The sequence below is a fragment of the Pistacia vera genome, unplaced genomic scaffold (genome assembly GCF_008641045.1).
Source record: "Pistacia vera cultivar Batoury unplaced genomic scaffold, PisVer_v2 Contig142, whole genome shotgun sequence".
Lineage (NCBI taxonomy): Eukaryota > Viridiplantae > Streptophyta > Magnoliopsida > Sapindales > Anacardiaceae > Pistacia > Pistacia vera.
In genome coordinates, this window is record NW_022195489.1 from 361901 (window position 1) to 494928 (window position 133028).

General features: G+C 36.3%; 14 protein-coding genes, 1 non-coding gene and 2 pseudogenes across 15 annotated transcripts; 11 read left to right on the forward strand and 6 right to left on the reverse strand.

Moving 5' to 3' along the window:
- The first annotated feature begins 6186 nt into the window (after window positions 1–6186).
- On the forward strand, window positions 6187–7491 carry LOC116123359 (uncharacterized mitochondrial protein AtMg00810-like). Its single transcript, XM_031409142.1, has one exon. It carries the CDS (start codon window positions 6187–6189, stop codon window positions 7489–7491), a length of 1305 nt encoding a protein of 434 aa, XP_031265002.1.
- Window positions 7492–8692: 1201 nt separating this feature from the next.
- LOC116123360 (crocetin glucosyltransferase, chloroplastic-like) lies at window positions 8693–10088 on the forward strand. Its single transcript, XM_031409143.1, is given in 4 exon segments — window positions 8693–8823; window positions 8825–9164; window positions 9166–9898; window positions 9901–10088. Coding segments are annotated over 4 exon segments (1392 nt in total).
- Window positions 10089–18647: 8559 nt separating this feature from the next.
- Window positions 18648–27340, reverse strand: LOC116123361 (annotated as a pseudogene).
- Window positions 27341–35240: 7900 nt separating this feature from the next.
- On the reverse strand, window positions 35241–36745 carry LOC116123362 (glycine-rich cell wall structural protein 1-like). The gene is made up of 4 exons (XM_031409144.1): window positions 36616–36745; window positions 35847–36149; window positions 35410–35496; window positions 35241–35260 (listed from the first exon to the last, which is right to left on the reverse strand). The coding sequence occupies exons 1-4, from the start codon at window positions 36743–36745 to the stop codon at window positions 35241–35243; spliced, it is 540 nt and encodes a 179-aa protein (XP_031265004.1).
- Window positions 36746–39124: 2379 nt separating this feature from the next.
- On the reverse strand, window positions 39125–42413 carry LOC116123363 (glycine-rich cell wall structural protein 1-like). The gene is made up of 2 exons (XM_031409145.1): window positions 42278–42413; window positions 39125–39444 (listed from the first exon to the last, which is right to left on the reverse strand). The coding sequence occupies exons 1-2, from the start codon at window positions 42411–42413 to the stop codon at window positions 39125–39127; spliced, it is 456 nt and encodes a 151-aa protein (XP_031265005.1).
- A 2875-nt stretch (window positions 42414–45288) lies between these two features.
- Window positions 45289–51638, forward strand: LOC116123431 (annotated as a pseudogene).
- LOC116123430 (crocetin glucosyltransferase, chloroplastic-like) lies at window positions 49531–51116 on the forward strand. The gene has a single exon (XM_031409203.1). It carries the CDS (start codon window positions 49563–49565, stop codon window positions 50952–50954), a length of 1392 nt encoding a protein of 463 aa, XP_031265063.1. The 5' UTR covers window positions 49531–49562; the 3' UTR covers window positions 50955–51116.
- A 2337-nt stretch (window positions 51639–53975) lies between the features above and the next one.
- Window positions 53976–58104, forward strand: LOC116123428 (receptor-like kinase TMK4). Its single transcript, XM_031409202.1, has 2 exons — window positions 53976–56336; window positions 57292–58104. Exons 1-2 carry the CDS (start codon window positions 54053–54055, stop codon window positions 57804–57806), a joined length of 2799 nt encoding a protein of 932 aa, XP_031265062.1. The 5' UTR covers window positions 53976–54052; the 3' UTR covers window positions 57807–58104.
- Window positions 58105–67753: 9649 nt separating this feature from the next.
- LOC116123466 lies at window positions 67754–69206 on the reverse strand. Its single transcript, XM_031409246.1, has 3 exons — window positions 69083–69206; window positions 68138–68369; window positions 67754–67968 (listed from the first exon to the last, which is right to left on the reverse strand). The coding sequence occupies exons 2-3, from the start codon at window positions 68339–68341 to the stop codon at window positions 67858–67860; spliced, it is 315 nt and encodes a 104-aa protein (XP_031265106.1). The 5' UTR covers window positions 68342–68369; window positions 69083–69206; the 3' UTR covers window positions 67754–67857.
- Window positions 69207–76162: 6956 nt separating this feature from the next.
- On the reverse strand, window positions 76163–80568 carry LOC116123438. Its single transcript, XM_031409211.1, has 7 exons — window positions 80364–80568; window positions 79016–79358; window positions 78321–78518; window positions 78089–78178; window positions 77856–77914; window positions 76849–76999; window positions 76163–76772 (listed from the first exon to the last, which is right to left on the reverse strand). Exons 2-7 carry the CDS (start codon window positions 79334–79336, stop codon window positions 76701–76703), a joined length of 891 nt encoding a protein of 296 aa, XP_031265071.1. The 5' UTR covers window positions 79337–79358; window positions 80364–80568; the 3' UTR covers window positions 76163–76700.
- A 10353-nt stretch (window positions 80569–90921) lies between these two features.
- LOC116123334 (protein SIEVE ELEMENT OCCLUSION B-like) lies at window positions 90922–94617 on the forward strand. Its single transcript, XM_031409125.1, has 7 exons — window positions 90922–91699; window positions 91809–91910; window positions 92010–92458; window positions 92665–92774; window positions 92880–93022; window positions 93143–93634; window positions 93741–94617. Exons 1-7 carry the CDS (start codon window positions 90962–90964, stop codon window positions 94356–94358), a joined length of 2652 nt encoding a protein of 883 aa, XP_031264985.1. The 5' UTR covers window positions 90922–90961; the 3' UTR covers window positions 94359–94617.
- A 966-nt stretch (window positions 94618–95583) lies between these two features.
- On the forward strand, window positions 95584–98706 carry LOC116123447 (protein SIEVE ELEMENT OCCLUSION B-like). The gene is made up of 7 exons (XM_031409225.1): window positions 95584–95799; window positions 95948–96043; window positions 96157–96527; window positions 96602–96720; window positions 96797–96936; window positions 97239–97721; window positions 97842–98706. Exons 1-7 carry the CDS (start codon window positions 95650–95652, stop codon window positions 98481–98483), a joined length of 2001 nt encoding a protein of 666 aa, XP_031265085.1. The 5' UTR covers window positions 95584–95649; the 3' UTR covers window positions 98484–98706.
- A 1529-nt stretch (window positions 98707–100235) lies between these two features.
- Window positions 100236–103313, forward strand: LOC116123337 (protein SIEVE ELEMENT OCCLUSION B). Its single transcript, XM_031409128.1, has 7 exons — window positions 100236–100526; window positions 100621–100722; window positions 100815–101263; window positions 101429–101538; window positions 101643–101785; window positions 101869–102360; window positions 102456–103313. Exons 1-7 carry the CDS (start codon window positions 100317–100319, stop codon window positions 103107–103109), a joined length of 2160 nt encoding a protein of 719 aa, XP_031264988.1. The 5' UTR covers window positions 100236–100316; the 3' UTR covers window positions 103110–103313.
- Window positions 103314–103410: 97 nt separating this feature from the next.
- TRNAT-UGU lies at window positions 103411–103482 on the forward strand. The gene has a single exon. It is a non-coding gene; the product is annotated as a tRNA-Thr (tRNA).
- An 8159-nt stretch (window positions 103483–111641) lies between these two features.
- LOC116123445 (alpha/beta hydrolase domain-containing protein 17B-like) lies at window positions 111642–115270 on the forward strand. Its single transcript, XM_031409222.1, has 5 exons — window positions 111642–111943; window positions 112659–112695; window positions 112814–113050; window positions 113160–113207; window positions 114578–115270. The coding sequence occupies exons 1-5, from the start codon at window positions 111642–111644 to the stop codon at window positions 115058–115060; spliced, it is 1107 nt and encodes a 368-aa protein (XP_031265082.1). The 3' UTR covers window positions 115061–115270.
- A 2710-nt stretch (window positions 115271–117980) lies between these two features.
- Window positions 117981–120985, reverse strand: LOC116123436 (glycerol-3-phosphate dehydrogenase [NAD(+)]-like). The gene is made up of 11 exons (XM_031409209.1): window positions 120625–120985; window positions 120243–120319; window positions 120083–120155; window positions 119783–120000; window positions 119582–119689; window positions 119327–119390; window positions 119187–119224; window positions 118981–119101; window positions 118849–118903; window positions 118721–118769; window positions 117981–118384 (listed from the first exon to the last, which is right to left on the reverse strand). Exons 1-11 carry the CDS (start codon window positions 120941–120943, stop codon window positions 118202–118204), a joined length of 1305 nt encoding a protein of 434 aa, XP_031265069.1. The 5' UTR covers window positions 120944–120985; the 3' UTR covers window positions 117981–118201.
- Window positions 120986–128794: 7809 nt separating this feature from the next.
- LOC116123364 lies at window positions 128795–130162 on the forward strand. The gene has a single exon (XM_031409146.1). It carries the CDS (start codon window positions 128795–128797, stop codon window positions 130160–130162), a length of 1368 nt encoding a protein of 455 aa, XP_031265006.1.
- The last annotated feature ends 2866 nt before the right edge of the window (window positions 130163–133028 follow it).

The window sequence follows — 133028 nt, forward strand, 5'->3', positions numbered from 1 at the left end:
AATATTTATTAATTAAAAACGATGTAAACTTTAAAGGCTCATTAATAGTTCATTAATGGTAATGAAAATTTTGTTATTTTAAAAACTCCATTTTTTTTTTTGTTAGTATATAATACTTGAGAGGTTTTTTTTTTTTTTTTTTTTTTTTGTTTTTTTTGGTATTCGGGGGTGTTCAGGCCAGCTTGCTGAAGTTAACGGTCATGTAAACTTTCAATAGCTATCCCTTATTAATAGCGTGATGATTCAAACTCATGATTTTTTTAATATACATCTAAGAGTTCAAATGAACCGCCAAGCTACCTAAGTATAGTTAAACCTAAGTGGTGTTAAGTGTTTTTAACTCTAATTTATAGCTGCCCTACACAATGTCAACATTATTTCTACAAATGAGCAGCCGATATTATTATATGAAAAAAGGGGCAGTCTCTATCTCGTTGAATGCCTTGTGCTTTATCTTTTATCATGTGACCCTTTTGTGAGAGAATCCCTCTTAAAGCGGCGGCCACTAATGCTTAGAATGGGCAACCATTCTATCGTATTGGTATCTTAAGTATATTTGGTCAACATCTTTTTTGTTTTTTTTTTTTTTTTGTAAGACGTTAACCGCAACCTCACACTACTCAGATGCCAATAGTAAAAGGCCAGTTTATACTAAGCCTGCATTCGAACCAAACACGAACGAACAGCCCTGTTCGAAACTCGTTCGATAAGTAAGAACGGGTGTTCGATTTCGTGTTCGAACTCGAATGAACATATGATGATTGTTCGTGTTCGTTCGATTAACAAAATGACCAGTGTTCGACTAACTCGTAAATACGGATTTGGATTTTGGGCTAGGTAAGGGAAAATGTGGAATTGGGTTTGGACTTTGGATTTTTGTTTTAAAATTTGGGTTGGGCTTGGTAAGGGAAAATGTGAAATTGGGTTTATATATATATATGTGTGTGTGTGTGTGTGTGTGTGTGTGTGTGTGTGTGTGTAATATGTAATTGTGTATGTACAAAATTATTATCATATATATATTAATCATAACCAAAATTATAGGTTATCATATATTTATTATCATTACATAAATTATCATAAATATTTTAAATGTTTACATATATATTTTGTATCAACACCTATAAATTCATAGTAGAATGAAGGTCTATTGTAATATATGATCAATACATATGTGTGATTAATTTGTTTTATATATATATATATATAATGTGTAATTGCGTATATACAAAATTATTATCATACATATATTAATCATATGTTAAATATGTTATGAAATTACCAAAATTATAGGTTATTATATATTTATTATCATTACATAAATTATTATAAATATTTACATATATATTTTGTATCAACACCCATAAATTCATAGTAGAATGAGGGTTTATTGTAATATATGATCAATACATATGTGTGATTAATTTGTTATATATATAATGTGTAATTGTGTATATATAAAATTATTATCATACATATATTAATCATAATTTAAATATGTTATGAAATTATCAAAATTATAGGTTATCATATATTTATTATCATTACATAAATTATCATAAATATTTTAAATGTTTACATATATATTTTGTATCAACACCCATAAATTCATGATGGAATGAGGGTCTATTGTAATATATGATCAATACATATGTGTGATTAATTTGTTATATATATTTTGTATCAACACCCATAAATTCATAATGGAATGAGGGTCTATTGTAATATATGATCAATACATATGTGTGATTAATTTGTTATATATATATATATTATCATTACTGTCTACATATATATTTTGTATCAACATCTATAAATTCATAGTGGTATGAGGGTTAATATATAATCAATACAAATGTGTGATTAATTTAGGTTTAATTAAGCTATTATGTTATTAAATTTGTCATGCTATATATTACTTGATTATACAATATGTTATGTTCATAAATTTGTCATATTATATTATATTTATTTAAGCTATTATATTATTAAATTTGTCATGCTATATATCACTTAATTATACAATATGTTATATTCATCAATTTATCATACTATATTTAATTAAGCTATTATATTATTAAATTTATTATGTTATACATCATTTGATTGTACAATATGTTATGTTCATCAATCTACCATACTATATTTATTATTTATTAATTGAAATGTTATCTTATAATATTTAATTATTGATTACATTTGGAAAAATATGAAGCTATTATGTTATTGGATTTATTATATTATGTATCACTTGATTATACAATCTATTATGTTATTAAATTGTCATGCTATGTATCATAATAATTTATTACTTTTTAATTAAAATGTTATATACTTATATATTTAATTATTGATGACATTTGGAAAAAAAAAAAAATCCAAACATATTATATATATAAGAAAAACAAAAGCATCATAATATTTTATTATTGATTACCATTAAAAAAAAAATTCATCCAAACTAAACCAAACATAATATTAAAAAGAAAAAAAATGAAAAAAAAAATATAAATTATAATAATGCATACCATGTTTTTCGAACATAAACGAACGAACAATCGAACAGATTGTTTGTGAACGGATGGATCAGTCGAATGTATAACGTTCGTGAACATAATCGAACGAACAACCAATGTTCGAACTCGATCAAACATATTATCGAACGAACATCGAACTTTTCGCGAACAGTTTGTTTCCAAACAGTGTCGAACAGTTATCGAACGAACATCAAGTTGTTCGCAAACTGTTCGGTTCGTTTGCAGCCCTAGTTTATACTGTTATTATTAAGTAATCTATGTCGGTGTAAGCTTAAGGGCATTTGTGTATTTTGGCTTAAGGGCATTTGTCTTTATCTACATATATAGTTGTATCTTTGATTGAGAAAAATACAGAACAACAAAAATCAATTTCGTCTTCTCTCCAAACATGTTTCTAATATGGTATCAGAGTGGTTATGCAATTCTTCAATAATCGCAATTAATCGATCCTAATCTCCCTTCTATTTCATAGTCGTAAATCACATCTTAGCCCTAATTCTTCTGATTCATCTTATTTGCATAAATGGAGCAACAAGGGCAAACTATGATGTCACTAAGTCAAATTGATTTTCATAATCCACTTTATCTTCATCCAAGTGATACTCCTGGTGCAATGATTATTTCTCAACAATTAACAGGATTTGTGAATTATTCACATTGGAGCAGAGCAATGATTGTTGCGCTCACAGCCAAGAACAAGATTGGCTTCATCAATGGATCTTGTACCAAATCCAATCTTGATTCATCTTTACACATTCTTTGGGAGAGAGTAAATGTCATCGTATTATCATGGATCTTTAATTCAGTATCCAAAGAAATTTTTGGTGGGGTTGTCTATGAGACAAACGCAAGCATTGTATGGGCAGATCTCAAAGAACGATTCAATAAGGTCAATGGAACGAGGATATATGCTATACACAAGGAAATAGCCTTTGTTAATCAAGGTACTCAAAAGTGTTTATGCCTATTATTCGCGTCTAAAGGTCCTTTGGGACGAATATTGGTCCATAGTCAATTTGGCTAATTGTGCTTGTGAGGGATCAAAGGCTTATCAAGGTCCTCAAGAACAACAGAAGCTTCTCCAGTTCCTGATGGGTCTCAATGAGAACTTCGATGTGTGTAAGAGTACAATATTGATGATGAATCCATTGCCCACAGTAAATCAAGCTTATTCAATAGTCATCACAAGGACAAATTGTCTCTAAACAATCCAACAATGAGGTTACTACTGTATTAATTTCCACAAATAATGCAAACAAAGGGGGAAATTACAAGGGCAAGAAGCCACTGATAATCTGTGAGCATTGCAATAATCCAAGTCACAAGAAGGACAATTGTTGGAACCTTCATGGATATCCAGAAGGACATAAATTCTACAAACTCAAAGGACAATTTGGCACCAAAGGGAACAAGACAACAAATCCAGCTTTCGCAAACATTTCAACATCCAACAACTCTCAAGAGCAAATGCAGATACAAGCTCCTGTTTTAACTACAGAGCAATACAATAATCTTCTCAAGTTACTTAGCAAAGAAAACACAGAACCTTCTACAAATCTAGCAGGTATTTATACTAGTCTTTTGAGCTCATTTAATAATAATAATTGGATTATTGATTCTAGGGCAAGTCTTCATATGACATCAAACAAAAATCTTCTTGAATCATGTGTATCTTTTCCTTCTAATTATGACTCCTTAGTATCTCTACCAAATGGCAAACAACCTCGTATTACTCACATAGGTCTAGTTCCGTTAAATTCCCAGTCACATTTAGATAAAGTATTTTATTTCCCAGATTTCAAGTATAATATTTTGTCAGTGTCAAAATTTACAAATGAAAACCATTGTAGTATCACTTTTTATCCTCAATTGTGCACTTTTCAAGACCTCTCGAGTGGAGTGTTTGAAGGGGATCAGTAAGGTCAAACATGGTCTTTATCAACTTGTAGCTTTTCCTAATGAAGTTTGTAATCTTGCACAAATAAGTGATTTGCCTACTACTTCAAATGGTTCTGTTTTTTATTCTGATTGTAACGATGCAGATTCATGTAAAGCGATTTCTTTTCACATGAATAAAATGTTGACTTTTTCTTCATCATATACTGAGTCCAATCTTTGGCACAAAAGACTTGGTCATATTTCAAATTCAAGAATGAAACTCATTCCACATTTGTCTGATTGTAATATAACTGAATGCATGATTTGTCCTTTAGCAAAACAAAAAAGATTGCCTTTTACACACAGTCACTCAATTACAAAGGGTGTTTTTGAACTCATTCATATAGATTCACAGGGTCCATATAAACAGCCAACTCATAATGGTGCTAGATATTTTTTAACCATCGTCGATGATTTTTCTCGTGCCACCTGGACTTTTTTGATGTCTTAAAAATCTGAAGCAACCAATTTGTTACATAAATTTATTTAAATCGTTGAAAACCAATTTAAAACTCATGTAACAAGAGTCAAATCTGATAATGGTTTAGAATTTCTTAATAGTGACACAAAAAATTTCTTTGAATCTCCAGGAATAATTCATGAAACATCTTGTGTGTACACACCACAACAAAATGGTTTGGTGGAAAGAAAACATATACGCATATTGAATATTGCTAGAGCACTTAAGCATCAAGCTTCCATTCCTTCTAGGTTTTGGGGAGAATGTATTAAAACTGCCTCATATCTTATTAATAGAATTCCAGCTCCCATTCTCAAAAACAAAATACCATACGAAATTTTATTTGGCACATCTCCTTCATTAGATCATCCTAAGGTTTTTGGATGTCTTGCTTATGCCACAAAGCTTAATAATCATGATAAATTTTCATCTAGGTCAATTGCTTGTGTATTTTTTTGTTATTGTGTTACTCAAAAGGCATATATTTTATATGATCTTGATTCACAAAATTTTTTTGTTTACAGGATGTCATTTTTTATGAGTCTACATTCATGTTTGCATTATCTACATCTAATAATCAGTGCACAATTACAGAATCAGTTGTTGTGGATTTTGATAATCCGATTTATCCTTTACCTAATGCAAATGACCAAATCCTTATTGATACACTAATGGACAATAATGCTTCCCCACATACCACACAACCAGTATCCCGAAATATTGCCCAAACAGATTTTGCTACATTAGACACTATATCTGATCATACTGAGCATGTTCCAACATTGACCCAAGCAGCCCCATCAATCTCCTCTAGACATTCTACTCGAGTGTCCAAGCCTCCCATTTGGTCCAAGGACTACATATGTCCCACTATCAAGTCAAACAAATCTTCTTGTTCCATCAAATATCCTATCTCTAATCATGTCTCTTATGATAATATTTCTCCCAATTATTTGGCTCTAATTTCTTCTTTTTCTTCCCTGGCTGAACCTACTTCATTTTCTAAAGCTTCTAATGATCCATTATGGATAGAAGCTATGACAAATGAGATTCTAGCTTTAGAAAAAAAATCATACATGGTCAGTGGTAGATTTGTCTAAGAATCACAAGCCAATTAGTTGTAAATGGGTTTACAAGATAAAATATAAGTATGATGGAACTGTAGAAAGGTATAAGGCTAGATTAGTAGCCAAGGGATTCAATCAAAAGGAGGGGATTGATTTTAAGGAGACTTTTTCTCCCGTTGCAAAAATGGTGACAGTAAGATCTGTTGTAGCTTTAGCTTCTATTAAGGGTTGGCCTTTAAATCAGCTGGATGTATGTAACGCATTTTTGCAAGGTGACTTTTATGAAGATGTTTACATGAAAATGCCTCCTGGTTTTCCATCTAAAGATAAGGAACATAAAGTTTGCAAGTTACAAAAGTCAGTATATGGCTTGAAACAAGTCTCTCGACAATGGAACTTGAAATTTAGTGTAACACTGATTGAAGGGGGTTTTCAACAATCCAAATATGATTACTCTCTTTTTATCAAAAAGAACAATGGTCTACTAACAGTTTTACTTCTGTATGTAGATGATATATTGTTGACAGGAGATGACTTGGCAAGCATTGAACATATAAAGGCTTATCTTGCTTCAAAATTCCATCTTGAAGACCTTGGCACACTAAAGTTTTTCCTTGGACTTGAGATAGCTCGATCTGATCAAGGAATTTGCATTAATCAGAACAAATATGCATTGGAATTGATATCTGAAGCTGGCCTCAACTTTGTAAAACCATCTAGCATACCCATGGAACAAAACACAAAGCTAACTAGTTTTGAATATGACAACAATGATGAGCAGAAAGTTGATCCTCTCCTTGAAGATCCTGGTGTGTATCAAAGGTTAATAGGTCGTTTGATCTATTTAACTATGACAAGGCCTGATATTAGCTATGTGGTACAACTCCTTAATCAGCACATGCACAAACCCAGAAGGTCACATATTGATGCTACCATGAAGGTAATCAGATACATAAAGTTGAATCTTGGCTCTGGTTTATTGTTTTCCTCTTCCAGTAAATTGGAGTTACAAGCTTTTTGTGATAGTGATTGTGCTTCATGCTTAATGAGTAGACGATCTACGACAGGATTTTGTGTTTTTTTGGGCAACTCATTGGTATCTTGGAAATCTAAAAAGAAAAAGACTGTGTCCAAATCATCTGCTGAAGCAGAATATAGATCAATGGCACAACTTTCTTGTGAACTTTCATGGATCATTGGTTTATTCGGAGACTTGGATGTTGATTCATTGACCCCAACTAGTATGTATTATAATAATACTGCCGTCATTCATATCTTGGCCAATCCTGTGTTTCATGAGCGCACGAAACACATTGAGATAGATTGCCACATTATAAGAGAAAGGATTTTAGAAAGTATCATTAAGATTCATCATATCTCCACGATTGAGCAGGTTGCTGACTTGATGACAAAACCGCTAAGTTGGAAACAAGATGACTACTTAATTGGCAAGCTGAGAATGATTAATTTGTATCATGTACCAACTTGAGGGGAGATATTAAGTAATGTTTGTTGGTGTAAGCTTAAGGGCATTTGTCTTTATCTACATATATATATAGTTGTATCTTTGATTAAGAAATATACAGAACAGCAAAAATCAATGTAGTCTTCTCTCCAAACAAGTTTCTAATAGTTATATTATAACTTTTGTAAATATGATTCTTGAGAATTACATCAGCAAAAGCATGTCCCGTTTCGCTTTTGAAAATTGATGTTTGAAAGAGGTTATGTCTCTCAGAGATTTGGACTATTCAATACCAGAAAACGAACCAATACTTAATTGGCGGCTTGAGGAATAGTTGAAGCCATAAAACATTTTGTTTAAAGTCCCACTTCCAGTAACTGCTAAAATGGAATAAAAAAATTACTGCAGTCCAAAGCACTTAAGAGATATTTTACAGAGAGCACTCTATTAAAATAAACACATATAATATTTGCCCCCATATTGGTGGTGGGTAGTACAGCTAAGGTGGGTTGGAGCATTGATCCAAAACAAGTTCCATGTATAGACATATTGGACTTTCATGTTACACTCTTAACACTAGAATGAGAAGTGGTAGTCCATAAAACTGCCTTAGGAAATTTGTATGTAAAATCGAAATCGACAAAACAAGGGGTGGATTTTAGCTGCTGCCCACAAGTTTAATATTTTATAGAAAGTGGATTAGCAACAAATTTACTGACTTTGGTCCAGAGCGAGGTCCAGGTATAGACATTGTCACATTGGACTAGATGTCACACGCTAACACTGGAATGAAGAGCGGTCGTCCATAAAACCGCCTTCGGAAATTCGTCTGTAAAATCGCCAAGCAGCCCACAAGTTTAATATTATTTTAATTGGTCATTGATTGTCTTCAAGGCAATTGAAATCATTTGACAATTAAACTTGAGTATAAAAAAGACTGCGGTAAGCTGTTTGCTATGACAATCGTGCTGGAAATGATGGTGTCTATCCGCACAAATTATAATATCACTTGCAGATGCGACAAGAACAAAAGACAACAAAATCTGAGCTTCAACCATGACGAGTAACAGACAAAAATTTCAGATCACAAACCTCCCACGAATCGTCATCGCAAACGTCAGTGTTCAAACTCAATCTGTTACATAAAAAATTTCCACATAATTTCTGTGCCAAACGCATTTCTTGATTTTTCAATGCAAGCAGAAAACCAAACTCTTCTGCAAGCATGGCGCAAAAGCAGCTCCACTTTCTCCTTGTAACCTACCCTGCTCAAGGTCACATAAACCCTACCCTCCAGTTTGCCAAGCGTCTTATGCGAATTGGCGCTCGTGTCACCTTTGCCACCAGTGTCTCTGCCCACCGCCATGACCAAATGCTCTACATCCGATGGCTTGTCGTTGGCTGCTTTTTCTGATGGTTACGATGATGGGTTCAATCCCCAACATCATGATGTCTCACACTATATGTCAGAGATCAAGCGTCGTGGCTCCCAAACCGTAACGGATCTCATCCTCGCCAGCGATAAGGAGGGTCACCCTTTTACTTGCTTGGTTTACACTCTACTTCTGCGTTGGGCCGCCGTGGTGGCTCATCGACTTAACCTTCCTTCGGCGCTGCTTTGGATTCAACCTGCCATGGTTTTCGATGTCTATTACTATTACTTTTACGGTTATGGTGATATGATTAAACAGAACGCAAAAAAAAGGCTCATGTTTAATAGAGTTACCAGGGCTACCATCACTCAGTAGCTGTGATCTTCCTTCTTTTTTACTCCCTTCAGATAAGTACCCTCATGCATTAGAGTCATTTCAGGAGCAAATGGAGGCTCTTCATGAAGAAAGCAACCCGAAAATACTCGTTAACACATTCGATGCGTTAGAATCTGAAGCGTTAATAGCTATTGATAAATCCAACATGATAGCAGTCTGACCTTTGATTCCATCTGCATTTTTGGATGGAAAAGACCCATCCGATACTTCATTTGAAGCGGATCTATTCCGTGGTTCAAATGATTATATTGAATGGCTAAACTCAAAGCCCAAGTCATCAGTAGTTTATGTGTCGTTTGGAAGTCTGATCGTGTTGGAAAAGCAACAGATGGAGGAGATTGCACGTGGGTTGCTCGGTAGTGCCCACCCGTTCTTGTGGGTCATAAGAGAAAATCAAAATGAAGAGGAAGACAAGGAAGAAGATAAATTGATGAGTTGCAGATCTAGAGAAGAACTAGAGCAACAAGGGATGATAGTGCCGTGGTGTTCACAAGTAGAGGTATTGTCAAACCCAGCGATAGGATGTTTTGTAACGCATTGTGGATGGAACTCAACGCTGGAGAGATTGGCGTGCGGTGTGCCCGTGGTGGCGTTTTCTCAATGGACGGATCAAGCGACAAACGCTAAACTGATTGAAGATATTTGGAAGACGGGAGTGAGAGTAAGAACGAAGAAGGGATAGCTAAAAGTGATGAGATTAAGAGCTGCTTGGAGTTGGTGATGGGAGAAGGAGCGAAAAGAGAAGAATTGAGAGAAAATGCCAAGAAATGGAGGGATTTGGCAAGAGAAGCTGCCAATGAATGTGGGTCTTCGGATACGAATCTCAAGGCTTTTGTAAATCTTGAGGCTTGAGGATGGTGGAAGTAGAATTTTTATTTTTATTTAGTTTTTGGTTGTGTTGAATCTTTGATGACCAGAGTGCTATATTGGTTTTACCTAGGAATAGGATGGTTTTCTTCATGCATGATTATGTATGAGTTTAAGTTAATCATACTTGCACTAATATATCAAATTTCAAGAATTTTTATTTTGGAGAGGGATTTTATGATTTATTTGGAAAAGAGCAGGGAGAGTTGTATGAATAAAATCATAGAGAAATAAAATGCATCCCATTGAAACAGCGTTCATAGATCTATCCAAATAATAGTACTGTATAATGACATTTTTCACCCAAAACATTTTAAAATACAATTTCATTTCATTACCCAAACGTTATACTCTGATAACTGCAGTGATATTTATTGTGAAGACAAAAATATTCATTACCATTTAACTTAAATTATTTTTATTATTTTTATGTCATGTCAATTACTAATATACCCACTCTTTAAATATGAAATTACTAATATACCCTCCTATAATATAAATTCAATATACAAAGAAATTTTACAAAGATTTTCATACAAAATGAGGTGGCAAAATATGAATGGAAGAGTGAAACAAAAAGTCAAACTCATTAAATTCACTCTTCCATTCATTTTTTGCCACATCACTTTGTATGGAGATTTTTGTAAAATTTCTTTGTAAGTGTAGTATTACTCAAATTCAATATAAATTAAGGAAAAAAATTATTCTTCCTGTCTTTTATTAAAAAAAACCCTTCTTTTCTTTTCCTTTATTTCTTTTTCGTTTTCTTCCATCTCTTCTCCTCTTCTCCTTCTTCTCCCTTTCATTTACATTTTCTTCTCTTTTTCTTATATTAGTTCTTCTCATTTTTTTTTATTAATCATTTTCTTCTCAATGTACAGTGTACTTATTGAGGAATAACATTTCTGGTAACATTATTTTTGTCACGAAAGAAAGCCTCCCCAAAAACAATTCTCATAAAAATTCCCTTCTAAAACAAAAGTCTTCAATTTTCTCACCATCCAACCAAAGTAAGAGGGGAAAGTTAGCTGGGTGGGGATTTTTAACGAATAGGTGGTGTGCAGGCTGGGTTGAGGAGTGAACGACGATGACTAGTAGGGTTAATCCGGCCAAAACAAACACAAGAACACTCCAAATAAACAATCAAGCAACACCCAAACTTCAATACAAACTCCAGACTACTCCATCAACATAAAAAAACAAGCCACATCAAGAATATCCGAAAATACAGAACAACAATCACCCGAAAATATGGAATAACAATCACAGTGCTGCACGGCGAGCAGGGGTGGACGGTGTGTGGATGGGTTTTGAAGAGCAACTGAGGGGTGTGGTGTGCAGTGAGTAGTGAAGTGGGTGGGTTGCTACTAGGGATGGGCACAAAGGCCGGCCTCGCAAGGACTGGACCCGACCCGGCCCGAACGGGGTGGATTTTCTCCGAATCGTTAGGGCTTTGGGTCGGGATCGGGCCTGAGATTAGCTCGAAGGTTCGGGGATGAGCCAGGGTCGGGATAAGTTTTGCCCCGGCCCGCCCCAGCCTCGAAATCCCTGGCCCGGCCCGTATATATATAATGTGTTAATGCTATGAAACAAAAGTTATCCATTCGACATTATATATGGTATACATTTGACATTATACATTATATATTATACATTGTGTATATATATATTATACATAATATATTAATGCTATGAAACAAAAGTTATCCATTCGACATTATATATTATACATAGAGTTGGAAAAGTAACCTGCTCGGCCCGACCCGACTCGGCCCGTGATGGGTTACTACTTTTGGCGGGTTGGTCCTAACCCGCCCGCCAACAAAGGCAGGCCGGGTTAGGCCCGCCATGTTTGCGGGAATGGCTGGCCCAACCCGGCCCGCCAACCCTAACCCGCCGGGTTAGGTTGCGGGTTGGGCCGGGTTAACCCCCTTTTTTTATTTTTGATTTTGTTTTATTTAGTTAAATTTTCAAATAAATAATTAACGATTTATAAATGAATAAATGTAATTGTTTTTAGTTAACTTTTCAAATATCAATAATTAAATTAAATTAATTTTTTTTATTAACATTTCAAATATTAATTCAATTTTAATACAATAAAATTTAATATAAGAAAAATTAGATTTATTCATTTAATTGATGAAACTTTAGCATAAGAATGAATTATATTTTAGACATGGAAATTTAAGAATAAGACTTCAGTATTTAATTTTTTTATATTTTACGTACCATAAAAAATAATAATAACAATGTGTCAAATATTACGAAGTTTTATACATTTTAATATTTATGATTTAGAAGTATAGTTTAATATTATTGTGTAAAATTATTTGTAAGAGTTCAATCATAATAATTTAATTAAAAGAATTAAAAAAATGGGGGAAACTTGAAAAAAAATAATTAATTTTTTATTTGTTTTTGGGCCAACCCGCTGGGTTGGCTATTGTAAACAAATAGCAACCCGCCGGGTTGGCGGGTTGCCATATAGCAACCCGGCCCGCCCGGGGGTTGCATACGGGTTGGGTTCAACCCGGCCTGCCTATAAGGCGGTCCGGGTTGAACCCTCTCCAATGCGGGTCGGGTTAGTGTTGACCCGCCTAACCCGGCCCATTTGTTCCACCTTTAATTATACATTATATATAGTATACATTTGACATTATACATTATATATTATATATGGTATATACTATATAAGTATAATGTATATAACATATATATGTTGTACATTATAATTTATACATAATATGCTATTATCTATAATCTTACGTTAATACATAATATATATGTAATATATTATTTGTTGTTTTGATTGATTATAATTAATCTAAGCTACACTATTTTTTTTTTTTTGTCCCTCATTGAATCATTATTTCAATCTATTACCTAAGTTCTTTGTTATATTGTGATAGCTATTTATTTAGAATTTATTATAATTATATGGTAGTTTATTATTTAAAATTTATTATATATATATATAATACATTATATATTAAAGAGACATTTATATGTAATACTTATACTTATAACATACTATATATATTATACTGTTATATTAATATATTTAAATATGTTAAGTATTATAATTTCATTTTGATATTTGGATTCATTTAATCATTAATCAGGGCGGATCTAACACTTGTTGAGGGTGGGCATTTTAACAAAAAAAATATTAATATGTATAATTCTAGATTTTGGCCTACCCTAACAGAATTGTTATTGAAAAAAAAATTGTGTAATTAATTTTTATTTTGGCCTATCCTAACAGAAATTTTGGATTCGCTATTGATTATATAAATGTATAAATCATTATAATTTATAAATAAAGTCCTTGACACCTTGTGGAGTAATGGAGTATGGACTAGGACCTTGTCCTTCATTTTCAATGAATTTCAAATTTTCAATTCCATATTTCCAGTACATAATTACCATTTTCCCTTGTTATGTTTTCATAATAAACATTTTGCCTTTCTTTATAAACACAAATTATGCCCAAATCCATTCAACTAACGAGGGATTCAAGTAATCAAAGTTTGAAAAGTGAAACCCTAAATACCCAATCTTGAAAAAAGTTGCTGCCTGGTGTGCCTCTTCTCTTCATCGTCAAACCTTCACCGGAAATCCTAATATCAGATATCACCTCCTCTTCGCCGATTCCTACCTCCATATTTCATTGTGGCTCTTCACCTTTTCACCTCTTCTTCTCCATGCCCTTTGCGTTAAGAACTCAAGATTCAAGAAAAAATAGGTTTGTTTCCTTTAAAGTTCAGGCTTTCATCAATTTTGGTTCGTATGAGTGAAGATTTTATGTCCATTTAGATTGTTTGATTGAGTTATGCTCCGTAGTTATTTGGAAGATTTTGGTAGGGTTTAAGGGTTTGGTTTAATTGAGTTATGATTAAAGATTTTATGTGGGGTTTAAGGTTTAGATTGGTTCATGTGATGTGATTGAAGATTTATGTGCTTGAAAATTTAGTAATTGCAATTTATGTTTGCACCTGCTGTGCGTGTGCAAAGTGCAAACTGTAATGGAGTTCGCACAAGCAAACTGCATGTCATTTATGTTTGCACCTACACTGCAGTTTGTTTTTTCATCTGGCAAATGCAAACTGCAATGCACATTGCCAAGCAAACCGCACTACAGTTTGCTATACATGCAAAGTCCAAACTGCGCTGTAGTTTTGCTTGTGTAAACTGCAATGCAGTTTGCTTTGCATCTGTTGTGCAGTTTGCACGTGCAAACTGCAAACTGCACTGCAGTTTTGCGTGCAAAGTGCACTACAGTTTGAACTTGTTTTAACATGTATTTTTTTTTTTTTTTTTTTTTTTTTTTTTTTTTTTTTTTTTTGCAATTGCAATTGCAATTGCAATTGCAATTTTTTTTTTAACAAATGTGTAAACTGCTATAGGGGTTTTTTTGTAGTTATTTTTTTAACATGTTTATTCTTTTGTGGGTGTTATTTGCAGGTTATTAATAGGTTACGATACACAATGTTAACATTGACCAACAAAAGGGGTTTAGAAGAGGATGTGAACCGATTTTCTGAAGCATCCAAAAAAGTATCTATTACGAGTTCCCACATGAATATTCCACCCGATGGGAATGACGAAGAACAATCTCCAGCTTAGGGAACTAGCATACCAATCATGACCGATACCCCTGGTTCAACCCTTCCCCCGCTTTCCCCAGAGGAAACTTATGTCATTGGAACTGGAAGGCCTAGGTCAGTTGTATGACAACATTTAAAAAAGTCTTAGTTGATGGGAAGGAAAAGGCGGAGTGTAATTACTGTCATCGGCAGCTCGTCAGTGGTTCTAAAAATGGAACAAGGCATTTGCATGATCATTATAAAATTTGTGCAAGGCGAAAGAATCAAGATGTATCACTGATGCTTGCGGGGATGCAAAAATAAGATTCTATAAAGACATTAAGCAATTACCATTTAGATCAACAGGCAGGGAGAGATGATCTTGCTAATATGATTATTCTTCATGAATATTCGTTGAGCATGGTTGACGATCTGGGGTTTAGAAAATTCTGCAACACTATTTCACCCTCCTTCAATATTGTCTCTAGGAGAACTATTAACAGGGACATTATGAAGATGTATGAAGTTGAGAAGGAGAAGTCCATGAAAATGTTAAGCAAGAATCGGAGTAGAGTTGCCATCACTCCTGATTTGTGGACTGCCAGCAACCAGAACAAAGGATATATGACTATCGCAGTGCACTTTATCGATGACAATTGGGTATTGCATAATCAACTTTTAAGGTATTATGTATTTTTTATGTTTCATTATTTTAATTTCTTTTTAAATTTTTAAGATAAATTAAAATATTAATTATCTACAATTTATATTGTAGGTTTGTACATGTGCGTTGCCCACATACTAGAGATGTGCTTTCTATGACGTTGATGGACTGCTTTTATGAGTGGAACATTGATTCAAAGCTGTCCGCATTGACGGTTGACAATTGCTCCACCAATAATGCAATTGTCCAAGATATTTTAGGTGAGCTTCAACGTTCCACCCTTATGTTACATGGCGAATTTTTTCATATGCGTTGTTGTGCGCATATTCTCAATTTAGCTGTTCAGGATAGATTATCGATTATTGGAGTAGCAATATCCAAAATCCGTGAAACTGTTTCCTATTGGACGACATCGCCTAAAAGGGAGCAAAAATTTGTGGAAATGGCACGTCATGCAGGCATTCCAAGCACAAAGAAGCTAGGTCTTGATTGTAAGACACGTTGGAATTCAATGTATTTGACGCTTCAAACAACTTTCATTTATAAAGGGGTATTTAGGCATTTAAAGTTTCAAGATCCAAATTATAGATGTTTACCAAGTGATGAAGAATGGGAGTTTGCAGAAAATATCAGTAAAAAGCTAGAAATATTTTATGATATCACACTTGTATTCTCTGCAACGGAAAAACCCACTGCCAATTCTTATTTTCCAAAGATTTGTGAAATTAGACTTTATGTGACTAAAATGCCAACAGATGAGGATGATTTGGTGAGGAAGATGGCAACTCAGATGGATGAAAAGTTAAAAAAGTATTGGAGTGTGATTCATGGTGTCATGGGGATTGTAATGGTTTTAGACCCTAGGTTTAAAACGAAGTTGTTGGATTTTCTTTTTCCTTTGCTCTATGGAGAGGATGGTATAGATGAGATTATGAAGATCTGGAGATTATGTAATGATTTGTTTGTTTAGTATCAGAGTAACCACAGAGGTTGCCAAACACATCAATCTTATAGTTTCACTATATCCTCTAGTAGCTCTTCTCAGGCTGATTTTGAAAAGATGGGGGTAATGGCTAGTTTAGATAATTTTTTGTGAGAAGAATCTAGTATTGGCCAAGAAAAGTCTGAGTTGGATTCTTACTTAGAGGAGAAAATTATTCCTAGAACTCCATGCTTTGATTTATTGACTTGGTGGAGGACATTTGGGTCCAAATATCCTATCCTACAAAGGATTGCTCGAGATATCCTAGTTGTTCTGGTGTCTACCGTTGCTTCTGAGTCTGCATTTAGCATTGCTGACAATATGGTAAGTCTACATCGTAATAGGCTTCATTCTGATACAATAGAGGCATTGATGTGTCTAAGGAATTGGAAATGGGCTGACATCAAAGGTAAATAAAAAGAAATTTTTGTTTCTTCTACATTAAAAAAAAAAAAAAAACCTATTAACATATGCTAGTTGTTAATGTTTATTTTTATTGTTATGTTAGGCCCAAGGCTAGGATATAGTTCATCAATTTATGATGACAGTGATGCAGACGATCATGTATTATAGATTTGTACTTTGTAATATATTTTTTTTCTTTCCTCTTCTTTAATCATTTGTATGATAGTTAAAATTTGTGTACATGTTACTTAAATATCATCTAATTTATATTTTTCACTTGTTTAGGAAGAAATTGAAGTGGAATAATTTTGATGATATGGATACTTTTGGTGAAAAGTTTTGGATTTCATATGTGACAGGTTTATTTCTCCTTATTTTAATTGTATGCAATTTAATATGGTTTAGATTTTTTTTAGGGTTGTAATGATGTGGATTGTGGGGTGGGTCTTTTTGGCAGCTCATGTTTTGAATCTTGATACTGTCATGTTTTGAATCTTTTGATAATAGATCTGTCACATATTGTAATATATTATCAATTTAGTATGATGGTTTTTATATTTAATATGTACATTATAGATTTAATTTCTTTTTTGATGATATGGTCTTTTTGTTTAATATGTATATTATATATTTAATTTTTTTTTTTTTTTTTTTTAGTTGGTATATATAATTTGGAGAAAAGGATAATAAAACTAATAAGGATACAAAAAGACAAAAAAACCCCCAAACGGGGAATTTGGGGAATCCCTGAATTCCCTATTTGGGGAACATGCTTTTTTCAGGGATTCCCCGAATCTTTCGAACGGGCTTCGGGCCGAGGCCGGAGACAAGGGTCCCTAGCCCCACCCTGATCCGACCCGTGCCCATCCCTAGTTGGTGCTGCTATGCGGGAGATGCTAGGAGGGAAGGTGGTGGGGATGTGGAGCGATAAAATTGGAGGTGGGTGGAGCAGTGAAGGGGAGGTAGTGGGAGGCGTAGTAAAAGAGAGGAGAAGTGAGGGAGGATTGGCTGTTTTGGCTTTGGTTCGGATCTGAGAAAGAAAACATTAAGGAAAGAAAAAAAAAGTATGAAATGCCAAAAGGGAAAACAAAAAATTAAGAAAGAAGGAGAAGAGAATGGGAGAAGAAGGATGAGAAAAAAACACGTGGTAATCATTCAGCCCTACAATTACCTACACTTTGAATTTAAAAATTTTGATTTTTTTATACAAAATATTAATGGACTATTATGCCCTTTTTTTTAACGAATTTTTTATCATTCTATTCCTCTTCACAACAAACTTTACAATGAAATTTACTAACATGCCAATTTTTTTATCATCCAACTCATTTTCACAACGAAATTTACTTATCATTCAACTCATTTTTACAACGAAATTTACTAAAATAAATTTGTTGTGTATAGTAAAATTGTATTTTGAAATGTTGTGAGAGAAAAAGTGTCATTACACCATTATTTAGGTAGAAAAAAGTTCGTTTACTCATTTATGTATGTTGTAGCAACTAGCATCCCATTGACACAGTGTTGATCGATCAATCAATGTTGTAGCATGGTCAATGACGATAGTTGAAAATGCATAGGCATTGAACATTGCATATGAACAACAATAAGTGAAAAATAACCACCAAACTCTCTTGGTAAAGACAAACCATGTTTTATTATATATTATTGATGTCCATTGAAGGGTGATTTTGTAATTTTAATTTCTCAGCTTATAATAAGCCATAATGCTTATTCTATTAATTATTTTAATGGTTCAAATTAGGATTTGACAGACAAGCAATTTTATTGAATCAGAAAGACCAGTAGTTACAACTTACACATCAAGTCTAGTAAACACACTTTATGATTAATAGGAAACTATCAAAGCGAGAAGGAGAAGAAGAAACATTATATGAGGCTGAAGCGAGCAAATCCTTAACCTCTAGCAAACTTTTGCAATTTGATCCACAAAATCCTTAAGATTCTTGTTTGAAGACCCACCTTCCTTGCAGCTTCTTTTGCAACTCCTTCCATTTCCTCGCATTCCTTCTCATTTCTTCACTCCCAATACTATTTCCAAGCACCTCTATCTCATACCCTTCAAATTTCCTTCTTCATTTGATTCACTCACTCCTGTCTTCCACACGTCTTCAATCAGCTTTGCATTTGTAGTTTGATCTGTCCTGTGGAAAAGCCACCGTTGGTACCCCAGAACATAAGCTTTCAAAGGTTGAATTCCACCCGAATGTGTCACAAAACATCCCACTGAAGCATGAGACAAAAACTTACTTGTGAACACCATGGCACATCTTCCCTTGCTTTTCCAACTTCTCTACAACTCAACTTATCTTCTTCTTTATCTTCTCTCCACCTTCTTTTGCTCTATAACCCACAAGAATGGACGACCCGTGTCCAGCAAACCCCGTGCAAGCTCTTCCATTTGTGGCTTTGACAAACACAGAAATACTTCCAAAAGAAACGTAGATAAACTGATGATTTAGGCTTTGCGTTGAGCCATTCCATGATTCCTTATTATAACCACCCTAAACAGATCGCCTCCGAAAAAAGTATCAGATGGACTTTCCCATCTAAAAAAGCAGATGGAATCAACGGTCCAATCCAACCATATTATACTCATCGATTGCTTTGAAGACCTCGGACTCTAACGCGTCGTACGTGTTAACAAGTAGTGTTGGGTTGGTTTCTTCATCAAGGATATCGAACTGTTCTTTAAATGATGGGAGCGCAAAAGTATTGATTTGAAGGGATAAAAAATGAAGGAAGGTCTCGGGTAGTGAGGTCTGGCAATCCCGGCAGAGATACCGAAAATGATTGGTCTTCAATGTTATTCCTTATAATATCACCAAACCCTTGAAGTAAATAATAAATAGCGAACATGGTGGCTGTTTGGTTCCAAAAAGAGTAGTTGGGATGTCATGAGCTCTACCCACATTTGCTACCCAAGGGATGAGTATAGATAAAACTATGCATGTAAAACCATTACCTTGTTTGGTGTTGGAGGCAATGAAGTCACTTGACATGAGGGAGCCGACACGCTTAAGCTCATCCATGTAGTGATGGACGTCCTCTCTGATTTATATCCATCCTCATACCCACAGAAAAGGCAGCAAATGACAACCCTGGAGATGAGTTGTGGAATTGTTTTTCATGCGGCGGATGGCAAAGTGGCTGGTGGCAACGGTCACACGCACACCAGTGCTTAGAAGTCGCTTGGCTATTGAAGACAGGGTTTATGGTGCCTGTGCGGGAAATGTTACTAGGAGGATGTGTGGTTGCACCATGTTGGTAATTTTGAGTATAATGCAGAAGATGAGGATGGCAATGGCTTTATATAATATAAAGGTAGCCTCAAGCTTCCAATTGTTACGTTTGTGGTGACGATAAAAGGAGAGGGATTCTGATTTGTGTGATGACGTTATTTCTCAGAGGTTGATTGCCCAGTACGTACCAAATTTGAATTTTGTAAACATCAAGCATGCCATATTATCTGGATCGGAATAGTATTATTCTTACATTTGAAGGTTGGTTGGTGATGTCATACTCCTAAACAGTAAATATTAATTAGAGTCCAAAAAGCAAGCCAAATTTGGATTTGCATGGTTTAACTTTAGACATATAACAACAACACAAAGTACTCTTAGTTGACTTGACTTGGCCTTGTTAAGATCATCTTTCTGGATTTTCTCTCCGAGAAATATTTCTTTGACATGGAAAATCACAACACTCAATCTCTATGGATCTTACAAGGAAATAAAATCAATATTCAAAAAACATTTATCACTCACTGTGTATAGCTATGAATCTTGTATATATACATATCTTGGGGTGACGCCATGTGGCAATTTGGATGTCATGCACAAGATGAATGGCTTTTGGTGACGCCCATGCAGCCTCTTAGCTTGTCTCCCAATATTTAATTATTTTTAAGGGAGAATGACATTTTTCCATCCAAGGTTTGGCAAAACGATACTTTTCCACCCATCAAATTTCAAAATGACACTTTCCCACCCTTCATTAGGTTCTGTTATGTTTTTCGTTAATATTTTACTGAAAAGACGAAAATACCCTTAAATATTTTACTTTCAAATTTTTTTATTATTTTTTAATTATCCAAAAAGTCAAATATTAAAAATTCAAAAAAGAAAAAATAGTTAACCCCACCTAAAAAGTTAGGAGTAATGCTATAAAATTATTTAAAGTTAAATAATTTTAATATTTATTTATAATGTCATCAATATCACATCACTATTATTTATAATGTTTTTCATTTTTACTAATTAACTTAAAAAATCAATATTTCTAATTAATTAAATAAACAAAGAAAAAAATGTATCTTTATACTTGAACTAATAAATAATCGAATAAAGATTTTGAATTAACTAAATTTTAATTTATAAGCAACTAATTAAGAAATAAAATATTTAAAGGTATTTTCGTCTTTTCAGTCAAATATTAACAGAAAACACTAACAGAACCTAACGAATGGTGGGAAAGTGTCATTTTGAAATTTGACGGGCGAGACAGTGTCGTTTCATCAAACCTTGAGTGGGAAAATGTCGTTCTCCCTATTTTTAAGCATTAAATATCTATCAATACAAGTATCTTTTTTGTAACCTTCCTAATTAACTAGTGTAAAGGCCAGACCCCAAAGACCACCCACCAATTCTCATATAACCAGTGGCGGATCCAGGAATTTAAAAAAAAAAATTAAAAAAAATTAAAACCAATTATATTCATATATTTTTTTTTTTCATTATGATGAGCTTCAACAAAAAATTACAAAATACAAATAAATATCTTCAAAAAACACAATTTTTCTACAATTGTCCTCGATGAGTTTTCATATTCTGAAAACTTTGGATAATTATCTCATCATCAACTGTATCAAATTCATCTTTCTCAATATAGGTGACCAAGCAATCATTCATCCATTGATTTCTCATTCGATTGTGTAACCAACTTTTCCCAAGATTCATTACAGAAAAAGTCCTTTCAACAATCACATTCGCAATTAGTAAAACCAATGCAAGTTTCAAAAGCTTATACACCAACAGATACAAAATGTCTTTTTTAAACTGAACTAAAATCTTAGCCAAATCACCAATTCCTTCTAGCTCAGCAAAATTCATCACAAGAACGCCTGTCAATAACATATGTCCTAGTATGGTTCTCAAGTACCATCAACTCAAGTGCAGAAAAATTAGTTGGATAAAACTGGGCAAAACGGATCAACTTATGCTTGTCAAAAGCAGAGAATGAAATACTTGGATATAAACATGTCATACAAAGAAGCAGCTCAGTACTAACCTTAGTGAAACGAGTGTTAAGTTCTTGAAGTTGCATATCTATCACTGTATAAAACAATTCAACTCGATAGTGATACAAATTTTTCATGTGCTCAACTCTTCGTCGTGGCCGCCTTTGAATTGCAAACATATCATCCATATTCAAAATGGCAATATCATGTTTTTGGCAAAATGAAGAAATTTCACTCAACAAAGATTTCCATCCTTCATCTCCCAACAATTGTAACCGTTGTTTTGGAGACTTTGACTAGGGCCATAGCATTTACAATGTCTTGATCTTTTCTCTGCAATGCTTGTGACAACTCATTAGTAATTGCCAATATACTTTTCATCATATGCAAGCTAAATGCAAAATCAAAGGAATAGATTACATCTAATAGATTTAGGGGTGAAATCGAATCAAGTCAAGTATTTGGTAAATCAAACTCAACTCGATCTCTATAGTATCAAGTTCGAGTTCGAGTTCGAGTTCGAGTTCAAGCCTGATCGAACCTGAGAAATCAAGTTCAAACTCGAACTCGGTACTTGAAATTGGAAATCGAGTTCGAATTCAAGTCGTATAATCGAGCTTTTTTCGAGTTTTAATCGAGTTCAAGTTTGAACTCGATTTCAAGCTCATCTAACAAGGGTGGATTTGCAAATTTTATAACTTTTAAATTACATGTGACCCCTATTACTTTAAAAACTGTCAACTTAACCATCGAGCTTGGAAAGACTCGCGAATATATTGAGTCGAGTTTTACTCGATTAACTACTCGAACTCGACTCAACTAATGCGGAGTCGAGTTCAAGCCAAAATCAAGTATAGTTTGAGTGGCTCGACTTGATTTTCACCCCTAAATAGATTACATGTTTCACCCCTTTGTTCAGGATTTAAACCATTACGTGGAAACCCAACAGCTCTTATTCCTTTTATTTTCACTCCCAATAAAATTTTTAAAAACTAATAGATCCCTTGCATAAAAATAAAAATCACAAAGAATATGTAATAAATATATTAGAATTAAAAAAGGGGTTTTACAAAAACAAAATCCAAACTTACCGTGGGGGTCGGCTATTCCGTTCTCAAAATCTTAAAGATTTATAAGGATAAAATTTAAATAAATATAAATAGAAATAGAAAATCTGAAATTTTTAAAAAATTGAGTGGGAGTCGTGGTCCCCACTCGTCATTCATTAAATCCGCCCCTGCATATAGCAGCACAAAAAACAGAGAGCAGGGTATCACAACATAGTCAGGGAGGGTAGCATCAGTAACCAAATCCCTTTGAGGCAGACAAAATGGATCCAACCACGTACAAGAGGGCTGACAAACATAGCCAAGCACACAACCACCACTTCCCCTCCCCCCCAATCCAAAACCGAAAGCCAAACCCATAACATAGAGAAAACAAATAAAATCATTTCATCACCGAGGTTACCAAAAAAAAAAAAAAAATTAATAATATAATATAATAATTATATTATTATTAATATAGTAATATTTAAAAAAAATCAGTAAAAAGCTTTTCTTAGAATTCTTTTATTCCTTTCAAACAAATATATTAATTATTTATTGTTGTGTGTGATTTTTTCATGAAGCTCGGAGAATTGCGAGGTTATAGTTCGATCCAGAATCAGTTTGACTCAATCGATTGTCCGACCCAGCATAAGCTCGTCAAGTTGTAGATCGACTTAGCACAAGCTAGTCGCGACCAATCCTTAGAGTTGTTCAACCAACTCACTGATAATTTCAAATCCCGAATGTCTCAAAAGGGATCAGATTGACAACAATCTTGGCACAATCTCAGTGCTCAATCACGAGAACATCGGAGTTGCATTTCAATCTTAATTGTAATCCCTTTATTTTCGCTCTTTCTTTTGTACAAAATCTGTATATGAACCCCCTCCAACGAGGAGAAAGGGGTTAGCAAATTGTTTTAGGATTATTATTGTAAGCTCTCACAACAAATACAAAAACAGTGGACGCAGGCTCAAGAGTTTTACTCGCCGAACTACTTTAAAAAATTTTTGTGTCATTTACTTAATTGTTCTTGATTCATTACATTGTTGGTTACCCGTAATCATGCACACATCCGTTCTGATTCTGTCAAGGTCAATTGGATCACTCTAGTTGGTGCAAAATCTTGTATCAACATTTTGACGCTAGAAGAAGGGCCTCTGCCAAAATCTCAGAATTTTCGGCAAACAATCCCAGTGACCTGATCACTCAAGGCCCACAATGGTTCGTACAAAATAAAAAACCACCAACAGAAACCATGACAACACGGAAACCACCCGCCAGGAGGTGCATCAAGACGCTGTCGGGCAACAACCACCAGTGTCGCCAAGGTAGTAGGCCACGAACCAGTAGGGAGCAAGGACGTCGAATCTCAAAAATGGTCAACTGGTGGAGTTGATCAGAACAATGGTTGCATAGGCGATGCAACAAAATGTGGCTGAATTGAGAAACCATCAACCAGCTCTCCAAGACCTGGAGCGGCTGTGCTTCACCGATATTACCCCAACAGGTCGGAATTCAACCGGCGACTAATCTAGCTCATTGGCACCAAGGAATGGTTGACGATCTCAGCATCACCGGGCACGTTCTGCTCATGAATGAGAATCCTGCAGGCAAACTAACATCGGGAGGCGACTAGGCAAAGAGCCCATGAGGGAAGATGAAGGCAATGGTCGCCAAAGGGATACTCGACCTACTCCACGATATCCCCAACATCAGCGTGCCAGTTTTAACCCACGCCAAAGGCATGCTCAAACCTCGCAAGTTCATGAGATGAGTAATGCACGCCGATCTGGCAATAGCCAACGTTCCAATTATAACCAACGTTGCGAGCAACGCACTGATGAGCATGATAGCACCTACTAACCAAGCCATCATGACTCGACTTCGCGCGTCAATGCGCACAATGGAGAGGGCTCACAAGCGATAGACTTGCGAACTCATCTGCTCGAGGTGAGGCTAAATAAAGTCAGCCAGGGCAATCCCCGTAACGAAGACTTAGATCAGGTGCAGAGAATGCTCAACAATCTAAGAGTCCGCTAGAACAATGCAGCAAAAGAGATAGTGAGCGCTCCATTCACAGAGGAAGTTTGTCAGGCTCCGCTTCCCCAAAGATTCAGGGCGCTAGAAAGCAAGTTTGGTGGGAAAGGAGATCATAGAGACCACATTGACACTTTCAACGACCTAATGGAGCTACACCAGGTCTGTGACTTGGCAAAATACCGCTGCTTTGCGGTCACATTAGTAGGGGATGCCAAGAGGCGGTACAAGTGGCTCAAGGCAAACTTGATTAGTTCTTGGCAACAGTTCTCCTCGTAGTACCTATAGCAATTCCAAGTGAAGAGACAGTTTGCAATGCCGCTCAACTACCTGAGCAATATTCATCAGGAGAGAGACGAAACACTGATCTTGTATCTAACGAGGTTTCAGAATGAGCAAGCAAAGGTCGCGGATGCACGTGAAGAGTCAATCTGGATTTTGCTCATTGCGGGTATCAAGCTGTAGACGGAGCTGTGGAAAGAGCTCCAAAGTGAAGACCATGTGAGCCTAGCAAAGTTCTATCGAATGGCTGCTAAACATCAGCGAGTGGAAAGCTCGCTAGTGGCCCTCGCTAGAAGCTCGCCACGAAAAGCCCCCAATAGGTGACAAGATCACCCAACAAATAAACGAAGGGGCCAAGACTGCAATGATAGGGACCAAAATAGGTTCCAAAAAGGGCAGAAAACAGAAAATCGCTGGGAAAGGCAACATTTCCTACGATATGCAAAATACACCCCCCTTACTCAAGACATAGCTCATATATATGATGTCTCTCATGAGCCTAAAAGATTGTTTGCTCCAAAAAGGATGAGGGGGGCTTCGAGCAGAAGAGATCAACAGAAATATTGTCAATATCACTGGGACATCGAGCATAACACCAATGAGTGCCAGGCTTTAAAGGATGCCATCAAAGATTTGATCTAAAGGATCCACCTAAAAGAATTTGTTAAGGAGGCACCAGCTTACGAAAATACAAGCAAGCAGAATAATCAGGTCCAACAAGCCTCGGCCAACAATGAGGTCCTAGTAGGCATGATCTATGGGGGTCTCAACATTGCAGGGAGCTCAAGGCGCTCTCGTGAACAATATGCTTGAGAGGCCAGGACAAACTTGGACCCCGGAGTAATGAGCTATGAATATAAGCCACTAAAGCGGCCCAGGCAAGAGAGCGAGGTGATAGGATTCACTGTGGATAAGTGTGAAGAATCTCCTCACCACAACCATGATGTGATCATGATCGCAGCAAAAATCGGCAATGCCTGAGTACTTAGGGTGATGGTCGATAATGGCAGTGTAGCGAACTTCATTTTCTTGGGAGCTTTCCAATAAATGAGGTTCACAAAACGAGACATAAGGGTGTGTCCATCACCGCTTTATGGATTCACCATGGACAGCCTAATCCCTACGGGAACAATTGACCTACCCGTGACCTTGAGTGTAGAACCCAAGATCAGGACGGTGATGGCAAAATTCTTAGTGGTAGACTGCCTGACTACTTACAATGTCATCCTTGGAAGACTGATCCTAGATGATCTGAGTGCAGTCACCTCGGTACGTTGCCAAGCAATGAGGTTCCCAACTCCAGGCGGGGTTGCAACAATCAAGAGCTATAGGAAAGGATCTCGTGAATGTTACAACTAGGCTATTCATGCTGCACTAAAATGGCCGCTTCCGAGAACCATGGTCATCGTAGAGTTCGAACCAAACCCCAGACCTTTGAAGGACACCATATATCCTCGTATCCATAAAGAAAAGTCTGTAGTAGGGCCAATAGAAGAGTACGAGAAGTATCTGTCAGCGAGGAAGACCCAACTTGCGTGCTAAAAATTAGCAACAGTCTAAGCAACAAACTGGTCGACAATCTGGCTGGGTTCCTAAAGAAAAACCTCGACGTGTTCGCATGGGTACATGTGAATATGGTGGGGATCAGCCCTAAGGTAATGTGCTATAGATTGAATGTTGACCCAACAACTTGACCAATCAAACAGAAAAGAAGATCTATGGATGCAGAGCGATCCAAAGTGCTCAAAGATGAAGTTGACAAGCTCCTGAACATCAACTTCATCAAAGAAGTGAAATACCTGGACTGGCTCGGCAACCCAGTCTTGGTGAAAAGGTCGAATGGCAAGTGGCAAACTTGCGTCGACTTCATAGATTTGAACAAATCATGTCCCAAAGATAGTTTTTCGTTGCCTCGGATTGACCAATTAGTAGATGCAACAGCCGGGAATGCACTACTCAGCTTCATGGATGCATACTCGAGATATAACCAAATGTATCAGCCCGATGAAGAACACACCTCATTTATTACTGACTGGGGTATTTATTGTTACAGGGTGATGCCATTTGGCTTGAAGAACACTGGAGTGACCTACCTGCGTTTGGTGAACAAGATGTTCGCCGAGCAAATTGGCAAAACAATGGATGTGTACATCGACAACATGCTCATCAAATCAAAGGTCGCCGAAAGCCATATTGAGCCCTTGGGGGAAATGTTCGACATCCCCAAAATATACAAAATGAGACTCAACCCTCTGAAGTGTGCTTTCAGAGTAAGCTCGGGAAAGTTTCTAGGTTTCCTTGTTAATCAGCGAGATTTCAAAGCCAACCCAGATAAAATTCAAGTTATCTGAACATGAAAAGCCCGACCAACATAAAGTAGGTACAGAGCTTGACAGGGCGTGTGGCCGCACTTAGCAGGTTTGTCTCCCGAGCCACAACAGGTGCCTACCTTTCTTCAAAATCCTGAAGAGAAACAAAGGTTTCAAATGGACAAAGGAGTGTGAGAAAGCATTCTAGGAATTAAAGAAGAATTTGGAGCAGCCTCCTTTGCTATCAAAGCCCATCTAGGGCGAGCCTTTGCTTCTGTATTTATCAGTATCTAAGTCTGCGATTAGCGCGGCTTTGGTACGTAAAGAAGGAGTGCAATGACCAGTGTACTATATGAGCAAGAGGTTGTTCGATGTTGAGACGAGATTCCCTGAGATGGAAAAGCTCGCCTATGCACTTATCATGGCCGCTCAGAAGCTGCGATACTATTTCCAGGCACACTCAATACATGTGCTAACAAACTTTCCACTAAGAAAAATAATGCAGAAGCCTAAGGCATCAGGTAGATTGATTCAGTGGATGATGGAGATGAGTTAGCATGATATCAGATACATCCCAAGAACAACAATAAAGGGTCAAGCTTTGGCAGACTTTATCTTAGAATTTTCCTATCAGCCCGAGAGAGAAATAAGCCCGCCAGGGGCGAGCGCCTTCGAAGCAAGCAAACCAAAGAAACCAAGGCTTGACAGTCTTGGGCAATGGACTATGTATGTAGATGAGTCCTCAAATGAGAAGGGGGTAGGAGTTGGGCTCCTGCTCAAAATCTTGAAAGGAACCCAATCCGAGCTATAGTCAGATTCGGCTTCGCTACCCTAAACAACGAGACGGAATACGAAGCAATGCTGGCGGGGATCCGCCTCGCCAAAGAAATGGGGGCAGAGTTCATAAAGATTTACAACGACTCTCAACTCGTGGTTTACTAGATTTTCGAGGAATACCAGGCAAAAGAGGACAAAATGGCGTTCTATCTCTGGCAGGTACAATCTGAGCTCGTGCAATTCAAGACTTTCACTGTTTTACAGAACCCTTGAGAAAAGAACTCAGTGGCCGATGCTCTGGCTTGCCTTGCTTCAGCGATGAGCAAAGAAGCGACTGATTCCATTTCTGTTAAATTCCTTCCAAGTCCCAACATCCTTGCTTCACAAGAATTAGTCTTAGTAACATGGTAGAGATACAACTGGATGGATGCAATAATTGCTTATCTAAGAGATGGGATAATACCTAAAGGAAGAAGTGAAGCCAAGACACTCGAGCAAAGTCAGCTCGATACACGCTCATCAATGACAAACTATATAAGCATGGATACAATTCGTCGCTCTTGCGGTGTGTTGATTATGAGGATGCAGACTATGTCTTGAGAGAGATCCACGAAGGTATTTGTGGGAACCATGCAGGATGTAGATCTCTAGCATACAAAGTGTTTCACCAAGGTTATTACTAGCCAACAGTCTTTGACAACGCTGCAAACTACATGCGAAGGTGCGACAAATGCTAGAGATTTGCAGATATTCGCTAGCTCCACCCCAAGAGTTAACCACTCTGACAAGCCCTGACCATTTCAATTTGGGGAATCAATTTGATAGACCCTTTGCCTCAAGGAAAATGGGGTGTTAAGTTTGTAATGGTCGTAGTGGACTACTTCACTAAGTGGGTAGAAGTCGAGCCTTTGGCTACCATCACATCGAACAAGTTGAAAGATTTCATCTACAAAAACATCATTTGTAGATTCGAAATTCCCCATACCATAATAACCGATAATGAAAAACATTTTGATTGTGAGGACTTCAAATCCTTCTATGAAAGACTCGGAATCAAGAAATGTTTTGTCGTTGTTTATCGGCCTCAAGCCAATAGCCAAGTGGAGGTTGTGAACAAAGTGATCAAGCACACCATCAAAAAGAAGCTTGATGCCCTTAAGGGAAAATAGGCTGAGGAATTACCCAAGGCCTTATGGTCTTATAGGACGATAACCAAAAGCTTGATAGGAGAAACCCCACTCTCACTTTCATACAGTTGTGAAGCAATGACCCCTGTTGAAGTTGGGATTAGCTCGTTCCGAAGGGAGGTCTTTAATGAAAAAATAAACGAAGATGTTCTCCATCTGAGGCTAGATCTAATCGATGAACATTGAGTCAAGTCTTAGCTAAGGCTCGCCGCCTCCTACCAACAGCGAGCCAGACGATACTTCAACTCCAAGTTCAAGAACAAGGACTTCGGAGTGGGCGACCTAGTCCTCAAAAAGGTTGTCCAGGGTACATAAAACCTGAACTTGGGGGCACTTAAGCCCAAATGAGAAGGTCATTTCAGGATCTATGAAAAGCTTGCACCAGGAATTTTAATTTCCACCAAGAACACCTTAACGATAAAGCTATATTGCGAGCATAAAACACCAAGTATTTGCGAAGGTATTACCAATAAGCAGTTTGATAGGAGTGTGAAGCAATGACCCCAGTTGAAGTTGGGATTAGCTCGTTCCAACCATATTTTGTTTGTTCTTTCATATTCAATGTAAGGTTGTTTATGACCAATTTTTTTCAATGAAAACGAGGTATTATTCATGAACTCTATTTTACTCATCACTTTTTATTTATTGTTATTTTATTTGTCATTTATTATCTATTGATTCAAAATCGCAACCTACGCGATCACATTCAAAACTCAGAGTCAAGAGTTCAAAAAAATGCAGCTTAGCTCTTTAAGCCACACCAAAATTCAGCTCATGAAGGGAGAAATTCCCTGAATCGACGAAGTTAAACTTGGAAAAACTCGAGTAAAACACGTCAAAGGAAAATTGGTCATAAACTGGCGACCAAAACTCGAGACGAATAACTAGTCTAAACTCGGAGTTGTCGCACATAAGATTTCCTTATATGTTCGAAAAGTTCCTCAAGAAGCGAGCTACACATAACTTGGAGCAAATTCAAATTTTTTATGTTAAGTCCGATCAAAACGACTCTATAGAAATAAAAAATTGGTTGATAGAAATAGGCAAAATAAATTTTTCATTAATTGTGTTAGTTCAGTTACAAACTTAAAAAAAAAAAAGATAAAAAAAATCTCTAAGTAGTAGGAGCAAGGGCATCATCGCCAGCAGGAGCAAAAAGATCATTGCCAACAGGTGTAGGAGTATCATTGGCCATAAGAGTCTTGGCAGCTTCTTCAGAGGTAAGATCTGGGACATCCACCGGAGGCTCGACTGAGGGAAGGTCAACAGCAATAGGTGGGAGAGTAGCTAGAGGAGACGGATCTTCAACCTTGTGCTTAACTCCAGCACCCTCCCCTCCCTCCTCAACCTCTTCTTCACCCTCGTTGTTGAGCTCGGAGTCATCTGAATAGACATACTCCATGCCCTAGGCCTTAGTTTTCATCCTGTGGACCTCCTTTTGATAGGCCCTTGGAAGGAAGGAAAAGTCAAGCGAAGGGTGAACTTCCCATAGCTTCTACACGAGAAAGACCAACGTTTCCCAAGCATAGCTTGTGATGGCTAAGTTTAGCTCCTTGACGTCTAGCCTAAGTTGTTCAACCTCGGCCCCTTGGCAACCTTCCACCTCCTTTGTGAGTTCGAGCGAGGCCTTCTTACACTTAGCCTCCTAGTCTAAGGCAACCTTTTGAGCAAAGGTAAGCTCGAAATTTAGTTTGTTGTTGGCACCTTGTTGTTATGCCAAGCTCTTCTCAGACTCAACCGCTTTCACTTCAGCCTTTGCTTCATCAGTCTTGCTCACCTTGATTTTGTCAAGGAACTCATTTTCGTTCACCTTAAAGGCTCTGACCTCTTCTTTAAGCCGATCAAGCTCAGACTACTTTAGGTCATTCTCCTTCTCTACCAAGTCGGCCCTAGCCAAAGCATCATTCTTTAGAATCTCCGCTTCCTGTCACCCCAGATGAGTACCCTCCAATGTGGGGTAACTCTCATCAAAGATAAGCTTGGTTGCCACACAAGCCTAAAAAGAAAAGAGAGTCAATGGAGAAGAAGGAGAAGCATCCAAAAAAGTAAAGAGGGCGAATTATTAATACCTTGGTCACATAGCTGCATGCCCGAGCCAGCAGTTGGGAAGGAGACAAATCTCTAATGCTCGTAAAAGTCCGCAGAGTTATGGCATCTTGGCCGCTGATGCCCCAACGCTGATGTGCTCGAGGAGCTCATTGATCAATATGTCGAGCGCGGCTTGAGTTACCTCGTCCATCTTTTTGCCTCCCTATTGAGGCGAGCTCGATTTATTTCCCATGGGAATGGCAGCGTTACCCGTGAGAACATACTTCTTCTTGGCCAAGTCCTTGGTTGCAGATTTCTTAAGGCCACTAGCTTGCCCTACAACCTCCTTGCCCGAGCCACCTTGTTGCTCAACAACTTTCTGCTTCCCCGAGCCCCCTCACAACTCGATCGATTTCTTCTTGCCAGAGCCTTCATGTTGCTCTAAAATCTTCTTCTTGCTCGAGCCATCATGTTGCTCACACATTTTCTGTTTCCTTGAGCCTCTAGTTGGATCGGGGGTTTTCTTCACCGGGCCTTTTTGGAGCTTAGAGGCATTTTTCTTCCCGAGGTAGTTGAGGGCTTCTTGGCACTTGGGCCTTTCCTAAGCTCACCACCATTCTACTTGCGGATCGGGCACGAGGTACCATGCCCGGACACCCCAACAGTATTAACGGGTTGTTTCTTCGCCGGAGCGACTAGCGATTTTTTGGTAGCCCCAGGTGCTGTCGTATTCTTGTTTAGGCCTTTAGGTTTTTTGGCCCACATATCTATGAAGGGAGAATCAAACAATCAACGACCTAACGGAGTGGAAAAAAAAAAAAAAAACCAGCAAGTAAGCACTTACCTTTCTGAATAATGGTATTGAATTTGGCTTTGCTGGCACAAAAGTCATACTCTCTCGATAGAGGAAGTGTGATAAGCTTAGTAACTTTGCGCTCACCCTCGGAAAGATTGTTGAAATGCTGAAGCCACGCTAAGCTCGCTCCAGGAAGAAAGTTTTGCTCAACTTTTACTGCAAAGCAAAAGAATTTGGTTAGTTTGACGATGAGTTTTGAAACATTCTTTGCACGCACAAGGGTTAGAATCTTACTAGCTTCGGGAGCAAAAATGCTGGTCTCCTCGGCCTTGTAGAAAAAATATTATGAGTCCCAGTGCGAAACTTTTTTTGGGATATCGACCAAATCGTTAAAATGCACTTTTCTCACCTGGAGAGATTGTACATTTTGTCTTAACTTTTTTTTAATCTATACAAATGGATGAGCTCCTCTACAGATAGCTAGCCCAAATTGGCTACTCGGTATGCCATATACATACTTACTATTATTATGTATGAGTTCGCCAGCAACTGAATATGAGCGATATCGAACCATTCCAAAACACTGGCGACGAAGTAATGAGGGGGAATAGACATCCCACACCTTAAAAGTGTATCAAAAACCGCCACACAACCAATGGGGGGATTTTTATAGGAGAAGCCTCCCGGAGCCGTTAAGGAAAGTTGAGGCGCATAAACTTCATTTATGCACCTAATGTCCTCGGCCCTAATCGAGGAATGTGGTTCCTTCCAGGGCCTATGGGCTGGAGATTTCTTCGGCTAAGAAATCTCCGTGGAAGCATGGTTAGAAGAGCCTACTGCATCAGGATCTAAGCTCCATGCAACGACCTCCTTGGAGATCTCAAGGATTACATCCCTGAGAACCGTTGAGCCTGTTAGAGAGTCGAATATGCGATCAATGTTGTGGCTACTCGATGAAGACATGGTGAAAGCTTGCCTTTAGGTACCTGAAACAGAAGCGAACATGTGTCAGAGCTTGAAAATTCAACAATCTATCCACACTTTGTTTTCAGTTCAAGCACCCAAGATAGCTTGCGTCGAACAACAGACACAAACGAGCTACTAGGATTCTGGCGGCCACCACCATAAACCCTTAAACCCAAAACCGCTAGAAACACACTAAAAAAACCCTCACAAAGCCTTAAAAAAACTCAATGTGGCCACGACAATGGCCACCCTCAACCGCAAAAAGGTACAAAAACAAGTAAAGGAAGAGAACGAAACCTTACCAAAGTGTAAAGATTGAAGAAACTTGTTAGAAAAGCGCCATGAAAATGAAAGAGCAGTGACATAATAAGCAAAGAAATCTGAAAACTTTTGCAAAGTGCATAGAACTTCTGATGAGGTTGCTAGCTTTTATAGTGGTTTGCATGGGAGACAAAGGGGCGGGATTTGACTGTAGCCATTGATCTACAGTGAATCTCAGCCTTCCATTCGTCGAGTAATCTTGGCCTTTGGACGTGGCCACGTGTCAATTATCTGTGAGGGTCGATCAATTGTCAGACTGCCATAATCATAACCGTCACTGCACGTCACTTCGATTTTGCACGTGGACAGTTGTAGTCACCCACGCACGACAAAAACTAACTGCCAAAGGCTACTACATTTAATGCGACATGTCCACGTGGAAGTTACACATATGCCCTTCATTTCAACTTCTGAGTTTGTCAAGAATACCACAGCAGAGGAAAAGCCAAGTGTTGAGTATGTCGATTGGAGATTAGTCCAACTTATGAAGTTCAACCATACCTGCATTCATCACACAACCGACGGAGTCCAAGTTTGATATCAAATCGAGCAATAATCTTCGAAGCTCGAAACGAGCACCAAACATTAGGGGCGGATGTTGTGTGTAATTTTTTTCATCAAGCTTGGGGAATTTTGAGGTTATAGCTCGACCAGAATCAATTAGACTCAATCGATTGTCCGACCCAGCATAAGCTCATCGAGTTGTAGCTCGACCTAGCACAAGCTAGTCGCGACCAATCCCTACAATTGTTCAACCAACTCAGATAATTTCAGATCCTGGACATCTCGGAAGGGATCAAATCGACAGCAATCTTGGCGCAATCTTAGCGCTCAATCGCAAGAATATCAGAGTTGTATTTCAATCTTAATTGTAATCCCTTTATTTTCACTCTTTTCTTTGTACAAAATATGTATATAAACCCCCTCCAATGAGGAGAACGAGGTTAGTAAATTGTTCTAAGATTATTATTGTAAGCTCTCACAGTAAATACAAAAACAGTGGACGTAGGCTCAAAAGTTTAACTCACCGAACCACTTTAAAAAAATTTTGTGTCATTTATTAATTGTTCTTGATTCATTACATTGCTGGTTACCCGTAATCACGTACACATCCATTCCGATTTCGTCAAAGTCAATCGGATCGTTCTAGTTGGTTCAAAATCTTGTATCAACATTTATATTTATCAATTTATTTTAATCTAACCAAGTATATTTAATATAATATTTTTAATAATCTATCCTTTCATTATTATAAGATTTCTAGTAATACAACGCTTGTGAACCAATAACACTTAGTTTAGCTTAAATTGGTTTACCTTTATCCAAATTGAAATGAAAACTGATTGGTTACCTAGGCAGCTGACTAAGTCTATAAATAGCAGCCATTCATTGTATATGAACACATAAATTTCGAGAAAGAAAATAAGATAAAAGCTCTCGCCTTTAGGCTCATATATTTATGGTCCATTTTGATTTTGTCCTTTACTTTTTATCTCCTACAACTATAGCAAAAACAAAGATAAATAAGATTAGAAATATAATCTAGGTGTCTATGTTCAATGAATAAAATAAATAAATTAAGAATTAAGAAGAGATTTATATCAAAGAGTTTTATTAAGGAAATGATTTTATAAACTAAATAAAAACATACCTGTCCCAGCCAAAATGAGCTTGGTCCCAATGGGACCGGACCCATTGGGCCCAGACTCGGGATCGATTGAGCCCAGTCCTTGCCCACCTTTATTTATGTCAAGATAAATGCTTCAATAACATAAAATAATGAATAATTTCGAGATTAAAATTCTTTAGTGATAAAGATTTCGGATAAGTAGTGAGATTAGTTATCTCTTGAAAAAAAAAATGAAGAAAATAAAATTTATTGAAGAAGAAAATGATTTTACTAAAATAACCTTGAGAGAATTTAATGAAATATAAACGGTTAAAACAAAGAGTACACGACATGTAACTTGAGGTTTAGCGAAATGGTAAGTTGATACCCCTGTTTCATTTATTTCAGATTCTCACCCTTAAAGTAATGTCGTATCATTTATTTTAAAAGTTAAAGGTTAAAATGGTAATTTACTCCACCTCCACCCCCACCCCCACCCCCACCACCACCACCACCACCTCCTCCTCCAACACCACTACCAACACCACCAATACCATCTTCTCCAGTACCAAAGCCTTCACCATGACCAAAACCACCACCACCAACTCCACCTCCTCCTCTTGCTCCACCACTACCATCAATATCACCTTTAGCCCCGCCACCATCACTGCCCCCGGCTCCAAAGCCTCCACCTTCACTAGAACTATCTCTAACATCTCCTCCTCCACCACCACCAAAGCCTCCACCTCCACTTACACCTCCTCCACCACCTTCGGCTCCAACTAAATCTCACATTTCCACTACACAACATCGGGGAAACTCCTTTCCCGATCTTAAAGCAAAGCTGAAAGGCTTTTACCCAAAAAAAAAAAAAAAAAAAAAAAAAAAGAAATCCGCCTCCCTTTTTTTTGCCAATCTTCCAATTGAAATTTTGCCCAAAAACTGGAATTTCCAACTTCACCAAAACTCAACCCATTTCAAGGCAACAATTCAACCAACTCAACATACAAACTCAATTTAAGTTAAAACAATAAACTTTTAACTAATACAACAAATCTTAAATACGTACCTCAAGTGGGATATTACAGGAGAAGCCTCTCGAAGCCGTTAAGGAAAGTTGAGGCGCATAAACTTCATTTATGCACCTAATGTCCTCGGCCCTAATCGAGGAATGTGGTTCCTTTCGGGGCCTATGGGCTGGAGATTTCTTTAGCTAAGAAATCTCCGTGGAAGCATGGTTAGAGGAGCCCGCCACATCAGGATCTAATCTCCATGCAATGACGTCCTTAGAGATCTCAGGGATTACATCCCTGAGAACCGCTGAGCCCGTTGGAGAGTCGAACATGCGATCAATGTTGTGGCTACTTGATGAAGACATGGTGAAAGTTTGCCTTTAGGTACCTAAAACAGAAGCGAACATGTGTCAGAGCTCGAAAATTCAACTATCTATCCACACTTTGCTTTCAATTCGGGCACCCAAAATAGCTCGCGTCAAACACCAGACACAAACGAGCTACCAGGATTCTGGCGGTCACCACCATAAACCCTTAAACCCAAAACCGCCAAAAACACACTAAAAAAACCCTAACAAAGCCTTAAAAAAACTCAATGTGGCCACGACAATGGCCACCCTCAACCGCAAAAAGGTACAAAAACAAGTAAAGGAAGAGAAAGAAACCTTACTGAAGTGTAAAGATTGAAGAAACTTGCTGGAAAAGCGCCATGAAAATGAAAAAGTAATGACATAATAAGCAAAGAAATCTGAAAACTTTTGCAAAGTGCGTAGAACTTTTGACGAGGTTGCCAGCTTCTATAGTGGTTTGCATGGGAGACAAAAGGGCGGGATTCGACCGTAGCCATTGATCTACAGTGAATCTCAGCCCTCCATTCATCGAGCAATCTTAGCCTTTGGACGTGGCCACGTGTCAATTATCTGTGATGGTCGATCAACTGTCAGACTGCCATAATCATAACCATCACAGCACGTCACTTTGATTTTGTATGTGGATAGTTGTAGTCACCCACGCATGACGAATACTAACTGCCAAAGGCTACTACATTTAATGCGACATGTCCGCATGGAAGTTACACATATGCCCCTCATTTCAAATTCTGAGTTTGTCAAGAATACCACAACAGAGGAAAAGCCAAGTGTTGAGTATGTCGATTGGAGATTAGTCCGACTCATGAAGCTCAACTATACCTGCATTCATCACACAACCGACGGAGTCCAAGCTTGATATCAAATTGAGCAATAATCTTCGAAGCTCGAAACGAGCACTGAACATTAGGGGCAGATGTTATGTGTAATTTTTTCATCAAGCTTGGAGAATTGTGAGGTTATAGCTCGATCTAGAATCAATTAGACTCAAGCGATTGTCCGACCCAGCATAAGCTCATCGAGTTGTAGCTTGACCTAGCACAAGCTAGTCGCGACCAATCCCTACAATTGTTCAACCAACTCACAGATAATTTCAGATCCTGGATATCTCGGAAGGGATCAGATCGACAGCAATCTTGGTGCAATCTTAGCGTTCAATCGCAAGAATATTGGAGTTGCATTTTAATCTTAATTGTAATCCCTTTATTTTCACTCTTTTCTTTGTACAAAATCTATATATAAACCCCCTCCAACGAGGAGAACGGGGTTAGTAAATTGTTCTAGGATTATTATTGTAAGCTCTCACAGTAAATACAAAAACAGTGGACTCAGGCTCAAGAGTTTAACTCGCCAAACCACTTTAAAATTTTTCTGTGTCATTTATTAATTGTTCCTGATTCATTACATTGCTGGTTACCCGTAATCACGTACACATCCGTTCCGATTTCGTCAAGGTCAATCAGATCGTTCTAGTTGGTGCAAAATCTTGTATCAACATTTATATTTATCAATTTATTTTAATCTAACCAAGTATATTTAATATAATATTTTTAATAATCTATCTTTTCATTATTATAAGATTTCTAGTAATACAACGCTTGTGAACCAATAACACTTAGTTTAGCTTAAATTGGTTTACCTTTATCCAAATTGAAGTGAAAACTGATTGGTTACCTAGGCAGCTGACTAAGTCTATAAATAGCAGCCATTCATTGTACATAAACACATAAATTTCGAGAAAGAAAATAAGATAAAAGCTCTCGCCTTAGGCTCATATATTTATGGTCCATTTTAATTTTGTCCTTTACTTTTTATCTCCTAATTATAGCAAAAACAAAGATAAATAAGATTAGAAATATAATCTAGGTGTCTATGTTCAATGAATAAAATAAATAAATTAAGAATTAAGAAGAGATTTATATCAAAGAGTTTTATTAAGGAAATGATTTTATAAACTAAATAAAAACATACCTGTCCCAACCAAAATGAGCTTGGTCCCAATGGGACCGGACCCATTGGGCCCAGACTCGGGATCGATTGAGCCTAGTCCTTGCCCACCTTTATTTATGTCAAGATAAATGCTTCAATAACATAAAATAATGAATAATTTCAAGATTAAAATTCTTTAGTGATAAAGATGTGAGATAAGTGGTGAGATTATTTATCTCTTGAAAAAAAAATTAAGAAAAAAAAAATTATTGAAGAAGAAAATGATTTTACTAAAATAACCTTGGGAGAATTTAATGAAATATAAACGGTTAAAACAAAGAGTACACGGCATGTAACCTGAGGTTTAGCGAAATGGTAAGTTGATACCTGTTTCATTTATTTCAGATTCTCACCCTTAAAGTAATGTCATATCATTTATTTTAAAAGTTAAAGGTTAAAATGGTGATTTACTCCACCTCCACCCCCACCCCCACCACCATCACCTCCTCCTCCAACACCACTACCAACACCACCAATACCATCTTCTCTAGTACCAAAGCCTCCACCATGACCAGAACCACCACCACCAACTCCACCTCTTCCTCCTACTCCACCACCACCATCAATATCACCTTTAGCCCCGCCACCAACACCGCCCCCAACTCCAAAGCCTCCACCTTCATTAGAACTATCTCTAACATCTCCTCCTCCACCACCACCAAAGCCTCCACCTCCACTTACACCTCCTCCACCACCTTCAGCTCCAACTAAATCTCACATTGCCATTGCACAACATCGGGGAAACTCCTTTCCTGATCTTAAAGCAAAGCTAAAAGGCTTTTACCAAAAAAAATTAAAAAAAAAATGAACTCCGCCTCCCTTTTTTTTTGCCAATCTTCCAATTGAAATTTTGCAAAAAAAAAAAAAAAATTCACACTCCCAAACACAAATCAAATTCAACCAAACTCCGATTGAATAAAACAGCCAACTTAATCAAACTCCAATTCAATCAAATACCAAAGCAACACAACTGCAGGCAACGTGCGATTGGAGCGTGACAGGCGACTGAGCGGCGAGGTTCGACCAATAGGCTTGATGGTGGTAGTTTGTGATAGTTGGGGGCTGTTAGGTCACGGCATGGGGTCACACGACGCAGAGTTATGCAACGCGATAGAGAGAAGACATGGGTGACCGGTGGCAAGCGACACGACTAGATGGTGTTAAGGTTTTGGTGGGGATGGCCAGGGAAAGCAAATAGTGGTGTCAAGTGGGCTGATCAATGTCGAGGGTTGGCCAGGTGGTCGCATGCTGGCTGGAGGCGACCAAGTGGCCTAAGGCACCTCGACGACGCCGACGGTTTTCATGTCATGATCAGGCCGTTCAGGCCTTGGTCATCATCTGAGGACCCTCACCTTTGTTCGCTAGTGTCAGGAATGGCCAAAATGGCCTAAGAGGTTATGACAACCCTAGAGGGCAAAAACCAGGAAGATGAAGGGTTTACGTTTTTAATTTATTTTAATTTATGATTTTTATTAGGGTTAAGGGTAATTCAACTCTAGAATTTTGCATTTTACAGTTAAAATAAAGGGGCATTATGGTGATTTCATAAATTTATTATGGGTATATATAATAAATATATGGCATTATCGGTTTTTTACGTGCCCACTCAATTTTTGATTGCTAAATAATCAAAAGTCAAAGGTTCAAGGATAATTTGATAATTGCAATCTCTGCATATGTGTGAGAACCCTAACGATGTTACTTTGAGGGTGGAAATATGAAATAAATGAAATCAGGGATACCAATGTACCATTTCGCTGAACCTCGGGTGGGAACATGTGGTATACTCTTAAAACAAATTAAACTCTTTCTGGATAGCAATTTAAAGAAAATGATCTTCTAAAGCTAGAGCGTTTCACTTAAATCTTTTTTGGACAAAACCTTTTAGGACAACAAATCAAAATTGTTTTAATAGGAAGTATTCGATGCTTTATTTAAAAACTGTCCTTTTATTTAAAAAAAAAAAAAAAAAAAAAAAAAAAAAACCTTCTTTAGAGGCTTTAGGACACAATTTAAAATAATAAATTTGAGAGAACGTTTTGGATTGATAAATGAAAATAAAATAAATATCCTAGTTCAAATGAAAGGGGATTTATATGAAATAAAATAAAGCCCAGTATTTTAATCCAAGCAAAATATCTGAAAAAGGGCTTTTTAATAAAATAAAAGGTTTTGGTCATGCCCATCAAAGAAATAAAATTAAAATTTCGAAATATGTATCAATAACTTTGAAGATTAATTAACACACTTGAAGATTCATAGCTATACACAGTGAGTGATAAATGTTTTTTGAATAATTGATATTAATTATTCCTTGTGAGATCCATAGAGATTGAGTAATGAGTGTTGTGATTTTCCATGTCAAAGAAATAAAAAAAGAAAATATTTTTCGAGAGAGGAAAAATCCAGAAAGATGATCTCTAACAACTAACAAGGCCAAGTTAAGTCAACTAAGAGTACTTGTGTTGTTGTTATATGTCTAAAGTAAAACCATGCAAATCCAGAATTTGGCTTGCTTTTTGAACTCTAATAAATAGTAACTGTTTAGGAGTATGAACATCACCAACCAGTCAAATGGTAAGAAGAATACTATTCCATATAATATGGCATGCTTGATTGTTACAAAATTCAAATTCGGTACTGGGCAATCAAACCTCTGAAGAAATAACGTCATCACGCAAATCAGAATCCCTCTCCTTTTATCGTCACCACAAACGTAACAATTCTGAAGAGACTTTTTCTTGAGGCAACCTTTATATTATATAAAGCCATTGCCATCCTCATCTTCTGCATTATATACAATGTCTCATCCACAGTGAATCATATCACCTCGTTCTCTTACCTGGGCCGTTTTAGTGGCTTAAATTCACAGCTCATTACTCAGGGAATCGAGTCTGTCCTAGCCTCTTGCGCATATTGTTCGCAAGAGCGCCTTAAGCTCCCTACAATATCGGGACCCCCATAGATCATACCTACTAGGACCTCATTGTTGGTCGGGGCTTGTTGGACCTGATTATTCTGTTCGCTTGTATTTTTGCGAGCTGGTACCTCCTTAACAAATTCTTTTAGGTGGACCCTTTGGATCAAATCTTCGATGGCGTCCTTTAAAGCCTGGCACTCATTGGTATTGTGCCCGATGTCCCAATGATATCGACAATATTTCTGTCGATCTCTTCTGCCCGAAGCCCCCCTCATCCTTTCTGGAGCAGACAATCTTTTAGCCTCACCAGAGACTTCAAATATATGAGCTATGTCTTGAGTAAGGGGGGTGCATTTTGCGTATCGCAGGAAAGGTTGTCTTTCCCCGTGATTTTCTGTTTTCTGTCTTTTTTGGAACCTATTCTGATCCCTATCATTGCGGTCTTGGCCCCTTCATTTATTTGCTGGGCAATCTTGTCACCTATTGGGGGCTTTTCGTGGCGAGGGCTGCTAGCAAGCTTTCCACTCGCTGACGTTTAGCAGCCATTCAGTAGAACTTTGCTAGGCTCACATGGTTTTCACTTTGGAGCTCTTTCCACAGCTCCATCTAAAGCCTGATACCCGCAATGAGCAAAGTCCGGATTGACTTTTCAGGTGCATCCGCGACCTTTGCCTGCTCGTTCTGAAACCTCGTTAGATACAAGGTCAGTGTTTCGTCTCTCTCCTGATGAATATTGCTCAGGTAGTTGAGCGGCATTGTGAACTGTCTCTTCGCTTGGAATTATTGTAGGTACAGCGAGGAGAACTGTTGCCAAGAACTAATTGAGTTTGCCTTGAGCCTCTTGTACCACCTTTTGGCATCCCCTACTAATGTGACCGCAAAGCAGCGGTATTTTGCCAAGTCACAGACCTAGTGTAGCTCCATTAGGTCGTTGAAAGTGTCAAGATGGTCTCTAGGATCTCCTTTCCCATCGAAATTGCTTTCTAGTGCCTTGAATCTTTGGGGAAGCGGGGCCTGGCATACTTCCTCTATAAATGGAGAGCTCACTATCTCTTTTGTTGCATTGTTTTGGCGGGCTCTTATATCGTTGAGCATTCTCTGCACCTGATCTAAGTCTTCGTTATGAGGATTGCCTTGGCTGACTCTATTTAGCCTCACCTCGAGCATATGAGTTCGCAAGTCTGTCGCTTGTGAGCCCTCTCCATTGTGTGCATTGACGCGCGAAGTCGAGTCATGATGGCTTGACTGGTAGGTGCTATCATGCTCATCAGTGCGTTGCTTACAACGTTGGTTATAATTGGAACGTCAGCCATTGCCAGATCGGCATGCATTACTCATCTCATGAACTTGCGAGGTTTGAGCATGCCTTTAGCGTGGGTTAAAACCGGCACACTAATGTTGGGGATATTGTCGAGTAGGTCGAGTATCCCTTTGGCGAACATTGCCTTCATTTTCCCTCATGGGCTCTTTGCCTGGTCATCTCCCGGTGTTAGTTTGCCCGCGGGATTCTCGTTCATGAGTAGAACGTGCCCGGTGATGCCGAGATCGTCAACCGTTCCTCGGTGCCAATGAGCCAATTAGTCGTCGGTTGAATTCCGACCTATTAGGGTAACATCGGTGAAGCGCGACCGGTCCAGCTCTTGGAGAGCTGGTTGATGGTTTCTCAATTCATCAACGTTTTGTTGCACCGCCTATGCAACCATTGTTTTGATCAACTCCACCAGTTGACCATTTTTGGGATTCGACGTCCCTACCCCCTACTGGTTTGTGGCCTGTTGCCTTGGCGGCACTGGTAGTTGATGCCCGATGACATCTTGATGCACCTCCTGGCAGGTGGTTTCCGTGTTGTCATGGTTTCTGTTGGTGGTTTTTTATTTTGTACGAACCATTGTGGGCCTTGAGTGATTGGGTCACTAGGATTGTTTATCGAAAATTTTGAGATTTTGGCAAAGGCCCTTCTTCTAGCATCAAAATGTTGATACAAGATTTTGCACCAACTAGAGCGATCCGATTGACCTTGACAGAATCAGAACGGATGTGTGCATGATTACGGGTAACCAACAATGTAATGAATCAAGAACAATTAAGTAAATGACACAAAAAAAATTTAAAGTAGTTCGGCGAGTTAAACTCTTGAGCCTGCGTCCACTGTTTTTGTATTTGCTGTGAGAGCTTACAATAATAATCCTAAAACAATTTGCTAACCCCTTTCTCCTCGTTGGAAGGGGGTTTATATACGGATTTTGTACAAAAAAAAAGAGCGAAAATAAAGGGATTACAATTAGATGAAAGTGTAACTCCGATGTCTCCGCGATTGAGCGCTAAGATTGCGCCAGATTGCTGTCAATCTGATCCTTTCTGAGACATTCGGGATCTAAATTATCAGTGAGTTGGTTGAACAACTATAAGGATTGGTCGCCGACTAACTTGTGCTGAGTCGATCTCACACTTGATGAGCTTATGCTGGGTCGGACAATCGATTGAGTCAAACTGATTCTGGATCGAACTACAACCTCGAATCCAATCTTGATGGAAAAATCACACACAACAATAAATAATTATATTTTGTTTGAAAGGAATAAAGAATTCTAAGAAAAGCTTTTTACTGAATTTTTTTTAATATTACTATATTAATAATAATATAATTATTATATTATATTATTAATTTTTTTTTTTTTTTTTTGTGTACTCGGTGATGAAATGGTTTTATTTTTTTCTCTATGTTATGGGTTTGGCTTTCGGTTTTGATTGGGGGGAGGGGAAGTGGTGGTTGTGTGCTTCTATGTTTGTCAGCCCTCTTGTACATGGTTGGATCCATTTTGTCTGCCTCAAGGGATTTGGTTACTGATGCTACCCTCCCTGACTATGTTGTGATGCCCTGCTCTCGTTTTTTTTGTGCTGTCATATGAGAATTGTGGCTTTGGGGTCTGGCCTTTACATGGTTTAATTAGGAAGGTTACAAAAAAGATACTGTATTGATATATTATATGCTTAAAAATAATTAATATGTAGACAAGCTAAGAGGCGGCATGGGCGTCACCAAAGCCATTCATCTTATGCATGACATCCAAATTGCCACAGGGCGTCACCCCAAGATATGTATATATACAAGATTCATAGCTATACACAGTGAGTGATAAATGTTTTTTGAATAATTAATATTATTCCTTGTAGATCCATAGAGATTGAGTGTTGTTTTTTCCATGTCAAAGAAAATATTTCTCGAGAGAGGAAAAATCCAGAAAGATGATCTTTAACAAGGCCAAGTCAAGTCAACTAAGAGTACTGTGTTGTTGTTTATGTCTAAAGTTAAACCATGACGCAAATCCAGATTTGGCTTGCTTTTATGTGGACTCTCAATAATATTTACTGTTTAGGAGTATGAACATCACCAACCAACCAGTCAAATGGTAAGAATATCCTATTCCGATCCATATAATAGGCATGCTTGATTGTTACAAAATTCAAATTTGGTACGTACTGGGCAATCAAACCTCTGAAGAAATAACGTCATCACATAAATCAGAATCCCTCTCCTTTTATCGTCACCACAAACGTAACAATTCTGAAGCTTGAGGCTACCTTTATATATAAAGCCATTGCCATCCTCATCTTCTGCATTATACTCAAAATTACCAACATGGTGCAACCACACATCCTCCTAGTAACATTTCCCGCACAAGGCCACATAAACCCTTGTCTTCAATTAGCCAAGCGACTTCTAAGCACTGGTGTGCGTGTGACCGTTGCCACCAGCCACTTTGCCATCCGCCGCATGAAAAACAATTCCACACTCATGCTCCAGGGTTGTCATTTGCTGCCTTTTCTGATGGGTATGAGGATGGATATAAATCAAGAGATGACGTCCATCACTACATGGATGAGCTTAAGCGTGTCGGCTCCCTCAGTCTAAGTGACTTCATTGCCTCCAACACCAAACAAGGTAATGGTTTACATGCATAGTTTATTCTATACTCATCCCTTGGGTAGCAAATGTGGGTAGAGCTCATGACATCCCAACTACTCTTTTTTGGAACCAAACAGCCACCATGTTCGCGTATTTATTATTTTTACTTCAAGGGTTATGGTGATATTATAAGGAATAACATTGAAGACCAATCATTTTCGTATCTCTGCCGGGATTGCCAGACCTCACTACACGAGACCTTCCTTCATTTTTTATCCCTTCAAATCAATATGCTTTTGCGCTCCCATCATTTAAAGAACAGTTCGATATCCTTGATGAAGAAACCAACCCAACACTACTTGTTAACACGTACGAGCGTTAGAGTCCGAGGTCTTCAAAGCAATCGATGAGTATAATATGGTTGGAATTGGACCGTTGATTCCATCTGCTTTTTTAGATGGGAAAGATCCATCGATACTTTTTTCGGAGGCGATCTGTTTAGGGTTGTTATAATAAGGAATACATGGAATGGCTCAACGCAAAGCCTAAATCATCAGTTATCTACGTTTCTTTTGGGTATTTCTGTGTTGTCAAAGCCACAAATGGAGAGCTGCACGGGGTTTGCTGGACACGGGTCGTCCATTCTTGTGGGTTATAAGAGCAAAAGAAGGTGGAGAGGAAGATAAAGAGAAGATAAGTTGAGTTGTAGAGAAGAGTTGGAAAAGCAAGGGAAGATAGTGCCATGGTGTTCACAAGTAGAGGTTTTGTCTCATGCTTCAGTGGGATGTTTTGTGACACATTGCGGGTGGAATTCAACCTTTGAAAGCTTATGTTCTGGGGTACCAACGGTGGCTTTTCCACAGTGGACAGATCAAACTACAAATGCAAAGCTGATTGAAGACGTGTGGAAGACAGGAGTGAGAGTGAATCATAATGAAGAAGGAATAGTTGAAGGGTTGAGATAAAGAGGTGCTTGAAATAGTATTGGGAGGTGAAGAAATGAGAAGGAATGCGAGGAAATGGAAGGAGTTGGCAAGAAAGCTGCCAAGGAAGGTGGGTCTTCAAACAAGAATCTTAAGGATTTTGTGGATCAAATTGCAAAAGGTTGCTAGAGATTAAGGATTGCTCGCTTCAGCTTCAGATTAATGTTTCTTCTTCTCCTTTCGCTTTGATAGTTTCCTAGTTAATCATAAGTGTGTTTACTAGACTTGATGTGTAAGTTGTAACTACTGGTCTTTCTGATCAATAAAAAGCTCTGGCCAATCCTAATTTGAACCATTAAAATAATTAATAGAATAAGCATTATGGCTTATTATAAGCTGAGAAATTAAAATTACAAAATCACCCTTCAATGGACATCAATAATATATAATAAAACATGGTTTGTCTTTACCAAGAAAGTTTGGTGGTTATTTTTCACTTATTGTTGTTCATATGCAATGTTCAATGCCTATGCATTTTCAACTATCGTCATTGACCATGCTACAACATTGATTGATCGACCAACACTGTGTCAATGGGATGCTAGTTGCTACAACATACATAAATGAGTAAACGAACTTTTTTCTACCTAAATAATGGTGTCATGACACTTTTTCTCTCATAATATTTCAAAATACAATTTTACTATACACAACAAATTTATTTTAGTAAATTTCGTTGTAAAAATGAGTTGAATGATAAGTAAATTTCGTTGTGAAAATGAGTTGGATGATAAAAAAAATTGGCATGTTAATAAATTTCATTGTAAAGTTTGTTGTGAAGAGGAATAGAATGATAAAAAATTCGTTAAAAAAAAGGGCATAATAGTCCATTAATATTTTGTATAAAAAAATCAAAATTTTTAAATTCAAAGTATAGGTAATTGTAGGGTTGAATGATTACCACGTGTTTTTTTCTCATCCTTCTTCTCCTATTCTCTTCTCTTTCTTTCTTAATTTTTTGTTTTCCCTTTTCGCATTTCGTACTTTTTTTTTTTTCTTTCCTTAATGTTTTCTTTCTCAGATCCGAACCAAAGCCAAAACGGCCAGTCCTCCCTCACTTCTCCTTTCTTTACTACGCCTCCCACTACCTACCCTTCGCTGCTCTGCCCACCTCCAATTTTATCGCTCCACTTCCCCACCACCTTCCCTCCTAGCATCTCCCGCATGGCAGCACCAACCCACCCACTTCACTTCTCACCGCACACCGCACCCCTCACTTGCTCTTCAAAACCCACCCACACACCGTCCACCCCTGCTTGCCGATTACCACTTACAGCACCGTGATTGTTATTCTGTATTTTCGGGTGATTGTTGTTCTGTATTTTCGGATTTTCTTGTTGTGGCTTGTTTTTTGATGTTGATGGAGTTGTCTGGAGTTTGTACTGAAGTTTGGGTGTTGTTTGATTGTTTATTTGGGGTGTTCTTGTGTTTGTTTTGGTCGGATTAACCCTACTAGTCACCGCTGTTCACTCCTCAACCCAGCCTGCACATCACCTATTCGTCAGAAATTTATATTAGCAAATTTCGTTGTGAAGAGGAGTTGAATGATAAAAAATTCGTATGTTAGTAAATTTCGTTGTGAAGAGGAATAGAATGATAAAAAATTCGTTAAAAGAAAGGGCATAATGGTCCATTAATTTTTTATATAAATTAGTAATATATATGTTTTTTAAAGTTTTTTTTTGCAATTTTTTGGAAAAAAAAAGGAAAATATATGATAAAATTTAATGTAATTTTCCTTAAAATAATATTTTATTGAAAATAACTAAATTAATCCATTTTTAACCTCAAGAGAAGAAGGATTTGAATGTATTATAATAATTCTTTTGAAAATATGACATTTAAACCAGAAGATAAATAAAATATTTTAAAAAATAAGTAATATGAATGAACACCTAACATATTACATTTGGATTGTCCACATTTTTATAATTTAGTGAAGATTTGGGCTAAAAATAGAAGAAGCGTTAACATTCTTGAATTGATTTGATATTAATAAATAAAAAGTGGCCAACTCAACTGAAAATGACAGTGTAAAATGGAAAGTGGAAAGTTCCTCAAGAGAAAAAAAGGAAACAAATATTCTCTTATAATTAAAATAAAGGTGAAAGGTATGATATAAGTAGAGGGGCATCCAGCCATCCACAATCCACGCGGTTTCTGATACGCACCACCAGCTGTCAAATGTGGGGCCGCACGCCACCGCCGTTTCGACAATTTATGCAACCAATTACCCAACAACTAACCTGAAGTTCGACCATGACTCTTTCTTACCAATTCAACTGCAAGTAAAACGACAAAGGAATATATGCATTTTCAGAAAAAAAAAAAAAAAAAATTCAAATAATAAGGATAAAAATTCATTTTTCACTTTTCTTTTTAATCATCAATTACTTGTTATACTATTTTATATAATATATTTTATTTTAAAGAAATTATTTAATCTATTCATGGCGTCACCCCAAGATATGTATATATACAAGATTCATAGCTATACACAGTGAGTGATAAATGTTTTTTGAATAATTGATATTATTCCTTGTAAGATCCATAGAGATTGAGTGTTGTGATTTTCCATGTCAAAGAAAATATTTCTCGAGAGAGGAAAAATCCAGAAAGATGATCTTTAACAAGGCCAAGTCAAGTCAACTAAGAGTACCTGTGTTGTTGTTATATGTCTAAAGTTAAACCATGCAAATCCAGAATTTGGCTTGCTTTTTGGACTCTAATTAATAGTAACTGTTTAGGAGTATGAACATCACCAACCAACCAGTCAAATGGTAAGAAGAATACTATTCCGATCCATATAATATGGCATGCTTGATTGTTACAAAATTCAAATTTGGTACGTACTGGGCAATCAAACCTCTGAAGAAATAACGTCATCACAAAAATCAGAATCCCTCTCCTTTTATCGTCACCACAAACGTAACAATTCTGAAGCTTGAGGCTACCTTTATATTATATAAAGCCATTGCCATCCTCATCTTCTGCATTATACTCAAAATTACCAACATGGTGCAACCACACATCCTCCTAGTAACATTTCCCGCACAAGGCCACATAAACCCTTGTCTTCAATTAGCCAAGCGACTTCTAAGCACTGGTGTGCGTGTGACCGTTGCCACCAGCCACTTTGCCATCCGCCGCATGAAAAACAATTCCACAACTCATGCTCCAGGGTTGTCATTTGCTGCCTTTTCTGATGGGTATGAGGATGGATATAAATCAAGAGATGACGTCCATCACTACATGGATGAGCTTAAGCGTGTCGGCTCCCTCAGTCTAAGTGACTTCATTGCCTCCAACACCAAACAAGGTAATGGTTTTACATGCATAGTTTATTCTATACTCATCCCTTGGGTAGCAAATGTGGGTAGAGCTCATGACATCCCAACTACTCTTTTTTGGAACCAAACAGCCACCATGTTCGCTATTTATTATTTTTACTTCAAGGGTTATGGTGATATTATAAGGAATAACATTGAAGACCAATCATTTTCAGTATCTCTGCCGGGATTGCCAGACCTCACTACACGAGACCTTCCTTCATTTTTTATCCCTTCAAATCAATATGCTTTTGCGCTCCCATCATTTAAAGAACAGTTCGATATCCTTGATGAAGAAACCAACCCAACACTACTTGTTAACACGTACGAAGCGTTAGAGTCCGAGGTCTTCAAAGCAATCGATGAGTATAATATGGTTGGAATTGGACCGTTGATTCCATCTGCTTTTTTAGATGGGAAAGATCCATCAGATACTTTTTTCGGAGGCGATCTGTTTAAGGGTGGTTATAATAAGGAATACATGGAATGGCTCAACGCAAAGCCTAAATCATCAGTTATCTACGTTTCTTTTGGAAGTATTTCTGTGTTGTCAAAGCCACAAATGGAAGAGCTTGCACGGGGTTTGCTGGACACGGGTCGTCCATTCTTGTGGGTTATAAGAGCAAAAGAAGGTGGAGAGGAAGATAAAGAAGAAGATAAGTTGAGTTGTAGAGAAGAGTTGGAAAAGCAAGGGAAGATAGTGCCATGGTGTTCACAAGTAGAGGTTTTGTCTCATGCTTCAGTGGGATGTTTTGTGACACATTGCGGGTGGAATTCAACCTTTGAAAGCTTATGTTCTGGGGTACCAACGGTGGCTTTTCCACAGTGGACAGATCAAACTACAAATGCAAAGCTGATTGAAGACGTGTGGAAGACAGGAGTGAGAGTGAATCATAATGAAGAAGGAATAGTTGAAGGGTATGAGATAAAGAGGTGCTTGGAAATAGTATTGGGAGGTGAAGAAATGAGAAGGAATGCGAGGAAATGGAAGGAGTTGGCAAAAGAAGCTGCCAAGGAAGGTGGGTCTTCAAACAAGAATCTTAAGGATTTTGTGGATCAAATTGCAAAAGGTTGCTAGAGATTAAGGATTTGCTCGCTTCAGCCTTCAGATTAATGTTTCTTCTTCTCCTTATCGCTTTGATAGTTTCCTAGTTAATCATAAAGTGTGTTTACTAGACTTGATGTGTAAGTTGTAACTACTGGTCTTTCTGATTCAATAAAAAGCTCTGTCAAATCCTAATTTGAACCATTAAAATAATTAATAGAATAAGCATTATGGCTTATTATAAGCTGAGAAATTAAAATTACAAAATCACCCTTCAATGGACATCAATAATATATAATAAAACATGGTTTGTCTTTACCAAGAAAGTTTGGTGGTTATTTTTCACTTATTGTTGTTCATATGCAATGTTCAATGCCTATGCATTTTCAACTATCGTCATTGACCATGCTACAACATTGATTGATCGACCAACACTGTGTCAATGGGATGCTAGTTGCTACAACATACATAAATGAGTAAACGAACTTTTTTCTACCTAAATAATGGTGTCATGACACTTTTTCTCTCATAATATTTCAAAATANGATTTGCTCGCTTCAGCCTTCAGATTAATGTTTCTTCTTCTCCTTTTCGCTTTGATAGTTTCCTAGTTAATCATATAGTGTGTTTACTAGACTTGATGTGTAAGTTGTAACTACTGGTCTTTCTGATCCAATAAAAAGCTCCGTCAAATCCTAATTTGAACCATTAAAATAATTAATAGAATAAGCTTTATGGCTTATGATAAGCTGAGAAATTAAAATTACAAAATCACCCTTCAATGGACATCAATAATATATAATAAAGCATGGTTTGTCTTTACCAAGAAAGTTTGGTGGTTATTTTTCAGTTATTGTTGTTCAAAACTTCAAATGCAATGTTCAATGCCTCTGCATTTTCAACTATCGTCATTGACCATGCTACAACATTGATTGATCGATCAACGATGTGTCAATGGGATGCTAGTTGCTACAATATATATAAATATAAGTAAACGGCTTTTTTTTACTTAAATAATGGCGTAATAACACTTTCTCTCTTACAATGTTTCAAAATATAATTTTATTACACACAATAAATTTATTTTAATAAATTTCGTTGTGAAAATGAGTTGAATGATAAAAAAATTCGCATGTTAGTAAATTTCACTGTAAAGTTTGTTGTGAAGGGGAATAGAATGATCAAAAATTCGTTAAAAAAAAGGGCATAATAATCCATTAATATTTTGTATAAAAAAATCAAAATTTTTAAATTCAAAGTGTAGGTAATTGTAGGGCTGAATGATTGCCACTTGTTTTTTTTTTTTTTTCATCCTTCTTCTCTCATTCTCTCTTTTTTTTTTTTTTTTTTTGTTTTCTTTCTCAGATCCGAGCCAAAGCCAAAACGACCAGTCCTCCCTCACTTCTCCTCTCTTTACTACGCCTCCCACTACCTCCCCTTCGCTGCTCTGCCCACCTCCAATTTTATCGCTCCACTTCCCCACCACCTTCCCTCCTAGCATCTCCCGCATGGCAGCACCAACCCACCCACTTCACTTCTCACCGTACACCACACCCCACTTGCTCTTCAAAACCCACCCACACACTGTCCACCCCTGCTCACCGATTACCACCTACAGCACCGTGATTGTTATTCTGTATTTTCGGGTGATTGTTGTTCTGTATTTTCGGATTTTCTTGCTGTGGCTTGTTTTTTGATGTTGATGGAGTAGTCTGGAGTTTGTATTGAAGTTTGGGTGTTGTTTGATTGATTATTTGGAGTGTTCTTGTGTTTGTTTTGGTCGGATTAACCCTACTAGTCACCGCTGTTCACTCCTCAACCCAGCCGCACATCACCTATTCGTTAGAAATTTATATTAGTAAATTTCGTTGTGAAGAGGAGTTGAATGATAAAAAATTCGTATGTTAGTAAATTTCGTTGTGAAGAGGAATAGAATGATCAAAAATTCGTTAAAAGAAAGGGCATAATAGTCCATTAATTTTTTATATAAATTAGTAATATATATGTTTTTTAAAGTTTTTTTTTTTTTTGGCATTTTTTTGGAAAAAAAAGGAAAATATATGATAAAATTTAATGTAATTTTCTTAAAATAATATTTTATTGAAAAAAAACTAAATGAATCCATTTTTAACCTCAAGAGAATGAAGGATTTGAATAAATCATAATAATTTTTTCTGAAAATATGACATTTAGGCTGAGAGATAAACAAAAGATTTAAAAAAATGAGTAACCATAATGGACAGCTAACATATTACATGTCGATTGTCCACGTTTTTATAATTTATTGAAGATTTGGGCAAAAAAATAGAAGCAGCATTAACATCCTTGAATTGATTTGATATTAATAAATAAAAAGTGGCCAACTCAACTGAAAATGACAGTGGAAAGTGGAAAGTTCCTCAAGAGAAAAAAAGGAAACAAATATTCTCTTATAATTAAAATAAAGGTGAAAGGTATGATATAAGTAGAGGGGCATCCAGCCATCCACAATCCACGCGGTTTCTGATACGCACCACCAGCTGTCAAATGTGGGGCCGCACGCCACCGCCGTTTCGACAATTTATGCAACCAATTACCCAACAACTAACCTGAAGTTCGACCATGACTCTTTCTTACCAATTCAACTGCAAGTAAAACGACAAAGGAATATATGCATTTTCAGAAAAAAAAAAAAAATTCAAATAATAAGGATAAAAATTCATTTTTCACTTTTCTTTTTAATCATCAATTACTTGTTATACTATTTTATATAATATATTTTATTTTAAAGAAATTATTTAATCTATTCATTTTATATTAAAATTATGAATAATATGTGAAGAATTTCAATCATAAATAGAGGTTTTGTCTACCTTGATATTTGATTAAATAACAAATGTCTCTCTGATTTTTTAGAAACCAATAAATATACTTAAAAAATCAGCGTTAAATATAAAGTTTTTAGATTTTTATTTTTATTGTTTTAGAAAGAAATTTTTTTTTTTTTGAAAACTGGTTGTAATACTAGCACAATTAGGTTAGCGCAAACTTACTTTTGTCGCGCTGTCTAAACAAATATCAACCCCTCAATAAACAAAACACCATACAATCCGCCCCACAATCTTCTCTCTATCCCCCAAAACTTTCAACTCATGATACCCAAAAAGCCCCTACCACCTCTCCCCTCCATCCTCCTCCTCTTACTCCACCTCTCCACGGCGGTCTACTCCGATGACTCTGCCGCCATGCTCGCTCTCGCCAAGTCCCTCCAGAACACCCCCTCCGACTGGTCCACCACCTCCTCCTCCGGCTACTGCGACTGGACTGGCATCAGCTGCGACAACTCAAACCGTGTCACTTCCATTAGCCTCGCCCGAAGCCAACTCACCGGCACTTTGCCTTCAGAAATCTCCTCTTTGTCCCAGCTCAATTCCCTTTCTTTACAATACAATGGCATTTCTGGAGCCATTCCTTCTTTCGCCAAGCTCGCATCTTTGCAAGAAATCTTCCTAGACCGCAACAATTTCACCAGTGTTACTTCTGGTTGCTTTGATGGGTTAACCAGTTTGCAAACTTTGAGTCTTAGTGATAATTTTGAGCTGGCTTCTTGGTCTTTTCCTAATGAATTAACCAAATCTTTAAGTCTTACCACTTTGTACTTGGATGATTGTAACATCAATGGGCCTATTCCAGATGTGTTTGATTCGTTTCCCAACTTGCAGAATCTGAGGCTTTCGTATAACAACTTTACTGGTTCTTTGCCGGCGTCTTTCGCCAAATCTGAGATTCAGAATCTTTGGATGAACGATCAGAAGGTGGGTTTGTCCGGTAGGCTTGATGTGCTATCTGGGATGACTCGGTTGAAGCAAGTTTGGCTTCACCAGAATCAGTTCACGGGTCCGGTTCCAGATTTGTCAAATTGTGTTGATTTGTTTGATTTGTCTTTGCGTGATAATCAATTAACTGGTGTTCTTCCTGCATCTATTGTTTCACTTCCTGCTTTGATTAACATTTCTTTGACAAACAACAAGTTGCAAGGGCCTTATCCGGCTTTTCCCAGCTCGGTTAAGAAGATTTTTCTTGATCATAACAATTTTTGTAAAAATAGTTCAGAAGCTGGAAGCCCCTGTGATGCACAGGTCGCTACTTTGCTTCAGATTGCTGGAGCTATGTACTATCCATCGGTTTTAGCTGATTCTTGGCCGGGAAACAATGCTTGTGACGGTTGGCCTTTTGTTACTTGTGATTCACAAGGAAGGGTCATCACCATAACTCTTGCCAATAAGCATTTTGAAGGGACTATTTCGCCATCATATGGGAACCTTACAGCTTTGAAGAATTTAAATTTGCAGAACAATAATTTGACTGGTTCTATTCCTGATAGCTTGACCAAATTAGCTTCTCTTCAGAATCTGGATGTTTCAGGCAATAATCTTTCTGGGAAAGTCCCCTCTTTTGGGAACAGTTTGAAGCCTACAACATCACCCGGAAATCCTTTCCTTGGAACGAATGTGGATACAACTCCTGGGAGCCCTCCTGGGTCTGGATCAGGTGCATCAACGAATGGAACTTCGACTGCATCAGACAAGGGGAAGACACTGTCTGTTGGTATAATTGTTGCAATTGTTATCGTTGTTGTGATTTTTGTCGTGGTGGTGTTATTTGTTGTTTATAAATTTATTGTTAAGAGAAAGCATAAGAAGTTTGGTAGGATACAGAGTCCGGAATCTGGAAATGGAGTTGGTAAGAACGGAGTAATTGGTTTGAATGGTCTGAGTGGCTATAATGGGGTTCCTAGTGAACTACATAGCCAAAGCAGTGGGGATCATAGTGATCGTCGGCTGTTTGAGGGTGGAAATGTGATAATTTCCATAGAGGTTCTCCGACAGGTGACTGATAATTTCAGTGAAGCTAATATTTTGGGTAAGGGTGGATTCGGTGTTGTGTATAAAGGTGAATTGCATGATGGAACTAAGATTGCTGTGAAGAGGATGGAGTCTAATGCAATGGGTACCAAAGGAATGAATGAGTTTCAGGCTGAAATTGCAGTGCTTACTAAGGTTAGGCATAGACATTTGGTTGCACTCTTAGGATACTGTATAAATGGTCATGAGAGGCTGATGGTGTACGAGTATATGCCTCAGGGCACTCTGGCACAGCGCTTATTTGAGTGGCGTGATAATTGTTATTCTCCTCTAACGTGGAAGCAGCGAGTAACTATTGCATTGGATGTTGCACGAGGAGTGGAATATCTACACAGTTTGGCACAACAAAGCTTCATCCATAGAGATTTGAAACCGTCAAATATACTAATTGGAGACGACATGAGAGCGAAGGTTGCAGATTTTGGTTTGGTCAAAAATGCACCTGACGGAAAGTATTCAGTGGAGACTCGATTGGCTGGGACATTTGGTTACCTTGCACCTGAGTATGCTGGTATGTTTGATCTGGCTTATATAATTTTATTTCACAGTAATATTACATTTGCTTTAGGAACATCACGTTTCATGAGGGTGTTGCTCAAATTAACTTAGATGATGTTTTAATTTTCTAATATTCATATGTATTTGCAGTTACTATTAGATGTAAATATTGAAACTATATGAAGTTATTCTATCATGCCACCTCAAATGCTGAGAACTTGTTCTCTCTTACTATTTATTAGCATGGCAGTGAGTTAAATATGATCATTTGATGTTTCATGTCATTTCCCTAGTAGGGCAGATTGGAGGAAGAGGATTCATGTAGTGTTCCACTTAGACTAGTTTGGACCTGAGCTTAGTTGAATTGAGTTTATCGTTTTTCTCAAAATCGACTTCAGCTAAATTTTTTTGCCAGTTCATGAGTTATGATTAGAATGATCAAAATGATTTGCATGTTATATATGTTTACTTTACGTTTTTTGTTTCAGAAAAATTCTCTAGGTGAAATTGTGTTTTAGATTTTCAATTTTCTTTTTTTCAGGAATTGTGGAAATCTGCACAAGATTGTCGAAATAACTTTGATATGTCTATGATCATAATGCAGTCAATGTCTTCTCTTCATTTGAATTATGTGATGATAATGCCTATGGTTTTATAATATCCGTTTTTGATCAGATCATCTTTCTTACTGAATTAGCTTTTGTAATTGAACTTGTTTGAAGAAAACGTTTAAAATTAAGACATAATCAGTTCATACTTCTGTTAGGATGTTATTGTATCTAGAATAAGATCATGTTTTGATTTATATATCATATCCTCAACTGTATTATGTATCTGTTTGAGAATGCTTTCCCTTGTATTTCCTCTCCTTTAGTAGGTTTTCTTTTTGCTCTAAGTCCTCTTGGATAAATATACTTGTTTGAATATGAATATATACTCCATCTTATATCATTGTTGGGATTTGGCAGCAACTGGAAGAGTGACAACAAAAATCGATGTTTATGCATTTGGAGTGGTTTTGATGGAGATTATCACTGGTAGGAAAGCATTAGATGATACTATGCCGGATAATAGGGCTCATTTGGTGACATGGTTCCGTCGGGTTTTAATCAATAAAGAAAACATTCTCAAGGCCATTGATGAAACCCTAAACCCTGATGAGGAGACAATGGAGAGTATCTACAGGGTGGCAGAGCTGGCAGGACACTGCACTGCTCGCGAACCACACCAAAGACCAGATATGGGCCATGCAGTCAATGTCTTGGGTCCTCTTGTAGAGCAGTGGAAACCTACCAGCCATGAAGATGATGAAAGCTTGGGCATTGACCTCCACATGAGTCTCCCACAAGCACTACAAAGATGGCAAGCAGATGAAGGTACTTCGACTATGTATGGTGGTATGTCCTTCTCCCAGTCACAATCAAGCATCCCTTCTAAACCTTCAGGATTTGCAGACACATTTAGTTCGACCGATTGCAGATGAGGAAAAAAGAAAGTCTAAATGATCTTGAATATGAGAGAAGAAAACGACAGGTCGGAAGTAAGGGATGGTTTCCATTACATTTACAAATTCTTTCTTTCATTATTTTTTTAATATCTGTTTGCTCATCTTTGATCTTGGTAGTGGAGCTCTTGTTTCTGTTTATTCTCTGAAGCTAGCAAAAGGGGGAAAGAGGGATTGGAACTTTTTATGTTAGTGTTTCAATTACCAGTTTCATTGTAATGTGTAATTATTGCTTTGCATACATTATTTATTTATTTATATATTATTTTGGGTTAAATTAGTGTTAGGTCTCTATTAGTGGAACTTGGGATTCTATATCTTGCAATCAAAACAAAGATATTTTTGATATTATAAGCTATGGCATGAGATGATGTGTTGAAATAAATATAAATTTAAGATTTAGTAGGAATTAGGTGATCCTCACGTGGGAGGAGAGACTTAGACAGTATGCTACTGCATCACATCACATCACATGTTGTAGGTCTGGGTCTGGCTGTTGAGTTCTTTATTAGATTGGAAGAACATATCCCACATCTCATCTTCCATTAATTAATAATATTCTCTCTTCTTTAAATTACATAAGAAATAGGGAAATTATGAGGACTCAACTGAAAAATGGTTTGTTTACTCAAAATATAATTTCATTAAATATGGATGTCTTAGATACGCAAGCAATGATAAGTAGTCATTGATAGATTTTTAGCTGTCACACTCAGAATGCACATCGTGGTGGTTGAAGAAAAATCAAAAAATCATTGCTGGTCCTCTGTCTGTGACTACATCTAATTAGTTCACATATAATGCCATATATTGCAGGCAGCAGCATGAAATAAAGTCAACTATGTCAATATTTAAATTATATATCAAATATATTCTTATGTTAGTTAAACTAAACTATATTATTACAATTTATTTTTTATGTAATGAGAAACAATTTTTAAAATAACTATTGGTACCCAAACTTGAATATTTAAAATGTTCGACTCTATATATTTTCACAATTTCAATAAAAATCCATAAGTTGATGTTTAATTAAATAAAAATATAATTGAAACGACAAAAGAATTATTAAAAGTCGATGGGTACAATTAATACTCCCTTATCTGTATTATGGATAGTAATTCCTCAAGTCAAATATAAAAACCACAAAAATTAAAAAAACATAACTAATGAAAATGAATTAAACATAAAAATAAAACAAAACGTTTATGGCTTTAGTGAAAATACATGATTTGGTCCAATGATGAATTATGGGAGTGCCAACCTTACCAACAAATCTTAACAACTAAGGGGAAGCCATCCGCCACCCATGTGCCTACAATAATTACTAATCACCCAACTACTACTATATTGAGCAAATTTATATTTCACACATTTACATTTTAATCTAACATTAAGAGGTTATTATACTTAAACCCCAAGAGGTTGACCTAATGATAAAAGATTTGTTCTCTTGGGTTCAAACTACTTAGGGTTATCGACCACATATTTGTGACTTATCTTAAAACATTGAGTTTATAATGTTTTCAATAAGTCCTGAAGATTAGTTGAAGTACGCGTAAGTTGATTTGAACATCCCGCTTCCTCTTAGATTTGACAACCTGGCCACCACCAATTATGACCATAGCACACTTACCTGACTTTTGTTCAATGTATTTGAAAAAAGTTGATGTAGATATATTTTTATGACTCACACACATAAACTTAACTATAAAGCTTGAGCTTTTGAACATAATATTTATGAAATACACACACATCACATTCTCATACAACATTAGGGGGCAAAAGTTATTGGAATGAAAGTCTAATTTTAATTTTAAATTGCTATCATTTCTTTTTACATGATGTTGTATGGAAAATGTTGTATAAAATAATGTATGTGTATTATATCATATTTATCCATAGTTTGTATATGTTATGTGGTAGGGACTACGATACACATGTAGGCCCAATATGCTCAAATAATGGATTGGGACTGCCTAAATGAGGCCCATGGCAAGCCTAAGGTATGATGATTCGACCTTTGAAAATGAGCTCGTGGGCGCCATTCTGTACAACCAAGCTAACAAGGTAAGTTAGCCAAAGGAGGGTTAGCCCAATGAGTGATCACTGCATGCAAAGCTGCATTTATACTTGTAAAAAGTTAAATAGCCATTGACAAGTCACAAGGCCATGCAACAAGCATGTCGTAGCACAATAAAGGGTTTTGGTGATTTTTAGGGTTCATTGCACACGTCGTGAGATTCTTATTACAACAAACATTCTCTTTTGTGTGAATCCAAGGATATTATTGGCATTTATTTCCACTACTCAACTCTCTCACAAACACCTTTGTAAAATCCATCATTGTACAAACCTTTAATAACCTAATATATAGCCTAATTTTGCATGTTAGAATTACGGTTTTACCTTCCTATGGTTTGATTGGTGCATCATCATAAATAATGCATTAAACCATAAATTCCCTAAAATCTCATCCCCAAATCACTAAATATATATGCATTTCAACACTCATCACACCACACAAAGACAATAACACACACAACCGATTTAACTTTGCTAGAAATAAAAAGATTATTTGAGGTTAAACAATTGAAATTGAATTGAGAGAATTTTCTACTTCAATTAGCAAGGGGTGGCACAATTAAAATTAGGTTTAAAACCTAATTTAATTCATGTTATTAGCATGAATAATCCTATTCCACTTTGGAATAAAATAACCCTATTCCTAAGTGGGATGCCAATATGGTAATTATTTAATTAATTAGTAAACTTAATTATTTATATTTATATTTTATTTTTATTTATATATATTATTTTATTAAATATCATATATATTACAATTCCAATATAAAATTAGAATTAGACAACAACTCACACATTTAATTGCATAACAAATTACCAAATACCATTTTCTCCTAAAAGAGAAATTGTCTTTATTCATGATAAACCTCAAATTGTCTTCTAAGTATGTACTCTAGCTCTCTATAATGTTCGCATAAGAGTATCACATTATCATCAATAATTGTCTACTACATAAATTAAGATTACCTCTAGCAAGACATCATGGTTACCTAACATATAGAGATCATGAAGAACTGATCCTGACAGGGCATAGTTACTTACAATCTAATCCCTTCATCATTCTTTATCTTATCAGATTTGAGTACAAAATAATGTCAACTTCAAATATATTACTTTATATATTCGCATTCGGATACCAGACCAACGACTAAATAAAATTGGATTTGAGATTATCAATTCCACTGTGGCCAAGATTTACGGTCGTTGTCATTTACCAAATAGCTATTGAGATAATTTCTCTGTACCTAGGAGTGATGAACCCTTGGTCGATTCACCATTAGGGTGGGAAAACCGGTTAACCAAACCGTTTGGGCATTTTTTGAACCAATGAAAATCAGTTCAAGCAGAAATCCAAACCAAAACTGCTTGAACGTTTTAAAGGAACCGTTATTGTTTTGAAAACCCGGATAACCGGTTTTGAAACATTTTTTTTTTTAATTAATTTCTAAATTTTCCCTTCTTCATATTTATTAACATCAAATCAATAATTCCCTTAAACACTCCTATATTTTTTACTTTATGCACAAGATGCTCATAGCTAATTCAGGCTCAGTAACATCAAGTAAAAACAATTTACATCATTTTTTTAATATTAAGAAAGTTAGATTTAAACGTTGACATCCAGAAATAAGCCTTAGAAGAGCAAAATCAAGGAAAGTAGAGAAGATGAAAAAAAAAAGAGGTCGACGAACGCAAGCAAACTTTAAATTTATTTGGATATTAACAAGAACAATTTTCAAGAACTTAGTCGAAACCTTCCAAAACATCAAAGCAGAAAGTGCCACAAATACATCTATTTCGTTTACAAAGCATTTTCAAGATGTGGGTGGATTCACCTTTAAACACATGGCCAGTTACATCACAAAGCTATGAGTTCCTGGACATTGAGATGTGGGTGGATGACAATAGTTTCACTAATACAGAGAAGCAAGTACTCCAACAAGGAAGCTGCGAACTGCATTTGGGTCTCCTCGTCGATGGTTAAGAAGAGAGGCTGAACAAAGTGGAAAGAAAAGAAAGGAAGAGAAAGAGAAGAAGAAGAAAAAAAGAAAGAATAAGGAGAAAGAGAGGGGCATGAGAAAGGAGGAGGAAGAAGAAGAAAAAAAGAGAGAAAACGGAATAAAGAGGAACATAGAAGAAGAAGAAAGAAGAAATGGGTTTAGCGGTTTTGGTCTAAGATTTAGGAATTTTGAAAAACCGGTTTCTCAAATTATTGAACCAAAAACCGAACTAGAAAACCAGTTCAACCAATTCTTCGAACTAAAATCAACCAGTTTAAAAAAATTGATTTCATTCTTATCGATTGATTTTCTGGTACGGTTTGGTTCTTGGTGTTTTTTTTTTTCCCCCTATTCACCACATGTCCGCCCACATCATGTACGAAGCTTTATTTATGCCCTAATACCCTTAATTGAATTGTTAAGTTATCTTGAAAATTGTGAAGAAAATGTCTTAAAATTTCATTGGGGTAAAATGGTTTTTCACTCATATTAGTTGAAAAAGTGGGAGTGAAAAAAGTAGAATAACTAGAAATTATAAAATAGGCATTATGATAATTGACTAGAGACATAGATGAAATTTCATAGAATGTGCAAGGGTAAAATGAAAACTATAAGTAATATTTTGTTATATAAGAGTTCAAGAATGAAACCCTAGCTATTCTTCCCCTTCCATTACGCCACTTTCCACCCAAGTTCTCTCAAATTTTTCAATCATTTTTCAGGAAAATTCATAGATCTTGTTTTATTTTTATTGGAATTTCAATCCCAAGCATCCTTAGGTAAAATCTTTGCACTAAGTGTAGATTTAATTTTTAAATGTTGAATTCTTATGATTTGTGTTCATAGATTTAAGAAAAAGGAGTTGGATCAAGGAAGACTACTAAAGTGTTGGATTGCTCACATCTAAGGTAAGTAAATCCAACACTAGTCATGATTGGAGCAATATTGTGTAGAGAACTTCTTTTATGCATGTATGTGCTTATATATGAAGAATTGTTGATGGAATGGATGTTGAATGATGGTTAGAATTTATCTATGAGAAGTATTATTTGTGTACTTGATGTTTGATGAGAGTTTGGATGAATTATGAAAGAATTGGAGTAGAATTTATGAAGTGTAAATCCTGGCCAGGTTTGACATTGATTTTAGTGTGTTTGATTCCAAATTTTGGTGGCTTAGAAGAGATGTAGAAGTGTAGCCAATTTAGAGTTTGTGTGTGCATATAAATTGTTTGATGAAATGTCAAAGAGAAGTGCATGCATGAGGATGATTATTTGTTATCTTGAGATGAGTTTGTAGATGGTAGAGAATGACATGTTCACATTCCATATTGCATTATTCCATCCAAACATGTGAATTTAGAAAGAATAATAAGCATGAGCCTATCTACATGCATACGTACTCATAAGAGCATTAAAGAACAAAGAATAAAGAGAAAGATTAAAGAATAATTCAAATCTGAAATTTTATTTAAAGAAGTGTAAAAAAAGAAGAGAAGAGAAGGTTGTTGCGATGGGGAACCCGTGAGTGACCTAGCCCTACATGCACGCCGCCTTTAGTGAGCGGCCTCAGAATCAGAAAGAAGAATTATATAGTCCGTTAGAAGTGCATGTGGATGAGGACTGTACCCAGAATTAGAGAATACACTTACACGGTCAGGGTTCCGAATCCATGCCTCAACCGAGTCCGATCGGCAAGAAAGAAAGAATAGAAAAGAAAAGAAAAGAAAGAATAGAAAAGAAAGAAAAGAATAGAAAGAAAGAAAGAATAGAAAGGAAGGAAGCATCGAAAGAAATACAGAGAAAAGAAACAGAAAATAGAAAAACAGAAAAAAAAAAAATGCACATCCTATGCATTTGTGCATTTGCATCATACCTATGCACGATACCATGCCTACTATCATGAGTAGTGAGAAATTAGAAATTGAAAAAAAAAAAAAAACAGAGAAAGAACAAAGAAGAATAGAGAAGTGTGATGTAAGGAAAGAAATTCAGAATATGAGCAACAGAGATAGAAGAGTAGCGTAGCGGATTTACTTACTGAGTAATTAGTGCTCATCCCATTGTTTTCAATGTTTTTGTAGGTAGTAGGTGAGATGCGGTCGCTTGGAACGTCAAGAAGCGGAAGGGTTTGGCAACACTATCGAGTTGATGTTTTGTGGCTTTATTACATTATGTAAAGATTTGTATAAGTTATGGGCCCATTATTTTATACTCATCTACATGTATATTTTCTTATATATATATATATATATATGGTGAGTTTTACTGTTATTTTACGAGTATACTAGCTAGAGAGAGAAAGCATTACACCATAGCCATAGTGTACTTCTCAATATAGTCAATCACTACCGTACTAATAATCCTAAATAGAATTACGTTAGGCTAATGTCAAACTACACCAATATTTACACACGACGCCCTAGTGATCTCAAGTCTAAGGATCACACACATCATCATTCGTTTGAGGATATATTCCATAGACACTAGGGTTACCATCTATATGAAATCTTCTGGTGGGTTAGTCAAGTGAACTTGTAGACAACAAGCACCCATGCGTTGCACCAGGTTGTCTCCAAACAACCTTGACATGTAAGAACTATCACCACCTTTCGATAAGGTCGTTTAACATTATAACAGTCTGACCATATTATCTGTGCCATTGGTCAGAATAATACTGAGACTACAAAAATTTATAGAATATCCACTTTAGGTGATTATAGGGTTCTCACAATCAAGATTTAAAATACTTGATTTTCTCGTCACAGTTCTACCATTCTAAGGACATATATCAATTCATAAAGTAATGTGTAACATGATATAGTAAAATATGCCTTTATTGATTATTAATATGATATTACAAAGAGTCAATTTATACAAATAAGATTGGCTCTAAGGCACTTACACTAACAAAACGTCGTTCATCGTTGGTTCATTCAAGTCCATAATTTCTAGAGCCTTGAGCAGCTTACTGGAATGATATCGTTCCTTCATGAAACGATCTTCAAGGATTCTGGAGCAAGCATTCGTCAAGGTTGTTCAAGTTTGACACTTGAATCCCAAGATTTNATATATATATATAGTGAGTTTTACTATTATTTTATGAGTATACTAGCTAGAGAGAGAAAGCATTACACCATAGCCATAGTGTACTTCTCAATATAATCAATTACTACCGTACTAATAACCCTAAAGAGAATTACATTAGACTAATGTCAAACTACACCAATATTTACACACGACGCCCTAGTGATCTCAAGTCTAAGGATCACATGCATCATCATTCGTTTGAGAAAATATTCCATAGACAATGGGGTTACCATCTATATGAAATCCTCTGGTAGGTTAGTCAAGTGAACTTGCAGACAACAAGCACCCATGCGTTGCACCAAGTTGTCTCCAAACAACCTTGACATGTGAGAACTGTCACTACCTTTCGATAGGGTCGTTTAACATTATGACAGTCTTACCATATTATCTGTGCTATTGGTCAGAATAATACCGAGACTACAAAAATTTATAGAATATCCACCTTAGGTGATTATAGGGTCCTCACAATCAAGATTTAAAATACTTGATTTTCTTGTCACAGTTCTACCATTCTAAGGAAATATATCAATTCATAAAGTAATGTGTAACATGATATAGTAAAATATGCCTTTATTGATTATTAATATGATATTACAAAGAGTCAATTTATACAAATAAGATTAGCTCTAAGGCACTTACACTAACAAAACGTCGTTCATCGTTGGTTCATTCAAGTCCATAATTTCTAGAGCCTTGAGCAGCTTACTGGAATGATATCGTTCCTTCATGAAACGATCTTCAAGGATTCTGGAACGGGCATTCGTCAAGGTTGTTCAAGTTTGACACTTGAATCCCAAGATTTGCTTTGAGCTTAAATCTTCTAACCGTAAATCTTGACTTTGATTAGAACAGACATTCCACCACTAGGAACGGGCGTTCATTCTTTGATAGCAAACTCACGTTAAGATTCCAAAGCCATGAATGATGAGTGGAACGATGTCATTCACTATGGAACGGGCATGACAAACTGTCATTCATCCTGGTCGTTCTTTATTGAACAAGCCTTCATTCTGGTCGTTCGACTTGGAACAACTTGATCACTCTTCCAGGTCGTTCTCTATTGAACGGGCGTTCATCTTGGTCATTCTGTTGTGAATGGGTGTTCATTGTGGTCATTTGGTTTGGAACGACTTGATCACTTGAAGTAGAAAACTTGGCACAGTTGTGAACGGGCATAGGAACAATGTCGTTCCATTTGGAACGACTTCCTAGGAAATTTATAAAGGAAGGAATGGGTGTTCGACTAATTTGAACAGGCGTTCCAATAAGGAAAAATCTGCAATTTTTTTGGGTTATGACATAAGTCATACCTTGTTAGAATCCAACCAATCTTTCAATTAGTTTCGGCACATCAAAACACATTTGGGCTCAACATAATTAAATAGGATTTACAAGATGTAGAAAATGTCTTTTATTAATTATAAACATGACACAAAGAGTCAAAATACAATATGTGGATTGGCTCTAGGGCATCCACTTTAACATTGGATTCATGGAGTTTGTGTGTGTTAATGGTTGGATGTGTAGAGTTGTGTGTCTTGATGGCCGGATTCATAAAGCTTTTGTGGTAACTTGAGACTTGATTTATAATTGATGGTTTCCATTGCCGATAGTGCTTGCCTTTACCCGCTGAACCAAGGTTGTGTTGCACTAGCTGCCGACAGTTGCAAGCTCAAGTGGAATGGCAGCTAGGGTTTCCTTTTGAGAAGAAAATAGAACCAAAGTGTTGTAGAGAGAGAGGTAAGAGAAGAGAAGTGTTGCAACAAGAGGTAAGAGACAGGGAAGAGACAAAGAGAAGGAAAGAGGGAAGGGATCTAGGTTGGGGTTTGGGAGGAGCGTTGAGATTTGGGTTTGGGTTTGGGTACGGATTTGGATTCGAATTCAAATAGTAAAGGGTATTTTTATCTTAATAGTGACTATACCATGTCACCTATACCATGTCACTAATAGATCTGAAAGATGGCTGGGAAATTGTTTTTCTCAAACTTGGTGGGAAAAAGAATAACGCCAAGCCTTGGGTGGGAAATTATCGTTATCCCTATATTTTAACACTAAAAAAATTACCAGTAGAGATATTGCTATCGTATCTATAAGTTGAGAAGGAATTTGTAGTTTAAGTATACCTAAAGAACCTATTAATTATTATATATCATTAATAACATTTTTAAATTTAAAATGTTGCAAACGAATACACAAAAACAATTTTTCTTCTATGTTGTTGACTAAAAAGAAAGAACAACTCCATTGGAATTTAAGAAGTTGTATGCAATAGAACTATGGAATCCTGTGGCATTTGTATTATTTCATATTGATCAATACAAATTCTATTAAACATGTAGCAATTATATAGATTATTTTCAATTAGAAGAGTAATTATTCGGTTACTGAAGGATAAATTGACTGTGATTTAGACCAATATCTCCTAAATTTTAAAAAGTTGCAAGCCCATTTATTTATTAATACAAATTTAACAACCAATAAATCAAGACTTATTTTGAAAACAAATTCCCTTATTATTCTATGCAAAAGAAATAAATAAATAAAATTGAATAAAAAATTCAACCTTCCCCAAAGTAAAAATGATACCAGACGTTTGACAGTCATCAGATCCCTATTCACTAAAGAGCAAAATATCAATCTACCAATTGTCATAAACTGGTAACACGCAAACTTTGAACTCATAGCACTTCCAACGCCAAACCCTTCTCTTCGTTTCTTAATCCTTAGCGGTTAAAAGACTTTGCCCAGATCATGAAAATAACTTATATATTATTTAGACGTTGCATTCTGAAAATCAATCTTAGCTTCATACAAATAGTTGTACTTGTACATAATTCTCACAAACAAAATAAATAGTCAGTTCAAAGATACAAAATGCACCCGAGCGAGGCTGTATTCTTTTCCAGCTATCCAAACACCCGTTTGTGACCACTGCACATCCTCCCAGTCAAGATTCTCTTCTATAACCTGTTCAACATCAAACACAGACGTTCAATTCATTGACTGTTCTTATGAAACCAGAATCTTTTATCCAATTCTTTTATGGAACAGTCCAAACAGAGTGCCACTGAAAAGCTCCTGCCTTTCTTTGTTCTAATCATGCAACAGTAATGAAAAAGACTATGAGATGAAGTACCTCCACATGTTCAAGTGGCAGTGGGATCCCAACAGAACGCATGACCTTTTGGGCAAGGGGCTTCTTGCAGCGAGACCAACGAAAAACATCTATCATAGCATTATCACCTTCATTCTTTTCACCATTTGCAAAGTTTGAGAGATGATTTTGAGACTTATCTGTATCTGAATCATGTGACTGAGATCCTGCCACAGCTTTGACCATCTTCTCTCCCGTAAAACAGAGCTCATACCTTCAGATAACAACTCAAGATTAGAAAAATTATCAAAGAGTAGAAGTCATACGTGCTTGAGGTTCCAGAAATTCCTATTTGAAGAAAATTATGTGATATGTGTAAATATATATCAGCTTTCTTTAAAGCACAACAAACAGAATATAAATAACTGATTATTTCTGTATTAGAGAGAAATGAAAAATGAAAATCAATTGCACACCAAAAGAACAAAAGGATTTAGAATTCAAAGGTGCATGTACTTGTCCATAGAAATATAGGTGTAATCCAATTCTATCAACTTAGCAATTGCCCAAGGAACATGAGAAACTTATATTTGGAACCTAGCTACTCCAGGAAAGAAAAAGCAAAAAGAATTTAAGCAAGGAATTGCTTGATTTTGTGCCACAAATTACATCACAAGGCAAATAAATTAATCCCATGATGACACAAAGAGAGTAATGCCACAAATTACACAACAAGGCAAATAAATTAATCCCATGATGACACAAAGAGAGTAATCCAAGTATCATTTCTTTCATTTGATATTTGTTGTAGGAACTAGGAGGCATTAAAAGATATAATGACAATAAAACAAATAAAAAAAATTAAACACAAAAGCAGAAAGCAACTGATTACACAATTTTATTAAGATAAATCGTCATATTTCAGAATCCCAGATGAAATTAATCATGCTACAGGAGCAACACACATAAAAAAGACTAGAAAAATACCTGCATGAATGTGTTTCTAAATAAAGAACTTCTCCCTTCTTCAAACGTGCAGATGTATAAAGAGGCTTTTTTAGTCCTTTATCAGCAATGATACTTATACTGTACTTGATCCTGAATAAGTTTGCAGACACTAATATTGATTAGAACTGTAAACACTTTAGTATTGAAGGGATAAAAGAAAAATTATAAACAAAAAATGAAATAATAACAACAATAACAACCAACTAAAACATAAATAAAAGTACATAGGACTGTTGCAAACACCTCTTTAAAATTGAAAATCAAATATCATTCAGTGTAATCAAGTAGAAATTTATTCAGCCATAGCACAACTAAAATTAAAAATTAGCAATAATATACACAATACTGGAAACTCAAAATTATAACAGTGCATAACATTAGAACTGTATTGATATTATGTATTTATGGGGAAAAAAAAAGGTTCAAATTTTAAACTTTCACCCCATAGTGATGTGGGTTTACACAATCATGATAACCTCTTTCATAAACACACCATACATATTAAAGAGAGAAGTACCTGTAAAATCTTAAATAATAGATACAGATGCAAATGCAAAAAATTAAATTTAAATCACTTTTCTCTTATACCTATCAACTTCAAAGCTGCATATGATTTTTAGGCTAAGAAAACTCAATAGATAAGGAAAACTTCAATTACAGCTATGAACTATAGGTTTTTTTCTAACATTTAAGAATAGGCTGATAAAAAGTCTTCTTCATGCAGGACTAGAAACGCTCAAAGACCAACCCATCAGAATGATAAAACTTATACCGAAATAAACCTACAAAACTGAGTCCAACCCAGTCTGATATTATATGATCAAAATGACCCAACTTGAAATTAAATTACAAAACCAAAAACGATTTTAATTGAAACATAATTTCATCTTTTAAAACAAATTGATAATCCTAAGTCTTCTTTTTGAAGTACCTAATGTTCATTGCATCAAGAGTTCCTTATGGATCTTGATTGCCAAAACTTTTCAAAAATAACATTACTAAGAAAAATGAGCTCAGTATTTACTTTGTTTCTGATAGACCACCTATTAGTAAGGTCTATAAGTTGAAAGGCAAGAATAGGCATTAAGGGCAGTGAGTGTGAAGAAGTGTGAAGTAGAGTTTGTTAAGAGAATATACACGTGGCTGAATATAAGAGTTATGGAATTAAGGTCACTTAGTAAAGAATAATTAGTATATAGTTAAAGAGAGAGTGAGAGATAGGTATTTAAGTAAATTCTTCATAGGTCATTAAGGGAGGCACCCCAGCTCCTTGAACTGCTGGGAATCTATATGTTTGGGTGCTATTTTCTTCAATTGTTATTTGAATCATTCTATTAATACTAATTCAGTTTCTATCAGCTGGTGTTTTATCTTGCCATTTGCTCTTTTGTGTTGTTGTGGTTGGATTTGGATCAATTTGACAAGAGGTTCCATCAAATTGGTATCAAAGCTTGCTTGGGTAATGGTAAAATCAAAGATAGAGAATAGAATAGATAATGTTGAAAAGGAAATGAAAATGGTGAAGGCAGATATGAGTACGATGAAGGTCAATTTGGATAGTGTTAAGGAGTATCTGACGGAAATGCGAGAATTAATGCGTATGAGGGAGGAGAGGATGAAAAACGATACCGGGAGAAGGAGAAATCATCATCGTTTTCTGGGAATCAAAATTCCGACGGTGACAGGGGACATGAACGAGACCACAGTGGTGATACTGAAAAGGAGGACAGGAGGATTCGTAAACTTGAATTGTCGATCTTTAATGGGAATGATCCCTTTGGGTGGACTTTCAAGGCGATCGATATTTCACCATTAATCGCTATGAAAAAACGGAGATCCTGGAAGCTACCGCCGTGTGCATGGAGGGAAGAGCCTTGAATTGGTATCAATGGGTAGAGTCACGGGAGCCATTCAAGTCATGGAGGGAATTCAAGGAGGCCTTAATCGCCAGATTCCGGCCATCGTTCCAGGGGACTGCGCATGAAGCATTGGTGGCGCTAAAACAGACGTTGTCGATGACTGAATATAGGGAGGAGTTTGAATCTCACATGGCACCATTGAAGGAGTTTGGAGAGGAAATGTTAATGGGCATATTTGTTAATGGGTTAAGGGAAGAGATCAGGGCTGAATTACGCCTGCTGAAGCCCAACACACTAAGTGAGGTTATGGAACAAGCCTATAGTGAGGAGGAAAGGAATTGNATTATTCATACTAGCGATGAGTTTTGAAGTAGATTTGAAAATTTTTCATGTTCCAAGTTTTCTTCACTTTTTTCCCCTGTTGAATAATAACGAAACACCATTGGAATTACACATAACTGCAAGTGCAATTATCATTTTCTTTTTTCTCTTATTGATAGACCACTCATTAGCAAGATCTATAAATTGAAAGGCAAGAATAGGCGTAAAGGGCAGTGAGTGTGAAGAGGCAATGAGTGTAGAGAGTCTGAACGAGTTTGTTATAAGAATATACTCGTGGCTGATATTTAGAGGAGGGATTTGATGTCAGTTAATATAGAATAATTAGTATATGGTCAAGAGAGAGAGTAGGAGGTGATTATCAAGTAAATTCTTCATAGGTCATTAAGAGAGCCTCCCCAACTCCTCGAACTGTTGAGAATCTATATGTTGAGTGTTTTGCTTGTTCAATTCTTATTTCAATCCTTTATTAATACTATTTCAGTTCTATCAGTGTGTGTATTTTGTTTGCTATTGCTCGTGTGTATTGTGGTTGGTGTTTGGATTTATTTCACACGGCGCTGTTGAAGAGTTAGGTGAAGAAATATTAATGGGTGTCTTTGGCAATGGGCTTAAAGAGGAGATTAGAGTTGAGTTGAGGTTGTTAAGGCCCAATTCACTTCAAGAGGTTATTGAGTAGGCCTATAGGGTGGAGGAAAAAAATTGGGTTCTTGACAAATGCTAGCTCAAGTTCTTTAAGGCCCAAAAGGATAAGAGAGCCCTATTCTAAAGTATCCAGTGGCCCAAATCTAACCCGACCCATTTGGTGGCCCAATTCATCAAAAAACCTAGAAACCTTCCACTTTACAATGACACAACCACCAGATAGAAGAGAGAGAATGTCAGAGACAGGGGCTTCGAGCTTTAGAGGAGAGAATTTTCAGTGTCTTTCGGAGGTCGATAACCAGTATAAGAGGGAAAGGGGACTTTGTTTTCGATGTGATGAAAAGTTTGACCCAAATCATTGTTGTAAGAGCAAGTCATTATAGATTATGTTGGCATGGGAAGATGACAACTCTGAGAAAGTTGAACCCACTCTTGATGACAATGAGATACCCAACTCAGAAGGTAATGCTTTGGCCTTATCTATGAATTCTATTGTGGGTATAAATTCTGACAAAACCTTGAAGGTTAGGGAGCAAATTAGGGAGACTGATGTGGTGGTGCTAGTTGATAGTGGGGCATCCCCTAATTTTATTTCCCATGAGTTGGTGCATAGATTGGGAATTTCGGTTGAAAAAGGGAAGTTGTTTGGAGTTATGGTGGGCAATGAGGTCACAATGAAGGGTGATGGGGTGTGTAAAAGGGTTCATTTGGAGGTATAGGGGGTTAGAATTGTGCAGGATTTTTTCCCTTTTGAGTTAGGAGGTGCTAATGTTGTGTTGGGTGTTACGTGGTTGAGTTCATTAGGCGATTTTTGTGCCAATTGGAAGAATTTGACAATGAAATTTGAGGTGGATGGTGCCAGAGCTAGCTTACAGGGAGATCCCTCTTTGGTGAAGACAGTGGTTTCCCTTAAATCCATGTTACGGTCAATTAGTAACACAAGGGGAGGATACTTGGTAGAATGTTGTTCGATTGAGAGTAGGATTGTACCAAAAGAAAAGGATGTCAATCCTAGAGTTGTAGCAGTTTTGGATTAGTATACACACCTATTCAATTAGCCATCCAAACTACCCCCACAACATCCTCAAGACCATGCCATAATCCTTAAAGAGGGAGCCTAACACCCCAACATTAGACCTTATAGGTACCCCTATTTCTAGAAAAATGAAATTGAAAAGTTGATGAAAGAGATGTTAGCAGCAAGAATTATCCAGTCTAGTACTAGCCCATTCGCCAACCCGGTGTTGTTAGTCAAGAAAAAAGACGGAAGTTTGAGGTTTTGTGTAGACTATAGGGCCCACAATGAAATAACCATCCCCGACAAATTCCCTATTACTACCAACGAAGAGTTGTTGGACGAATTAGTGGGAGCAACAATATTCTCGAAGTTGGATCTTAGGTCGAGGTACCACCAAATTAGAGTCAAGGAGGATGACATTCCCAAAACAGCATTCCGAACGCATGAAGGACACTATGAGTTCCTAGTCATGCCTTTCGGCTTGACCAATGCCCTTTCCACATTTCAGTCACTGATGAACACCACCTTTAAGCTAGTCATGTGGAAGTTTGTGTTGGTTTTTTTTAAATGATATTATCATCTACAGCCCGAATTTGGAGTCCCACTTAACACACCTCCAACAAGCCCTTCGGATATTGGAAGAGAATAACTTGGTAGTAAATAAGAAGAAATGTTTATTTGGGTAGCAGAAACTAGAGTACTTGGGTCACTTAATTTCAGCTAAAGGTGTAGAGGCCGACCCCAGAAAATTGCAACTATGGTTTCTTGGCTAATTCCAACAAATGTGAAGAGTTTATGTGGATTTTTGGGGCTAATGGGGTACTACTGTAGGTTCGTTAAAGGGTATGGGAGTATAGCTCAACCACTCACTATGTTGCTCAAGAAAGACTCCTTTTATTGGAGTGGGGAGGCATAACAGGCCTTTGAAAAGCTTAAGGAGGCTATGACCTCTATCCCGGTTTTTGCAACCCCTAATTTCAAGATTCCTTTTGAGGTGCAAACAAATGCATCAGGCCAAGGCATAGGGTAGTCTTAGTCCAACAATCCCATCCCATCGCTTACTTGAGTAAGGTATGTTCACCCTAAGCTAAATAGAAATCAGTCTATGAGAGGGAGTTAATGGTCGTCATCTTTGCGGTGCACAAATGGAGTCCTTACTTGTTGGGTAGGAAGTTCATCATCAAAATTGATCAAAGAAGTCTCCAATTCCTCAAGGATCAGCAGATTAAGACTCTGGAGCAATAGAAATGGTTGTCCAAGCTGATGGGTTTTACGTTTGACATCCATTATTGGTTGGGAACCGCCAATAAGGTGGATGACGCCTTATCCAAAAGAGAGGAGGGACCAAAACTGAATTCTCTATCAGTGACCCAGTTTGTAGAATATGAGGACTTGGCAAATGAAGCTCAACAAGATCCCAAGCTTCAACACCTTATTCAGGACCTGATTATGGATCCAAACAATTGACCCAATTACAAGCTCCGCCCTAGTTGTTTATTGTACAAGGGTAGTTTAGTTTTGCCTAAGGGCTCATGGTTTATTCCTAAGTTAGTGACTGAATTTCATTCAAGTCCAGCAAGGGGTCATTCTGAATTCTTTCGGACATACAAAAAGGTGGCAAACGTGGCTTATTGGGTAGGCATTAAGAGGGATGTTCAGAATTTTGTGAAAACTAATTCCATATGTCAAGTCAACAAGCATTCAACTCTGAAACCTACGGGGCTGCTTCAACCTCTATCCATTCCGTCTCAATCATTCGATGATTTGACAATGGATTTCATTGGCGGCCTTTCTTGGGCTAAGGGGTTCAATAACATTTTGGTGGTAGTGGATAAACTGACCATGTACAGCCATTTTCTTCTCCTATCCCACCCTTACAATGCCAAAGAGGTGGCCTTGGTTTTTATGAAGGAGATTGTGAAGCTTCATGGCTTTCCAAAGTCCATAATTTCTGACAGAGACAGACTTTTTATGAGCCAATTTGGCAGGAAATCTTCAGAGTTTCTGAGACAGCTTTGAAATTCAGTTCTGCTTACCATCCGCAAACGAATGGCCAATCCGAAGTGGTGAATAGATGCTTAGAGGCATATCTACGTTGTTTCTGCAGTTCACAGCCTCATCACTAGCCAAATTGGTTGTCTTAGGCTAAATTTTGGTACAACACGACATATCATCGTTCAACCAAGATGACTCCCTTCAAAGCTCTATACAGTCGTAACCCACTGATCCTTTTTAAGTTCATCGATTGCCCTTCTCCAATGGAGGATGTGAACCACCTGATTCTTGAGCGCAATGCCATCATCCAAGAACTCAAACACAACCTGGAAATTGCACAAGTCCATATGAAAGAACATGCAGACCACCACCGACAGGATATCCAATTTTCTCTAGGTGATCATGTTTACCTTAAGCTCCAGCCCTAAAAATTTAAGTCCCTAGCCAAAAAATTAAATGAAAAACTTAGTCCAAGGTTTATGGGCCTTTCAGGGTGCTGGAAAAAATCTGTCAGGTGGCCTACAAGCTGGAACTACCCCCCACAGCCCGTATTCATCCCCGTTTTTCATGTTTCACAACTGAAACGCAGCCTGCACAGTTCAATACCCATTCAACCTTTGCCCTCTTTTCTCACGGAAGACCTAGAACTCCAGGTTCAACCAACCAAGGTCCTAGCTATGCAGACCCTTTTCTATGGTTCCAAGGACGTCCTCATCCATTGGCAAGATAAGGTCATCAACACCCAGTTCCCTCAAGGGAGGCTCCCCAGCTCCTTGAACTGCTAGGAATCTATCTGTTGAGTGTTTTGCTTATTCAATTGTTATTTCAATCATTTATTAATACTATTTCAGTTCTATCAGAGTGCGCATTTTGTTTGCTATTGCTCTTGCGTATTGCGGTTGACGTTTAGATTTATTTTACAGGAGGTTCCATCACTTATCAAGTGCGACCCATTAGTTCACAATCTATGTTTGCTTGATCCTTGCAAAAGGAACGAGTAAAAAGGTGAGATAAAGATAGAGACTTCAGTCCATAACCATTCACTGTGACTAATTCCATCATAAATTAAGCTTACAAGCTGCATTTCATTTTCATCTCAACAGTAGTCAACTGCTGGAATGAAAGTCAGAAAAACAAACATTAATTCAGCATCTAAAATTAGATGAATATGAAACCATAAGTAGTTAATAACAAGAACTCAAATTAAGTGATCTTCATACCATTAACAGCAGGACAAAGAAAATCGTTGGGAGCTGTAAACGTCATACAACTCAAGGTGTAATCTTGATGTAAAAGCAACCCTAACATCAGTACTGACATTATGGAAAAACAAATTTAGACTAAAAACTAAATGTATATCCTCTTCAAAATTTACGTAATGTACGAAAACACAAATTTTCAACCTATACCATCCAAAGTATAATGCTAGAATCAATCATCGAACCAAGGCTGTAGGCACTACAAAAAGAATGTTCTTGCTCTCGGTAACAGATAATGGTGAGGTATAACGCCTCTTTTCTGTATTTACTCAAAACAAGAACTCAATATGTATACTCTAGTTAGGACTCTCCAGAGAAATCATTTGAAGAATTCAGAAAATCAACAATTGCCTGTGAAGTCCAGACAGCTGCTTTTAAGAGAGTGAGAAGCTGATGTTGTCTTGATCAACTAACTGCACTGGTGTTGCGAAGTTATGTCAACATTCTTGTCAATAATATGACATCGCTATTAAGAGAGTTAGCTACGCTAAGAGCTCCCTAGCTTTCTGAACTGCTTTAACATAGTAATACAGTCTCCAAAGTGTTATATTATCCTGAAAAACAATATTTTGCAAAGGATTAATAATTCTATATAGACTCACAATTGATGTCATGTTGTTGGTTCTTTACCTCTTTTTCTAAATCAACAAAATATTCATCAGAAGATTGGGGTTCTGCCGATTTATTATGTCGGACAATTTCAACGACACGGTCAAGGTTATTCGGCGGTAGCTTTTGAATCATTTTCCGAAGCTCGTGCTTCTCAGAAAGTGTCATAGGTCTGTAGATTGGAATTCAAAATTTGAGTCAAGCAGAAAAAGGTGTTAAAATATGCCATTTTATATGTATCCAACAGGAAAACAAGAGGACAGCACAACAATACAGCTAAGATTGCTAAATGCCCTAACATGCTAAGTAAAGGCAAAACACTAAACATAAAACCACGGTACATAAAACACAAAAAGATACCCACTTTTTTACTATTAACCAATTTAAGCAGGAACTAAAAACTCAGATACTAGCACTCAAAAGAAAAAGTGGAGAGGACAAGCATTATCCTAAACTGGTTTTCCGTATAATATAAAATAGACTGGGATAATTAAATTTGGAGAAAGTTAGAATGTCCTAAGCTCCTGTTTTAATTACTCCCCAAACGAATCTTTGATCAATTAACTGTTAATAGTTGAAGTAATGTTACACATCTTAAGTTTTATCCCAAATTTTTTACCCAGATGTCTCTTCCAATGTAAGAGTGACATGTGATGTGAAGGATATGGTAATAACAGATAGATAGACATCGCCTACGGCGAAAACTTTGACATAAGACATGAGACATAACATTTAGCCTTTTAGATGACATGGGTGAAGGAAACCAGATAAATATCTTATTATTAGGTATGAATGCATGTGCATGAGCACCTTAAGTGTTATTTCTTCACACAAGTTTTGTACGAAGTCATTAGCATCAGTGACCATATCTTAGAAGTAAATATACATTTAAATTGCAATTTGATCTGATCTTATCTTAATTCTTGACTCTTGAAACCAATAGATCCCATGAGCCAATATAGTTTTGGAAAACACATAATTAACTTACATTTAAACAAATTCCGTGAAAAAAATAAAAATAAAAATACCTGCACTTTGACACCACAGCATTAAGAAGTTCTTCAAGCTGTTGTTCCATGTGCCCTAGCTAGAAAATGATAATTTAACTTCAGTTTAGTTATAATGTACAAATGACTCACTGTTCATACTATAGGAACCGTAAAGTTAAAAAGATAGTCCTGAAATTGAGCCATAGACGCATTGCTAAATACAGAAATATTATACTATTTGCAAAACATTAGATTAAAATTCAGAAGCCTACTGTTGCTGAGAGTTCATCAAAATATTTTTTCAACATCTCCTCAACCTGCAAGCTGTCATTCTCTAGAAGGAACTGCAAATCACCATCCACCTAGAAAGAAGACAAGAAGATGGAAACAAGATACCTCAACGAGAATTTCTCAAGATATAATACCAAGAACACAATGCCAACCATGTAAAAACAGTAAAAGTATTAGTACCAAACACCATGAAAAAGCAAGAAGCAAAATAACCTCTTTACAAGATTCAGAATTGAGGGGATTGGGATGTGCAGGGATGCTGGTTGAGGAGAAGGAAGAAGATGTCTTATGTTTCTTAAAAGGAACTTCCACTGCATGACCCTTGGATGCTGTACCAATATCACTTGATAAAGACTTCTTATTTCTGATTTGAGATTGTAACTGACACATGGCTATAACAGGATCCAACATCTGCATTCAACATGTTAAACAATTATTGAAACTTTTAAATTGTGAAGGAATATATTTAGTTAACAGGCTAGCCATGACCCTGGCTCACTACAAAGGAAATAAACTTTGTCTCCTTGAGGTCTCATCAAATGTGCATGAATGATCATTACAAATACGTACACATTTTTAAGGACTAGACTGACATCAAACCAATCCAAGCCAAGGAGTATACCCCAATCAATAAACATCATCTAATCACTGCCAAGGTTCATTCCTAATAATTCAATCAATAATTCTTGGTCAAAATAACTTACATAATGGTTCTCAATCAAATCACAAACTTCACTAATCTGTCCATTTCAAATGGACCAAAGTAAAAATCATTGCAACCTAATAGTATTGCATACAATATATCAGTATTAGTGTTGAACTAATATCATAAGTGCAAAAACAAAATCTAGAAGTATATTTCCACAATCCAATTGTGGGTATAAAAAGGAGTAGAAAGCTGAAAATACCTCATCAACTTCCGGTGTGAGATCAAACACACCCTGCCTTAGTAATGACTTCAATCTTTCCTTTTTGAAATCTGAAAGCCCAGCTCCAATGCTGTCACTAAAAGAAGAACTAGCACCACTACCTCTACCATCAATTGTATCCTGGCCTCTGACCTCGCCACATTTTCTTTTACTCATTTCAGGGGTTTGTACAGTAAAAGGCAGGAAATCTTCATCTTGTGATAAGAGCTCTTTTACTTCACATGTATAGTAACCAAAGTAATCTGGTCCTACTTTACCATGACCTCTGGATGCAGCAAAACTTTTAGGAGCTTCTGACATAACTGAGAAGGCCACAGCAGTCCTGCACATAACAACCACATTTCACCCACAGAAATAGGTACCATCATTTGAATGAATGATAATCAAATGGTCAATATTTATATGAGCAGATTGAGAACCTAATTTGAATTAAACCAAACGTCAACACAAGTTAGATTTAAAGAATATAGCAAGAGAAGCAAAATATCTTACAAGAAATCAAAGGGACTCACCTACTTTAACCTAATTTTTTTATACACCAGAATAAACATGTAAGACAACCAAGTAAATTTCTTGGTATGAAGGCACTATGTCAAAAGAAGACAGGCATGTCAATTTTCTTTTTGCACTACTCTAAAGCATAACTAAGCATGCCCAATGAGCAAAAGGTGTACAAGAAATATAAGAAGCTAAGGGAAACCCCACTCTATTGTAGAATCATTTAAATGAAGCCACCAGCATTTACATAAACCATTGTGAAAAAGAATAAGATGATGATTAAAAAGCCTATGGTGCCCTTGAAAACATGTTTGATATAATATTAAAAACGATGGTCAACTAAAAAACAAAGCAAAAATTTCAGAGTTTACCCTAATTCTTAGGGTTCTTACTCGAAAACTATTGTTAAAAACATTTCAACCAAAATCGTTTTCTTAAAAAAAATTTTATCCCTAATTTACAAAAACAAGGAATTGTAATGGAATTCAAAGCCAAATGGACCCTTATTTTAAGCTAATTCAGTATACTAACATTCAGTTCCTATCGTATAGACATGTGCAACTAATCATATTATGGTAACCTCTAAGCCTCCTCTTCCTTTGTACTCTTTTAACTTCCTAAAATCAATAAAGCGACCGTATTTTCCAAACTACATTGATAGCTAATAAATCAATCCTCCTCAGGTTTCAAAATTTCCTAGCATAACAGTAAAACTACACTATTTACGAGAAGAATAAGAAGATTATATTTATTGGTAAAAACCAAAAACCTAAAGGCGGATTTTGATCTGAAACAGAATTGTAATCAATACGAAGAGAAACTCACTGACCTAAGTTGCCGAAACAGCTGAAAATCTTATAAAACTCAAGATTTTGTTTTGCCGCCGAAATTATTTTCTTGCTCTTATCTGTTTTTTTGGAGCCAAGGCCCCTTCTGCTCCTCTTCCTGCCCGGCTCTCCTTCACGGAGAAGACGATCGGTTTTTCTTTATTTCGTTTTCGGATTTTAACAGATTCCAACATGTAATATCGCGGTTTGTTTTATTATTTTAAGTGTGTTTTTGAAATATTATTGTAAGATTTGAAAATAAAATAAAAAATTTTGGTACGTTAATTCAGCTAAACACCCAAATAATAAAAAGTTTATAAATTGATCAAAATACCCTCACACACCTATACTTGCTAGATTTCGATTACCACCATCGGAATCTGATGTCATTGTGCACAACTAGTTAGATTGACCAATCATGTGCCGTTATGACCTTTTTCAGTCAGATTCATCACGGATTTGGTTGAAAAATATCAGATCTAGGGTCAAATATCTGGTCGTTAACAGTCAGATCTTTGGCCACATTTGAAAAAAGATATGATCGTTGTTGATAGTCAACGATGATCATATATTAGCCGTCATTGATGGCCAGATGTGGCTACGGATCTGGCCGTCAACGTTGGCCGTGGATCTAGTCTTTTCCAGCGAAATACGTGATGGATCTGGCTGGAAAAGATCAGATCGACGCACTACTGGCCAGATCGAGCCAATAGTGCACCATTACACCAAATTTCGGCCACCTTTCGACGATGATTACTGGAATCTGACAAATGTGGGTGGGTGGGGGTGTTTTTGTTAATTCATAAAAAAATTTGTTGGAGGTATTTAGTTAAATTAACTAAAGGTGGAACATTTGGGCCGGGTTAGGCAGGTCAACCCTAACCTGGCCCGTAAAAATGCAGGTTAAACCCGAACCGCCAAGATAGCGGCTCGGGTTGACCCTAATCCGGTAGCAACCCCCAGGCGGGCCGGGTCGCACAATGGCAACCCGCAACCTAATGGGTTGCTGTTTTGTCTCTTTTGCAAGAGACCCGCCAATCGGTCGGGTTGGCCGAAAAAAATAAAATAAATAAAATAAATAAAATAAAACATTTTATTTTATTTTATTTTTCAAATTACCCCTTTACCCTTGAAATATAGCCATTGAATGGGTCTTTTTCGTCATTTTTCTTTCCCATTTTTTCCTATAAATTGGTTCTAAACTCTCACATTTTTCTCACAACTCAAATTCTCTCATATTCTCTAATCTCTAATCTCTCAATTATTCATTTATTCTCTTAACCTCTTTGTTATAAATTTGCTCGTATTTTAATTTTTATTAGTTTTTGCAATTTTTAATTCATATTTCCAATTTTCCAAATTCCAATTTCCATATTCCAATTCTCTTTCTTTAATTTTATTTCTTCTACATCAATTTTTTTTTTCAACTACAATGGATAGATATTTCTCTCCCATCAATTACAATGATGACGGAAACTACTATCCTAGTCCTAGTTCCGCTGATTTTACTAACATAAATGCAGGAGGAGATTCAAATAGTCCCGCTTTCCCATTCTTAGAATCCGATACACCTCAAAATATGCCCCCGATTCCAACAGCTTCCGGTGGTTCTAGAAGTCATCCTCGTAATCGTCGTGTTCATCCAACTTCATCTCAAGCTGAGGCAGGATCATCAACTGCCGTCGAAAGCAAAGACAGACACACATCAGACGTTTGGGCGCATTTCGACAAGTTTTATGAGACAGAAAATGGCGTTCAAGTCAAAAAAGGGAGATGCAAATACTGTGGAAATATTTATAAAACTAATTCAGGTAATGGTACTAGTACTTTAAAAATGCATGCTAATAAACATATTAATCAACATGGAAATAGAGAAAGCAATCAAACTCAAATAACTAAGATGGGTACTAATTGGCATTATAATTCTGATGTATATAGGGAACAGTTGGCTTTATATATTGTTGCAACTGATCAACCTATTAATATGGCTGAAAATAAATATTTTGAAAGATTTGTTCAAAATTCATTTTTTCCAGGATTTAAAAGTTATTCTAAAACTGCAACTAGAAATGATTTAATAAAATTGTTTAAAAAAATGAAATTATAATTAAAAATAAAATACATACTTGTCATGTTAGTGTGGCTCTAACTGCCGATATTTGGAGTGGTAGAGCTAAACAAGATTATATTTGTGTGACTAGTCATTATTTTGATAATGAATGTAAATTAAATAAATCTTTATTAGGATTTAGATTAATGGATGTTGATCATAGTGGTGAACAAATTTATAATAAAATTATTGAAGTTTTAAAAGATTATGACATTATTAGGAAAGTGATAAGTTTAACTTTAGATAATGCAAGTTCTAATAGTAAAGCTATAGATTATTTTCAAAGTAATTATTCATTATATAACAATTTGAAGTTTTTTTACCAATGTTGTGCATATCATGTTATTAATTTAATTGTAAAAAGTGGTATGAAAACAATTAAAGAAAATATTAATAGAATTAGAGATTGTTTAGCTTGGATTACTAGTAGTAATAAAAGAAATGCCGAATTTCAAGACGCTTATATAAAATCAAATATGTCTCCTAGAACTTTTGCATTAGACATACCTGTTAGATAAAATAGTATTTATTTAATGCTTAATTCATGTTTACCTTATGCTAATATAATTAGTTATTTTGTAGCAAATAATAGAGGTCCTCATTATTTGGTAGAAAATGATTGGCAAAGAGCTAAGGTATTTCATTCTTTTCTTAAAACTTTTTACCAATCCACTTTACAACTTTCTGGTGTGTATTATCCTACTAGTCCATTGGTAATACATACAATTATAAAAATTTCCGAGTTATTTATAAAAAACAAAGACAATGTAATTTTAAATGCACCAATAAAGGCAATGGAAATTTTTTTTTTTTTTTAAATATTGGGAACCCATTCCTTTTATTTATTGTTTAGGTGCTATATTTGATCCTAGAATTAAATTAGCAGGTTTAGAAAATGGTTTTGACAATTTATATGAAAATTTACAAACCGAAGCATATGCCAATCAAATAGGAGACGTAAAAAATACACTTTTTTAAGTATATTTCCAGTATGAGAACAGGTATGGGAACCCGCAAAGAGGCGAAACATCCAGGGAAGCTGCATTAGAAGAAACAAATGAAGACTTCTACTCTTGGGGTGCACTGAATAGGCCGAAGAGGACACGAATCCGAAGCACAACCTCCTCTTCAGAAGCTCCACCAATAACAACAACTAATGTACTGTCTTCTATGCAGTCGCAGAGTAATGAGCTTCAACAATATTTGGCAACCCCTGAAATGTTACCAGTAAATCTACAACAGAGAGCCAACATTGATCTCTTAGACTATTGGAGAGCCATAAAATGTATTTTTTCGGTATTATCAAGACTTGTCTTGGATATTTTCGCTGTTCCCGTCTCATCCGAACAAACATTTAGTGCAAGTGGAAGAATTTTAAATGAAATGAGGACTAAACTTTCACCACAAATGATTGAAGTCCTCACATGTCTTTGAGATTGGGAACGGTCGCGCCATCAAGATCAATACGAGGTTGTCGACGATACTTTGATAGAATCATTTCAATTTTGTAATATAGATGATACGGATGAGGGAGGTCCTAGTGAACCCCAAATTAGTTGCTTTGTAAATTTTAACTTGACAAATTAATTGTCAATTATAGCACTCTTTTTTTCTTACCAAGTTTTTGTCCTATTGGATTTTTCTTGGTGAGGTTTTTAACGAGGCAATAATTATTGTAATTTCTTATTTTATTTTTTAATAAATGAATAAATTTAATTATTCTTATATTACAATTTTAATGTATTAAAATTGAATTAATATTTGGAATGTTAACAAAAAAAAAATTAATTTAATTTAATTATTGATATTTGAAAAGAAATTAACAATTAACTAAAAACAATTACATTTATAAATTGTTAATTATTCATTTGAAAAGTTAATTAAACATTTAAACTTAAACAAAATTAAACAAAACAAAATTAAAAAAACAAAAATCAAAAAGCGAGTTAACCCGTGCCTAACCCGGCAGGTTAGGGTTGGTGGTTCTAGTTGGGCCAGCCAATTCCTGTCACCGGGCGGGTCAGAACCGACCCGTCATTAACAGCAACCCGCCACGGGCCGGGTCGGGTTGAACCGGACGGGTTGCTTTCCACCTCTAAAATTAACAAACCTATGGGGGTTTAAAAAGTTGAATATTATAGGATATGATTTTGAGAGTAAAGAAACAAACATCCATTTTTTTTAGAATAGGAATAGAGTATTTTGAAAAAAAAAAAAAAAATTCAACAAATTTAATATAATAGAATAGATGTTGTAATAACGGCAAACAGAAATGAAGAAGATAACACCGTCTAGCCACGTTAATTAATAATTCAAGAAAGGGTAATGCTATTTGTACAAACTTACATGGCACACCATGTGAGTGTCGCGGGACATAAAAGGCCCACATAACATTAACATGATATTAAGTTACGTGGGTTCCAATACCACATGACATGTTTTGTGGTATGCTACGTAAGTTTGTACAAACTCTCTTTATACAAACAGTTTGTACAAATAGCATTACCTATAATGAAAATTTGGAGGTCATTTTACTTATTAAATTTATCTTGATTCAACATATGAGCTTTTCACAAAGGATTAACAAAGGTTAATTTGGTCTTTATTAAATCTAATAATAAAAATTTAATGTGAATCAACAAAACAAGACAAAATCAAACATAAGACAATTACTTTACTTTACATAAAGAGAAGCAGAATGGACATGTGGCAATGGCATGAGAAAAGTATTTTGTTACTGTCGGGATGATAACAATTTCATTCCTATTAAATACCAATTTGCTCCTCAAAAATTTCTAATAACCCAAATACCTAGGGGTAAGCAGTTTCGGGTACCCTACATTTTTCAGAGGAATAGAAACCAGAACCATACAGTATAGATTCCTAAAAAAAGGAACTGAAATGAAAACCGCACAGTGCAGGTTCCTAAATTCAAGGAACCGAAACCTAAAATGCGGGTTCCAGTTCCTTTCCCGGGTATCCTATAAAAAATTAATTACCCTCCTATTAGTTTAAAAAATAACAAAAATACCTTAAAAGTTTACAAATACACCCCTAACAAATTTTGATTACTCATTCATTTGTATCTAATGTGACTTATAAATCTTTTAATCTCTAGACAACACTTGAATTCAATCAATTTATCACAATTCACATAAAATTCCTCAATCAAAACAAAAACACAAACAATTAATTAAACAATCATACTATAAATTTATAATTTAATATTATAATTAATCAAATTTCTAATCATTTAATTAAGTATTGTACTAATGTTTATAATAGAATATTATAATTAATTAAATAATCATACTATAAATCTATAATGTAATGTTATAATTAATTAATTTTTTAATCATTCAATTAAGTAAATTACTAATGTAATGTTATAAATTTATAATTAATCAAGTAATCATTTATCTATGTAATGTTATAATTAATTAAATGATTATAATATAATATAATGTTATAATTAATAAGTAATTATTTAATTATAATGTAAGTAATCATTTGTTTATAACGTAATGTCATAATTAATTAAGTAATTATTTAATTATGTAATATTATAATTAATTACATGATCAAACTATAATGTAATGTTATAATGAATTGAGTAATCATACTATAAATCTTTAATGTAATATTATAATTAATTAAGTGATTATTTAATTAAGTAATCAACTGTTTATAACGTAATGTTATAATTAATTAAGTAATCATACTATAAATTAATAATGTAATATTATAATTAATTAAATTTCTAATCATTTAATTAAGTATTGTGCTAATGTAGTAAATTACTAATGTTTATAATATAATATTATAATTAATTAAATAATCATTTAATTATGTGATCATACTATAATGAATTGAGTAATCATACTATAAATCTTTAATATAATATTATAATTAATTAAATTTATAATCATTTAATTAAATATTGTAGTAATGTTTATAATGGAATGTTATAATTAATTAAGTAATCATTTATTTATAATGTAATGTTATAATTAATTAAGTAATTAATGTAATGTTATAATTAATTAAATTTTTAATTTTTTAATTAAGTAATATACTAAATTATTAATGTAATGTTATAAACTTATAATTAATTAAGTAATCATTTAATTATAATGTAATGATATAGTTAGAACTTGATAATTGAAGTAAATAACTAAATATTATATTATTATTCAATCAAATATATTATTTTATTCAAAAATAATTCTTTTAATAACATTAAAACACTTTTATTTGGTCATAATTCCAATTATACACTTAATTAATCAAAATTTATATTAATATATTATAATATATTAAAGTTTTGTATATAGTGTAGTTTATATCTAATAAATATAATTGTATATCTATTTAAGGCTGAACGATTGTACCCACCCATAGTTTTCCGTAAAGACAAGTTGGTATCCAAAAAGTTTGGAAATGACAAACGCCTACTTTCCGTTAATATTTATTGGTTAAGTTTAAACTGAAGAAAGATAAAATAGTAAATTTAAAAACAAATAAAGGGCAATTATGTCATTTTACCGCTTTCTTCTTCAGTTAAAAGCTTGAAAGTCCCATTTGCGTCAGGTAACTGTTCAATCAAATGCCTGAAGCCCTGAACGGAATATAAATTAGATTCAAAGGAAATTTTATAAAATTAATAATTGACAAGGAACACAAAAACGATTTTAATTCCTGTTATGGATTCAAGCGTTTCACAATTCATGACAACTAATCACAATCAGTGGGATTTTGAATTGAATGTCAACTCAATTCTTTCTACACTATGAATGTTGCATTATAAGTTCAGATATTTTCTTGCCATTAAAGATCTCTTTGTTTCTATCCTGATATTTTTTGGAATCTGGATTTCTGGGTTTGAGTTGTTTTTTCTTTTTTCGATCTCAGTTTGTTTCAGTCCACCTTTCTTCTTCAAAGCCACCACCGTCGGTATTTTTGCTTGCTTTCTTTCCATTTTCCTTCACCTTTTCAGTTGATCTCACCTCCCATCACCATCCTCCTCCATCCCCAGCAGGATTTGACCACCCCTGTCACCACCGTTCAACTCCCCATCCTCTCCTCTTCAAAACGCATCTCTCCATTAACCCTCCCCACTCGTCGTTTGTCGCTCGTGACCTGCATCTGTCGCCGCGAGACAGTCACGTTTTGCGACCTTTTCTTTTGCGCTTTGTTGGTTTTTTGATGTTTGATTGGTGGGTTACTGTTTAGAAGTGTTGGTGTTGCTGTTGTGGTGTGGTGTTTTTTTAGTAGCCGGCCGTTCCCCCATCGCTTCAACCTTGTTGCTTCATCGTCGCCCACCACCTGTCTGACCTTTTGAGCATCCAGCTCCCAGTCTGCTCAATAACCAACTGTTGGAGTCTGGGTTTGTTGGTGAGTGATTGTAAGATTTCCCGGCCATGCCCCCGCCACCGGCGACCAAAAGTTTTCTGGTTTTGAAAACGTCCACTTTTTTTTCTCAACTAACTAAGCAATTGCAATTACCATACTATCCTTCAGCAGACAGAATTCGCTAACATAACTTGATGGAAAGTGGGTATTTGTCAATTGTCATTGCCAAACTTTTTAGGTACCAACTTGTCTTTATGACAAATTATAGGTAGGTGCATGTCGTTCAACCTTTATTTAATTGGGTTGTTGTAAAAATTTAACTTTTTCCATTTTAAATTTTTTTTATTTGTAAAATTACAGTAGACCCTCCATTCTTCACAGATATTTTTTCAGCCTAAGTTCCAAAACAGGGTACCCACTGCAAGTTCCAAGCTGGGTACCCACTACAGGTTCTTTTTAGTTTTTTTTAGGTTTCGGTTTCGGTTTCAGTTCTTTCACATGTAGGAACCGGAATCGAAACCGCACAGTATCAGTTCCAAAAAAATGGAACTGGAACCTACCTACACAGTGTCGGTTCAGGGTAGGTTTTGGTTCTGGTTTCGATTCTACCCGCAGGTTCCTGTTCAGCCCGCTACCCGTGCTCACCCTAATACATTACTTATAAATAAAGATTAAAGACCATAATGTTATGGACTAAAGGTTACTTAAGCCAAACCTTAAGAACTAAATTGTTATTTTCCCCAGTTCCGTATCTTTGGACCTGTGTACTAAAAGTTTTAACATTTATCACAATATTAGAGATGATATCAAATTAGTCTTGGTGTTCTGCATTTAAGTTAAAATAACTTTACAATATGTTAGGAAACAATAACATTATGAAATATTAGAGCTTTATTGGTACATTCTATGTTATAACAAACAAGAGCTCGAATCAATTTATAAGTTTGAGTTTCTTCAATAAATAAATTTGTTGAAATAGTGTCACAATTGATAAAACTCTGATTCTAGACAAGTGATGGTAACTACCAAGTTGAATTACAATAAGGGTAGAAGGAATTTCTGGTGGAGCAATGAAATGTGTAGAGATCGACAAAATCACCAACGGTGAAAGCACTCTATTGGGCCGACAATGACACTGAGAGATAGAAGCTAAAGGAACAAATGGAATTAGATACTCTAATAGTCCTAGCCATAAACAATGGATACTAGACCTTATACGTATCGGCTGCGCAGTGTTAGTGTTAAGTTAACACGTTTAGCTCAAGCCTTGTGTTTCTAGACCCGTGATGGAAACTACCAAGCTGAAGCGCAGTAAGGGCAAAGGGAATTTCCAGTGGAGCACTGAAATGTGTAGAGACTGACAAAATCATTAACGGTGAAAACACTTTATTGGGCCGACACTGACACTAAGAGACGAAAGCTAGAGGAGCGAAAAGAATTAGATACTCTAAGGGTCCGCTTGTGAGTTTCATAGTAGCGGTTATGAGGGTAAACTACTGTAGCGGTTTTGAGGGTAAACCATCGTAGCGGTTTTGATGAGTTTTTAGTAGCTGTTTTTAAAACACCCAACCTGTGCTTGAGAGTTTATTTTTTAGAGGTTCTAACAGTTTTTTAAAATGATAAATTTACATATATACCCATAAAAATACTCTAACTCTAACTAGTACTTTGGAGTTTTGTTTTTTCAGTTATAAGGTAAGAGTTCTTTATTTGTTTTCTACTTATTAGTATTTTATAACTTCAAATGTGATAAAGTTTTCTTATCATTCTTCGCCATTCTTTGCAGCATCTAGAATGATTGAAAAATTGTAACTCTACTTCTCCAAGAAAGCATCTAGAAATGAGATTTTAATAATTTTTTTTTTTTTTATGATTGCTTAAAATCGTTTTATATTTAATATGGTTGAAAACTTGCATAATATGATTATTATTATTATTATTATTATTTTGGATGTAATTGGGATAGTTTTATAGTGGATAGGATATTTGTGGAATAAAATTTTAAAATCAACCAAAACACCCTGATTTTGGGTGTTTTATAAACCCCTTAAAAATACACTACATTGGTTCTAGGGGATTTTTGAGTCAGTCAAAACTAATACATAAAAAATCTGGCAAGTAATGGTTTAAAAACACCTCAAAACCAGTCTAATTAAAAATCCCTCAAAACCAGTATAAAAAAAACTTCTAAGCATACCCTTAATAGTCCTAACCATAAACAATGGATACTAGACCTTATGGGTATCGACCATGCAATGCCACTGTTGTAGCTGACTCGTTTACCTGAAGCTTTAGGAATGGTGTCTCAATTTTTGTAACACGCCGTGTTTATTTGGACGAGAATTGCTATGCTTCCTCTCTCATTTACATATTTCATGTCCAAAAAGCAAAAGAAGATCTGAAATAGCAAGACTTAATGAACCCCAAGCTTTAGAATAGTGTCACAATTTGTGTAGCACGCCGTACTATTTGGACGAGACTATGCTATGCCTCCTCTCTCATTTACTTATTTCGTGTCCAAAAAGCAAAAGAAGATCTGAAATAGGAAGACTTAATGAACCCCAACGTTACTTCAATTGTCAGTCCCTGAATCCCTTTATTTAGACCATTAGATTCTACTTTTCTACGGCTTCTTGGATGCACCAAATTAATCCATTTAGCAAGGTATTTTTATTTTGTTTTCCCAGGAACCTTTCCACAATTATAAAAGAAGCAAAGAACAAAGCACTAACACAGTTCATTTTTCAACCTTTATTTTTCCCTTTGTTTTATTCCCATCATGAACTTGAAACCAATATTGTCAAGCAAGGAAGCTGGAAGCACAACAAATGTTTTTAATTCTCTGAAAAATTTGCAAAAACACAAATCACGTTTTTAAGAGATAAAGATCGATTGAAGACATTGAATATTGCATAAGCTACTGGTTTAGATTTGTGGGGCTGCAGAAAAAGCGATAAAGTGATTGTGTAACAATCAAATTCTCTTAAGGATAAAACCCAATTGGAAGCAAGGAAGTTGATTCAGCTAGCTTTATTCCATTTCTGAGATTTATATAAAGGCTGAGGTTGTTGCAAGAAAGCATAAAGCCATTCCTCCACTAAATTCTCTAAACCTTGAAGCTTTTACTGAGTGATTGACATGGCCAGCAACCAGCAAGCGCCGGGCAACCAGCAGCCATTGGTGGGGAGCCAACAACAAGGCAACCTACAGCCACTGAATGTGTTACAACCACAACAACCTTCCGGCGTACCGTCAATAATGATGAACCAACCCAACCTGCAGTCAATGCCATTGTCCGCCAGACAACCGACCGCCAACATGCCGTTGATGGGCAGTCTGAAACCATCCAATGTGCCAGGACTACAACCCCAGCAAAATCCAACCAATGTGCAACCATTTTTCCCCAGCCAACAAACCCCTGCCAATTTACAGCCAAACATTGGCAGCCAGCAGAACCCCACAAATGTGCAGCCACACCAGCAGCACCCTGCAGCCAACGTGCAGCAGCCGCACACGGCCAGCCACCAAAGTCCTAGCAATGTGCACACACAGACTGGCGGCCATCAAACTCCAGGAGGCAATTTGCAGCACTATATGGGCCTGCAACGACCAATTTCTGGTATTATGCAGCCACAACTGGCAAGCAAGCCACCAGCAGCCAACCCTCTAATTCAGTCAGCTATCAAACATGGTATGGGACCGACAGCGAGAGGCGACAGACTCATGTTCTCAACATCTGATGACAATGTCATGTTGAGGCAAATCCAGGGAACCCATGTTCCTGATGGACGTGAATTCAATGTCAAACCACTTCTTGATATCGTTGAGAACATCTTTAAACAAGCTGTCCCAGGTGTTGAGGCCATCAGCGCACAGGTAACAGTCTAATGCTAAACTAATCTCTTCTATTTTTTTCAGTTAATTTGAGAATAACCTTGTTGATTAATTAAATAGTTTTGCTCATCCATTTAACTTGTATTTGAAGGAATTGCTAGCAATCACAGACACTGATGACAAGACATACCAAACCAGTGTCATTGGCATGCTCGAGGCCTTGGCCTATCTCATTGATCGAATTTCTTGCGAGGTTATAAATCAAAATAAATATTGAAATTTCTCTCTGCACATATTATAAATTTTCATTTAAGTATGTGATTAATTGGTTCTATATCATTAATGTTCACAGATAACATGCAAGTGCTCTGGTGGTGGGGATACACATGCAACTGCAATATCAATATTGAACATGTTATCAAGTTTTTCATGGGATGCCAAATTGGCGTTAGCCTTGTCGGCTTTCGCAGTGACCTACGGCGAGTTCTGGCTTGTTGCCCAGAGTTACACTTCAAACCAACTTGCCAAAGCTGTGGCGATCCTGAAGCAATTACCTGAGATCTTGGAAAACACTAGTGTGTTAAAACCTCAGTTTGATGCAATTAAAAACCTAATCAAAGCAATGGTAGATATCAGCAAATGCATTGTTGAGTTCAGGCAGCTACCAACTCATTACATTACACCAGATGTTGAAGCACTATCCACGGCCATGGCTCATATACCAGTTGCTGTGTACTGGACCATCAGAAGTATTTTGGCTTGTGCTTCCCAACTAACAGGCCTTACTTTGTTGGGACGAGAGTAAGTATAATTTTTATATCCTAGTTATAATGATCAACCTGATAATTAACACCCTGATCTTGCTTTTTTCATATGCATGCTTCTGAATTTACTGCCAGTGAGCTGCTTTTTTGGGCTTCTTTATTGGGTTTCTGAATCTAGATAATAAAAGATAAGAAATAGGATCCTTTTTATGAATGCCAATGAGCTTCTTTGTTGGGCTACAGGCACATGGTATCAACTACAGAAGCTTGGGAGCTATCCAGCTTGGCTCACAAGCTCAGCAACATGCACAGCCACCTCTTAACTCAACTGCAGAGCTGCCACAAGCACATAGGTGAGTTAAAACTCTGTGCAAATTTGTAGATGAATATGTCACAAGTAATGCAACATTATGTATGGAATGAAAGATGGATATTTATGGTATCACCATTTGACACAGACGAAAAGAAACATCTTGAAGCTTATCAAAATCTTTTGCATTTGTTCGATATGGTCCACATTGACAACATGAGGATTATCAAGGCTTTAATCTACCAGAAGGATGACCTGTTGCCACTTGTTGATGGATCCACCAAGAGAAGGGTTTGTTCAAGTTCTCCTTACTTTTTCTCTACTAATTTGACTATCTATTCAACTAACTCTTCGTGTTCCATCTGGTGCTGATTTAAATATTTACCTTCTGCATGATAATTATAAAAATAGGTAAGCCTGGAGGTTCTGAAGCGAAAGAATGTGTTACTGCTCATATCAGACCTAGATATCTCGCAAGAGGAGCTTTCAATTCTTGAACAGATATATACTGAGGGCCGATCACACCCGACAAGGCAGGAGAGTCAGTACGAGGTGGTGTGGCTCCCAATTCTGGACCCAACCATCAATTGGACTGATGCCAAGCAAAAGCAATTGGAGACTCTGCAGACTGTTATGCCATGGTATACAGTGCACCACCCTTCACTGATTGATAGGGCTGTAATAAAATTCATCAAGGATGTGTGGCATTTTGGGAAAAGGCCTATTCTTGTGGTGTTAGACCCACAAGGACGTGTTGTGAGCCCCAATGCACTCCACATGATGTGGATTTGGGGGACTTTGGCCTTCCCTTTCACCACAGCAAGAGAGGAGGCATTATGGAAGGAAGAGACTTGGAAGCTTGAATTGTTGGTGGACGGCATTGACCCAACCGTTGTCAACTGGGTATACATCTTCTCCATCATATGTTCTTGTGCATAGTGATTTTAAGTTGTGCATCTATCTTTGCATGGCTGAATGTACTAATATTTGAAATTTCTTGATTGGCCAGATAGTGGAAGGAAGACACATTTGCTTGTATGGAGGAGAGGACATTGAATGGATCAGAAAATTTACAAACGCTGCAAATGCTGTTGCTGACGCAGCAAATATTTCCCTGGGAATGGTCTATGTGGGAAAGAGCAACCCAAAAGAGCGTGTTCGCAGGATTTCCGCAACCATAGCTGCGGAAAAACTCAGCTACGTCATGAGCGGCTTAACCGAAATTTGGTACTTCTGGGTTAGGATTGAGAGCATGTGGCACTCCAAAAATCAGCTGCGCAGAACCGTTGAGAATGACCATATAATGAGCGAAATCATGACGATGCTCAGCTACGATGGCAGTGAAGGCGGATGGGCAGTGTTCGGTAAAGGATCATCCGAAATGATCAGAGCAAAGGGAAGTACATTTTTAACTTGTTTGCAAGAGCATAATGCATGGAAGAACGAAGTACCGCGAAAGGGCTTTCTGCCAGCAATGAGTGATTATCTGACGCAGCTGTACTCACCGCATCACTGCAGCCGACTGGTGCTGCCAGGTACCGCTGGAATGATACCAGAAAAAGTGGTTTGCTCAGAATGTGGTCGCACCATGGAGAGGTATATCATGTATCAATGCTGTGATGAATAAACAGCAAGCTGCTGCCAATGATGCAATACTACTATATGCATAGTAAGACTGCTTGCAATGAGTAGCAAGTTTGGAATAATATTAATTACCAAGTGTGAGTTAAGTGTTTTTTTCATATTATTCTCTGTTATCGTACTTTATATTTAAGGAAACAGTGTGTATCCATCTTTATTCCAAAGTTTGAATAAATTGTTCCTTCAATCTCTGTGTCTGTAACTTTCTTGTCTTGGGAATATGCAAGGGAAAAATTTAGGATCAATTGGTTGGATGAGAGCTTAATTAGGTTTCACTATGTTTTAGCCTGATTTTTGTATAATTTTTTTTTTTCTTTTTCTGAAATCCAGTGATATTGTAAAGTGCAAAGTCAATCAGGCCAATTTATCAAGGCAAAGCAATGATTCCCAAAACAAAGAAGCCACATACTACTGTATCATGTTATCATTTGAAGCAAAAAATACAATTAAAAGAAATTGAGTGGAATATTAAAAAGATAATTCAAATGACATATATTCATGTAATCAATTGAAAGAATTAAAAAATATCTCCTCATTCCCAGTTAATTAGAGAAAAAAAGGGAGATAATGGGATCAAGATTCAGTAATTCAAAGTGACCCAACGGTCAACCAGGATTCTTGGATATATTACTCAAGAATTTCTTAGTTTGATCCACGTGGGTTACTAATAAGAGCGGTTATTGAGGGTTCCCTCGTTCAGTTGTCAACTTCAAGTCTTAGAGAATTAGTTAAGTAGAGAACTCAATCCTCCTCTTTCTAAATTGTTTTCATTAGCCCATCTCCAGAATAACTTTGCTGAATTAAGGTTATTTACTTGGCTGATGAGTCGCAGGTCAGACATCCCAACAGCAAATTATTAATCAATTATGGTTTATATCACTTTATTTCCCTGGTAGCTGTGGCTCAGTTGATTAATATTTAATTAAAAAAGGACTAAAATAAAGAATGAAGTCTCCCTTTTCTCTTGGTTTTGGATAAAAAGTTTTACAGAATGTATAATCAAGACTGCAAATTCCTCTTAAAGCTCACAAATTCCTCTTTACTCATTTGGATGTGTGATTTTGAAACCTTGTTTTCAGGTAAAGTTAAAGGGAGCAGAATAAAGCCAAAGGCTTCTTTTTAACTGTTAGCAATATTTTAATTGCAATCGAAGCAAGGAAGTTGATTCTCATGAGGCTTTACTCCATTTCTAAGATTTCTTTCTCTTCTTTTGATTATATCAACAATATCCAAATTTTGCTAGAAACAGAAGTCTACCTAGCTGAGAGCATTCAACAATGGCTGAGGCTCTTCTGAAGGCCACTCTTCTGAGCCAAATTCAGGCCACACATAAGTGTGATGAACGAATCCTTGAAGAAGTCGAAAATCTTCTCTGCCTCATTGAAGACATTCTTGATCATCCTTTCCAGGATGATGATAATGCCAAGGTATACATTTACTAATCCATTTGATTTGAATAATTGGTCAACTATATTGTGATTCACTCTATGAATGGAGCTCGTTTGTGTTACTAAATTAATTTACTCCTTTTATCTTTTTATCTTTTCTGATTTTGTTTTGTGTCTGTAACTGCAGGATGAACAACTACGCAAAGAGGAAAAAACCCGCAAAAGACAAGTTACTTCCATGCTTGAGGAACACAACTACACCATTGACAGCATTGGCTACGAGGTATTAACTTAATTTTCCAAATTCAGAGCATTACAAAAAAAGAGTTCACTGCTTCATGCCCATTTGAGAATCAAATATCTTCTAGTTACTTACAATAGAATATGAAATTGCAGATAGCGAATAAGATCTCTAGTAGAGAGAATTCAGACATAATAACATTGGACATACTCAACTTGTTAAGCAACTATGAATGGAATGCTAAATTGGTGCTGGTTCTAGCAGCTTTCGCTTTTAACTATGGTGAATCCTGGGACCTGGTTTTTTTATCAGAAAAACGCACCGGCACAAATAAACTTAGTCCCCAGCTTGATGCACTTAAGCATCTGGTTAAGGCAATGTTGGACTTGACCTGGTGCATTGCTAGGATCAAGAAACCATCCTCCAGAGAGATGTCTGACATCTCAATACATGCTACCTATTGGATCATCAAAAGTGTTGTGGCTTGTGCATCTCAGATTACTAGCTTCACCGATATGGGTTTTGGGTATGTATTTGTTTCTCATGATAATTATACAATCATTTATTCAATTGTTAGTAGTGAACATACTATTATTTCAGTTACGAAATATCAGAGGAAGGAGAAGAAGAAGAAGAAGAAGAAAAAGAAGAGTTATCCGGCTTGGGCTGCTTGGCAGAAGAACTCGTAAAGCTCCAATGTGAATTCTATGAAACGATGCGTAAGCCACTCATTGATATCAGCTGTATGGAAGTATATGTTGCAATTCTGTCTCACGAAATCACCATTTGACACAGGAAAGGTACCAGATGAAGCTTATAAGGACTTTTTGCGCATGTACGATGTGAACAGCATTGGCATCTTGGGGGTTATCAACTCTTTTTTTAACGAGGAGAATAACCAGCTGCCGCTTGTTCATGGAGCCACCAAGAGAAAGGTTTGTTCTTGTTCACTTTTTCTTTATCTTCTTGACATAACTGAAGTTATACGTTACCTTTGTCAAAAATAAGGTATTCAACCTGTTCAAAAAATCACAAGTTTGATGAAACACGAATCTCTTTTTCACAAATTTAGCATTTTTAAGTAGTGTAAACTCTAAAGCAAGAATAACAGGACTTCCAGAAATAAAAGAGAAATTTTGAGAAGGAATTTTTCTCAGCACTCTCTTATTATATCATTTATATCTTCCAAAGTTATGGTTCTAATTAAGCATTCACCTTGGTCATGAGAATTAAATAGGTAAAGCTTGACGTCCTAGAGGAAAAACATGTCCTGCTGCTCATATCAGACCTAGATATCTCACAAGAAGAGATTTCCATTCTTGAAAAGATATACCTTCAGGATCAGGAGAGTCGGCCGTATGAGGTAGTGTGGCTCCCAATTCTAGACCCAAAAACCAGATGGAATACTCTTGACAAGCAAAAGAAATTTAAGAGTCTTCAGGAAGCTATGAAATGGTATAGTGTGCAGCAACCTTCATTGATTGATACGAATGTCATAAAATTTATAAAGGAAAAGTGGGATTTTCAAAAGGAGCGTGTTGTTGTGCCGTTAGACCAAAAAGGACAGGTTTTAAGTCCCAGTAATGCACTCCATTTGATGTGGATTTGGGGTAATAAGGCCTTCCCTTTCACCGAAGAAATGGAGGAAGAGTTATGGAAGAAAGCAACTTGGTGTCTTGAATTCCTGGTGGATGACATTGACAAAGTGATTCTCAAATGGGTATACATACCTCTCTCTGAATTGTGCACGATGCTTTTGAATTTTTTTTTTTTTTTTTGGTCTTAATTATTAACAAGGATGCTTGTATTTACTAATATTTGAAATTTCTTGTTTGACCAGATAGCAGAAGGAAGACACATTTGCTTGTATGGAGGAGAGGACATAAAATGGATCCGAAAATTTACAAAAACTGCACATTGTGTTGCTGAAGAAGCAGGTATCGCCCTGGGAATGGTTTATGTGGGAAAGAGCAATCGAAATCATAGTGTTCGCAGGAACACCGCAACCGTAGCTGTGGAGAAACTCAGCCACTACTGGAGTGACTCAACCTCAATTTGGCACTTCTGGGTTAGGCTGAAGAGCATGAAGCGCTCCAAAGATAAGCTGCGCAAAACTGTTGAAAATGACCAAATAATGCGCGAAATCTCGACAATGCTCAGCTATGATAACAGTAAATATGGATGGGCCTTGTTTGCTAAAGGTTCCACCGAAATGGTGGGTTTTCTGCCGGCACTACGTGATCACCTTAAGCGGCTCTCAGTACCAGATTATCAAATAAGTGAACTGCCAATAACGGAGCCAGATAATCTATCAAGTGAACTGCAAGTAAAGCAGCTCTCAGAACCGTATCGGCAACCGTACCAAATTGTGCTACCCGTTAATGGTGCGACCGCACCAGAAGGAAGGCATTGCGATAAATGTAGCCGCCCCATGGAGATGAGGTTCATCATATATGAGTGCTCCTCGTGCACTGATGAATAAATAAACAGCTCAGAAGAGCCACATGTTATGTTATATTACCAATGATGCAATACTGCTAGCTTAGCTTCATGCATGGTGAGATTGCTTGCAGTGAGTAGGAAGTTTGGAATAATACTAATTACTGAGTGTGAGTGTGAGTGTGAGTGTGAGTGTTAAGAAACAGTCAGTGTGTTCGTTCTCTTGTTCGCTATGCTTTGAATAAATTGTTTGTTTGTTCTTTCAAGCTCTCTATCTGCAGTTGCCCTACCATGGATATGCTAAAGGAGAAATCAGAAAACATTTAAAGACAGGGAATGATGGATCAGAGTTGGCTCATTAAATCAATACAACTTTAATTACTTTTGAGAATTATCTCAAATTTCCCCTGAAATTATACTTAATTATCGCTGCCCTCCTTTAAAGTCATTGTAATTAGAGAAACCATGTAGGAGATCAGCCAAGAGAGGAACCGACTTTATCTCTTCTCCGCTCTCCGTTGGCCTTTGTCATCACCTCCCCTTACCGTCGTTGTCCACCACCTCCACGATTGTTTGATATTCGGCTACTGCATGCATCATACCTTTTCTCTTAGAACTAACTTGTACTTGAGTTTAGTTTGGTCATTTTGAAACAGTAACACAATAACTTGCTCTGTTGTTAACTTGATGCAAACTATAGAAACAGTAAAATCACTCAAACTTTCAAAGTGGATTAATGGAGAAATCAGTCACTGCTTTTGAGTTATAAAATTCTCTACAACATTGACAACTATCCTATTTTCTATATATTATATTAACCAACAAATAAGCTAAAAGCAGATTCCAGAGAATTGTAACGAAGACCCTTGTATTTATTTATATTTGGAAAATGATACAATTATATATAGTTAAAGAAAAAAATATAGGAAAGAAATATATAGATCTTAAGAATGTATAAAGTAAGAAAATAAAGATCCTAAACCATTGATGCCATCCAGAGTTACTAGCACCTTAGCTGGTGATTATAGAAAAGTGAATATGAAAAATAGAATTCTTTGTTGGATTTCAGTAAGCTGGCAGGAGACAAGTTGTTCATAAAAACGAAATTCAAGTTATTCCTTCCTAGATTTGGCGTCCATGCCATAATACATTCCAGATTTTCCTAAGCAAAAGCAAGGAATCAAATCTCTCAGTTTATTTTCTCTTCACTCTTTGCCTTTATCAAAAAAAAAAAAAAAATTCCCAGGATGAGCACAAGACAAAAATTCCCTGTATGAGCACAAGCAAGGAAGCAAAGCACATAGTTGCTTCAAACATGTTTCTCGCTGCTGCCTGCGTATTCAATAAAACCATCTTATTCAAATGTGATAGTGATACTGTATATTCCCTCTTTGTACCCATTTTTTTATTTGAAGTTCTTACATTTATTCGTTTTTCTTTATTAGTACTTACTGAACAAAGTCTTATTTCTTCGTATGAAACTTTTTTCAAGAAGTGGATTTTGATCCCAAAAGTTACACCGTGGTTCTATCATAAATATGTTTATTTGAATCCTTTAGTTAGAATGATACAATGTAATTAAGGTTAATAATTCTATTTACTTTTAACTAAGATGGACCACATTTGAACCTTGTGAATCAATATTGCGGGCTCTCTTGGTTCATTAGTAAAGTGAGAGAGAGGAAAGGGACAACAAAAGCCAGGCTTCCTCTTAACGATCAAACATTTTGATTGGACTGGAAGCAAAGTAGTTGATTCAACATCCCTGAATTTTGTTGCTGATGGCTATATATACCTCAACACATATTGCAACAAACCACACAACCCGATTTCTCTTCCTATCTTAATTTCAATCTTACCTTTTGCATAAATCTACATGGCTTACTGGTCATCAGGCTCTGGTGCTGATACCCAGAAGCTCATCAGGGGCGACCGGGGTATGGTGGCTATGTCTGATGACAATATCATGATGAAGCAAATCATAGCAACCCACACCCCTGATGGAAGAGAGGTTGATGTTAAACCTCTTTTCTTTCTCGTTCAGGACATCCTCAACCGTGCCACCTTTCAAGTTGATATCCCTGAGGTGATATGATATTACTTTATATGTGTTTAATATTGCTGATGTTTCTATCTTTATTTTTTTTTTTTCATGGCTAATCAATTGTAGTTTATTGCAGGGTGTCCAAGCACAAATGGAGATTGAGGACAAGTCCCAGCAAGCTGGTTTGTTTGCCATGATTGATGCAATATCTTTTACGATTGACAGGATTTCTTGCGAGGTATTTCAAATGATAAAACGCATAAGCACTAGTTTGTTCATATTTAGTATTTTTTTTTTATTTAAACATACAATTTCAATATGAATTTTCAGATAGCATACAAAGCTTTGGGAGGTTCAGATGCGCATGCAACAACTGTCTCTCTATTCAGCCTGCTAGCAACCTACTCTTGGGATGCTAAGTTGGTGCTCACCCTGGCAGCTTTTGCTCTAAACTATGGAGAATTCTGGCTCCTTGCTCAGATTTACCCCGCAAACCAACTAGCCAAATCAATGGCAATCCTGAAGCAATTGCCTTCCCTAATGGAGAACACTGGTCCATTGAAAGCACGCTTTGATGCACTTAACAATCTGATCAAGGCTATGATGGATGTGACCAAGTGCGTCATTGAGTTCAAGGAGCTACCATCCGCCTACATTCACCAGGATGTAGCTGCATTTTCCACTGCCATGACCCATATCCCAATCGCTGTCTACTGGACCATAAGGAGTATCGTGGCTTGCGCAACGCAGATCACTATGCTCACTAGCATGGGCCATGAGTATGATTCCCTTCCTTCCCAATATATCAATTAATGCTCATATCATTAGACAAGTTTTATTTAAGTTGACTTTGTTATGGTAAAAAAATCTTCAAACTCCAATATGAAACCATTAGTTGAATTATTCTATGCCATATATGTGATCCTCTGCTGCACTGATTTCAGTTATGCAGTATCAACCACAGAGTCATGGGAGCTATCCACCTTGGCTCACAAACTCAAGACCATATATGAACATCTTAGGAAGCAGCTGGCTACATGCTACCAATACATAGGTTAATTAGCCCTCTTTCTGAGTTTGATTTATTGAAACATGCAGTGCCCATATGTTAAATTGTACCTGCTTAATTAATGATATGAAATTTTCTGTTTGCCGTAGAGGAAAAGAAAAGTCTTGAAGCCTATCAAATGCTTCTGCATCTCTTTGAAACGCTCCATGTTGACAACATGAAGATCCTAAGGGCCTTGATCTATGCCAAGGATGATTTGCTGCCACTTGTTGATGGTGCTTCTAAGAAAAGGGTTCGCCTTCCGACATATCATATACCATTACTAATATTTCAGTCTTAACCAGCGGCAAATTTGATCTTTTATGTGATAAACAGGTTAGCATTGATGTGCTGCGGAGGAAGAATGTATTGCTGCTCATTTCTGGCCTAGACTTCTCCCACGAAGAGCTTTCTATTCTGGAACAAATTTACAGTGAATCAAGGCAGCAAGCAGGCAGGCTAGAGAGTCAATTTGAGGTTGTTTGGATTCCAATTGTGGATCGGTCAATCGAGTGGAATGAAGCAATGCAAAAGCAATTTGAGATCCTGCAGGCTTCAATGTCATGGTACACAGTGCACCATCCAACCCTGATAGAGAAAGCAGTGATCAAGTTCATCAAGGAAGTGTGGCATTTCAAGAACAGGCCAATTCTTGTAGTGCTAGACCCTCAAGGGAGGGTGGTCTGCCCAAAAGCAATTCACATGATGTGGATTTGGGGAAGCAATGCCTTCCCTTTCACAAGCATGAGAGAAGAAGCACTCTGGAAGGAAGAAGCCTGGAGGCTTGAGCTTCTAGTTGATGGCATTGATCCAATGGTTCTCAATTGGGTAAATTCCAACTCCTCATTCATTCTAGTATCCAATAACATTATACAACTAAATATTTACTAATTCGAAATGGGATTATTCTGTTTTGTACTCAGATTAGAGAAGGAAAATACATTTTCTTGTATGGAGGAGATGATCTAGAATGGATACGTAAATTCACAAACGCAGCACGCACAGTTGCAACTGCTGCACGCATCCCTCTGGAGATGGTGTATGTGGGGAAGAGCACCAAGAGGGAACAAGTGCGACGAATCATGGCAAGCATCCAAATTGAAAAGCTAAGTCAGGCGTGGCCAGACCTCACCATGGTATGGTTCTTCTGGACACGTCTCGAGAGCATGCTATTCTCCAAGATTCAACTGGGCAGAGCCGATGACCAAGACCCCATGATGCAAGAAATCAAGAAACTTCTGAGCTATGACAGAGACGGCGGATGGGCCGTGCTAAGCAAAGGCTCCCAGGTAGTAGTGAATGGACATGGAACCACCATTGTGCCTGCATTGTTGGAATATGATATTTGGAAGGAAAACGTGCCTGTTAAAGGTTTTGATGTGTCATTTAAGGAGCATCATCAGAAACTTCATGGCATTGCTCACCCATGTTGCCGCTTTGAGTTCTCGAGTCATTTTGGAAGAACTCCGCACAGCATGACATGCCCTGAGTGCCTCCGAGTGATGGAGAAATTCACAACTTTCTGCTGCTGCCATGATGATCATGTTCCAGGCATAGGCTCAAGCTCGCTATACTAATAATATGGGGGGCTTTAAGTTTCTCTTCTAATTAGCTTTGCTATATGTAATACGGCCTCCAAACCATGATGCGTTTTGTTTTGTGTGTTTATTATGGTACTATTATGAAATAAAATTCATGTGTGAGATGTAATGTAATGTCAATGGCCCCATTAGGGGCTACTTTGGATTTGACAATAAATTTAAAGAGTGATTATGTTATCATCAATTAGTAATAATTAGCAATAATGATCCTATTCTGTGCTAAAAATAATCTTAAAAAATAAACATTATTTAAAAATGGGACGACCGAAAATCAACTGCCCCTATAGCTCAGTGGTAGAGCGTCAGTCTTGTAAACTGAAGGTCTGTAGTTCGATCCTGCATGGGGGCAAACTTTTTCATTTTTTTTTTTTCGGCTACAAAAATTAGATACTGTTTAAGAGTGTATTAATGTTATACGATATTTTGAAAGTATGTATAAGAATATTCCTGCATTCCATCACTTCTTCTTTTGTTTTTTAATCTCAAATGATCTTGTTTTCATATAGCATTTCACTTAATAAAAAATAGAACACTATGACATATAATATGCAAATTTTGGATGAATTTTTTAAAGGTCTTATATACATGAATGAAACCTCTTATAAAAATCGAACATGACAGGATGATAACCTTAAATATATAAATTTAAAAGTCATTGCTTAATATAGACAAATTTTAATGCATAAAATCCTCCTTAATTAACTTTACCCAATTCAACTCGGTTTCAGCTTCATCCATTCTTGTTAAATATTGTACCTCTATGTTCTTGTAATATCAATTTGACATACACCACCCCGGTATATAAGTATAATATAACAAATTAATCTTACCTCTAAAAAAATTCTTTAAATTTATCCATTTTAAACAAATATATTTAGTAAATTAAAATAAAAATTGGAATGGATTTTTTATTTTTTTTATAATTAAAATAACCTACAAATAACATATAGAAGAACCCTTTTCTTTTTCAATTTTTTCATAAAATCATATCTCAATATTGTTTTAAAGAACTTATTAAGACTTAGTTTGATATTGTTGTAATTTGTTTCATAATCATTTATGGGTCTACTTTTAAAATAATGAAATTTAGAATTAATCTAATAGAGTATTTATTTTTCTTAATTTTAAAATCATTTTTACTTTTAGGGGATAATATGTTAACAATGTAAAAAGAGCAATAATAGATATATTTTGAATTAGTTTTTTGCTATTATTAAAGTATATAAAAATTCAAGCTCTTAAATAGAAAAAATTGAAATTTAAAAAAATATTTGTACACTGACTAAATGCTGCCAATGAACTGTCAACACCATTGAGATGGGTGGCGATGTACATTCACTCACCATCAACAGGTTCATGATCATCGTCGATGTATTTGATAGGAATTTACTTCAATAACTCAATAATTAGGTTGGGTTGTGGGTCTTTTATGGGCTTGGATATAATTCTTCTTAAAAAATCGACTTGTCATGGGAGATGTCTAAACCTTTATAACTCATATATCCACCATTTTCTCTTCCAATGTGAGATCTTAATAGTATTATGGCATCCGACATTGTTCGCCAATTCTAAAGTTTTCAATTTCTAATATTGTTTACTATCTTATTAATTTAATTTTAAATATTGTTTACAAAAAAAGAATTTTGATTTAAAGTTTAATTTGGGGTAATTTTGCAATTGAATACCTAAAAGCAATTTTTTATTTTCAAAAACTTAGAAAATCCTCTTTTGAAATCCTTTGGCTTCGTTTGGTTCAAAATTTGGGGGTTTTGGGAAAAGTTTTTTGAAAAAAGTTAAAAAAAGTTGAATTGGGCGGGTATTACGATGTAGAATTTATAAATTAATAAAATACCCTTTATGTTTGTTTTTTTACAAAATATCCCCTATAATAAAACATTAAAAGTGAACAAAAATACCCCTAACCCACCCTCAAACACCCCCAGCCGGTGACCACCACCGGAGGTGGCCGGAGTCGCCTTATGGGCGCATGACCGGTTGGATCTTGTCGGTCATGCGTCGCTATGGCCTTTTCCGGCCAGATCCACGGTGGATCTGGCCGGAAAAGGCCAGATCTACGATCAGATCTGGCCGTATTTGCTCTCAACGACGGCCAACAAACGGTCGTCGTTGATGGTCAACGACGACCGTTTGTTGGCCGTCGTGACCGAGTGTTACGGCCAAAGATTTGGCCGTCAACGGCCAGATCTTTGGCCTTTTCCGGCCAGATCCACCGGAAAAGGCTAGATCGGCGCACTACAGGCCAGATTCAGCCGGTAGTGCGCCATCCTACCAGATTCCGGCCATTTTCCGGTAGTGGTGGCCGGAATCTGGTAAATGTGGATTGTTGGGGTGTTTTGTAATTTTAAAAAAAATATTTAGGGTTATTTAATTAAATGAACAAATTTAGAGGGTTTTAAAAAAATTAAATAATATTGAAAATAGTATTCCCAAAAATGAGAGATTTTAGGTATTTTACTGTTTAACTTTTTTAGGAATACCAAGAATAATATTCCCAATCTTGAACCAAACGTGAGCCTTTGATAAATAGATTTCCATGATCACTTTTGAAATATGTTTATCGAAAACTTTTAGGACGATAGATTGCGAAATAAGTGATTATGGGGAAAACAATGGCAACCACCGATGACCGAACTCACCCTACATTAAATATTTTTTTTTTATATTTTCTACATTCCTCTATATATTCAGTATATAAGCAATTGACAATTTGACATAGATAAAAAAAAAATTACAAGGCTTGTGGAATTGGGACATAGTAAGGGTCAAAACCCTGCAAACACTACACTGCCGAAACAGAGGAGCCATTCTTTTTTCCTTTGAGAGCTTGTTCAACTTCAATGGCTTCTTGTCTTCAAAAGCTCCTCAAAAAGCCACCGCCAACAAGACTCATTGTTTCTTTACACGCCCAACAATCACCTACCCTCTTAACGCCTCCTCTTCTTCTTAATCACCAAACCCACATCGACACCAAAGCAGATCATCATCGCCATTCACCGCAAACAGCCGAGAACTTCATCCATTTCAACTCCTCTGTATTTTACCCAAGCTTTCCATTTGGTTTTTTTCTAGACCCGATTTTATCATCTGGGTCGATTCATTCTGAGCCCGAAAACGATGTTTCGGATGATGGGTCGGGGACGGTGTACGCTGATAGTGTGAAGAAGAAGAGGAAGAAGAAGATGAACAAGCACAAGTACAGGAAGCTGAGGAAGCGTCTTAGAGACAGACTTAGGTTTGATTGTTCCAGTTTTTTAATGTTTAAGTTTTCCATTTTATTGAAAAGTTCAATCCTGGAGTGAAGAGATTATTCAAAGCATAAATCGGTTTTTTTTATGTTACTTTTATTGGTTATAATGTTCAATTTTGCACTCTAATTTTGCAGCTGTGTAACAAACAACATTTTCTTTCAAAGAGAACAATTTTTTTTTTCTTTTGGTATCGGAATAATGTTTTGTTTGAAATGAAATTTATCACATAGTTGACTTACATTGCTTGATTAAAAGTAGGTGTTTGTGTATAAAATGCCTGCTTTAAGTATTTTAGGTTGGATACTATCATGATGTGTTTTGTGTTAGGGAATAGTGCGGGCATGTGGGATTTGAAAGCACAGTCCTTCTTCTTAGTCAACATGCGAGTAGGGTTGATGCTTCCTTATCTAAATATAATTACAATTTGCTAATAATTTCTCACATCCTTTCTGGCAGTTACTAGTTCGTTTCTAAGATAATCTGTGTATTAAACCTACAAACTGTTTCATCTCTGGTATTGTGGTTAAATGCTGGTTGCATTTTTTACTTCTGATTACCATGTAATTGTGTGCTCCATGGTACTATACTCTCAGGTGTGGAATGGAATTACAAACTTAAACTATCACATGAAAGAGTTGATAAAGTCGCATTCTATTTTATTTACTGCCAAGTGAATTCTCTAAAATAAAATTCTGCAAACCCTTGCATGCAGGAGTCTAAGTCTTATTAGTTGATTTTAAGAAAGTGTGGATGCCCCAACTTGAGATGTATATATAACATATATTAAAGTATTTGATAAGGCCAAGGGTTGGGCTTTGTGGTAAAAGCCTTTGGTTTTACTTTTAACCAAGTAGTCAGAGTTCATTTCTTCTTCTTTTTTCTGTCTTCAACATGCATTTCCTTAGCTTCTTCTAATAGAAGAGTGAATTGTGATGAGGTCTAGTGCCTTCTTTAGAAAATTAAAAACTTTCTATCCTTTTAGTGACTCCTATTTGTTTAACGATTCTGCAATATTGGCTTGACTAGAAATAGGAATAGTATAAAAAACTCAGTGTATAATTGTGGTTCACATTGCCATTAAGAATTCTTGTGAGTGCATCTTACATACCCATTGCGGAGCAGGAAATTAACTAGGGAGACTACCGGGCAGATACTACACGAAACCTTAGGTCCAACTTCAGATCATTGTTGAGGGTCTACTCATGGAAGGTTACTTGTTTATATATACATATATATTTGTGTGTGTGTCCGTACGCATATGTGTATTCTCTTTGTGGATCAGTGGTATACCTGTCTATAGAACACATGTTTGTATTACATAAAATCAGTATTGCTGACAGGTGTCCTCTACTCTTGCCTTTATTTTTTATTATTGCTACATATTCTGATGAAGAATATTGAAGCAAAATCAAGCAATAGCAGCATTATGGCTATTAAGGATGCTAGTAATGGTTCTTCACTTTGGAATCTTTGGATCTGCTGTTTCAAGATAAGACTCTACTTTGTGAAGACATGGGAATTTTTCGTTGTCCTGATACCAGTAATGTTATATTTTATGAAAAAATGTGAAATAAAAAGGAGTTGTTGTCTGACTAGAGAGATCACTTTGCTATATAACTGTCCCCTGCTTGTCAATAAGCAAAAGGCTCTGTTGATGAGTGTAGTCACTTCATCCATTAGACTAGCTTTAGAGTGATTAAGTGGGTTAGTATGCAATAATGTGCAGTGAATTCTAGTTTTAGTTCAAAAATAATGAGTACGAATCTGTTTTAATTTGAAAGTATCAGCGGATCCTTCAGAATCTATGGGTGCTGTGATAATTTGGGAACTAAGATGGGATACGGAGCGTATTTGTGATCTTGCACCAAGAGTATGAAATGGATTGAAGAAGCATTTCCATCCAGATAGGATGCAGTAAAAGTAAATAATCTTTACAGTGGAACAGTAATGTAAGGGATGAGAGTTCAAGAGGAAGTCAATTGAAAATGCTGCTGGTGAAGTGGGCTATGTCTTACGAAAAGGAGGGAAAGTTCTATTGAGTTTTATGTAAATATTTGCCATGTCGGTACGCCTGTAAGACAACTTGTTCAGCTTGCATTATGCCAGGGAAGCATGGTCGAACAATCCATATACTTTATTTAACGTCACCGAGGTCTTTGTGACTATGTTGCTATATATAAGATTTCCTTCTTTTTCTTTTTTTCTCTTGATTTAAGTCCCACTGGTCTGCATGAAGAGTACAGCCTCTCTTATTAATAATCAAGTCAAAATTACTCACGCTTGATGTTGACCAGGCACCACACTACCCAACTGGCCACCCTCAAATTATTGGTAGCTCTGCAGGATTTTGGTCATGGCAAAGAATTTTGAAAATTTGTACTCTTCTGCTGTATCTTAGAGCGGGCATCTTTGGCTGCCATATGTTATTGGGCATAAAATGAACTACTGAACATGATACATTTGATCCTACAGGGAGCATGCTCTGAGGAATTAGACCCTCAGAAATCTGAACAGTTTCTACTTTGGTAAGATGGTCCTCCTATTAAAGTTGACCGGTAGACCTTTTCAGAGGTTTGATTTGCTTGTGGCTCGATGAATTTACCTTGTGTTTGTACGATGAGAATTGGGAAGACGATTGGCATCTTCCCTGACAAAGACGGGAGCAGGAACAGTCTTTGGACTCCCTGTTGCCGCATTTCTGAATAAATTTACCTTGCTTCTTCTTACTAGAACTAGGAACCACAAAAAATTTGAAGTTTAGAACTTAAAATTCTGAGAGTCATTGTTTAACATCTCTGCTGCAGACAAGGGACATATCTCATCATCACATTTTAATAACAAGAAGATAGAGCTAAGTTTAGTGAGACCCACCTCTTTCTTTCTTTTTCATTTGCTTAATATTATGAACCCCATCATGATACAAACATCCCCTATATTCTGTTTCTGGTTTCATATTTCCTAATCTTTTCAATTTTATCAATTGCAATTAAGTCATTGAGTCTTTGTAATGTGACCTTGATTCCAATCTCATGCCTGACATTTGGGTCCAGAAGGTGTGGTTGATATGTTGCATTTGTTGCTTGTAGGGCAAGGCCTCCCATTACTCTGTCCCACTTGCAGCATTTCTAGACCAGAACATTAATGTGGTTAGTTTTGACCAAATCACGATTTAGTATGAGCCGTCCTGCTTTAGAGATTTTGTCATCAAAACTTTTTCGCTCTGATTATCAGGGGGGGATCTTATAAAAACAGGAGTTTTTATCGCTTGGCTCATGATGATTTTGAAATCAAATCATCTGGATTTGTTTGCATTTTACTTGTCATCTAATAAGAATAGAATCATTGTAATAACTACAAATGTGTATTGATCTTGAACAGATCAGCAAATATATATTGAATGTTTATCCATACATTGATTTGTGTTTGATTTATCTCAATGGTTTTGGTACTGTGAGACATGACAAATAATAATATAATAATTCATAGTGTACTTTAACATTGGGTTAAAGTGATTTTTGAGCACTTTAACCCAAGAACTCAAGTCTTTATTCTTTAGCCATTGTTATACCTTTCTAGGCAAGACCAGTGATCAGAATGACCTTTCTTGGGGGAGTCACGGCCACCTATTCATCTTTGATCTTTCGTTGATTTGAAGAATGCACGTGGTGAGCATAAGGTGTGAGTGATGGCCACGAGAACGAGATACATAGGGATTGGAGTGAGTGATGAAATAGGGAGATTGATTTTGTAAAAAAATTCCAATCACTAGCAATAATGCCCTTTAATGGAAAAGCCTTCGATCCCATGTGATTGTTCTCCTATTGCCTTGAAATTTCCATTTGTTTAGCCCACGCCAAAACAAGATTGATGGAAATCAGTAGGTTAAAACCATGGTAGAAACTGAAAAGGGAGAGGTTAAAACTTAAAAAGCTTAAAACCTTTTTAAAGCCCTTGGCCAGGGTCATACCTTAAAAGCTTAGAAATGTTTTGTCTGCCTTGAACATACATTTTGTATTGTTTATCCAGAGTCATTTACAAACAAAAATATTTGCGTGGTTCTAGATTAACTAATAAAAAATAATTGTAATGAAAATATATCTCTTTTTCTTGAAATGAACATATGCCTAAAGCAAAGCGCCAAAGAAACTGTTTAAAAAATCTGCAAGAGTGATGGTGATTGTGAGGATGAGGAATAAAAAGTTGGGCTTGATTCCATACTTACAGTTATGAGTAGAGTTGATGCATAGTTACTGTACAAAATTCTACTCCCAAGTTTTCAAGAGCTCATTAGAATACTATATTTGGTCAAGCAAAATCATCTATCATCCATAAATTCACAAAAATGATTTATTCATCCGGGTATTTGGGTTTTGGACACGCAAGCATTCTCTTCGGCCTGGTTTGGCCCTTTGAATTAAAAAAAAATATTATAATTATATAAAGTTGTAAATGAACAGAATGTTCCCTTCTCATCTCTGGAAACAGAGGTGGGCCTTCTTATTATTATTATTTTTTTTCTTTTCTTAGTTTTGATTTTAAAAAAAAAAAATGTGGGTGCCAAATGGGTTTGTTGGTTTTTAATCAATTTAGATATTGAAACAAGATGAAGGTGGGATTGAAAGTTGAAGATCCCCTATATCTCAAATTGGATTGGGATTTAGTGAATAAGAAGTTTGGATCAACATGATGAAATTAAGAGAAAAACATTAAATGATGAGGTTGATGGAAAATGGTTAATGAATCCTGAAGTCACATTTCTTCAACTTTATTCACATGGAGTTGATATAGAGTTAGGTACTAGTACGCTACTACACTACACCCCAACAATTTGATATGAAAATTTTTCTGTCCAATTTACATGTCCCTACACATCATGTGGCTTTTTCTCTGGTTGTGACCAAACCCAAAGTTAAAAACAAAGTAAAACACAACACAACACAACACACTCACACTCTTGACTCTTCTCTTTTTCTCTCTCAAGCCACCTTATTAATTAACCACTAGAAGGACAAAATCCTCTCTCTCTCTCTCTCCCACTTTCTATCTCCTCTTCTCCCCCTAAACAGTTTAAGGTTCTGGAAAAAAGAATAAAAGAAAAGGGAAAATAAATAAATAAAATAATTTAAGGAAAGAATGTTGATCTGAATAGTTCAGAACCCAAAACCCAAAAAACTATTATCCTCTCTAGAGAAAGAATAAAACACACAAAAGAGAGCAAAAAACAGAGCAAGAGACAGAAATGGGTGGAGTTACTTCATCAATGGCGGCAAAGTTTGCTTTTTTTCCGCCCAACCCACCTTCATACAAGCTCATCACTGATGACCTTACTGGTCTCTTGCTTCTCAGTCCGTTTCCACACCGGGAAAATGTTGAAATCCTTAAGTTACCAACTAGAAAAGGCACTGAGATAGTGGCAATGTATATAAGGCACCCCATGGCTAGCTCAACATTGTTGTATTCTCATGGAAACGCTGCCGATCTGGGTCAGATGTATGAGCTCTTCATCGAATTAAGCATCCACTTGAGGGTTAATCTCATGGGGTACTCTGTTTTTATTCTGTTTTACTCATTTTTACTCTGTTTTTTTGTGTTTCCTTTTGTGCAATTCTGTGATTTTGGCTGTCTTAACATTTTTTGTTTTGGGAACCTTGATGTTTTTGTTGATTTGTACTGATTTGTCAGTTCTGGCATCTGGGTTTTTGGTGTTTCTAGTAGATAAGCTTTGTTTAGTTGGAATTTTGGAGTGATTATGGTTATTCCTTTCTTTTTGGTTTACAAGACATCTAGATTTACTGATTTTAGCTGGGATTAATGTAAATTGGCTGAATATGGAAGTTTTTTCTTAGTTTTATTGGTGGCTATGTTATGATCCTCTTTAGCATCCTGGTTCAACTAGAAAGTTCTGAAGTACTTTGGTATAAATATTTAGTTGTAGATTATTGGTAGGTCACTTGATATAATGAAGATGGAAATTTGCTAGGCTGCTGAGGTTTGATCTCATAATATGAGACTAGATTGAAAGGATAAGATAAGCATGTTTATGCTGATCATATTTTCAGTTTAATAGGTTCACCAGGCTATTCATCTCCAACGATTATGAATGCTTCTGTTTTGGAGATAAACCTCCGTATGCATATTTTAGTTTGATAATTGTTAATGGTTTTCGGATACAGAAACAAATATTCAATTATTCAAATGGTGATTAATCAAGCATAAAATGAGCAGCTCTCTTATTTGCTTATGTGTCTGTGTGCAGATATGACTATTCTGGATATGGGCAATCAACTGGAAAGGTTTGTTACTGATTTTTAATTAAAAAACTAATACAAAAAATTATTATTTGATTTATGTGGCAATAATAGTTGAGTGTTAAAAGGATCATCTAAATTTCATAGCTTTCCTAAATTGCAGCCTAGTGAGCAACACACATATGCAGATATTGAAGCTGCATATAAGTGTCTTGAGGAAAGTTATGGTACGAAGCAGGAAGATATCATCCTTTATGGCCAATCTGTTGGAAGTGGCCCGACTTTGGATCTTGCCGCTCGATTGCCTCAGTTAAAGGCCGTTGTTCTGCACAGTCCCATACTTTCCGGCTTAAGAGTCATGTATCCTGTAAAGCGTTCATACTGGTTTGACATTTATAAGGTAACATGACTCTTCTTTTGGTCTCTTTCCCATATGCATTCTATTTAATTGATAAATGAATTATTTTCTCATTAAACTTGTATGTTATCTCTTCTTTGTTTGTTTGCAGAATATTGACAAGATTCCACTTGTAAATTGTCCCGTTCTTATCATTCATGTAAGTAAGCTATTCTATAATATTTTCTACCCAATGTTATATATGTTTGAGTCTTCTGGACATACGAATGACATTTTCCGTTTTCATCTTTACAGCCCCACATATTTCTATATAATATTTTGAATTTATATATAAATTAAACGTGCACTTAATTTAATTTCTCATGGATTTTTCACCATTCATGTTCTTGTGTGGCAGTCTTTGTATGGGTTCAGCGCGAAATCAGTAGATGCAAACCGCTGATGGCATTACCTTGTCGTTTCCTTTTGAATATTAAATAGCTTTTCATAGGCTGTCATAAGTTTCTTCCATGTAGCAGTGTCTTAGGAGTCCAGTTCTTTTCAATCAAGTCTAATGCTCTAGACCTGGAGTGGACTTTTGGGCCATGCAAGTGTCTCAAATCCAAACGAGGAGATAGCCGTCATTTTGGTCTCTTGTAATTGTCAGTTTTGGAGGATTTTTGAAGTTCTGAGAATGGAAATAGTTACAGCCTTAAACCCAAAAAAAAATGGTGTAGAGGTGAACAAAGGATGATTTAGAAGGTGCATAGTTGACCTTTATTTAGATATTACTTAGTTTCTCCAGAGTGAATTATTGGAGTAAAGAGCAAAACTTCGGGTTTTACCTATTTAGATTATTTTAAAAGAAAAAAACAAGTACTGAAGTAGTATTGACAAATTAGAGCAGACTATTAAGCGCTTCCAAAAGAAAAAAAAAAAAAAAATATATATATATATATATACATCATGAATGTGTTTGCAGTGGATAGAGATAGCGTCAGTGAAGCCCGTGATCCCTGGATGGGATTCCTATGCTTTTTGTTTGTACTCAGAGAAATTATGCTTTATGCTGACCTCAATGAATATTATATATGTCAAGTGCTGGCATATGCATTTGATCAGAACTTGTCTTCTTTTGATTTCTTATAGAGATATTTGGTATGTCGTAGCATAGTCAACCATTTTATAATTGCATTAGGTAAGAATGCTGATGTCTTTAGTTTTAGTTTTTAGGTTTTAATTGCTTAACCAATAATTAACTTTTTCATAGAACCAGTTTATCTTCTCCAGTCTTATATTTGTACTTATGTTGGTGACATCATTCCTCACTAAGTTGGGATGAACAGTAGAATGGCTGACCAGCTCCCTGGAACAATAGTTTTTGTTTCCTTATTAGAACACAAGCATCACTAGTGTTCTGGACTTTGGAGATCATAATTTGAAGAATCAAAAGAGTCGAAGAAATAAGTCTTAAATAGTATTTGTAAAAGCTATTAGTGTTTTTTTATTTGTTAAAATCCCTCAGATGTTCTGATCATAATACTATGTCATTTTATCTTTCACAATTGAGTATTTCATATTATTTTATAGGGAACTTCAGATGAAGTTGTTGATTGCTCCCATGGAAAGCAACTCTGGGAACTGTGTAAAGAGAAATATGAACCACTTTGGCTCAAAGGAGGGAGCCACTGTGATTTAGAGCACTATCCTGAGTACATCAGGCATCTCAAGAAATTCATATCAACTGTAGAGAAATCTCCTTCCCAGAGATACAGTTCCAGGAGAAGCACAGACCACTTCGAGCAGGCTCGGAAGAGTACTGATTTCTTTGAAGTTTCAAGGAAGAGCACAGACCGGCGAGAGAAGCCAAGACCAAGCACCGAGAGACCTGAAAAACTGAAAAACCATTCCAACAATGCTGACAAGCTAGAAAAACTGAGAATGTCTTTCGACCAAATGGAAAGATCTCGGAGGAGTGTGGATTGTCACGAGAAATCACGAAAAAGCATCGACCACCAGTTGGAAAGAGCTCGAAAAAGTGTTGACCGGTTGGACAGAATACGAAATGGGTAATACAACTAGAAGAACAAAGAAATTTGCAGTGATTTGGTGTTGTGGGGAATGTATTTTGCTTCTCTTTTTAATTTATTTATTATGATTTTGTGGCTGTGTAGTTGGCTTGTGGTATCTCTATAATAACAATGGCATGAAATGAGAAAAAGGGTATGGTGTTATAATGAGGTAAACTTAGCTGCCTGTAAACCCATGTTCTCATTGTTTCACAAACACTTAAGTGAAGTATAGAAAGGACCACTTGGAAAGAGAACTGCCGCAGTTGGCTTCTTTTAACTTTTAAGTAGGGGGTGTTCAAAAGCGGTTAACCGGTTCGGTAAACCGCTTTTCTAAAACGAACTAGTTTTCGTTTAGGAAAATTCTCGAACCAAAACTGAACCGGTTTAGGGGGAAAAACGGTTTTTGTCGGTAACCGAAAACTGGTAAACCGTTTCTGGTTTTTTCCTTTTTTATTGGATAAAACTTTTTTTTTCCTAAATTAAATTGTAAACATAACAAGTACGTTTTTCAAAATGGTCAACCGCTTTTTTGAGCCAAACTGGTTTTTCGGTTCGGGAAAATTCCCAAACCGAAATCGAACCGGTTAACCGTTTTCCCTTTTTTTTATATAACTTTTTTTTTTAATTTTTTTCCCAAATAAAATTGTAATATATAATATATATACTAAATAAAATTAAATATTCATACATATCCATTGACCATTACTAATAATACATTAAAAATTGATACAAATAAAAGTTCGAAATGAAAATTTTTTTCATTTAATATTAATTATAATATATATTTTTATTTTTATTTAATATATATATATATTATATTAATATATATATATATTATTATAACCGGTTCAAAAAACCGGTTTTGGTTAACGCCTTTTTTTTTTTTCCTGAACCGAAAATCCGATTTTTTGAATTTTTCAAACCGTAACCAAACCGTTTTTCGGTTCAGTTCGGTTTTTGTATTTTTTTTAACACTCCTATAAACAATACATATTCAAATAAAAATTAAAAATTCATACATATTAAAAATTAATAATATATATCTTTATTTTTATTTTATATATATATATATAATGATGCTAGCTTACTCACGAGCTTACTAACCGCTTTACTATCTTTGTTAAAATTACATATGGTACCCGTACTATGCGTTATATTTACAAAGGATAGTAAGATGGTTAGTAAGATCGTAAGCAAGCATAACATTACTATATATATATAGTAAAATATCTCTATAGTGATACTTTATATAAGAATAAACTCTATATAATCATAAAAAAATTTATTCTCAATTTGGGATAGTTATAAATAAGAATAAACTCCACATTGTAATAAGTTATAATTTTTTTAATTTCCGTCTTAAGGAAAGTTACTTCCACATAATAATAATTATCTGTATATTGAAAAAAAAAATATGCTAACTTACATTAAAAATTTAAGATGAAATAAAATATTTATTTAAAGTTGTTTGGATGAATGATTTATGTTTTAGAGTTGTTACCATATCTCTTAACTTACGAGTACATTACCCGCTAGTATGAACATTTTCTTGTTGAAATCAAAATATTTCTAGCTTCTCAAGCATGTTTAGAGCTTATTGGCATGAAACTTTTTATATTTCCCTATTATCATTCTCATGGTTATTTCCTTTCTCTTCTTGTCTAATTGTAACAATGATTTTTTCTTCAGTTAAAGTATACATGACTTGTTACTCATTTGGATGATTGATAAAGATATTAATATCAATTCGATTAGTGTAGTGAAGTTGTCAAATCTGATCACTAAAGTCTACTATGATTTTTTTATTCTCCTTATTAACTTTATTTGTAACTTGCAATTAATCGACATCGAGGGTCATAATTTTGTAATGTTTAAAACAATTGGCAATTGTCTATGACTTCACATTAATTTGACCATGTAGCAATTACATTTACAATTTCATCAAGGACATTGATCTTTATTGGTTTCAAGATACAATATTCTATCTGTTTCAAAAGTAAGCAATTGAAATATTGAATTGAAATCCTAATACTGTTAAAACATTAATTGAAATCTTAAAACTTTACTACAAAAATATGAATTATAAAATAAAAAATTTTTATAACTACATTTCTATTAAGTTATAACCTCTTTATAATAATAAAATTAGTTAGTCCCACCATTATGACTATGGAGAGGTTTTACTATATATGGTTAAAAAAACCGATTTCAGTTAATCGGTTTTAATTTTTTTTCGAACCGATAACCGAATCAAATATTTGGTTTTTAAAATTTTTTGAACTATAACTAAACCGTTTTTTTAGCTAACCGATTTTTCAGTTCAATTGGGTTTTTGTATTTTTTTTTTTTTTTTTAACTCTCTTAGTTTTATGGCATGTTTAATTACCCATCAAGGATAAGCAGAATGGATAGCCGTGGCCCCGGTGCCCCGGCAAAAGAGAAACTTATTGGATCCTGGTCCATTTTGTTGTATGTGAGGCTTATGTCTCAAGCATGCATGAATATGACTTGTATTCAAGTACCTGCACAGTTTAAAGTGTGCTCAAAGGACCAAAACAGTCAACAGTTGCTACATGAATGTCGGCCACCAGTGGGAATATAATCAACAAGAAAAAATGTGAAGTTGCCACATGTCACAGCCAAACTTTTTTTATCAAACAATTTGAAATCTGGTTTCACTTGTTGGTCTAAAATATTGAAAGTTATAGTCTTACTGAAAGGGTTTCTCAATAAATTCACTTACAATCTTCTGAAACATTGAACACTATTCATGAGTAAAACTTGTATCTTTATTACATGACTTTATAATTCATTGGGGTTTTTCAACATCTGATGATCATTATGCATTCTGCTTGGCATGTTATATATCATATTTTTCTTCTAAGCAACAAAAGAAAACACTCGAAACAGTAGAAGGCGTATACTTTTAACTGCCTTGAACTGGAAAAACTATTACAGGCTGCATTTCAATCCTGATTATCCATAATCACCACAGAGCCAAACATTGCATAAGTTAGCAGTCCAGAGTTTTACCTAGTCTTCTCTTCTGTCGGTGACATGCAACCAAGGAAAAGCTAGCTACTTCTGAGAACTATACCTGAAATATGTAAGATACATAAGCACACTTTCATTCTTGGAAGAGTCAATAGTACTGAATAGAGCTTTCCACTATAGACAATCTGGGTTTGCGCTCGCTGTGTTCAACTATGGCTGACGGTGGAAGATGACCAACGCAGATCTCATGCACTGTGGTAAATAGTGGAAACAGCTCTAGCCATCCCCGATGGCTCAACACTTCATAAACCTCTCTTGCCGTCGAGACGCCCTTTGCATTAATGTAAAAGGTCAGAATTATGGTGACAATAACTTCTTTTGGAACAGTTTTCAGTCTTACATAGTTCACATGATTGTAGAGACTGATATGAATTTATTGCTAATTGAATAAGTTACTGTCAGTTTTCCTATTACTAAAACACTCGCTCAGCAAAAACAACCAGTCTTTTATTGTTTGAAGATGCTTGTATAGTCTATTTGCCATTATGTAGTCATTCTTTTTTGTCACAAGAACTACATATAGAAGTGTTAAATGTTTCACTCAGTTAGCTGATATATCAAACTCATTAGCTTTCCCTGTATAATAATTAGACTTGTAAACATCTACCTGCAATTTCTGGCCCTGCAGCATCTCTGCTTCAAGATCATCAAAAGACCTGCAGGTGAGCCACAGCAAGGTCAAAATCAATCACTCAAAAATCTACACAAGTAATTCGACGTATGATTAAGGTTAACCTTTTTCCTCCATTCTTGGCAAAAGCCTCCGCAACTTTTCTGTTTCTTCCTCCCACTGCCACAAACGATATATTCATTATCAAAGCAAAATTTTACTCAAAGGACAAGGAAGGCATTGATATGCTTCCTTACAACATGTTGTGATGAGATCAGCCACACCACAGCTCTCAAAAAAGGTGCTGTCCTTAACAGATGAAAACAACAGCTTGGAGAAGGCTTTCATCTCTCTTAGACCAATTCTCATTATTGCGGCCTAGAAATTCACATGAATAACCAAGATTAGAAAGAAAGAAATGCAAGCAATGTGTCTAGACCTTACCATAATTATTTGCATATACCTTAGTGTTATTTCCCATTTCAAGGCCATCCACGAAACCTGCCATGTTAACAGTTAATTTGACCAAGGGACACCTGATGTCGTACCAGGAAAAAAAAGGGCTAAAAAATAAAATGGAACAAGAAGAAAATTACTGCAAACCTGCAGCAATGGCTACAACATTCTTCAAGGTCCCACATAGTTCAACTCCTTCCACGTCTTGGACCTATTTACAAATTCAATACAATAGTTAAAACCAAATTGTTTCTTTCAGTTTGGTACACAATAGTAGCTGCATAACTTAAAATGTGTTGGCCTATCATCATTTCCTGTTACACACTACTTAGATCAGTTTAGCTAAAAACTAGTTCATTGGATCAACAATAACCAACAAACAAGCATATTTTTTGCACTTACAGCAGTGACAATAAAATAAGGAGTGCTAAATAATTTAACCCATTGCTCTGCAATCTCTATGTTCTCTCTGTATCCAACTGTCGCTTCACTGAACTTTTCAACAGCAATCTGCACAAGCAGCCTCCATTTCAACCACTAGGGATAAGGCCTAACAAGTGAACCTCTTATTGAGAAAAACAGGTTCTAAAATTAAATAATTACCTCATTTGCAATGTTAGCTCCCATCAACACACAGCAATTTACACCAAGCTGCTCAGAGATTAGCGTGGAAATCATGCATGGGCCTTCCCTTTTGACCTCCATTCCTTTAATGAGGGAAATTGCTTCCACATCTCCATTTACCTTCCCAACAAGCCTTTTGCAAATACCCTCCATAAATTGATGTGGAGTCACAAATACTAACATGTTTGCATCCTTAACTGCAGTACCCAGTTATAATCACCATTAGACTTTAAAGAAGAATGTTGTCGTTTTTACATTTACAAATGTGAAAATAAATACCTGCATTTTCTAGGTCAGGATCTGCAACAACATTTTTGCCAAGCTTAATTCCAGGGAGATATTTAACATTTTCCTGTGAAAGAAATTTAACATAACAGCAAACTAAGAAATAGTGAAACAAATATATTTAACCAAGTAAAAACAATCATTAGCTTGTTACATTGGTTCGATTGATGACATCTGTAAGCTTCTCACCACTGGGCAACGTCTCTTCAAAAACCCACATCCTCACTTCATCTGAAATTCAATAAAAACATTCAAATTCTCAGCATGCATTTCTATTTAAACCTCCATTAGATTGCTTACCAGCATTAAAAATTTAGAAAAAAAAAAAATAGAATAAACAAGCATTCAATAAAATCACAAGATTTCATAGTCATACTTCTCTTCCATTTTTACAAAATGTTCTAAGCAACCACATGCAAGATTAGTGCTGTTTTACACAAACTTGATTAAAAAAAAAAAAAACAAAAACTTTCTGAGTGTCATCAATCTATACTCCCACATGAAAGACAAAACAAAAAGAAAGAGTTTGAACACACCATGAAAAGAACTGAGCTTGAGGGTGTTAGAAGCAATGAGCTTAGCAGCAACACTACCCCAATTGCCACTACCCACCACCGTAACCTTAGATTTCCGTGACACATCATCAGGGTTTGAATAACGTTGAGGTGAAGAAGAACTTTGAGTCAGCCCCTCAAGAACGTTAGGATCTTCAAAGGCAGGCGCCATGAAAAGAGCAAGAGAAATAGAGGACAGGAAAGAAAATTTAGAACGGTTGATAGTTTTGGTGCAAAAATGAGAATGAGAGGAGCAGGGAGAAGAAGAAAACAGTAAATATAAGGAAGAGGGTAGATGCATAGGGGCGGACTTGACAGACACGTCGCGTTACAAACTATATGAATAATTGTGTATCGTGTTATATGTGGCGATCTCCTCTATGTTCTTTCTTTATTTAGGGGCGTTTGATGGGAGGTAACGTAACATTAATTTTGGTTATATTATTTTATATCACTTAATTATTATATTTAGATATCAAATAATATAAGATTTTGGTAATATTGTATTATTAATAGTTATTATTTTTAATAATATTAGAGATAATTTAATTACTTCTACTTTCTTAGGTATTGTAAGATTACCAAAGTAATCTTATTTTTGTTACAATTTTATCTTTTATTAATAAAAATTTTGGATAATAATATCCCTGTTTTAAAATCAATTTACATTAATATATCATTTCAATTTTACCCTTTTTTAATTAAGTTTTTTGACAATAATATCCTTATATTTAAAACAAATTACGTATCACCACCGCCACCTAGCCACCACCGTCGAAGCGGGCCAACCACCACGAACCATCATCGAAAAGTCTTCGGAGTCCCTAAAAATAATTGAGAGTTGCTAGGAGGCTCCAAGAGGCTTCGATATGGCCGTTTCTGGCCATATTGATGGCCGAGAATGACCATATCAGGCTGGATTTGGTCGAAAATTACCATAATATATTTGTTTATTTCCAACCAGATCTGGCCTTATATGACAGTTTTCAGCCATCAATATGGCCAAAAATGGTCATATCGGAGCCTCACAGTCACCGTGAGCTACTCACGATGACTTTCGATGACTTCCAACGGTGGTTTACAGTGGTAACAGGCAACGGCAGGGGGTGGGGGTGATTTTGTCATAAATTAAAGTTTTATATAAGCGAGGGTGTTTTAGCTACATTTGAAATATTGGGGGTTAAAAAAACTGTTCAAAATTTAATAATAAAAATAATATTATATTAATATTTAAAAAGATGACAATTTACTAATTTAAATAACATATCTATCAATTTATTTCCCTTAACCAAACATATTAATATAAAATACCCACCAACTAACCAAACACTTTTTTCTAAAGATTTCTAGTAATCTTTAAAGTAATATAAGATTCCAGTAATCTAACATTTCCAATAATTCAACATTTCTCTTATGCCTCTTATTCTTCATTTATTACATAACCACCTTAATTTCTTGATTCTATTTATTCATCAATAATTCGCCGTTGAGTTCCTGTCCTAATCTATGTTCCACCTCCATTGATGCAAATCCAAATTACTCGTTTTATAAACGAACCTTGTTTATTTTACATCAATGTCATATGGTTGCCAATTCAATTACTGAACATTCCAACCAATCATTTAAAAGAAAAAAAAAAAAACTAATAATTTCTTCTAATTTTAACATAATTATTAGAAAACCTTTAAGATTATAAAAAAATCTCCTTATAAAACATAAAAAATAGGTTTGTGTATGGATTATACATAGAAGTCATTAATGATATACCAAACACGCATAATTGTAGGGAAAATTGTTCACGTTTGTTTTAAGTTAATTAAATTTCCTTCCATTAATAAGATGAATAAGTGAAAGCTGAAGTATTTATGGGCATACATGTATTTTAGTTTATGAAATAATTTTACATGAATATATTTAGTGTTTATTAATTATGTGATTGTTTAATTTTTTTTTTTTTATACAAAAGTTCATTAAAAATATTTATCTTCAAATGAAAAATTAATGTGTTTTTCTCTTTTCATGGTGGTTCAAGTACGTAAAATTATAATCCCGTTAATATCATTTTTATCAGTATACCTTTTTTTTTAATTAAAAAAAAAAATCAAGAACACAAACAGTCTCTTTAATCACTGGTTTCGATTAGTAATTTGAAATGAAAGAATAATAAAATAATTAATTTAGATTAATGGTCGAAATGAATAAAAGCTGTTGTCGTAGATGGGCCATTTAAATTAATAGGCCCAATGGGCGTATTAATTGAAACACTAGGCCCAACCTACAATTGTTTAGTGTACAAACTTTATATATACAATGAAACTTATGTTCACCACCTTTATTTTTCTAAAATCTTGTAAAATGGACCATTAATTACACATTGTCTTAAGGGGGCATTCGGTTTGGGGTAATATGAGATTACTAGAGTTATGTCATCTTATATTACTTAATTATCACGTTTGGTTGTTAAGTAATATAAGATTCTGATAATTTTTAAATACAAATAATAGTTACCATTAGTAATATTGGAGGTAATATAATTACCTCCATTTTCTTAGGTATTCTAAGATTATTAGGGTAATTTTTTTTTGTTACAATTCTATCCCTTATTAATAAAATTTTAGGACAATAATGCCCTTATTTTTAAATTTATTTACATGAATATGGCTTTTACTATTTCACCCCAATTAATTAAATTTTTAGACAAAATTACCCTTGAATTCAAAACAAATTGCAGCCCACCCAAGCCACCACCCCCACCCACCGCCATAGAACTGCGCATAGAAGGCCGAAAATGGTTGTCATGTGTCGATATGGCCATTTCCGATCAGATATCTGGGTGGAGATGGCTAGATCGTAACAGATCTGGCTGTTGACGGTCAGATCGATAATGACCATGTCGGTGCCAAAAATGGCCATACGGCGCACAGATGCCATTTCCTACCTTCCGTGTGCCGTTAGGTTGTCGGCTGTCAGTGGCCTGCTGTGGTTTTCAATGACCGACAATGGCTGGGTTTGTGGGGGTGCTTTGTTGATTTTTCAAACTTTTATTATGGTGTTGTTTTTGCTAAGTTTTTAAATGTTGGGGGTTATATTATCCAAATAATAATCAATATTAAAAAATAATATAATAATAATATTTAATTAGAGGACAATTCAGTAATTTAAATAACATACCCACTAATTTATTCATCCCAACCAAACATATTAATATAACATACCCACAACTAACCAAACACATTTTCCTAAATATTTCTAATAATCTTCAAGATAATCTAACTTTTCAGTAATTAAACATTCTCTGAACTAAATGCATCCTAAATATTTTGGATAACATAACATAATCAACCATAACCCACGAAAGATGATATTCAATCAAGTATCCGCCATGTCTCACTGGGTCACAAATTGATTTAACTTCTACTCTCAGCATAATCTAATATAGAGTATATAAAATAGGAATAATATTATGCACACAAACTTTTCTTACTAACTTTTTCTCACAAACGCGACGTAGTAGCTCGGAATGAATCCCACCAATCTAACAATGAGTCATATCTGACCAATTACAAACTATCACATCGTGTTTGTGAGAGAAATATAATGAGAATGGTTTGTCAACCTATCTTTATTGATAAAATAACAGTAAAATTTCTCACGCTCATGCGTAGTCTACAAAATTTAGGAGAGAGTGATTTCCCTATTCAATTTCAAGCAGTGTTAACACTTTGATTTTTAACTTTCTAAAACAAATCACCAACTTGGGTTTTATACAGCAATTTCAGTTGGGAGCAACTTCAGGGATGTTTTTAAGTTTGGCTCGAGTACTGAAAAGAACGTTTTTCAGGATTCTGGTTTTTAAGTGTTATCTATCAAGTTGTAAGAACTGATCGTGTGATATTCTCCTTGATTTTAGAAGCTAACACTTATCCATGATTTAGAAGGTCCTATGATTCTTGGCATGATTGATAAGCTGAATCTGTTCATGTGATTTTCTCTTTGATTTTAATAGATAACACTTACCCATGATCTGGAATTAGATTATAACAACTATTTTTCTTTTCAACAAAAATGATTATGCAACAGAATATATCATCTAACATTCTCTTCATCACTGGTTTTGATTAGTAATTTGAACTGTACCAAAAAGAATTAATTTAGATTAATTAGTAAATTAATGATGGTTAAAGTTAAAAGTAGAATACGTGTTCATTTATTTGTTTGGTCGAAATGAATAAAAGCTGTTGCAGTACATGCCTCCCTCCAATGGGCCATCAAAATTAATGGCCAGATGAAGACTGTCGCCCAACCTGCAATTTTTAGTGTAAAAGAAGAAGAAAAATCTTTTTTGGGATGAAAGATGATTCTTCAATCAAATTAACATTTGATCCTCACGTATCCGCTATGTCTCTTGGGATTTACCTCTTATTGAAGTTTGATTAGATTTGACAACTTTTACTCACGCGTAATCTAAAATGGAGCATATAAAGTCGTGGTGAAATTTCTTCTTTCGGCTCTTTCTGGGTCAAACTCCATGAGTAGCCTACAAAACTAGAGGCACACCCATTCTTTAGGGGATAATGATTTGCCTATTCAATTTCATTTATTTTCCATCACAATTATACACAGAATAATATCTGAATATATAGAGTTTATTACGTTGTGTTATATGAATTTTAGCTCCCTGAAACAAAGTCCGTAAGTCACCCAGTTGGGTCAGTTTGTTCAGTGCAACTGCAACTTCATGAAGGTTTAAAAATTTGGCTCCAGTACTGGAAAGAACGTTTCAGGATTCTGGCTGTAGGAGAAGAAGCATAAATCTTCTTGCCAAGAGAAATAAGTGATGGATCTCTACCTGTTTTTGCATTATATTAATCAAATGGCCAACAACTTTAGGCAATTTATTAACATTTAACACATGCATGCCAACTTAATCACGACAAGATCAGCAAATTTACCAGTAATTATTTTTACTGAAACACAAGATTTCTCCATAAGCTAAGTCCAGAAAGCTAAAACCATACAACAGCTCAGTAAACACTTACTACAATATTATATCACGGGCACTACTTGCAGCTAGACAAAAGTGATGATCAGGGTATAAAAAGACAAAAAGAGGGGCATTTCTCAGGGTCTGGGGTCCAACTTATTGTGCACAGGTTGTCTCCGGTGTGGCCGAGAATAATCCTCAGACCACCACCCGGACACCTGCTCTTGCCCACGCTCTCCTCTTCCTTCTGCATCCCACAATTCCATCACCCCTGGCCCTGCACACAAAAATGATTAGCACTTGACTGATAATCGAACCCATGCAACAAACAGGTTTTGTTTCTACCTGGGAGAAGTGTTCTAGCACCAAATGTTTGGTCTTGGCTGAGGAAGAGGATGCAAAAGATTATCCTAATCACCAGTTTTACCTTCATTTTAGTTCTACTCCATACTCTTCATTTCTTCCACCTCCACATTTATGCTATATAGTGTATGTATATATGACCGGTTACTGCAACATGACTACAAGATATCTAATGGATAAAGATTACAGAAGGGTCCACACTAATGGAGAAAATTGGCCAAAAAAGGGAACCTATGTATCATAGGTGAACTTTGGCAACATACAAATTTTGAGAAAGTTGATTGTTGGTTGACGTGCAGAACATGCCGGGGCTTCTTTTTGTTTTTTCTAGGGCTCTTAAAAGTATCTATTTTTTCAAAAGAGAGAAAGGAGGAATAAGTTAATATATCCATCATCACATGTTCATAATCTTCAAATTTTCCATTTACACCGCTTTGTGCTTCATATGGATAGAAACCAGGTACAGGCAATCAGTCTTCAAATTATAGCGTTTCATCAATTGGCAACAACAGAAAATACTGGAATAAAAGTTTTTAAAAAAAAAAAACCAAGATATTTACCAATTACCGCGCTATTCTCTTTGGTCTTCAGGACTGCACACCCATGTTAAATGAAGCACCTAGCATCTCCCTGCTTGAAGCTATATCGCAACTAGCTTATAAGTTATTATAAGGGATATAAAGTTCATGTCAATAGAATGGCAGAGAACTTTCCTACTAGGCCTATAAATCAAATCTCTTAACTGACTTGTCAGATAATCTTCAACCATTATTCACTATTCATTGATAAGTATACCTGTTGTCCTTTCAAACACTACTCTATGAACTTACCACGAGCACCCAACCATATCTTGCTAAGTGAACCACAAGATTCAGGATATTTCAGAAGCCCCAGCTTGAAATAACTTGATGATGAAAAATGTGTTGGCTATGCGTAGGCACAGTTCCTATGAGATATGTTATGTCCAAAAATTCACACCGATATTAGCTCAACAAGTGCCTAAAATACAAAGTGAGGCCCATACCACCTCAAAAATATATTATACAAACCCTATCTTATTTTAAGATAAGGATGAATGAGAGCTTTCTATGTGTCAAAACAACTTGCAAAAACACTCATTACATTGACCTCAAAAGTGTATAAATAAACACATCTCTTCGAAAAAAGGAGGGTTAGACATATGAGAGTTAGGCACATAAGAGCTTATTTTTCTCTGTAAACAAAGTATTTCTCTATCTTTGTACGCCTTACAGACAATATCATGGAAATAGTCAGAGAATAATAAAAATAATAGTGGATGTAGGATTTGCTTTAAGCATCCGAACCACTATAAAAACCTCTCTTGTCAATCCTTTATTTATATTTCTGCAAACATATATCATCTCAACGCCATAAACATTTCTCATGAATCATTCACGTGTAATTATGATAGACCTCCCATTAATCATGTTTATCAATATAAAGGGCATAGGAGACATTTGAGGCAGTAAATGCAGGGTGTGAGGTGCCTGGTTGTTTGGAGAGTCTGTTACAGTCACGTGAGCGGGGAATCAAAGTTGTTAGTAGAGAATAGGTGGTTAAGAAGATAGTTTAAATAGAGGGGTCTGTTCTGGAGTATTATCAAAGTTTTAGGCTATTGTCATTGAGGGAGGTCCCTAGCTCCTCGAATTGCTGGGATCTATCAGTTTGGTGTTTTATACATTGTTGGCAACTCTTCTATTTTTCAGTAATATAATCTTGTTGAGACCTTATTGAGTATATTACTTTCTGTTTTAGGGATTGCTTGTGTGTTTCCTGGTTGATAGTGCAGGGAGTCTTAACAAATTGGTATCAGAGCCTCGTTGGGTAATGGTTAAATCGAAGATGGAGAACAAAATGGAAGGTTTGGAAAAGGAAATGGGGAGCGTTGAGAAGGAAATGGGAATTGTTATGGAAGAACTAGGGAGTATTAAGGGCTACATACTAGAGCTTCGTGAGTGGATGAAGTTTAAGGAGGAGAAGGATGCAAATATGAGTCGGGATAAGGGGAAAGAATCTAACGGTGAAGCTTCCAACAGTAGTGACAGTAGGGGAGTGGATAGGAACAAGGAGGGAGAGAACTCAAAGGTGAAGAAGTTGGAACTACCCATATTCAACGGGGAAGATCCTTATGGATGGACATTCAAAGCTGACCGATATTTTTCGGTGAATCAATATGGGGAGGAAGAAAAGGTGGCGGCAACCGCTGTGTGTATGGAAGGTCGTGCCTTGAACTGGTATCAGTGGGTGGAGTCTAGGGCACCCATCGGTTCTTGGATAGATTTTAAAACTGCAGTGGTGGAGAGGTTCAGACCATCATTTAAGGGCTCAGCCTATAAAGCTTTGGTAGCTCTGAAGCAGATGGGTACAATGACGGAGTATAGGGAAAATTTTGAAGGTCACGCAGCACCCTTACGTGAGGTAGGAGAAGACATTCTGATGGGGGTTTTTGCAAATGGGTTAAAGGAGGAAATAAGAGCTGAGATTCGCCTAACGAAGCCCACGTCTTTGTTTGCCTTGATGGATCAGGCCCATCGCGTGGAGGAACGAAATTGGGTTTTAGACAAAAATCAAGCCAAGTTTACTAAAGCCCAAGGAAACAAACTGGATTATTACACTCGGGTCACCCCAAGCCCAAACCCGGAACCCGATCGCCCAAATTGGTGGACTAACCCATCGCGAAATGCAGATCTAAATCCCCAATTTTCCCCAAATCGATTTCATGACAGAAATAGATTAAGCAGCGACGCGACGATGTAGAACTTCCGTGGGGATAATTTCCGGCGAATGTCCGACGTCGAGCTACAACAAAAACGAGAAAAGGGTCTCTGTTTCCATTGTGATGAGAAATATGGGCCAAATCACTACTGTCAGAGCAAATCGATCCAGGTACTATTAGTGACCGACGACGACAGGGCAGAAAACGACTACGGCAGTCCTGAACCCACCTCAGAAATATCCGACGAAGGTAATCCATTGGCCCTATCCATGCACTCAATCGTAGGGGTAACCATTGATAAAACCCTAAAATTAAAAAGGGTGATTGGAGGTATAGAGGTGATTGTTTTGGTTGACAATGGGGCTTCCCACAATTTCATTTCGCATGAATTGGTGCGAAAATTAGAGCTACCAGTGGAGAGAGGTAAATCCTTTAGGGTGATGGTGGGAAACGGATTTACAATTAGAAGAGAGGGAATTTGCAGAGGAGTGCCATTGCGAATGCAAGGTATTGAATTGTGTCAAGACTATTTTCCATTTGAGTTAGGAGGGGCAGATGTCGTGCTAGGAATTTCTTGGCTTAGTACACTGGGAGATGTTTGTGCAAATTGGAGAAATCTGACAATGGAATTTTTCAATGAAAGGAAGAAGGTGGTTCTACAAGGGGATCCATCGTTAGTCAAGACAGTGGTATCACTAAGGGCAATGCTAAAATCCTTGCAGAGAGAGGATGCGGGATATGTGGTTGAGTTATGCTCCATTGTTGTTAAGGAAGAGGAAACAGAAGAACCCATGGACCCAGCAGCCGCAGTAGTTGTTGATGGATTTAGCCACCTGTTTGAACAGCCGACTACACTCCCACCCAAGAGACCCACTGACCACACCATAGTTTTAGAAACCAATACCAAACCTCCCAACATCCACCCGTACAAATACTTATTTACCCAAAAAAATGAAATTGAAAGGTTAGTAGGTGAGATGCTGATGGCAGGTATTATACAACCCAGCACAAGTCCTTTTGCTAGTCCGGTTCTATTGGTAAAAAAAAAGGATGGCAGTTGGCGGTTTTGTGTTAATTACCGAGCACTTAATAACATCACTATTCCAGACAAATTTCCAATTCCCTCAATTGATGAGCTGTTGGATGAACTATCAGGGGCAGCCATTTTTACAAAACTGGACCTCAAATCATGTTACCACCAGATTCAGGTTAAAGAAGAGGACGTCCCCAAAACAGCATTTAGAACCCACGAAGGGCACTATGAGTTCCTGGTCATGCCCTTCGGGTTGACCAATACCCCTTCCACTTTTCAAGCTTTAATGAACACTATTTTTAAATCAGTCTTGCGGAAGTTTATACTTGTATTCTTTGACGATATTTTGATTTACAGCCCTGATTTGAAGACCCATCTGCCGCACATGCAACACACCTTTTAGATTCTCACCAAGCACGAATTGGTTATCAATTACAAGAAGTGTCTATTTGCCTGTCAACGTTTGGAGTATTCAGGTCATTTAATCTCAGCAAAAGGGGTAGAGGCTGACCCACAAAAGATTTATTCAATGCTATCTTGGCCCGTCCCATGCACAATCAAAGGATTACGGGTTTTTTGGGCTTAACTGGTTATTACCGTCGCTTTGTGCAGAATTATGGTTTAATCGCGCAGCTCTTAACACAGTTACTGAGAAAGGATTCTTTTGCATGGACTGACCAAGCACAGCAGGCTTTTGAAACTCTCAAAGCGGCAATGACTGAGGTACCTGTTCTGGCAGTACCTGATTTCACTCTGCCTTTTGAAGTCCACACAAACACATCAGGCCAGGCGATTGGTGCTGTCCTGGTCCAGAATCAGCGTCCCATAGCATTCATTAGCCAAGCCTTCTCCAACCAGTCCCGACAGAAATATGCATATGAAAGAGAGCTGATAGCCATTGTGTTTGCTGTCCACAAGTGGAGTCACTACCTTAGTGGCCGCAAATTTATCATTAAATCTGACCAGCGCAGCTTGCAGTTCTTGACTGATCAACGTGCCAAGACACCCGAACAACAAAAGTGGGTTTCTAAGCTCCTCGGCTCCTCCTTCGAAATCCATTACCAACCTGGTAGCTCAAACCAGGTAGCTGATGCATTATTAAGACGAGGAGAGGGTGCTGAATTGGAGGCCATTTCGGTGATCCAATTTTCTGAATTTGATGAGTTAGCTGCAGAGGCACAACAAGACCCCAAGCTCCAAGTAATCATCCAAGACCTTCTTTTTGACCCTTCCAGCCATCCCCATTATGGTTTTCGCCGTGGTTGTCTCGTCTACAAAAACAGATTGGTATTACCCACAAATTCGAAATTCATTCCTAAACTATTAGCCGAATTTCACTGTAGCCCGGGAGGGGGCCATTCAGGTTTTTTCAAAACATACAAGAAACTGATGAATATAGTGTTTTGGGCTGGAATTAAGAAAGATGTGCAAAGGTATGTCCATCAGTGCTCAGTTTGCCAATTAAATAAGTATTCTGCCCTCAAACCAACAGGTTTACTTCAGCCCTTATTGATTCCAACCCAGGTTTTTGAAGATATCAGCATGGATTTCATTGGTGGGTTACCAAAGTCAAAAGGACAGGATTCTATAATGGTTGTGGTGGATAGGCTTACTAAAGACGAACATTTCATTCCCCTGTGCCATCCCTACAGCGCTAAAGATGTTGCTGTACTTTTTATCTTTGTTATTGTGAAGCTCTATGGATTTCCCAAATCCATAGTCTTGGACAGAGATAAGGTCTTTCTTAGTCAGTTTTGGCAGGAGCTATTCAAGGCTGCTGGCACTTGGTTGAAGTTCAGCTTAGCATACCATCCTCAAACTGATGGCTAGACGGAGGTGGTCAACCACTCTTTGGAAACTTACCTATGCTGCTTCTGTAGTTCGCAGCCCAAACAGTGGCATAGGTGGCTGTCCTGGGCAGAATATTGGTACAATACCACCCATCATAGTTCCATAAAAATGACCCCCTTCAAAGTCTTATATGGAAGGGATCCACCCAATCTCCTCAGGTTTACTGATTATCCTTCTGCTGTGGAAGAAGTGAACCAGAAGATGGCTGCACTCAATGCAATTTTGGAGGAATTGAAACATAACTTAGCTGTTGCTCAAGAACAGATGAAGGGCACAACTGACCTGCGCCGTCGGGATGATAGTTTTCAACCAAGGGACTAGGTCTATTTGAAGCTCCAACCGTATCGTTTCAAATCCTTAGCCAAGAAACTGCATGAGAAACTAAGCCCGAGATTTTATGGCCCTTTTACCATCTTAGAAAAGATTGGGCAGGTTGCTTACAAGTTAGAGCTGCTCGCTACGGCAAAAATTCATCCAGTATTTCACATTTCTCAACTTAAACGCAGCCTGCACCCCTCAGTGCCCATCCAGCCCTTGCCCTCTTTCCTCATCGAGGAAATGGAACTCCTTGCTCACCCGGAATCAGTACTCGCTGTCCGTACTTTATTAGATGGCTCTCGGGAAGTCCTTATAAAATGGAAGGATTTAGCTCCCTTTGAAGCATCGTGGGAGGCTTTTGATGTTATCAATCTGCAATTTCCCCAATGCCACCTTGAGGACAAGGTGGCTCTTCATGGGGGGGAGAGGGGGGAGGACAAGGTGGCTCTTCATGGGGGGTGGGGGTGTGGGGTGTGGTTTATTGATAGACCTCCCATTAATCATGTTTATCAATATAAAGGGCATAAGAGACATTTGAGGTAGTAAATGCAGGGTGTGAGGTGCCTGGTTGTTTGGAGAGTCTGTTACAGTCACGTGAGTGGGGAATCAAAGTTGTTAGTAGAGAATAGGTGGTTAAGAAGATAGTTTAAATAGAGGGGGTCTGTTCTGGAGTATTATCAAAGTTTTAGGCTATTGTCATTGAGGGAGGTCCCCAGCTCCTCGAATTGCTGGGATCTATCAGTTTGGTGTTTTATACATTGTTGGCACCTCTTCTATTTTTCAGTAATATAATCTTGTTGAGACTTTATTGATTATATTACTTTCTGCTTTGGGGATTGCTTGTGTGTTTGCTGGTTGATAGTGCAAGGAGTCTTAACAAATTCCTAAGTCACTTTAGCGCTTTGCACGTGCGAATAGTTAGTGTCAAAATCCAGCATCAACATTTTTTCTGTTATGCCTAAAAAATCAAGGCTGACACAAGCTTACATCAGTGAGAACCAATCAGAGTTCAAGAAAGCATTGTGTCGTCCAAGGACAAAAGGAGTAAGGTTGTCACCAGCTTGGCATGTAAAGACTTAGTGAGCGAGTGACTAGGAGTC

Coding starts and splice junctions, on each gene's coding strand:
- LOC116123428 (XM_031409202.1), top strand. CDS start 54,053: ATGATACCCAAAAAGCCCCTACCACCTCTCCCCTCCATCCTCCTCCTC. Junction 56,337..57,291: donor CCTTGCACCTGAGTATGCTG/GTATGTTTGATC, acceptor GGGATTTGGCAG/CAACTGGAAGAGTGACAACA.
- LOC116123430 (XM_031409203.1), top strand. CDS start 49,563: ATGGTGCAACCACACATCCTCCTAGTAACATTTCCCGCACAAGGCCAC.
- LOC116123337 (XM_031409128.1), top strand. CDS start 100,317: ATGGCTTACTGGTCATCAGGCTCTGGTGCTGATACCCAGAAGCTCATC. Junction 101,264..101,428: donor CTCACTAGCATGGGCCATGA/GTATGATTCCCT, acceptor CACTGATTTCAG/TTATGCAGTATCAACCACAG. Junction 101,786..101,868: donor ATGGTGCTTCTAAGAAAAGG/GTTCGCCTTCCG, acceptor TGTGATAAACAG/GTTAGCATTGATGTGCTGCG.
- LOC116123447 (XM_031409225.1), top strand. CDS start 95,650: ATGGCTGAGGCTCTTCTGAAGGCCACTCTTCTGAGCCAAATTCAGGCC. Junction 95,800..95,947: donor AGGATGATGATAATGCCAAG/GTATACATTTAC, acceptor CTGTAACTGCAG/GATGAACAACTACGCAAAGA. Junction 97,722..97,841: donor ACAAAGTGATTCTCAAATGG/GTATACATACCT, acceptor TTGTTTGACCAG/ATAGCAGAAGGAAGACACAT.
- LOC116123445 (XM_031409222.1), top strand. CDS start 111,642: ATGGGTGGAGTTACTTCATCAATGGCGGCAAAGTTTGCTTTTTTTCCG. Junction 111,944..112,658: donor TTGAGGGTTAATCTCATGGG/GTACTCTGTTTT, acceptor GTCTGTGTGCAG/ATATGACTATTCTGGATATG. Junction 112,696..112,813: donor ATGGGCAATCAACTGGAAAG/GTTTGTTACTGA, acceptor CCTAAATTGCAG/CCTAGTGAGCAACACACATA.
- LOC116123466 (XM_031409246.1), bottom strand. CDS start 68,341: ATGGTCAAAGCTGTGGCAGGATCTCAGTCACATGATTCAGATACAGAT. Junction 67,969..68,137: donor TGCCACTTGAACATGTGGAG/GTACTTCATCTC, acceptor GATGTTGAACAG/GTTATAGAAGAGAATCTTGA.
- LOC116123436 (XM_031409209.1), bottom strand. CDS start 120,943: ATGCATCTACCCTCTTCCTTATATTTACTGTTTTCTTCTTCTCCCTGC. Junction 119,690..119,782: donor GAGCTAACATTGCAAATGAG/GTAATTATTTAA, acceptor CTGCTTGTGCAG/ATTGCTGTTGAAAAGTTCAG. Junction 118,904..118,980: donor TGATCTCATCACAACATGTT/GTAAGGAAGCAT, acceptor CGTTTGTGGCAG/TGGGAGGAAGAAACAGAAAA.
- LOC116123364 (XM_031409146.1), top strand. CDS start 128,795: ATGTCCGACGTCGAGCTACAACAAAAACGAGAAAAGGGTCTCTGTTTC.
- LOC116123359 (XM_031409142.1), top strand. CDS start 6,187: ATGGTGACAGTAAGATCTGTTGTAGCTTTAGCTTCTATTAAGGGTTGG.
- LOC116123362 (XM_031409144.1), bottom strand. CDS start 36,745: ATGTCTTCATCAAGTAGCCACAACATTGATCGCATGTTCGACTCTCCA. Junction 36,150..36,615: donor ATTAGATCCTGATGTGGCGG/GCTCCTCTAACC, acceptor TGTGAGATTTAG/TTGGAGCCGAAGGTGGTGGA. Junction 35,497..35,846: donor GGGTGGGGGTGGGGGTGGAG/GTGGAGTAAATT, acceptor ACATAAATAAAG/GTGGGCAAGGACTGGGCTCA.
- LOC116123438 (XM_031409211.1), bottom strand. CDS start 79,336: ATGTCAGAAGCTCCTAAAAGTTTTGCTGCATCCAGAGGTCATGGTAAA. Junction 78,179..78,320: donor ATTCTGAATCTTGTAAAGAG/GTTATTTTGCTT, acceptor TCTTCTTTCTAG/GTGGATGGTGATTTGCAGTT. Junction 77,000..77,855: donor GCTGTGGTGTCAAAGTGCAG/GTATTTTTATTT, acceptor TCCAATCTACAG/ACCTATGACACTTTCTGAGA.
- LOC116123334 (XM_031409125.1), top strand. CDS start 90,962: ATGGCCAGCAACCAGCAAGCGCCGGGCAACCAGCAGCCATTGGTGGGG. Junction 91,911..92,009: donor TTGATCGAATTTCTTGCGAG/GTTATAAATCAA, acceptor TAATGTTCACAG/ATAACATGCAAGTGCTCTGG. Junction 93,635..93,740: donor ACCCAACCGTTGTCAACTGG/GTATACATCTTC, acceptor TTGATTGGCCAG/ATAGTGGAAGGAAGACACAT.
- LOC116123363 (XM_031409145.1), bottom strand. CDS start 42,413: ATGCCGCTCAACTACCTGAGCAATATTCATCAGGAGAGAGACGAAACA. Junction 39,445..42,277: donor CCGGACTTTGCTCATTGCGG/GTATCAGGCTTT, acceptor TGTGAGATTTAG/TTGGAGCTGAAGGTGGTGGA.